Source organism: Mus caroli, unplaced genomic scaffold, assembly GCF_978045245.1.
Source record: "Mus caroli unplaced genomic scaffold, Mus_caroli_1 scaffold_15, whole genome shotgun sequence".
Taxonomy (NCBI): Eukaryota; Metazoa; Chordata; class Mammalia; order Rodentia; family Muridae; genus Mus; species Mus caroli.
The window spans coordinates 116,426,058-116,570,236 of record NW_028227270.1 but is presented as its reverse complement, the minus strand read 5'-3'; the positions used below and the strand labels follow the sequence as shown (position 1 = coordinate 116,570,236).

Genomic DNA, 144,179 nt, shown 5'->3' with positions numbered 1-144,179 from the left:
AAGATCTCAGAAGATGGAAAGATCTCCCATGGTCATGGATTGGCAGGATCAACATTGTAAAAATGGCTATCTTGCGAAAAGCAATCTACAGATTCAATGCAATCCCCATCAAAATTCCAACTCAATTCTTCAATGAATTAGAAAGTTCAATCTGCAAATTCATCTGGAATAACAAAAAACCTAGGATAGCAAAAACTCTTCTCAAGGATAAAAGAACCTCTGGTGGAATCACCATGCATGACCGAAAGCTTTACTACAGAGCAATTGTGATAAAAACTGCGTGGTACTGGTATAGTGACAGACAAATAGACCAATGGAATAGAATTGAAGACCCAGAAATGAACCCACACACCTATGGTCACTTGATCTTTGACAAGGGAGCTAAAAACATCCAGTGGAAGAAAGACAGCATTTTCAACAAATGGTGCTGGCACAACTGGTTGTTAACATGTAGAAGAATGCGAATCGATCCATTCCTATCTCCTTGTACTAAGGTCAAGTCTAAGTGGATCAAGGAACTTCACACAAAACCAGAGACACTGAAAGTTATAGAGGAGAAAGTGGGGAAAAGCCTTGAAGATATGGGCACAGGGGAAAAATTCTTGAATAGAACAGCAATGGCTTGTGCTGTAAGATCGAGAATTGACAAGTGGGACCTCATGAAACTGCAAAGCTTCTGCAAGGCAAAAGACACCATCAATAAGACAAAAAAACCTCCAACAGATTGGGAAAGGATCTTTACCTATCCTAAATCAGATAAGGGACTAATATCTAATATATATAAAGAACTCAAGAAGGTGGACTCCAGGAAGTCAAATAACCCCATTAAAAAATGGGGCTCAGAACTGAACAAAGAATTCTCACCTGAGTCATACCGAATGGCAGAGAAGCACCTGAAAAAATGTTCAACATCCTTAATCATCAGGGAAATGCAAATCAAAACAACCCTGAGATTCCACCTCACACCAGTCAGAATGGCTAAGATCAAAAATTCAGGTGACAGCAGATGCTGGTGAGGATGTGGAGAAAGAGGAACACTCCTCCATTGCTGGTGGGATTGCAAGCTTGTACAACCACTCTGGAAATCAGTCTGGCGGTTCCTCAGAAAATTGGACATAGTACTACCAGAGGATCCAGCAATACCTCTCCTGGGCATATATCCAGAAGATGTCCCAACCGGTAAAAAGGACACATGCTCCACTATGTTCATAGCAGCCCTATTTATAATAGCCAGAAGCTGGAAAGAACCCAGATGCCCCTCAACAGAGGAATGGATACAAAAAATGTGGTACATTTACACAATGGAGTACTACTCAGCTATTAGAAAGAATGAATTTATGAAATTCCTAGCCAAATGGATGGACCTGGAGGGCATCATCTTGAGTAAGGTTACACAATCACAAAGGAACTCACACAATATGTATTAACTGATAAGCGCATATTAGCCCCAAATTTAGGATACCCAAGATATAAGATACAATTTGCTGAACGCATGAAACTCAAGAAGAATGAAGACCAAAATGTGGACAATATGCCCCTTCTTAGAATTAGGAACAAAACACCCATGGAAGGAGTTACAGAGACAAAGTTTCGAGCTGTGATGAAAGGATGGACCATCTAGAGACTGCCGTATCCAGGGATCCATCCCATAATCAGCTTCTAAACGCTGACACCATTGCATACACTAGCAAGATTTTGCTGAAAGGACCCAAATATAGCTGTTTCTTGTGAGACGATGCCGGGGCCTAGCAAACACAGGAGTGGATGTTCACAGTCAGCTATTGGATGTATCACAGGGCTCCCAATGGAGAAGCTAGAGAAAGTACCCAAGGAGCTAAAGGGATCTGCAACCCTATAGTTGGAACAACATGATGAACTAACCAGTACTCCGGAGCTCTTGTCTCTAGCTGCATATGTATCGAAAGATGGCCTAGTCGGCCATCACTGGAAAGAGAGGCCCATTGGACTTGCAAACTTTATATGCCCCAATATAGGGGAATGCCAGGGCCAAAAGAATGGGAATGGGTGGGTAGGGAAGTGGGGGGCCGTATGGGGGACTTTTGGGATAGCATTGGAAATGTAATTGAGGAAAATATGTAATAAAAAATATTAAAAATTAAAAAAAAAAAGAAACATCAACGCTACATCTACGAAGTCTCATCAGCATGAGTGCTAAACATGACCTGATCAAGGATACCAGTAGAAATGCTAACACAGACAGGAAAAATTAATGCGTTCACAATCCGAGGTAGAGAACTACAAGCAAATAGTCTTTCCCTGGGAAAAGCAGGAGATCCAAGACCAAATGATCAGCCCTCACAAACACGAGAACCCGAGTTCAGATCCCTGGGACACATGTTAAAAATCTAGTCATGGTGACAGATGCTTATAATCCCAACAATGTCAAGATAGGCGGCAGAGACACAGAGCCGCAGGAGCCACCGGGCTTGCTAACCTGGAAGACAGATCAGGCCATACTGAAGAACAGCATCTTCATTAGCAATGAGCTTTCGGCTGGAGGCATATCAGCCCCAGTTCTGTTGCCCGAGTCTGTGCCGTTGATCCTGCACTACCTTACCGCCAAACCCTAAGGACAAGTAGGGTCAGACATCCGTCAGTCCAGGGCACAGGCAGCTGTTTCGGTAAATCTTCAACCCAAATATGCCGGTTTCTCCAGGCTATGTGCTTCTGCTCCACTTTTCTTCTTCCTCCTCTTCTGCGTTCTCTCCCTCTTCCATTCTCTCCTTCTCTCTCCTCCTCATGAGTCTTAAGCCAGATCACACACTGGTCGGTCACTCTCACAAGATTTGAGTCATCATTGCACTAGAGTATTTTGTAGGCAGGTCAGATTTTAGATTAAATGATTTGTGCCTGGGTTGGTGTTTACTTTTCTCTTTTGGAGCCTACAAAGTACCTTTCCATGTGATAGACAATGAAACATGTGGGTGAAGTTTCTATGTAAACAGCAGTTCAACCTCTCCATGTTCAGTGAGTTGTGTGGCTGTTGTCTTCAATAATAGGGCCTATTGTTTTATAAAAGAGTCTGGATTTTGGGGGATTTCCATGGGACTCTTTCAGCAAGCAATTCAATTGGATAAAAACTTGTGTCAGTACTAGGGCTTCTTTAGGTGACAAGAGAGGACCAGTTGAGGTTCCAGCTCATTAGGATTGCCTTCATATGTTATAGAAACCACTAGGTTTTCATACCTCTCTTCAAATGTCATTCAGTTCTAGCTGTCTCTCCTCTCATTCCCTCCACCAATCCCACCTCTTCTCCCTCCTCCCACTTGCTCCTCCTGTTCTTATCTCCACCACCACCCCAGCTTCAGTCTGCCAACAAAATCCATTCTATATCCACTTCCAGGGAGATCCATGTGTCCTCCACAGTCCCTTCCTATGCATAACCTCTCTGAGTGTACTGACTGTAGCTTTGTTTTCATTTATTTAACTGTTAATTTACAGATATAAGTGAATATGTGCCATATTTATCTTTCTGGGTCTGGGTTACCTCCCTCAGGATTATTTCTTTTTTCTAGTTCCGTCCATTTGCTTGCAATTTTCATGATGCCATTAAAAAAAAAAAACAGCTGACTGATACTCCATTGTATAATGTACCACATCTTCTTCATCCATTCTTTGGTTGAAGGCATCTAGGTTTTTTTCCAGGTTCTTGCTACTATGAATAAAGAAGCAATGAACATGGTTGAGCAAGTGTCTCTGTAGTAGGATGGAATATCCTTTGGGTGTACACCCAAGAGTAGTATAACTGGATATTGAAGTAAATTGATTCTCATCTTTCTGAGGAACAACCACACTAATTTCCATAGTGGTTGTGTAAACCACTACCAATGGAGAAGTGTTCTCCACATCCTTGTCAGTATGAGCTGTCACTTGTGCTATTTATCTTAGCCATTCCAACAGATGTAAGATGGAATCTCAAAGTAGTTTTGATTTGCATTTTCTATGAATGTTGAACATTTCCTTAAGTGTATCTCTTTAACTACACTTGAGTTTTGTCTAATGAGAATTCTCTGTTTAGATCTGTACCTGATTTTTATTGTGTTATTTGGTTGCCTGATATCAAGGTTTTGAGTTCTTTATATATTTTGGATATTAGTCCTCTATTGGACGTGGGGTTCAAAAAACTCTTTTCTCATTTTTGTAGGCTGCCTCTTTGTCCACTTGACAGTGTCTTTGCCTTACAGAAGCTTTTCAGTTTCATTTACTAATTTTTGATCTTAGTGATTGTGCTATTGTTCTGTTCAGAAAGTCTTCTCCTGTGCCAATGTGTTTAAGGCTATTCTCTACTTTCTTTTCTATCAGGTTCAGTGTACCTGGTTTTATGATAAGGTATTTGATCTATTTGGAGATGAGTTGTGTGCACTGTGCTAGGTATGAATCTATTTGATTTTTGTCTACATGCAGATATTTGGTTAGACAAGCATCATTTGTTGAAGATGCTGTCCTTGTTCCAGTGTGCATTTCTGGCTTCTTTGTCAAGAAAAGGTGTCCGATTTGAGGATTTATGTCTTCAATTTGACTACTTTGATCAACATGTCTGTTTTAATGTAAATAGTATGTTTTAGAAAATTACTATAGCTCTGTAGTATAACTTGATATCAAGAATCGTGAGATCTCCCTCAGTTCTTTATTGTTCAGGACTGTTTTAGTTATGCTATTTTGTTTTTGTTTTTGTTTTGTTTTGTTTTATTGTTTATCCATGTGTAGTTGAGAATTGTACTTTCAAGATCTGTGTAGAATTGTGTTGGAATTTAGATGGGGATTGTATTGAATCTGTAGATTGCTTTTGGTAGGAAGCCATTTTTACTATGTTAACCATATGATCTTTAAGCATGGAAGATCTTTCCATCATCTGATATCCTCTTCAATTTCTTTCTTCAAAGATTTGAAATTGTTATCATACAAGTCTTTAATTTGATTGGTTAGAGATACCCTAAGATATTTTATATTATTTAAGGCTGTTGTGAAAGGTGGTGATTCCCTGATTTCTTTCTCAGTTTGCTTGCCATTTGTATATGAGAGGGCTACTGATTTTTGTGGGTTAATTTGTATCCAGCTACTTTGCTGAAAATATTTATCAACTAGGAGCTCTCTGGTTGAATTTTTAGGGTTACCTATGTATACTATCATATCATCTGCAAATAAAGATACTTCAACTTCTTCTTTCCACTTTGTTTCTCCTTGATCTCTTTCAGTTGTCTTATTGTTCTGGCAATAATGGTTTCACACATTATATTGAATATGGTAGAGAATGTATGACCTTGTCTTGTTCCTGATTTTAGTAGAAGTGCCTTCTCTCCATTGAAGTTGATGTTGGCCATTGGCTTGCTATAAACAGTATTTATTATATTGAAGTATGTCCTTTGTATTCTTAATCTCTCTGGGACTTCTATCATAAAGGGGTGTTGGATTATGTCAAAGGCCTTTCGTGAATCTAATGAAGTGATCATGTGGTTTTTATTTCTCTTAGTTTGTTTATATAGTGAATTACATTTATTGATTTTTATATATTAAACCATTCTTGCACTCTGGGATGAAGCTTACTTGATTATGTTGAACGATCTTTTTGATGTGTTATTGGATTCAGTTTGTAAATATTTATTGAGTATTATTGCATCTATGTTCATAAGGAAAATGGTCTGCAACTTTTCTTCTTTGTTGGATCTTTGTGTGACTTGGGTATCAAGATAAATGTGGCCTCATAAAATTAACTGGGCAAGGTTCCCTCTGTTTCTATTTTGTGAAATAATTTGAGGAGTATTAGCATTAACCCTTCTTTGAAAATCTGGTAGAATTCTGAAGTAAAATTGTCTGTCCCTGGGCTTTATTATTTTTTTTTTTCAGTTGAGAGACTTTCATTGACTGCTCCTATTTCACTAGGGGTGTATGGATCTTTTTAAACTGCTTCTCTGATCTTGGTTTAACTTTCGTGTTATCTATTGAGAAAGTAATATAGAGAAAGTAATCTATTTATTTTAGATTTTCTATTTGATGGAGTGCAGGTTTTAGAAACATGTCCTTGTGATTTGCTGGATTTCTTCAGGGTCTGTTATATTCCTCTTTTTATTTTTTATTTTATTATTTTGAATATTCTCTCTGTAAGTTTGTCAATTGTTTTGATTTTCTCAAGAACCAGATCTTTGTTTCATTAATTATTTGTATTGTTCTCTTTTCTATTTTATTGATTCCAGCCCTGAGCTTGATTATTTCTACTCCTTTTGGGTGTGATTTGTTCTATTATTTTTGAAGATACTATGAACTTTCCTCTTAGAACTGCTTTCATTGTCTCCCACAAGTTTGAGTATGTGTATTCATTTCCATTAAATTCTAGGAGGTCTTTAAGTTCTTTCTTTATTTCTTCATTGACCCATTTCTTTTTCATAGAGAGTTGTTCAGTTTCCATGAGTTTGTAAGCTTTCCGTTTTTGATATCCAGCTTTAACCCATAGTGATCTGATAGGATGCTGGGAATTATTTCAATATCCTTGTATCTGTTGAGACTTGTTTTGTATCAGAGTATGTGGTCAGTTTTGGAGAAAGTTTCATGAGGTACAAAGAAAAATGTTTATCCATTGGTGTTTGAGTGAAATATCTGTAAACATCTGTTAGATTTCATTTGATATATAATGTCTGTTAGCTCCAGTATTTCTCTGGTTTTTGTCTAGATGACTTGTTCATTGGTGAGAGTGGGGTGTTGAAATCTTGTCCTATCTGTGTGTGAGGGTCAATATGTGATTTAAGCTATAGTAGTGTTTCTTTTACAGAGGTGGGTGCCCTTGTGTTTAGGGAATAGATGTTAAAAATTGAAATTGTCATCTTGGTGAATTTTGTTTTCTTTGATGAGTATGTAGTGTCTTTTCCTATCCCTTTTGATTAGTTTTGGTTTGAAGTGAGATATGAAAATGGCTATACCAACTTGTTTCATAGGTCCATTTGTTTTGAATATCATTTTTTGAATCCTTTACCTTGAGATAATGTTTATCTTTGAGATTGAAGTGTGTTTCTTGAATGCAGCAAAATCATGAGTCCTGTTTCTGCATCCATTATGTTTGTCTGTGTCTTTTTATTGGGGGAATTGAGACCATTAATATTAAGATATTTCAATGACCAATGATTGTTGATTACTCTTATTTTTAGGTGTGTGTATGCAGTATATCACTTTCTGTAGGACTGGATTTGTAGATACATAGTGTTTAAATTTTGTTTTATCATGGAATATCTTATTTTCTCCATGTATGGTGACTGAGAGTTTGGCTGAGTATAATAGTATTCTGGTCTGGGACCTTTGGTCTCTTAGAGTCTATAGCACATTTGTGTAGGCCTTTCTAGTTTTAAAATCTCCACTGAGAGGTCAGATGTAATTCTAATAAGTATGCCTTTGGTGTTACTTGGTCTTTTCCCTTGCAACTTTTAATATTCTTTCTTTCTTTCTTGTATGTTAAGTGTTTTGATTATTATGTGATGAAGGTACTTTCTTTCCTGGTCCAACCCATATGCATCTTATACTTTTATAGGCATCTCCTTCTTTAGGTTAGGAATATTTTCTTCTATAACTTTGAAAATATTTTCTGGGCCTTTGAGCTGGGTTTCTTATTTTTGCTCTATTCTTACTATTCTTAGATTTGGTCTTTTCATACTGTGCCAGGTTTCCTGGATGTTTTGTCTCAGGAAATTTTCAGATTTAACATTTTCTTTGACCAATGTATCCATTTTTTCTATTGTATATTCAACACCTGAGATTGTTCCATTTCTTGTATTCTGTTGGTGATACTTGCCTCTGTAGTCCCTGTTCAAATTCCCAATTTTTAAATTTCCAGCATTCTCTCCGTTTGGATTTTCATCATTGATTCTATATCCACATTCAGGTCTTGCACAATTTTTATTCTGTTCCTTGCATTGTTTGTCTTTTCCTGGGTTTCTTCCAGGGTCTATATTATCTTTATACAAGTTATTATTAGGTCTTTTCCTTGGGTTTCAGCTATCTTTGAATAAGTGCCTGCTGTGGTAGGAAAGCTGGACTCCAGTAGAGACGTACTGTCTTGGTTGTTATTGTGTTTTTATGCTGACATTTAGGTATCTGGGATTGGGAGTCCGGGCAATAATAATCTAGTTTTTTTCTCTGTTGGGTAAGTGTTTTGATCTTTGCTTTCTGCTTACTACCTGGACTTTGGGAAAGTGTGTTGACTATGTGTGGCTTGCTAAACATTTTCTGTGAATCTGTTTTCCTGGCCTGTTTTGCTGGTGTGTTCCCAGGGTATGCCCGCTTGTGTTGTGAGGTTGGCATAATGGGGTGACTTTGGGGAGAAGATATTTGTTATTTATTGAGGGTGATGTCAGAGAGGAAATGGAGACTGCAGTAGGTTTTCTGCTACAGTTGGAGATGAGACTGGGGGGATCTGGAGGAGCAGCGGGAGAGGTGTGGTTCTGCCTATTTGTTGCCCTGCTCTATTACTCTTTTTAATAATTGCATATTCTTTGGTAATTTCACACTTGTGTGCAACGTATTTAGATAGTATTCATCTCATACTTCCTCTGCAATGCTTCCCATGCTTCCCATGACCCACGCCCTACTTTTTTGTTTTTTTGAACTTCATGACTTCTTCCTTCTACTGTATGGGTTTCCTGGACTGAACTCAGATTGCCACTCTGGGTGGCAAGCTCATTTACTTGCTAAGCCATCTCCCTGGGCCAGTTCCGTGGTTCTATGTTAGGACCACTTTATTAGTGATGAGGATGAACCAGAATTCAGTATTCTGGTTACAACTGCTACATGATAAGCAAATGCCTTCTTATGTGTTGTTGAGTCTGACACTGTTCAAAGCAGCAGTTTGAGCTTGGGCTATAACTTCGTTGGTAGAATGTTTACCCAGCATGTATGAAACATGGGGCTCAGTCTCCAGAACTATATAAACCTGTCATGGTGGTGGTATAAGCCTGTAATCCTAGCACTTGGGAGGTAAAGGGAGAAGGATCAGGTATTCAAGAGTGATTTTGAGGCCAGCCTGGTCTGTATGAGATTCTGTCTCAAAGCTAACCAATCAAGCCATCTTCATCAAATCTCACAAAAGAAAACATCAAGTAATGTTATCCATCTGTGCAAGGACTCTGACGGATATGAGAGAGGACTGTTGTTGAGCTTGTTGCACAGCAGAGTCCTCTTTTTTGTTTTGGATGACAAAGCAACCGGAAGACAAGCACCACACAGTGCTTTGCATTTTTAGAAAGCCTCAGAGTAAGAAGTTCAGTAGAGCTGTTTTGCTCACAGCCTGCTCTGCTGATCTAGTGACTGACAAGGTGCTTAGAGATGGAGGACATTCTAAATCTGTAGTCATTGTCTGTGCCACCTGGGACAAAAACCCCTGATTTGTCAGTTGTGGCCTCCCTTCTCCCAGCCTGGAACCTGCCTGCTCAAGGGTGGAGCTACCGGCTCATTCGTCCTGCCACGCCTACCTACTGCTGGAACCTGCCTTTGCTGCCTGGAGGCACACACGTGTTCGTCCTGCTACTGGACCCTGAGTTACTTGGCGGGAAATTGGGTTCCCTCCCCCTTCCTTTATTAACTGAGTGTCTGGAATTAATAAAATTGAGTCTTGATCAGGATTTGTCTTGGCTCCATTGTTTCTTCCGCCCCGTCTAGATTCCTCTCTTTTCAGCCTGAACTGCCATTTTCAGTTGAACCGTTCGTGTTGTGGACTGCGAGCAGGCCGCAACAGTTGGCGCCAGAACTGGGACCTGAAGAATGGCAGAGGGATGCTAAGAGAAACGACTGCTGTGTGGAGCTCCACAAGAAAGGAAAGGATCTTCGTATCGGAGGAGCATTGGAGCAACGGACAGGTACACATGCTAGCGCTAGCCTAAAAAATTTCAGTTTTGTAAGGTGTTGCTAAGGATGCGGTAGGATACGAATCAAGTTTGAACCAGTGCTGACCCAACACTGTTTCTGCTTGGGGTCAGCAGTTCGTTAATCGGAACTAGATACGGAGACAGGTGGTGTGCCGCAGTTTTTTAGAAAACTGCTTAGGTGGAAGAAGGAAGGGTTCAAAGTAAGAAATTTTTTAGATAAGATAGATAGCTGTTGTCCATGGTTCAAAGAAGAAGAAACGATAGATTGTGGAACCTGGGAGAAAGTTGGTGAGGCCCTGAATATCGCTCAGACAGATAATTTTACCCTAGGTCTCTGGGCGCTTTAAATGATGCTATAAAAGATCCAACTTCTCCAGGGCTAAATTGCCCTCAGGCGGAGTTTGTGGTATTTCAGGAGGAGTGCCTATCAGAGAAGGCCTCCTCAGAAAAAGATCTTCTTAACTCAAAAATTGATAAATGTGGAAACTCTGATGATGGACTGAATTTTAACAAAAATCACTCAGATAGAGGAATTGCCCATTACCCTAATGAGAATTGGTCCTCTTGCGAATCTCCCGCTTCACCTATAGTCACCACTTCGAGAGGTGCTACGCATAGGGACACACGGCTAAGTGAGTTAGAATTTGAGATTAAGCTTCAGAGGCTGACTAATGAGCTTCGGGAACTAAAAAAGATCTCAGAAGCGGAGAAGAGTAACTCTTCTGTAGTTCACCAGGTGCCGCTAGAAAGAGTTGTGAGTCAGGCTCATGGGAAAAGACAGAATTCGTCTAATACGCTGGCCTTTCCTGTGGTCGAGGTAGTTGATCAGCAAGATGCTAGGACCAGACATTACCAGACCTTGGATTTCAAGTTGTTAAAAGAGTTAAAGGCAGCTGTTGTGCAATATGGTCCTTCAGCCCCATTTACTCAAGCATTACTGGACACAGTTGCGGAGTCAAACTTAACCCCCTCAGATTGGAAGACTCTGTCCAAGGCTACCCTGTCAGGAGGAGATTTTTTGCTTTGGGATTCTGAATGGCGAGACGCCAGTAAGAAAACTGCTGCTTCTAATGCTCAGGCTGGTAACCCAGACTGGGATAGCAACATGCTTTTAGGAGAGGGTCCATATGAGGGACAGACAAATCAGATTGATTTTCCCGTTGCAGTGTACGTGCAAGTTGCGACAGCCGCACGCCGTGCTTGGGGAAGGTTGCCAGTTAAAAGAGATACTAGTGGAAGTTTAGCTAGCATTCGGCAGGGTTCTGATGAACCATATCAGGACTTTGTGGACAGGCTGTTGATTTCCGCTAGTAGAATCCTTGGAAGTCCAGACACAGGTAGTCCCTTTGTTATGCAGCTGGCTTATGAGAATGCTAACGCAACTTGCCGAGCTGCAATTCAACCGCATAAGGGACAGACAGATTTGGCGGGATATGTCCGTCTTTGCACAGACATCGGGCCTTCCTGCAAGTTCTCGCAGGGAACCCACGCACAAGCAATGTTCTCGAGGAAACGAGGAAATAATGCATGCTTTAATTGTGAAAGTTTAGATCATTTTAGAAGTAATTGTCCTAAAAACAAGGGCGCCAAGGGTAGACAAACAGGCCGTACCCCAGGAATATGTCCCCAGTGTGGGAAGGGCCGCCACTGGGCAAAAGATTGTAAGCATAAACCAAGGGTTTTGAGCTGCCCGGTGCCGGGAAACGAAGAAAGGGGTCAGCCCCAGGCCCCGAGTTACTCAAAGAGGACAGCTTATGGGGCCATAAATCTGCTGCCCAGCCAACAAGATCAGTTCTTGAACTTGTCAGGTCAAACCCAAGAAATGCAAGACTGGACCTCTGTTCCACTGTCCACGCAGTATTAACCCCAGAAATGGGAGTCCAAACTCTGCCTACCGGAGTCTTCGGACCACTGCCCACAGAAACCTGTGGCTTTCTCTTGGGACGTAGCAGTTCTATTGTAGAAGGCCTGCAGATTTTTCCAGGTGTTATAAATAATGATTATGAGGGAGAACTTAAAATCATAGCCGCTTGCCCTCGTGGTGTTATAACTATACCTGCTAATCAAAAAATTGCTCAACTTACTTTGATCCCTTTACGGCAGTCACTGTATAGATTCTTTGAAAGTGAGAAAGGACAAAATAATTTTGACTCCTTGGGTGTAAATTGGGTAAAATCTATCACAAATCAGAGACCTAACCTTAAATTGACTCTTGATGGAAAAGGCTTTGAAGGATTAATAGATACCGGGGCCGACGTAACAATTATAAGAGGGCAGGACTGGCCCTCAAACTGGCCCTTGACTGCTTCCTTGACTCACCTTCAAGGAATTGGGTACGCCAGTAACCCAAAACGTAGTTCCAAATTGCTAACCTGGAGAGATGAGGAAGGGAAATCAGGAAAGATTCAGCCGTATGTTATGTCAAATTTGCCTGTGACCCTGTGGGGAAGAGATCTGTTGTCACAGATGGGTGTTATTCTGTGCAGTTCTAAGGAGATGGTGACTGAGCAGACATTCAGGCAGGGACCCCTGCCTGGTCGTGAACTAGTAAAAAAAGGACAGGGAATTAAGACCTTTGAGGATCTTAAACCCCACTCTAACATGAGAGGTTTAAAGTATTTTCAATAGCGACCACTATCTTGCCTGCATCCCGCGCGGAAAAAATTCAATGGCGTAATGATATTCCGGTGTGGGTAGATCAGTGGTCTTTACCTAAAGAGAAAATAGAGGCCGCTTCTTTGCTAGTGCAGGAGCAGTTAGAAGCAGGACATTTGGTGGAGTCTCACTCTCCCTGGAATACACCCATTTTCATTATCAGGAAGAAATCTGGAAAATGGAGACTGTTACAAGATTTAAGAAAAGTTAATGAGACCATGGTACTTATGGGAACCTTACAACCGGGGCTCCCCTCCCCAGTGGCCATTCCTAAGGGATATTATAAGATTGTTATAGATTTGAAAGATTGTTTCTTTACCATCCCTTTGCATCCAAAGGATTGTAAGAGATTTGCTTTTAGTGTTCCTTCTGTAAATTTCAAGGAACCCATGAAAAGATATCAATGGACAGTCCTCCCGCAGGGGATGGCTAATAGTCCCACATTATGTCAAAGGTTTGTGGCGAAAGCAATTCAGCCTGTTAGACAACAATGGCCAAATATTTACATCGTTCATTTCACAGATGATGTCTTGATGGCGGGAAAGGACCCCCAAGAATTGCTTTTGTGTTATAAAGGTTTACAAAAAGCCCTAGCTGATAAGGGATTGCAAATTGCTTCTGAAAAGGTACAAACTCAGGATCCTTATAATTATTTGGGTTTTAGACTCACTGATCAAGCTGTTTTTCCCCAAAAGATCGTTATTCGTAGAGATAACTTAAAGACCTTAAATGATTTTCAAAAATTGTTGGGTGATATTAACTGGCTTCGCCCCTATTTAAAGCTTACTACAGGGGAGTTAAAACCTTTATTTGATATTCTTAAAGGGAGTTCTGATCCCACTTCCCCTAGATCCCTAACCTCAGAAGGATTGCTGGCCTTACAACTAGTGGAAAAGTCTATTGAAGAGCAATTCGTTACCTATATAGATTACTCCCTGCCGCTGCACCTGTTAATTTTTAATACGACTCATGTGCCTACGAGACTGCTATGGCAAAAATTTCCTATAATGTGGATACATTCAAAGATTTCTCCCAAACGTAATATCTTGCCATATCACGAAGCAGTGGCTCAAATGATTATCACTGGAAGAAGGCAGGCATTGACTTATTTCAGAAAAGAGCCAGATATCATTGTTCAGCCTTACAGCGTAAGTCAAGACACTTGGCTGAAACAGCATAGTACAGATTGGTTGCTTGCACAAATAGGGTTTAGTGGAATTATAGACAACCACTACCCTCAAGATAGGTTAATAAAATTTTTAAATGTACATGATATGATATTTCCTAAGATGACTTCTTTACAGCCTTTAAATAATGCTCTATTGATTTTTACTGATGGCTCCTCTAAAGGGCGAGCTGGATATCTTATTAATGATCAACAGGTTATCGTAGAGACTCCTGGTCTCTCGGCTCAGCTAGCCGAATTAACAACAGTGCTAAAGGTCTTTCAGTCTGTACATGAGGCTTTTAATATTTTTACTGACAGTTTATATGTTGCTCAATCAGTACCCTTATTGGAAACCTGTGGCACGTTTAACTTCAATACGCCATCAGGATCCTTATTTTCAGAATTGCAAAACATCATTCTTGCCCAGAAAAATCCGTTTTATATTGGCCACATACGGTCCCACTCTGGTCTTCCTGGGCCTCTGGCCAAGGGTAATGATCGCATTGACAGGGCTCTAATAGGAGAAGCTTTAGTTTCAAATCCTGTTGCTCTGGCCCAACGTGATCATGAAAGGTTTCACCTCTCTAGCCACACCCTAAGGCTCCGCCATAAGATCACTAAGGAGCAAGCAAGAATGATTGTAAAACAATGTCCTAAATGTATTACATTATCTCCAGTGCCACATCTAGGAGTCAATCCTAGAGGCCTTGTGCCTAATCATATTTGGCAAATGGATATAACCCATTATGCAGAATTTGGAAAACTAAAATATATACATGTTTGCATTGATACCTGTTCAGGATTTCTCTTTGCTTCCCTGCATACAGGGGAGGCTTCAAAAAACGTAATTGATCATTGCCTACAAGCCTTTAATACCATGGGGTTGCCTAAGCTTATTAAGACAGATAACGGGCCATCTTATTCTAGTAAAAACTTTATTACATTCTGTAAAGAATTCGGTATCAAACATAAAACTGGAATTCCTTACAACCCCATGGGACAAGGAATAGTTGAACGTGCTCATAGCACCTTAAAAAATTGGCTTTTTAAAACAAAAGAGGGGCATCTATATCACCCAAGGTCACCAAAGGCTCATCTTGCCTTTACCTTATTTGTCCTAAACTTTTTGCAAACTGACATTAAAGGTCAGTCTGCAGCGGAACGCCACTGGCACCCAGTTACTTCTAATTCTTATACATTGGTAAAATGGAAGGACGCCCTGACTAATAAATGGAAGGGTCCAGATCCAGTTCTAATCTGGGGAAGAGGCTCGGTTTGTGTTTTTTCACGAGATGAAGATGAAGCACGGTGGCTACCAGAGAGATTAATTCGTCAGGTAAACACAGATTCTGTCTCTCCTCGTAAGTATCATTCTAAAGACTAAAATTCCTCTTGTGCTGGGGGTGGAAGCTCTCAAAAAAACTGTTTTCCTCTGAGCCAATTCCCCTACAAGAGGCCGGAGATTAACTTTAGCTTTACAATTTGCATCTAAATAAAGTACCTTGACTTCTCCGAACAGAAAATTTACATTGCTACACTCTCATTGTTTAAAATTCTTCCTTCTCTCAAGCAGGTCAATCTACATTCTCCGGTTCTCCACCCCTACGAACAAACAGGTGGTACTGCTAATCTCCCTTCAAAGGACATCCCAGCATGTGGCTTTTCAGTCTAAGAGAAGATTTAGATTTAACAGGAGAGCTAGGGAAGTAGAAATTTCATATATATTTACAAAGATTAGTTCTTATTTTGATAGAAATGGGCTTAGTCCCTTAGCTGGCCTCTGGCTTTTCACCCTTGCTGTTACTGCAAGGTGTCCTTAGTTCCTCAGGCTACTGGGAATAACAGGGATGAAGAGGAAAGACTTTCAGCTCCTATTTTAACCAAAATTAATGGTGTTAATACTGACATAATTCTTATCTTGGCCTTGCTAAATCTGAGGTTGACAAGTCTCATATAGAGACCTCGCAATAACTCAGAATTGCGCTACTGATTCATAATCATATAAATACAGTATGGGTACCGCTTGGCGCAGGAGATTACTGCAGAGGGAAGGTCCAGTTTGACCGTTTCCGAGTTCCCTGTGCGACACACCTGATTTGAAAAAGGTTGGTATCTGACTCCAGCTAAAAACCAAAAATACTTAAGGCTCTGCCTCCCCTCCCCAAAAGATACCAAGAGCCACAGATGTGGGTTGTTTTAACGCCCACGGGAGGAATCAGGTCAATGTCCACCCAAGTCAAGGTTAAAGGCCCACTCATCTATGGATGAAAAGAATCATTTGATCACCTCTGTTAAGCATTGCCTATTTAAACTTAATTAATAGGGGGGAGAGAGGTTGGAGACCTTGCTGTCGTAAGGGCAAGCCCTTCACTGCCTCCCACCCAAAAAATAAAAAAGCCAACTGGCCTTGTACTAAGAGCCAGCCAGTCTTCACCCCTTCTCCCTGTTCCCCTGCCTGTCACCCAAAATTGCAGAGGATTATCAGCTCAGTGTTATTCTAAAATCGTTTAGTTAAACTCAGCCAGGGTTCCAACGCCCTACTTAAAATACAAACAGGTAGCTACCTATTCAGCACTAATTAGCATTATAAAGTCAGAGCCTACAGCCCAGCGCTGCTATTCAGTCAGTGCTTTAAAGACAGTCTTAGCCAGATACAGTTTACCATTAGAAAAGTTAGGGAATCCCACGAAAATAGGTTTTTTCTTTAGCCCTAAGAACTCAGGCAGAATTATTGAACATAGATAATTTTTCTGCCTCAGGTCACCCCCTTTTTTATTTTTGTTTTGTTATCTAATGGTGGGAAATGTGGCCTCCCTTCCCCCAGCCTGGAACCTGCCTGCTCAAGGGTGGAGCTACCGGCTCATTCGTCCTGCCACGCCTACCTACTGCTGGAACCTGCCTTTGCTGCCTGGAGGCACACACGTGTTCATCCTGCTACTGGACCCTGAGTTACTTGGAGGGAAATTGGGTTCCCTCCCCCTTCCTTTATTAACTGAGTGTCTGGAATTAATAAAATTGAGTCTTGATCAGGATTTGTCTTGGCTCCATTGTTTCTTCCGCCCCGTCTAGATTCCTCTCTTTTCAGCCTGAACTGCCATTTTCAGTTGAACCGTTCGTGTTGTGGACTGCGAGCAGGCCGCAGCAGTCAGTGACATAGGCTTCAGTTTTCCTTTCTGTGACATAGGCTGGTGAGAGTAACAGTTCTTCAATGGTCAACGTTTTTTTTTTTTTTTTTTTTTTTTTTTTTTTTTTTTTTTACAATTTTTTTTATTAGATATTTTCTTCAATTACCTTTCAAATGCTATCCTGAAAGTCCACTATACCCTCCCCCTAACCAGCTCCCCAACCCACTCACTCCCTCTTCCTGGTCCTGGCGTTCCCCTGAACTGGGGCATATAATCTTTTCAAGACCAAGGGCCTTTCCTCCCAATGATGGCTGACTAGGCCATCTTTTGCTATATATGCAGCTAGAGACATGAGCTCAGGGGGTACTGGTTAGTTCATATTGTAGTTCCTCCTATAGGGTTACATACCCCTTCAGCTCCTTGGGTACTTTCTCTAGCTCTTCCATTGGAGGCCCTGTGTTCCATCCAATAGATGACTGTGAGCATTCACTTCTGTATTTGCCAGGCACTGGCATAGCCTCACAAGAGACAACTATCTCAGGGACATGTCAGCAAAATCTTGCTGGCATATGTAATAGTGTCTGAATTTGGTGGCTGATTATGGGATGGATTCCTGGGTGGGGCAGTCTCTGGATGGTCCTTCCTTCTCTCTCCACTCCAAACTTTGTCTCTGTAACTCCTTCCATGGGTATTTTGTTCCCAGTTCTAAGGAGGGACGAAGTATCCACACTTTGGTCTTTCTTCTTCTTGAGTTTTGCAAATTGTATCTTGGGTATTCTAAGTTTCTGGGCTACTATCCACTTATCAGTGAGTACATATCATGCGAGTTCTTTTGTGATTGAGTTATCTCACTCAGGATGATATCCTCCAGATCCATCCATTTGCCTAAGAATTTCATAAATTCATTGTTTTTAATAGCAGAGTAGTAATCCATTGTGTAAGTGAATCACATCTAGTGGAAAAAAGACAGCATTTTCAACAAATGGTGCTGGCACAACTGGCAGTTATCATATAGAAGAATGAGAATTGATCCATTCTTATCTCCTTGTACAAAGCTCAAGTCTAAGTGGATCAAGGAACTCCACATAAAACCAGAGACACTAAAACTTATAGAGGAGAAAGTGGGGAAAAGACTTGAAGATATGGGCACAGGGGAAAAATTCCTGAACAGAACAGCAATGGCTTGTGCTGTAAGATTGAGAATTGACAAATGGGACCTCATAAAATTGCAAAGCTTCTGTAAGGCAAAAGACACCGTCAATAAGACAAAAAGGCCACAGATAGATTGGGAAAGGATTTTTACCAATCCTAAATCCGATATAGGGCTAATATCCAATATATACAAAGAACTCAAGAAGATGGACTCCAGAAAATCAAATAACACCATTTAAAAATGAGGCACAGAGCTAAACAAATAATTCTCAACTGAGGAATACCGAATGGCTGAGAAGCACCTAAAAAAAATGTTCAACATCCTTAATCATCAAAACAACCCTGAGATTCCACCTCACTCAAGTCAGAATGACTCAGATCAAAAATTCAGGTGACAGCAGATGCTGGCAAGGATGTGGAGAAAGAGGAACACTCCTCCATTGTTGGTGGTACTGCAAGCTAGTACAACCACTCTGGAAATCAGTCTGGCAGTTCCTCAGAAAATTGGACGTAGTACTACCAGAGCATCTAGCAATACGTCTCCTGGGCATATACCCAGAAGATGTTCCAACTGGTTATAAGAACACAAGCTCCACTATGTTCATGGCAGCCTTATTTATAATAACCAGAAGCTGGAAAGAACCCAGATGTCCCTCAACAGAGGAATAGATACAGAAAATGTGGTCAATTCTTTTTAAACCTTGTGGTGATGTAATATTGAATTTGACCACAAGATGGGACTATTATCTAAGATTTGCTGAAAGCTAATAGAAAAAAAATGCACCCGCTTCAAACTCCTTGGTTGAAGTTGAAATATGTAGTTCAATCCCTAGAACCAATATAAGGTGGTAAAAAAGGAGATGACATAGAATTGTTCTTTTACTTCCACAACACACACACACACACACACACAGCCATACACACACAGCCATACACACACACACACACACACACACACACACACACACACACTAACTTCTGGGATTAAGAGAGAGAAAAACTCTACAAGTTTTTCACTCACACCAGCATTTATATTCGTGGAAGTGTTTCCTTTAAGTGACAAGCACACAGGAAAAAAGGATAAGAAAATGTTATTCTGTTGCCAACATTTACCAGTGCTACTTTGCCAGTGGCAGAGGAAGTAAAAATATTTGAATTTTCTTTACATTGTCTAGACATTATATAGAAGACAATTATTGCCATGTTATAAAACCAATTGCTCCTCAGAAAAATCAAAGGAGGAAAATGTGGAATCCAGTAGACAAAGCTTGTGAAATGTAAGTTGTGAGTGTATTTGGGGCTGTAGATTTCTGTTGTGGAGATGGAGACCAACCATCATACACATACAGGACATTCTCTTTGTGGGAGCTGATGAGATGTTAGATGAACACATTAGTTCAGCATGTGGTTCAAACCAGGCACAACAGAATCTCTCAGTCTAAAGGAAACATTTAATTTGCCATCACTGTGTGTGTGTGTGTGTGTGCACACGTGTGTATTTCTATCACTACATGTATCTATATACAAATGTGTGCATGTGATTTCTTCTTTAAAAGATTTTTGATTAAAAAAAAAAAAAAGAGCCTTCCAGTTGGCGCCAGCTCCATTGGGTCACCTTGAGTGTGAACTCAGTGGACAGTTCCACAGTCCCCAGAGGACTTTCCATGAGATTGTAGGATCATTGGTGAGTGGAACACAACATCTGTTTCAAACCAATTGTGATGGGCCTGTGACAGCAGGAACAAGGACACAGGAGCCCTGCCTGACTAGTGGCTCAGGTTCCTTCTGATTGGTGCTGGTATACCTTGGTTTCGAACACACCAGACAACCTCATGGTCCCCAGAGAAGACACCACTTCCAGGCACTGTAACACACCTAGGATCTTAGCATCCCAGGAGCTTGGTCACACCAGGATCTCAGGGTCTCAGAGGAAGCTTGACTGCCAAGAACTCTGACACACCCAGAAACTCAGGTTCACAGGTGCCCAGAATCACAGGATCACAGGGAAAGCTGGACTCTGAAGAGTCCTGAATCAACCGGGATTATAGGAAGGACAGGCTACAATCAGATATATTGAGGGCAGCAAGGACTTGAGATAATCAGATGGCAGGAGGCAAACATAAGAACAGAAGTGACAGAAGCCAAGGTTACTTGGCATCATCAGAACCAAACTCTCCCACCATAATAAGTCCTGGATACACCATCACACCAGAAAAGCAAGATATGGATCTAAAGTCATTTCTCATAATGATGATGGAGGACTGCAAGAAGGAAATAAATAACTCCCTTAATTGGGAAAGGATCTTTACCTATCCTAAATCAGATAGGGGACTAATATCCAATATTTATAAAGAACTCAAGAAGGTGGACTCCAGAAAATCAAATAACCCCATTAAAAAATGGGGCTCAGAGCTAAACAAAGAATTCTCACCTGAGGAATACCGAATGGCTGAGAAGCACCTGAATACATGTTCAACTTCCTTAATCATCAGGGAAATGCAAATCAAAACAACCCTGAGATTCCACCTCACACCAATCAGAATGGCTAAGATCAAAATTTCCGGTGACAGCAGATGCTGGCGAAGATGTGGAGAAAGAGGAACACTCCTCCATTGCTTGTGGGATTGCAAGCTTGTACAACCACTCTGGAAATCAGTTTGGCTGTTCCTCAGAAAATTGGACATAGTTATTGTCTTAGTCAAGGTTTCTATTTCTGGACAAAACATCATAACCAAGTAGCAAGTTGGGGAGGAAAGGGTTTATTCAGCTTACATTTCCATACTGCTGTTCATCACCAAGGAAGTCAGGACTGGAACTCAAGCAGGTCAGAAAGCAGGAGGTGATGCAGAGGTCATGGAGGGATGTTCTTTACTGGCTTGCTTCCCCTGGCTTGCTCAGCCTTCTTTTTTATATAACCCAAGACTACTAGCCCAGGGATGGTCCCACCCACAAGGGGCCCTTCCCTCTTGATCACTAATTGAGAAAATGCCTTACAGTCTGATCTCATGGAGGTATTTCCTCAACTAAAGCTCCTTTCTCTTTGATAATGTCAGCTTGTGTCAAGTTGAAACAAAACTAGCCAGTAAAATTGACCCCTTGCCTACTTGACACACAAACACATCACTAGTAAGCTTCAACCACTACTTTCTTATCCATCCCCAAGATCTAAATAACTTTAAAAGTCCCACAGTCTTTGCAAATTCTTAAAATTTCAATCTCTCTTAAAATCCAAGTTCTTTACAATTAAAAGTCTCTTAACTGTGGGTTCCACTAAAATACTTCCTTCAAGAGGGAAAAGCATCAGGGCACAGACACAATGAAAAGCAAAATCAAACTCCAACTGTCCAATGTCTGGGAATCACTCATGATCTTCTGGATTCCTCCAACAGCTTGGGTCACTTCTTCAGGTCTGCCCTTTGTAGCACACACCTTGTTCTCTAGGCTCCAGATGCCTGTACTCCAATGCTGCTGCTGTTCTTGGTGCTGGCATCTCCAAAACGCTGCTGTCTTCAGCTGTAATTAGGCTTCACCAATAGCCTCTCACAGGCTCTCTTCATGGTGCTAAGCCTCAACTCCTTTGCATGACCCCTTCAGTCCTGGGACATCAATTGCTACTGAGGCTGCACCTTCTCCAATGGCCTTCCATGGTCTCTTACAGTGCTGAGTCTCAGCTGCTCTTCATGACCCCTTCATGCCTTCAAAACCAGTACCACCTGGGTGACTTTTATACATTACCAAGTCCAGCCACAGCACAACCTTGGCTATCTCTGGAATACAGCCTCTGTGCTCTCAGAAAATACTTCCCAGAAGATTTCACCTCAGTGATGCTGGTCTCTTATTAATTACTGCTAATTTCTTAGCTCTAGCTAACCAGTATCAATAGTCCCAGTAATGCAAGTTTTTGCTTTAGTGATTCTGGTATCTTGTTAATCACAGCTGATTCTTCAGCCCCAGCTAACCAGAACCACAGAATCTTCACAATCAAAATAGCATTGGCCTTGAAAAGAGTCTTTAATCTTCCCTCTGAAATTTTACATGCCAGGCCTCCATCTTCTGCACTGCTCTCAACATTATCTTCCAAGCTCCTACACAACATCCCACAGAGCTCTTAACACCGAATGGATCTTCAAGCCCAAAGTTCCAAAGTCCTTCTACTGTCCTCCCCAAAACATGGTCAGGTTGTTACAGGAATACACCACTATGCTGGTACCAATTTGTCTTAGTCAAAGTTTCTATTCCTGGACAAAACATCATAACCAAGAAGCAAGTTGGGAGGAAAGGGTTTATTCAGTTTACACTTCCATACTGCTGTTCATCACCAAGGGAAGTCAGGACTGGAACTCAAGCAGGTCAGAAAGCAGGAGCCAATGCAGAGGCCATTAAGTAATTAAGGTTACCTCATGATTGTCCTTGAATGGCTACTTAAGCAGGTTACAGAAGTCCTATCATAGCAAAGCAGACGGTCACTTCTGGGTAGGATCACTGAGTTTAGTTACTGGGAACTTATTAGGGAACTTCTGGGACTCGAGTCAGAGACAAGCTGCTAGTGACTACTAAGGTGGATGCCTAGCATAATATGGAGGGTGGTGTTTGTTTGTTTGTTGTTGTTTGCCACCTCAGGACTTGCAACCTAAGACTTTTTTTCTGGGGCTAGAAACTAGCTTGTTTGGGAACACTTCCTGCTCTTCCAGACGATCCAGGTTCAATATCTAACACTCATGTGGTTGCTCACAACCATCTGAACCTCCAGTTCCAGGTGTTCCAAGGAGCTCTTCTGGCCTTTGAGTCACCAGGCACAAAGGTGGTGCATAGACATATGCAGGCCTTTTAATGTGCATCTATACACATTTAAAAGGAGAGTATTTTCTGCATCTGTGTGATAAGTAGTGTGCCCCTCCCTGACCCAGTGATAACAACGCAGCTCAGGAAGATTACTCCTGCTTACTTTCCTGTGATTACATCCACAACTCCCAGCATTTGTAATCCTAGTGGTTTCAGTAGTTCATTCTGAGTTTTCTTTTTACCCCAGTTACCCTGTAAATCCTCCCTCAATTCTTCCTGCTAGATTAGAATATTTCTTTCTTTGTTCTCTTGCAGTCAGGATTAGACAAAAACCTTAGCTGTGCATCTACTGATTTGTGTGTCTATACATACATATTTGCATGTGCGTGCACATTTACGGGTATACACATGAAGATGTGCATCTAGCCCTCAGAGCAGTTGCTAGAGTGTGATTAATGTTGTTGGTTGTTGGTGATTAATATTATTTGGGGTTTCTGGAAAGTAAGTGATCTAGAATGGAGGTGATTACACTTTCAGATAGAGAGGTAGGTAGAACAGTGGGGTGTCACTCACTAGTGATCTTTCACCCTAGTGACAGAAAGAGAGGACAGAGCCATAACAGAATAAGGTGCTATGTTCTGCTTTTCTGGTTTTAGGGGCACTTTATTCTGTGGGAAAATGCCCTGCATTTGAGAATTCAGAAGTTCAGAGCATTAGTTCTAGCTGTTTTACTATTTACTGTGCTGAGAAACTCATTTCAACATCCTGGCCTGGTAACAATTGTGATAATCAATATTAACAATGCAGCATTTATAGAGCTCAAGATGACTGACATGCATAAAGGATGCTGGGCATAATTCTAATTTTTCCATTCTCATAATGACTATAATGAGGTCGATTTTGTTTCTACAGCATTATAATCCTAATGGAGACTTATACTGTGGAGTTTAACAGCATTTCATTTAGACTTTTCATCTGTAAACTGTGAATTTTAGAAGGGATGACCTTCTCTGACTTCTTTTCAACACTTGAGGTTTATAACAAGGTCCATCTTGACTTTCTATAATCTGTTTGTCTTGCCCTGAAGGACAATAGAGGGAAATTATCTATGAGGTTTATCTTGGGCATCCTGTTACTTGATTGTTTGCCGTTGGCTAAGTCAGGATCTTCAACGCTATTTGCAGACCTAATTGCTAGAACCTGTGATAGTAGCTTATGGAGTTTAAAGATGTGTTGTAACTCAAGGGTCTTGAGATGGGGAAAAAACACTCTGGCTTATCCAGATGGTCCCGAGTGTAAACCACAGTGCCCATCTAAGCAGCCTGAGGATTTCTGACCACAACATTTCTATAAGCCACCAATCTTGTTATGAACTGTGACAACACCAAAGGCAATCTAACAAAGAGCCCCAGGAACCTCCTGGCAGTTCTTCAGAAGTCCTTAATGAATTATGTAATCAAAGCCAAGGAGAAGAAAGCTGAAGAGCACAGATGTAGACAGAAGCTGACCATGTTGTAAGACATTCTTCCTCTGATCATGCAAGTCTGAAGGGGACAGGGACCACAGACTGAAGGGCTAAAGCTGTTGTCAAGTGTCAGTTGAAGAATGTTAGATTGAGACGTGAGGCCAGGACCTAAATGTACCTCTACTACTTTCTGGCTACCAGTCCTTAGGAAGGTCTGGACTGAGTTCTGAGCCTAATTACTCTGCCTTACCCCTCCTGAAAACTAGGGCTGAAGATGAATGCCTTCCATAGGGATCTCTGACATAATGGGGGTGAAATGTTTTGCAGGCTAAGAGACACATGAACATACTTTAGGGTGTGTGCATGTTCATGTGCATCCTTGTGTGTGCTTGTAACCTCTGCCCTGACTTATTAAACAATAACAACAAATACACCAGACAAAATGTTTCTACTATCACCACATTCTCTGCTTACTTCCCAGGGATAAAAGCCTTTTCCATCTGGTGGAGTGTTTCAGTTGATCACGTGCTTCTGTAAAAGAACACTACAGTTCAGTCATTTATAACCAGCAGAAATTGGTGTTTCATAGTTCAGAGGCTAACGAGTCCAAGATCAAGGTACTGGCAAGGTTAGTGTTTAGTGAGGGCCTGGTCTCTACTTCCAAGATTGTGTTTGAACATTGCTTCCCTGTGAGGCTAGTAACACTGTTTACACCTGGGGGAAGAACAGACTGGAGACGTCACTGCTGCTGGCTAATCATATAGCAACACAGATCTGTATACATGAGCAGAAGTCTCCTGTTCCAAACTCCTCCTAAGAAGTTCTCCTCCCCAACACAATTGTGCTGGAGATTGAGGGTCTAATATGCCACATATGGGGAACATTTTTAAACTAGAGCAGGGAATATTTTTACTAGATCTCCTATTTTATAGTTATATAATACAAGATACAGTGAGTATATATAGTGATACATGATATATGAATGTATGATAATGAATCCTAATATCCAAAATTTATTCAATACACACACACACACCCTTCTATCTCTACCTCTCAAGAGCTGAGATTAAAGATCTATACTACTATACCCTGTTTGTGGCACAAGAGACGAAAAGTCAGGATATGTATGAGGCAAGCTGCATCCAAGCCCCGAAATGTGTTTAATTGGGTACTTTCCCATTGTTCTCGATTCAGAGTATTTTTCATATTGCTTCATTCCTTCTGTTTTCCCTGCGTTCCCTCCCACTGGCTTGCAGAAGACAGTGGAGCTGCTAACACACTTCACCATCATTTGTGTGTGGCTAAAGACAGTGGTAATTTCACAGCTTCCTGGGCATGTCCCATCCTTGGATTGGAAGTAAGGCTCTGCATCTGGAACTACTTATTTTACCTCCATTTTTTTATTTGAGGGAGGGGGAAGCATATACTTACTGAGAGGTTGTTATAAAGTTTTGTTGTCAACTTGATTGGATTGAGAATCACCTTGGAGTTTATGATGGGGTTTTCTAGGGAAAGCTAAATCTTAATATCTTTGACCTAATAAATGGATGATAATTTTTGATAACTTTCATCATATGGTGCTACTAGTGGGAGGAGATGGATGGTTGGAGGTGGGGCCTCCATGAAGAGGTGGTTCACTGGGTACATGTCTTTTTGTGCATTTTGAAAACACTGAAAGATTATCATTTCATCTGCCCTGTTCATGTAGGGTGATGAAGGAAGAGTGGGATGGGTTATTCAAGCAAGGGAGTCTCTCCCTTACTTCTGCTTCACAGTAAATTCCTCTTTACTTAGGGTGGGTTAGGTAGGTGCTTCGTATTATACCCCTGTGAAATACTGGTATTTCTCCCACAACCTGAAGCTATTGTTTCTTTGAGAATTACAGAACTTTGTGAGCTCAGTCCCTTCTTTGGTGAAACCTCTTTGAAAGTTTCTTGGGCTTTATCCAATGCATTTAGGATTTCCAGAAAATAATTACTGTTCTTCAGCTCTTAACTGGTTTGCTGCCTGAACAATGGGAGGATCACAGCCATACCAAGAGAACTCCAGGAGAATTAGAGCTCACAGCCCACCAGGTATTTCCAATATTCCTTTAGAATGCTTAGAGTAGCTACAGAAGAAGACTCCTATCAAGGGTGAAGCTGTGTTTCTCTTGAAGTATACCTACCATGGCAAGATAGAAACAAAAATATGGGCCAGAGAAGCAAAAGAATATATTTATAGCATTTGCTCAATGCTATAAACCCACAATTTTCTAGGCTTCTAATCTAAAGCATCCCTCATAGTAAAAAGGCATGTTCTGTCTCCATTGTACATTCCTAGTGGCTCTTACCTTTAGACTATATTACCTTTCAAGGTACCTCCCAACTTACTCTATAATCCACTTATCAAAATGAAAACAAAAGAAAACAAGAATAAAAGTCTCCTAGCCAAATGGATGTATCTGGAGGATATCATCCTTAGTGAGGTAACCCAATCACAAAAGAAGTCATTAGATATGCACTCACTGATAAGTGGATATTAGCCCAGAAATATAGAACATCCAAGATACAATTTGCAAAACCCAAGAAAATCAAGAAGAAGGGAAGACCAATGGGTGGATACTCCATTCCTCCTTAGAATAGGGAACAAAACACCCATGAAAGGAGCTACAGAGACAAAGTTTGGAGCTAAGACGAAAGAATGGACTATCCAGAGTCTACCCCACCTGGGGATCCATCCCATAATTACAGACACTATTGTATATGCCAGAAAGCTTTTGCTGAAAGGACCCTGTTATAGCTGTCTCGTATGAGGCTATACCAGTGCCTGGTAAATACAGAAGTGGATGCTCACAGTCATTCATAAGATGGAACACGGGGCCCCCAATGGAGGAGCTAGAGAAAGCACCCAAGGAGCTGAAGGGGTCTGCAACCCTATAGGTGGAACAACAATATGAACTAACCAGTACCCCCAGAGCTCGTGTCTCTAGCTGCATATGTAGCAGAAGATGGTCTAGTCGGCCATCACTGGGAAGAGAGGCCCCTTGGTCTTGCAAACTTTATATGCCCCAGTACAGGAGAATACCAGGGCCAAGAAGCAGGAGTAGGTGGGTAGGGGAGGAGGGCAGTGGGAGGGTATAGGGAACTTTCGGGATAGCATTAGAAATGTATATAAAGAAAATATCTAATAAAAAAAGTCTCCTAGCAATCTTTTGAAATGCAAATTAACTGTCACCAACATGGTCTATGTAGCTGATGCTAAAGCATTAAAGCAAAGGTCTTTAAAAGTTCATACCTATACTCTCCATGTTCTATGTTCTTTCCCTGTGCATCTAATTTCTATGTTTAATTATCTTCAACTTGGTTTAATACTGTCTCACTCTGAAATTCTTTTTGGTAGAATGGTCATGGATTCAGTTTTACTAAAATCAACATTTGTAAAAGATAAAACAAATTCCTCAGAAGACTGTTGTGGGGTAGAGCTGTATTTTGATATCTGCCATTGCTGACCGAACAATAATCGTTCTCACAAAGGTAGCCAGAGTGGGCAAAGACCTTCAAGGCCATCAGAAAGTGCCTGCTTGAGAAAACTTAGGGTTATCTAAGGAATGTAATGTTTGCTCAGCCCAGCCCATATCTAGAAATAGGACTCTTGTTTTTTAGCCTCCTTGTGAGGTTCAGAGCTTAACTTCGATTAGTGCTAGTTATTAAATTACCTGAATTGATTGTCTGAGTAACCACCCCATAGGCTTGCCCTTCTCACTTTGTGAACTCCACAGGCTCCCCACCCACTGCTGCCAAGTCACTTCAGTGCTCATGGATGTTGGCTGCTATTGAGCTCAGTTTGATAGAAAGGAAATCATTGGCCCCTGCAAGTGACCTTTGAGTTGGTAAATTAACCTGTGGTTTGTATTGCAGTTGAGTAAATTCTCTAACATTGAGTTCCTCCACAGACCCAGTTAAGACCAAACGGAGTTCAAACGTACACATTCAATGTGTTGGAAGGAGCAGGGTTGGCTTTGTATGTTGACATCTTTGTTGAAATTGTCAAGGACAAGATTCAGGTAAGGAGGGCACCCCTACAACACATACACACTCTTCATTTTTCAGCCAGCAGAGGCTCCACTTTGCAGGTAAGTAGTTGGAATATGGATGCACTATTCCTTATGACAACATACAAAGCCCAACCTGCTCCTGGTCTTCCACTTTAAGAGTGCTTATTAATTTCTCAGGCTGCATTCTTAGAGGTCATTACTAGCATTAGTCTTCTGTATGGCCATCTGGCCCAGCTTAAGTTAGAAATTGCATGTTATTAATAACTGAATCTCTGTTCAAAATGTTATTAAAGGGTTTGCTGCATGATAGTATTAAAAAAAAAAAGCCAAACAAAGCAAAATAAAAAAAAAATCTACCAGCCAGCCGTGGTAGTTTGAACAAGAACATCTCCCCTAGGCTCTGGCATTAAACATTTCCCAGTTGGTGGTGATGTTTGGAGAGGTCTAGTAGAAGGTACCCTTTGAGATTTCAAAGCCATTCCTAGTTTACTGTCTTACATCTGCAGTTCAAAATGTGAGGCTTCAGTTTCCTGCTTCTGCCAGACAGTAGTTGTGCAGATGATAACTCCTCAGGGGAGGCACACAGTTGCAGAGCTGTTTGGCAAAAAGATTTCATATATGTATGTGCGCACGCGCACACACACACACACACACACACACACACACACATGTTTTCTTTATTTACATTTCAAATGATATCCCCTTTCCTGGTTTCCTCTCCAAAACCCCCCTATTCTCTCCCCATCCCCCTATTCACCAACCCACTTACTCCTGCTTCCTGACCCTGGCATTCCCCTATACTGGGGTATAGAGCCTTCCCAGGACCAAGGGCCTCTCCTCCCATTGATGACTGATTAGGCCATCCTCTGCTCCATATGCAGAGTAGAGCCATGAATTCCATCATGTGTTTTCTTTGGTTGGTGGTTTAGTCCCTGGAAGCTCTGGGGGTACTGGTTAGTTCGTATTGTTGTTCCTCCTATGGGGTTGCAAACCCCTTCAGCTCCTTGGGTCCTTTCTCTTGCTCCTCCATTGGGGACCCTGTGTTCAGACCCATGGTTGGCTGTTAGCATCCAACTCTGTATTTTTCAGGCACTGGCAGAACCTCTCAGGAGACAGCTATATCAGGCTTCTGTCAGAAAGCACTTGTTGGCATCCACAATAATGTCTGGGTTTGGTGACTGTATTTGGGATGGATCCCCAGGTGGGGCAGTCTCTGGATGGTCATACCCTCAGTCTTTGCTCCACACTTTGTCTCTGCAACTCCTTCCATGGGTAATTTATTCCCCCTTCTAAGAAAGACCAAAGTATCCAAACAAGATTTCTTTATCAATGATATAAAAGACCTAGCCTGACAAGTCATTTAGTTTTATTTTTATACAATTATGATTTCTTTATGAGACTCCTGCCCTGGAGTGCCACTCTTCAGGCAGTGACTGTCCTAGGATACTTCAGGTAAGTTAAACTTACCAGAAATTTAAAGATTTCTACAAACCTACAGCCACTTTCGTGGTTCAGTAGGGTGAGCAAGCACGCATGCACGCACGCGCGCGCGCGCACACACACACACACACACACACACACACACACAGATTTGCCTGATTTTCCTCAAGGTTTTTTCCAGGAAATAGTTTTATTTTTTTCTTGAAGGATTGACTCTGAAGGAAAAAGTTGTTAATCACTTGTCAAGCAAACAATTCTCTTTTGAGCTCTGACTCTGTCTCTCTGTTTCTCTGTCTGTCTCTGTCTGTCTGTCTGTCTGTCTGTCTGTCTGTCTGTCTCTCAATTTCTAGTACCTGCATGGTGCCTCACAACTGTCTATAACTGCAGCCCAATGTGTCTGATACCCACTTCTGACCCCTTCATGTATCAGGCATGCATGTGGTGCACAGGTCTCCAGCATCCATGCTCAGCAGGATTTCCTGTCGAACCTCAATGTGTAAGCAGAGGAAGAGCTGGGGCAGCTGCTGAGTGGTAATCATCTAAAGTAGTCTTGGTCAAAGTGTGTTTGGTTGATGATTAGGTTAGTTTTAGCTCAGTAAGGCTTTTGAAGGAATCAACAATGTCATCACTTATTGATGGCACACAGTGAGCTATATTAACAGATGATCACCCTTATTTGACAGAAGATAATCCAGAGAGGGTTGGCATTACTTGGTGGGGAGTTTAATTCTTTGTCATAAAGGTATTTGTAGGTCAGATCTGTGATTCCTGCAATACAAGATGACTAGAGATTTTAGGTCAATGACCAGAGAGAACTTCAGGTGGTTTGGGGAGTCTGAACAGGACATTATAAAAGCAGGCAATAATATGCCTCTGTTGCTCTTATTGCTGTGGAAACAGAACACAGTTTTGTAGTTTGTTGATCTCAACGAATGAATTTATAAGGCCACAAAAGGGAGAATTTGAAGTTGGCACTATTGGAATTAGAATAAACAATAGGGTAGGCAGATTAGAGGATTTAGCACTTTTTTGAGAGGAGGGAGAAGAAAAAGAGAGGAGAAGGAGGACATCAAGTTACAGCTTTAATGGAGTAGAGAGGTAAAAGACACGCCTTATAGGATGAGGTAGACATATTGATGAGAGAAAAAACTGGATATCCATAATTTTGCTTACCCAAGGAAAGCCATTTCTCTTAGCCTAGTGTTTTAAAAAACTATTTTAATTTTTCTACATGTGTATATGTTTTTTACATGTGTATATTTTATACTTAGAATATTTCCTCAAATTTCCTCTCCCCTGTTTTGGAACCCTCCTCCTCCCATACGTTTCCTCTGTCTCCCTGAACATTTTACTTTTACTTTCATGCCACAGATAGGCAAAGAGATACCTTATTTTATACATATATGTAAAATATAGGAGCCACAAATAAAAGAAAACTTACAATGTTTATCTTTATGAAGTTATTAACTGTAGTAACACAGTGTTATGAAACTATCTCTTATATTCTAACAGACTTGGACTTTTGCTGGACTTTACAACCACAGCTAATAACAAATCTTGAGGTCACTTACTTACCCCATGTGATTGTTACCCCATATATCCTCTCTGTTTATTTAACCTGCCTTTAAGAAAACAATGTAAGAGGACCCTGATATAGCTATCTCTTGTGAGGCTATGCCAGTGGCTGGCAAATACAGAAGTGGATAGAACACAGGGCCCCTAATGAAGAAGCTAGAGAAAGTGCCCAAGGAGCTAGAGGGGTCAAAACCCTATAGGAGGATCAACAATATGAACTAACCAGTACCCTCCCCCCACCTTAACTATGTATCTAGTTGCATATGTAGTAGAGGATGGCCAAGTCAGCCATCAATGGGAGGAGAGGCCCTTGGTCCTGCGAAGATCATATGCTCTAGTACAGGGGAATGCCAGGGCCAGTAAGCAGGAGTGGGTGGGTTGAGGAGCTGGGCAGGGGAGGGTGTAGGGGACTTTTGGGATAGGATTTGAAATGTAAATGAAGAAAATATCTAATAAAAATAAAATAAAATAAAGAAAACCATGTAAGAACCAACCTTGCTTGCCTTTGATTTCACAGCTCCTCTTCCAAGTTTCTGCTCCAGTTATGAGCATGTATTCTCATAATCATTTGCTGAAAACAACAACAGAAACACTTGAAATCAATCTTATAAAATGAATATCTACCACAGATGTTGAACACAGCATATAGATATTGCTTGATAAACAATGATGTTTGTAATACTGTTTGTCATCTGGATCAGTTGGAGTCAGTGACTGAATCCTTTGTAAAACTTCACTAGAGTTTTCTGTCAAGTATTCTTTAATCCTTCTCCAAGTGATGAACTAGACACAGGTAGACACATGGGTGCAGACAAAGGCAAAGAGTCAGTAATAGATTCCCAAGACAACCTTCAGGCAAGCACAGATTTAAACTCACACACAGATAAGAGGATGAGAGACACAGGAACGCAAAGAAAGCTTGGTTAAATGGCACCATGGAGGAGGTTTTGATCTCTTTCCTTAATGAGATACCAACACATTATTGGTGATTCCAAGTCTATTATTGTGTTCCAATCAACCACACTTAACCAAAATTTTAATCTTGTTAGCATCCAACAATTTCCCAGCATCTGTAAAATTCCCAGCTTCTGAACATTGCTGACTAACTCTGATTGTGCAAAGGGTGTTTGGCATGCCTCCCCACAGCTTGCGAGCTGGTTAGCTGTGCCAACATTATTGCTTAATAGACTGATGGGCTGCTATACTTGTTGCTTGATTTGGCTAAAATGCTTGCCTGGACTGCAAGCTTTCCTTCATGAGACTCTCTTGGTGGCTTGTGGAATGGGAGAAATTCCCTTTTCCCTAAAGAAAAATTCAGACCTACTTGATTAATCAAGGAAAAGCTGTATTTCTTAGTCTGATATTCAAAAATCTGTGTTTTGGCTATTTTAAGTTTTTGTAAATTTACTTATTGTATGTTTAGAATAATCACATATACATAGACTTTATATATCTCTATAAAATAAATCTAAGAACAGCAAGAATCTTAGATGAGAAAACTCATATTTGTCTTTCTGAGACTCTTACCCAACCTTTTTTTCTCTGTACATTTTTTTTTTTTTTTCGAGACAGGGTTTCTCTGTGTAGCCCTGACTGTCCTGGAACTCACTCTGTAGCCCAGGCTGGCCTCAAACTCAGAAATCCGTCTGCCTCTGCCTCCCGAGTGCTGGGATTAAAGGCGTGCGACACCACGCCCAGGGTAAGGGCTTTAAATTCTTATAATGAATTAAAATTAGCTAAAACCAAGAACATTTCATATCATAATAAGCATCACAGAGAAAACGGTGATAAGAAAGCAACACCTAGAATGAAGGTAAAAATGGTTAGGGATTTATGACAATTCAATGATTTCTCAGCTCCTATAAAGATTGATGACTAAGTACAATTCTGAATACTGCTAACTCACTCTCACTCAGCATCTTCTAGCACTGAGACAGGCAGAAGCCTCTCTTCTCCTCATCCTTCCCTCTGAGGCTTTGAAACAGTGTACCATTTCAGCATGGAAGGTTTTTCCTGGCTCTTGGCTCTGATTTCTCTGGGACTCACTGCTTTCTACCCTTTAGTCATTTATCAGGAATTTGTCACGGGAAAACACAGAGTGCTTTTGGTTTCTTGCTCTTTCTGGTCAGTTTTTTCTTCTAAACTCCAAGTTGAAAGCAAAAAGAATGAAAACTATGTAGGCATCACCTTAGGTGAAGCTTCTTGCTCACCTAGAAAAAAATGTTATAATTCACTGTGAAGAAGGAAGCAAATTCTCATTCTGCCGATTTTTACAATAGGCCTGTGTTGACTACTGGGTTTTTCTTGTATCTCGAACGAGTCTTTTCTTCCTTGGCCACTCCTATTCTGTGGTCAGGGCCATACTAGTGCCTAACATCTCATGCAGTGGAGCCTCATTTCTGTTTAGTTTCACAACTGAACCAAAGAAAAGTCAGAGTATATACTCATTAAATTTATATCTGATACAATTCTGGCATATAATACACAATAAAAGGATTAATAAAACCAGGCAAAAATCTGACTCTGCCAAGAGATGGGAATGGACTGTAATAACAAGATAAATTATAGTGCTATTGGAAAAGCACTTGCAGAATTTTAAGGTGAGGAAGTGCAACATAACTGTGACCCTGAAGAAAGGACTGCTTCGAGTTTTCTGATCCTAGCTGAGTTTTTGAATCAATTTGGAGTATAATTCATCAGCATGTATTTTTGAGCTACATTAGTTAGTGATAGTACAATGTGAGGCAATGCAGGAGGGCATAATGAATTGTATCTAATGAGGCTGTAGGAGTCATGAAGAACCTGAGGCTCATGCACATATGTTGAGCACAACAAGCAAAGGTACATACTAGGTTAGTAGTGACTGTGATATAGGAGAGAGGGCTCTTCTGGAAAGAGGCAACTATTTCAACAAAGGCCACAATCAAAACTTTATCTATTAAAGAAGCAAAATAAGAGAGTCTGAATTTTGAATAAAGATATACCACAGAGAAGAAGATAATTAAAGGAATTTTGATGTTTTATGAGCTCAGGCTCAGACATCAAACTTTGAGAAATTCTATATTGTATTTTTTTTTGGTGTGATTCTTAAAACAAATAGAAGGTGAGGAAGGGAACAGGTTCTGTAGCAGAATTTCATGTTTAAAGACAAACACCATGGTGATAATTTTGTATCTTATAATAAAGTCTGGTATAAATTAATTATCAGGGTAGACTGTCACAGTTAGCTTTTCAGTTTAGGAGCTGAAAAATCCAATGTCTTCTAATATGTAAACTTTCTGTGTGTGTTTCCTGTAAGATATTTCTGAGTCACAAAGGGATTACAAGAAAGTCAATGGACTCACTCCAACTTTATTTTAGAGCCTTTGTAATCTTGTCCCTGCCTTTCTTGACAGAAATAAAGAGTGCTGGAGCCTTGCCTTCTATTCAGCTCAGGTGAGTCAGGGAAGAAAGGACAGAGTCCAATTGGCTGGGCTCTGGGTACCATGGATCTCAAACACAGTTGTTCAGTGAAGCTGAATGATGGACACTTGATACTAATGCTTGGATTTGGAACGTTTGCTTCTAAAGAGGTAAGTGGATCTTTTGGAACTAAAGGGTTGGATATTACCTACCCTGGAAGTAATTTCAGAAAGCAGGAGAACTGTATCTGGTGGATGATTCTTCTGCATTTTTCTCTCACTACCTACAGCTTGCTTATGTTTATGTGTTGAGACCACCTTTGGTATTTGGTATCTCTGGAGATTTGGAGGTAGATGATTTTGTAGGTGGAGTATCTTGCATTATTGTTAGTATCATTGTTTCCCAACAAATCTCGATGCTTACCATATATTTTAAGTACTTACATACTTGGGTGCATTGAATCCCTGATATAAGTATTCTTATTAATTTTTATGTTCTTAACATCTAAAGCTTCTCCTGCATTCTACTCTTGGTTAGAAATTCCCATGGTAAACAGATATGGGAGAAAATGGCTAACAATAGAGGCATTGGCTAACAGCTTTACTATGAGGTTTTTTGTTTGTTCATTTGGGTTTTGTTGTTTTGTTGTTTGTTTTGGATGAAGATATATTTGTTAGAGTTTCAACTATTTGAACAGGTTTTTAAAGTTTTATACATGTACACAACATATTTTGGCCATAGCCATCACTCACCCCACACCTCTAACTCCTCTCACTCTCACATCTTCCTCTGAACTTCACGGCCTTTTGTTTTAATAACCCACTAAGTCCATTAATGCTGATTAAATGCACATAAATATAAGGCCATCCACTAGTTCATTGTCAACCTACTTGAGGTCATATGCCTGAGGGAAACAGATTCTTTTCCAAGAAGCCACCAACTGTCAGTAGCAGTTTAGGTGGCGGTGAGGTCTTGTCATCCCATCCTCTGTGCATCTGCAGTGTTGAACTGGATTGATCTTGTTCAGGTTTTGCACAGACAACCACAGCTTCTGTCAGCTCCTGAATACAAGGAGTTCTAACACATCCTAAAGATACTGTTTTGCTGTAGTTTTTCTGTTGCCTTGACCTGTGGTTCTTACTATTTTTCTCCCTCCTTTCCTATGATGTTCTCTGAGCTGCTTTAAGAAATGGTGAGATATAGATATTTCATTTATGAATAAGCATTTCCTAGAAACCTAGTCTCACTACTTTGACTAGTTGTGGATCTTGGTATTAGTCATTGTTAATGGCAAAACAAAGCTTCTTTGATGAAGACTGAGAATTGCAGGCATAAAGATAAGTATTTAGAGTGCAGGTGCAGTCAAAATTTTAAATAATGTCTATGAGAAGTCAGAATCATTCTATTCATAGATTAGTATTGAAGACTTACAAGACATAAAGTAACAATGGAGATTTGATCACATTTCTTACCAAACACATTATGTATCCATTCAATAGCTCATTTCAATGAACAGAAAGTGTCAAAGTCTAGTCACAGGAAATAGAAGCTTTGGGGTTGCTTAGGACGGATTGTCTCCAAATGACAAACGTATTAATATACTCAATGTTGGTGGAAGGATGATGAAATATCAGCATCTGCTAGAACCAGTTTATTTCCAAAGGCACAATGATCCTTTGTGATAGGTTTATATCCTGTAGCTTTTAGTCAACATCTGTTACTACTGTTAAAAACAAACTTATGTCTTAGGGACCAGAACAAAAGCATTTCATAATGCCCTCACTTGCAAAGGTAACACATGCCTTTGAGAAATAGAAAAGAACAAACAGAAACTTCCTTCATAATCTAGTAGAAGTTTTTATTCTGACTGTGACTTTAACTCTACCAATGACCTTCTTTGGGTCAGCTCAAACCACTTCCTCATCTCCTCACAGTAGTGGTTTTCATATCATGGGATAAACAACAGCCACTTCTGACTGGAATGTTTTGTGTGCTAGCTGTTTTTAAGGCACATGTTTTCAATACTGTTAGCTGCTTGAGTTTTTTCCTATTCACGGTACAAAGCCAGTGGGTCAACCTGACCTGGAGCAGAGAGTTTGGGAAAACAATTGGCGCAAACATACTTGGGTCTGAAGTTGGGGGAGAGGAAAGTCTGTTTCCAGAGTCAGCTTCTCGATGAGCTTTAAAAGCCTATGAAAATTTACCGACATGATGTACAACATACATCTAGGGCTATTCTATTAAAGCAATACTGGTAAATTATATAATTATAAATTCATATCTAACAAATCCAATATTCATGATTAAGCTTCTAATTGACATTAAAATGCATCTTGGCAATAGTAGGAGTCTTCAACAGCTAAAAATCCACTTCTGTGTGGCTTTTACAATAAGATAGATATTTAAAGCATGCATGGAGAGCCATGCTATAATGGTGAAGAAGAAGAAAGAAGAAGAAGAAGAAGAAGAAGAAGAAGAAGAAGAAGAAGAAGAAGAGAGAAGAGAGAAGAGAGAAGAGAGAAGAGAGAAGAGAGAAGAGAGAAGAGAGAAGAGAGAAGAGAGAAGAGAGAAGAGAGAAGAGAGAAGAAAGAAGAAAGAAGAAAGAAGAGGAGGAGGAGGAGGAGGAGAAGGATAAGGAGGAGGAGAAGAAGAAAAAGAAGAAGAAGAGGAAGAGGAAGAGGAAGAGGAAGAGGAAGAAGAAGAAGAAGAAGAAGAAGAAGAAGAAGAAGAAGAAGAAGAAGAAGAAGAAGAAGAAGAAGAAGAAGAAGAAGAAGAAGAAGAAGAAGAAGAAGACAAACTCCTCTGCATGCCAGGCTGGCAATGGACTTACTATATAGATAAGAGTGATTTTGACAATCTAATCTCCCTGCCTCTCCACCTCCCAAGTGCTAGGATTGTAGGTGTGGGCTACAACACCACTTTTCATACTTCCTTATGTATTAACCACCTCCTCCATCTTCTTCTCAAATACCTCTTAAAAGAAGGTGGGGGGGTCCTTTTGTTCATATCCAGAACTTTAGAATCTAACACAGTGTTGGGCAAAAAGAGGGCACTCAGTAAATGCTTACTGTAGAAATGCTGACTGAAAGTACTGGAGAAATGAAGGCTATAAAAGAATCTTGCATGAACTAAGAAGCCTATTTGGGTGGAATTTGGGAATGATGGGTAATAAAAGCTAATTTTCAGTTCTCACCCCAAACATACCTGTGAGTATGTACACCTGTCCTGTTCCGGGTGCCTTAGACTTTCTCTCCCATTATGCTCACTTTTCTGCTAGCTAGTTCCTTACAACTGATCTTTATTGAGTGAAATTTGCATTCCCATGCTTCACGTGAATCCCACATCACTAATTCATTCACTCAAGGTCTAGAACTTAGTCTTGTTGTAGTTTGTGTCTTCAGATAGGTTGTAAGTCTATTATCAGGGTTTTCATCATCAAACAAGATCAACCATATAGGGCTGGCAGCAACTCAGAGAATGTACTATGAAGAAATAAATGGCGTTTTTTTTTCTTCTGAGTTGGTCACATTTCCAACGTTCCCTACTCTTGTTTCATAGATTCCAAAGAGCCAGGCTACCGAGGCCACCAAAGTAGCCATTGATGTGGGTTTCCATCACATAGATGCAGCATACTTCTATCAAAATGAGGAAGAAGTTGGGCAGGCCCTCTGAGACAAGATAGCTGATGGAACTGTGAAGAGAGAGGATTTATTCTACATCACCAAGATGAGCACTTGTGACCGGAATGCTGGGAAGCCAATGCCAATTCTGATATATTACCAGAGAGGGAGAAACCACCCCTTCAGTATCAGTTTGCATAATGACTTTATTGCGAAGATCCATTATATAAGCATAGATTACAGGGCCATCAAAATGGCTCAGTGAAAAAAGGTGCAGGTTGCTATGCTTGGCAAACTTTGATCCCCGGGATGTGCATGGTAGAATGCCAGAAAAGAAATGATTCCTGATATCTGATCTCTACATATGTGATACCCAGGCATGTGCACATACACCAGAGTGCGTATGCACACACACACACACACACACACACAGAAAGGAACAATCTTGTTTTGCTCTAACGAGTATTAAATGTGGAATATAGGTACTCAGTGTTTTTTTGAGTTTATCAGATGTTTAGATGTAAAATAAGAAAACAGTTCTGTTGGATTATCTGGCCTCTCTGGACCTCGAGTAACTAATTCTTAAATAGATAACCAAGTGAGGTTGAGATATTGTGATATTGTTCACAAATGGAAAAGTCATTTTTCAAATCAGCACCTATTAGACTGAAATTTGTCACATCCTCTCAGGGAGAAAGCTGACATGCGTGATGTAATCTGAGCTGAGGTTTCTAACAATTTTTCCTCCTTATCATACACATGATGACAACTTGTTTTTAGACTGGTTCTCTTGGAATTTGTTCTGGGTTTACTAAGGACAGTGACTCTTTCCTCACTACCCCATCATCTCTTTGTTCCTCTGAGACCCAAAACTTCTAAATCTCAAAATACTTACGTTGGTTGTTTACTAGGTCCTGTTAATACCCTTCACTTTGTCATCACTGAAATAAATGTCAGTATTCTATTGATGATGTGCTCTATACAGGGCAGCATAAACCTGGGCAGGATATGGGAGAGGATCTGGGGAAAGTTGGGTGAGAGTAAAATCATGATCAAAATACATTGTCTAAATTGTTTTTAATAAAAGATATCTAAACATTTAGCCCCAGCTGTGCTTAGCTTAGCTGAGACCACCATAGAGGGTCTCTTCACTTTCACCACAGTGTGTAGTTTTGTTTGGGAATTGCAGATTTGGACTACTTTCTTTGGACCAGAGTTGGTTCGTCAGTGCCTGGAGAGATCGCTGAAGAAACTTGGGCTGGATTATGTAGATCTCTGCATTATTCATATGCCAATTGCCATGAATGTCAGTTTTAGATTTCTATGCCCTTGACTGTTGTATGTCAGGCCAGTGAGTTTTTTTGGGCTCTCGATAAGAGAGATGCATCTATCTGAGGTGACTAGAATGACTGAATGTTTATGACTCTCCATGACAGCTGAGCGACCCACAGTCAAGACTTCTTAAAATGCCCATCCTCCAGTATTCTGAAGGACTGAAGTTCAAGGACTTCACTGCCTTTTAGCTACCAGAGGTCTCCAAATGTGGAGAGAACTTAGACTCCAGGGGGCTTCTCTACCTCCTTAGGGGATGTTCTAGTCTATGTGTATCTTTCACACTAACACAGAGGGATCTGAATTTGGGTTCGAGTTTGGGCTTGGGCTCCTTTGGGCCTTGTGGTTTCATTTTCTTATCATGGTACATGTTTGTTGATCATATCTAATGGACTCATTAACTGAGAATTGAGTCATCACATAGTGGAGAAAAAACTCATAATTAACATCATAAGTTCTATCCTTCACATCATTGTGTCTTTGGGATATGAAATAAATTCCAATTGAAGGAGCCCTCATAATTGGTGACTTTTAGGGCTTCATTTTGGGGAGAGGGGGAGAAAAGTGGAGGCAATCAAGGGGAAAATGTTCTCCTATTCTTAGGTAATTTCAGTTTTCCATCTCCCAAGTCTCCCTTTACAGAGACACATGTGCACAATACACACAAAGTGATTATTAATATAATCTCCTGATTGTTGGATGAGTAAGCTCATTCATTAAGAACTAGAAATTGACTATTAGGGAAAGTGTATGCTAACTTCTCTTTTCTCTTCATTCTAGCCTGGAGAGGAACTTATTCCGAAGGATGCCAATGGAAAAGCCATTTTAGAAACAGTGGACATTAGTGATACATGGGAGGTATGTACTGCTGTGGGTACCCCAAGGCATTATGGGTAATGTAGAAACAAATTAATAATGAATCAAATAAGATTTTTTTCATCAGTTGATAGATCTAAGATGTATCATAATGCCCAGTCTTATTGTAACTTGATATGCAATGTTTGGGTGATATACCTGGGAGGCCTGCTTTCTTCTGTAGGGAAATAAAGGAAGAGCAGATCTGGGGAGAGGGGAGGTGGAGGAGAAGAACTGATGGGAGTAAGGGATGAGAAACTGTGGTCAGGATGTAATATATGAAAGAAGAATATAAAAAGAAACAGAAAATCTTCTCAGTTTCTGTAATCTCATCTGTAAAGTAAGTGTTGTGTGGCATGACTGTAATTTTTTTAAAAAAAGTAATTTTTAATCTCAACTATAGTTTGTTGTTGTCATTGCTTTGCCTTATAGAGCCCACAGAGATATAAGCTGGATAAAGAGGGTCAGCAGAAAGAAACCCAAGGGTCACAACACTATTCCAGGACAGATAAACCCAAGTTTAGAGAAGCATACTCTGTCTTAGCACAGAGAAAGCTATAATTGAGAAGGAAACATGCTATTATACACCCTATCTCATATATAGCTTTCAACATCATAGGAAAAATGTAACAATATGGTTTCTACTAGCACAAGATCTGTGAATTCTTCATCTTTGACTATGACGGTAGTTATTGAAGAACCTGTCATCAAAACAAATGCCACTAAAGAGTGTGGGGGAAGGTAAGGGGAGACTTGTGTGTTTTTGCTGTTCTCAATGTGCATGTAACTGAACAAGCAGAAAAATATGTATCCATAGCAGGTAAGTGCATTAGTCAAGGCTGTGTTCAAATGATAGCATTGCTTTGAGAAACTGAAATTATTATGTAAGTGTTCAAAAATGTTCTAGGAGAAACTCCAAAGGACAGAGTACAATAGATGTTTACCAGATTTTTCTTTCTCCCCAGGCCCTGGAAAAGTGTAAGGATGCAGGGTTAGCAAAATCTACAGGGGTGTCTAATTTCAACCACAAACAGTTGGAATTGATTCTGAACAAACCAGGGTTGAAGTACAAACCCACTTGCAATCAGGTAAGCTCTTAGTCCACCTTGGCCATTCCTTACCTTTTCTTCTTCACAAACTTCTTACTTAATCGATGCTTCTTTTTTTTTCCTAATATAATTTTTATTAGATATTTTCTTCATGTACATTTCTTTTTCCCACATTTTTATTAGATATTTTCTTCATTTACATTTCAAATGCTATCCCCAAAGTCCCCTATACCCTCCCCCTGCCCTGTTCCCATACCCACTCACTCCCACTTCTTGGCCCTGGTGTTCCCCTGTACTGGGGCATTAAAATATGCTTCTTAAATTTCTTTTTTGAATTAGATTACAGCTATTTTTCCTGAGGTAGGAAATATCAGTGGTGGTTCAGGTTGTCTAGAGTGGCAAAAACAACACCTTCTAAATCAGACATGGACCTGAAGGTTCTATGAGACACCTAGGTGAAGATATGTTGAAAGTAGCACCATTAGTTTGAAGCTCAAGGTGGTTAGGGATAGATGTACCAATGTTTTGTGTCACTGCCTCATGGATGGTCATTAAGGCCTCTCCTTTGGGTTCCTTGAGCAGTGTCAGGAATGGGTTCTATCTCTTGGCATGAGTCTTAAGTCAGATCACACACTGGTTACTCCCACAAGATTTGCACCACTACTGCACTAGTATATCTTGCAGGTGGGATACCATTGTGGAACAAAGGGATTTTTCCTTTGGTAGTATGCAGAGTAACTTCCTGTAACAAAAATGCTGGAACATAGGGGTGAAGGCTCTATGTAGGCACCAGCTTGACAACTCTATATTCAGTGAGTTATGTATGTATTGTTTTCAGCCTTGCTGTCAGTTTGAGAATAGCAAGATTTTATATATATATATATATATATATATATATATGCATATATACATATATAAATTTAATATACTATATATACTTTATATGTAATTATATATGCTATATATTATATAACTAATATAATTAATATAATTATATTGTATAATACATATAATTTTATATAATATATTATGTATTATATTACATATTATATAGTTTATAATTTATATAATTATACAGTTATAATAATACACATAACATATGCATTATATTATATAATATAATTATACATGCTATATATACTATATAACATTATATACTATGCATAGTATATAATAATAATGTATAATATATATCTCAGAGTTTTTTTGATTTTCATTTCCCTGATAACTAACAGGGTTGATGTTGAACATCTTTGCATTGTGCTTCTCAGCCATTAGAGATTTCTCTGTTGAGAATTCTTTATTTAGCTTTATATCCCATTTTTAAAAAAAGATATATGTATGTATGTATGTATTATGAGTACACTGTAACTGCTTCAGACACCCCAGAAGAGAACATCGGATCCCACTACAGATGGTTGTGAGGCACCATGTGGTTGCTGGGAATTGAACTCAGACCTTTGGAAGATGAGTACAGTGCTCTTAACTGTTGAGCCATCTCTCCAGCCGAGCTATCACATTTTTTTTTAATTGGGTTATTTCAGTTTGCTGGTATCTAATTTCTTGAGTTTTTTATATATTTTGGATATCAGTCATCTGTCAGATGTAGGGTTGGTGAAGATCTTTTTCCATTCTGTAGGCTGTCATTTTGTATTGATAGTGGTCCTTTAGCCATGCAAAAGCTATATAGTAATATGTAATATAATATATTACAATATTATTAATATTGACATAATATAATACATTATTAATATTCTAAATATATATTATGCCTATATTGACATGTTTACTGTACATACTATCTATTATATTATATATTAAATATTAAGTCTATTTTATATTTATTATATTATACTTAATATATTACTTATAATTTTAATATATAATGTATAATAATATAATTTTAATTATAATAATATACTTAATATATTATTTATAATATATGAGTACTTATATATTATTATATAAGTAATTATAGTATACAATTACTTAATAATATACCAAATTATAATTTATTATATTATACTTATAATATATAATGTTATATATTAATGAATAGTTGTATATAATGGCCATAGATTATACAATTATATATACTTTATATATATGATAACTATATATCTATATGAAGGTTCTACTGTATTAGGTTTCCATACTACCCCTTGTGTCCCTTAATTTCAGCTGTCCCTTCCAGAGGAGGTAGAAGACAGTAAGAAAACAAGGCCCTCTAAATCAGCATGAACAAAATTCATATGAACTCACAGAGACTGAGGTAGCTTGCACAGGGCCTGCCCAGGTCTGCACCATGTCCTCTGTGCTTATGTTATGGTTTTCAGTCTAGTGTTTTTATGGGATACCCGAGTGAGCAAGCAAATGGGTCTCTGATTCTTGTGCCCTCCCTTGGGCTCCTTCTGTTTGTCAATCTAGTTTGAACTTGATGGGACAGTTTTTGTTTTATATTTTATTTTGTTATATTAAAAAAAATGAATGAATTGAATGTAAATCTAGCCACTAGGATAAAGGTTAACTATGGAGTTGCCATTTGTCTCTGTTGCGGTGAGGGGAGGGGGTTGTTTTTCTCCAATGGGAATGACCCAGGGCAGACATGATGTTCAGGAGCAGTTGAGAAATATACAGTGGTCTCCACAGTTAAAGAATAATAATAAAAAAAAAAGAAAAGGAAAGGCAGAGGATGGGACAGTAAACATGGCAAGAGGTTCTGGCCAGGAGATGGAACAAGAACTGTCTGTTAGGCTGAGGGAAAAGAATAACTGTATGTGTCCGGAACGCCACTGGAAGCAAGAGTGTCGGAAGAGGCTAAGTCTGAATGAATGGGATCTTGCAGGAGCCCTCCATTACAAGAGGGATGGAAAACAGTCGATGGGTTTGGTGACTGAGTTCACCTCAAACCTATGGCCACAAAGCAGTGTGAATCACATGGCAAATCAGAAAGAGAGAGGGAAGAGTGAGCAAGCACATAAATCATAACCCACATAAGCATACGAGGTGCTGGAAAAGTATCTCTGTGGTAGACAGTCTGCTTAGCATGTGTACGACCTTACAGCGTCAACACTGCAAAAACAATTAAACAAACAAATAAATAAAACATACACACTTCACAACTGGTACAAAAAACCCCTTCCTTGTAATTATGAACGGCTATTTAGGCAATCCTGAAGCCTGCAGCTATCAGGGACTACCAGGTTAGTCAATTCCCTGGATGCCAGCTCTTCTGGATAAACCCAGCAGAGGTGAGTTCCTCCCTGTCCCCTCTGCACTCTATACCCCAGGCTACAGCTCCCCTGCATGCCTGCCACCACCAATGATAACAAGATCCATACTCCTACCTGCAATCTCGGAGGTCTGCAGTCATCAGGGACCACCATCTCTACCTGCATCCTTGGAAGTCTGCTGTCACCAGTGACAACTAGAGGCCTGAAGCCATCAGGGACTACCAGCTCTGCTTGTGTCCCTGGAAGCCCATAACCATCTGGGACAACCAAATCTATCTGCAATCCCAGAGGCCTCCTACCATTAGGAACTACCAGGTCTGCCAACACCAGGGACAACCAGATGGATAAAGATAAACATAAGAACATAATCAATAAAAGCCAGGGCAATATGACAGCAATTTTACTAGGATATTGAAACATACCTGAAGCACAAGAAAATGATCTTAAATCTAATCGTATGAAGATGGTAGAGGCCTTTAAAGAAGAAATGAATAAATCCCTTAAAGAAATATTGGAAAATATACAATCGAACAGTTAGAGGTCTTAAAGAGGAAATGGGTAAGTATAAAGAAATACAGAAAAATAAAATCAAACAGGAAGGAAATGAATAAAACTGTTCAGGACCTGAAAATGGTAATAGAAGCAATAAAGAAAACACAAATCGGGGGAATCCTGGAGATGGAAAACCCAAGGAAGAGAACAGGAGCAACAGAAGCAAGCACTGCCAACAGAATACATGAGATGGAAGAGAGATTCTCAGGCATAGAAGAAATTACAGAAGAAATTGATACATTGGTCAAGAAAATGCTAACTGTAAAAAGTTCCTAGCACAAAACATCCAGAAAAATTTAGAGACAATGAAAAAATCTAACCTAAGTATAATAGGAATAGAAGAAGACTCCCAGTTCAAAGGTTTAGAAAATATCTTCAACAAAATCATAGAATAGAATTTCCCAAACCTAAAGAGATGCCTATAATTGTATAAGAAGTTTACAGAATACCAAATACATTGGACCAGAAAAAAAATTATTCCACCACATAATGATCAAAACAGTAAATTAATGGTTATTTACAGTATTACAAAATTTTTAGTCTTAAAGAATATTCTGCTAATTATACAAAAGGTGATTCAGGTTTTAATATCTTTCATTTTACCCACCTTTAGGAATCTATTTGTGGAATAGTTGAATAGAAAAAATACAGGAAAGAAAAAAAAGCACATATCCATGCATGTGCTTTTGATTTTCACTTCGTTTGTTTTTGTTTTTAGTTTTCTGAGTTGTGGTTTGAGTACACAGTCCAGGCTAGACAAAACAGGGCTTGAAATTTCCTGGTTTAGGGATCCTAGCATAGCAACTGGTTACACAACAAAGCCCTTGGCTTCTGTTCTCATTCACTTCAAGTTTGCTTATTTCTATTTTTTGCTTATGTCTTAGAAGATTCATTTTTAAGTGAATGTGTGGTCATTCACTTTTGATTCATTTTTGAGAGAGAGGTGGTTGGGGGGTGGGGGGAAAGGGAGAAAGAAAAGTTGTGCATGAGCTCAAAAAAGCCAGGAGGGTCGGGATCCGTGGCGCTAGAGTTGTGACATGGAGTTGGTTGTGACCTTCCTGGTGTAGATGCTGGGTACTGAACTTAGGTCCCCTGTTAGATTGATGTGCACTCTCAACTGCTGAGCCATCTCTCCAGTCCGATGTTTTCTTTTTTTCTTTTAATATTTATTTATTTATTTATTATATGTAAAAAGTACACTGTAGCTGCCTTCCGACGCACCAGAAAAGGGCATCAGATCTCATTACGGGTGGTTATGAGCCACCATGTGGTTGCTGGGATTTGAACTTCAGACCTTCGGAAGAGCAGTCGGGTGCTCTTACCCACTGAGCCATCTCACCAGCCCCAATGTTTTCATTTTTAATGAATATTCTGCTATCAAATTATTTTAGATATCTTACAATAGAGAAATGTTTAAATGTATAATGGCTTCATGGGACTTTTTTTTTTTTTTAAATACTGAGACTCAAAGGAAAAAACTTTGGCTACAATAATAGATGAAAACCATATCAAACAACGTGCTTACTGGTCAGATACAATATTTCTGTTACAAGAAATAGAAAACTCAGCCTGAATTGGCTTAATGAAGATGCTGAAGGTGGGTGTAGTGGCACATGCCTGCAATTCCAGCAGAGTGAGTCTAAGGCCAGCCTGGGTTACAAAATAAAGAATGTCTTTAAAAAACAAATGGCCAAAGGAAAACTGATGGTTTCCTTAAAGACTGTTTATTTCCTTTATCTGTAGCCTGGAAACAAGCATACATTATTGTAGAAGAGCTTCACAAAAAGGGACTCCTGGGGCTGTCTCTAAGGGCAAGAGGGAATGTTTTTACATAAATTTAGTAGCATATTTTATTCTTAGGAGTCATTGTAGCACAATGGACCCCTTCTTAGAGCAGGTCAGCTTGATCTGGAGCGCCAAGGCTGGAAACCTGTGAAAGCAAGTTTGATAGACTAAAATCACTGCTCTTCTCAGAAAAGCTGCTGCTCAGTAACACATTACGTGTGCTGTACTTAAAATCATAAAAGGTCTCAAAAAACAAAAAATGGGTTGAAGTGAATCCCAGCAAAATTGTACTGCAGCTACATCGTTCTGGTGGAAGTCTATTTGTGGTAGTTTCCTTCCTAGACTTAGATTGAAAATATTTTTAATAACTTTCAAAACTCTTTAACTTTTGCAAAATTTAAAGCTACAAAAGGTACCAAGCATTCACAGTGACATCTTTCACATACACCCATCACCACACATAAGCAGGCACAACGTCATTTTAGCCCATATTTTAAAAACACAATTTTTAAAAAAGGTAATGTTGCTAGAATACTATTAAAACACCTACACTTAGCAATGCTTGGTATCACTAAATATCTTGTGGGTTAAAACATGATCATGTCTTTTTATTTCCTTGGTATGTGGGCTTGAAATAGAGACCTCACACACAGTAGGCAAATACTCTAACCTTGAGTTATATTCCTGGGTCCTTTAATAAATTATTTTGAAGTAGGATTTCTCTGAATGCTCCAGTTGACCTTGAAGTTGTAACCTTCCTGCCTTAGTGTTCCAAGTAGCTAAGTGTTTGCCACTATGATGAGCTGTGACATGGATTTTTTTGTTTTGTTTTGTTTTGTTTTGTTTTGTTTTGTTTTGTTTTGTTTGTTTGTTTGTTTGTTTGTTTTTACAACCAATTAGTTCAAAGTAGGGAGGGAGGAAGGTCTATTTATTGCAGCTGCATGGTATGGCTATCAAATATTTCCTTACATCTGCAGGTTCTCTCTCTTGTATTCATGTCTTCTTCCCCTTTCTTACTCTCTCTTCTGCCCCCACCCTAACCCCTGGTCTTAGTTTCCACTCTCACTCTCTTTCTCCTTTGATTTAATTAAGAAAGAAATTAAGCATTTGAGCTTGTTTAAAATTTCCCACAATTGGGGAAATTAATCACTGATCACTGTGATAGTTTGGTATGTTGCTTTTGAATTTCTTATATGCTAAGGATCAGATCAAAGACTTGATAACAGAAGATTGAAGTCCTTTGAGTCCATGGGCATTTAAGGACGGGAGATTTTCTCATCCAGTGTAGTCTACACACTCACCCCGTTTATTCCCGAGCCCTCTGCTCCTTCTACAAGTCTTCTATTCTGCCTAGAGGGAAAACAATTTCAGGTTCAGCTTGCAGTTGTCTCCCCTAGGGCTACCCTCAGCCATTGCTCTAATAGGGCATTAGGCTTCGTTCTAGAGAAAGTGACAGAGACCACAAGTCAGAAACAGGAGATTTTAGTCTTAAAATGCTTACAAAAGGACAAGAATAAAAAAGTTGTCAGGAAAAAAATGGCCAATTTGAAACCTATTGTACTTAAGCAAATATAGAAGTAGATCAGCCCTTAAGGCAAAACTTTTAAAACCTGCATGACATTGTTGACACATATATTCTAATAACATTTCCTTTGGAAATTTACAGGTAGGATGTCACCCGTATCTCAACCAGAGCAAACTCCTGGAGTTCTGCACGTCCAAGGACATTGTTCTAGTTGCATACAGTGCCCTGGGATCCCACAGAGACCCAAACTGGTAATGAGACTCTTGGACTTTACTTCCTCATGTCAATAATTTTATGTTTATAAAGCATTTAAAAAGATTAACTTTCAACCCCATGGCAAAGTTCAACCCAAGAGTGCAGCCAGTTCTCATGTGCCTTGGGTAAACTCCAGGCTCATTAGTGTTCTTTTACTCTAGCTTTATCTGTGTCTACCTGTCTCCTGCATGAATAACTTTAAAAGGGATTTATAGATAATTTACAGAGTTCAGACTGCATCTATCATAGCCATGCCATTTTGACAAGTTAGTAGAACGTAAAACCCACATTCATATCTTTTCCAGAAACTTTTGTTTTTGTTTCTACAACATCTAGTTTTTAATTTAGGAGGGGCTTAGAATGACTTTCTCTCATAATATCAGAGATAATGTTTTATGGAAGCCAAAAAGAGAGAATTCCCAGGAGAAAATATGACCATCTTTTGAAGTGGTGATATTGACATGCCAGGTAGGCAACATGGTATTAAAGCTTTTCAAAGGATAAATGCAGCTGAAGTCATGAGAATATATATGTACATTAATACATTAAACATTAACTTATTAATAATAGTTAATAAGTTAAAAATCCATAGGCTTAGGAAAACAGTGATGCTTGCTCATCAGTGAATTCTGAAACTTATTTGTAGATACAGAGATAGAGGATTTGTATATGCGTTCACTGATGGGTTTTCTATCAACACAAGCCTAGACTTATATGGTAAGAAGGATAAGGAATCACAATTAATAAAAATAAAGTCTCCATAAAACTTGCCTATTGGCAAGACTGTGTGGTATTTTTATTAATAATCAATGTGGAAGGGCCCAGACTTCTGTGGGTTGTGCCAGCATTGTGGTTCTGAGTTGTTTAAGAAAGAGGAACACTCCTCCATTGTTGGTGGGATTGCAAGCTTGTACAACCACTCTGGAAATCAGTCTGGCAGTTCCTCAGAAAATTGGACATAGTACTACCAGAGGATCCCTCAATACCTCTCCTGGGCATATATCCAGAAGATGTTCCAACCGGTAAGAAGGAAACATGCTCCACTATGTTCATAGCAGCCTTATTTATAATAGCCAGAAGCTGGAAAGAACCCAGATGTCCTTCAACAGAGGAATGGATACAGAAAATGTGGTACATTTACACAATGGAGTACTACTCAGCTATTAAAAAGAATGAATTTATGAAATTCCTAGGCAAATGGTTGGACATGGAGGGCATCATCCTGAGTGAGGTAACCCAATCACAAAAGAACTCACACAATATGTACTCAATGATAAGTGGATATTAGCCCAGAAACTTAGGATACCCAAGATATAAGATACAATTTGCTAAACGCATGAAACTCAAGGAGAACGAAGACCAAAGTGTGGACACTTTGTCCCTTCTTAGAATTGGAAAGGAAACACCCATGGAAGGAGTTACAGAGACAAAGTTTGGAGCTGAAACGAAAGGATGGACCATCTAGAGACTGCCATATCTGGGGATCCATCCCATAATCAGCTTCCAAACGCTGACACCATTGCATACACTAGCAAGATTTTGCTGAAAGGACCCAGATATAGCTGTCTCTTGTGAGGCTATGCCGGGGCCTAGCAAACACATAAGTGGATGCTCACAGTCAGCTATTGGATGGATCACAGGGCTCCCAATGGAGGAGCCAGAGAAAGTATCCAAGGAGCTGAAGGGGTCTGCAACCCTATAGGTGGAACAACATTATGAACTAAGCAGTACCCCAGAGCTCTTGACTCTAGCTGCATATGTATCAAAAGATGGCCTAGTCTGCCATCATTGGAAAGAGAGGCCCATTGGTCATGCAAACTTTATATGCCCCAGTACAGGGGAACGCCAGGGCCAAAAATTGGGAGTGGGTGCGTAGGGGAGTTGGGGGGGAGGGTATGGGGGACTTTTGGGATAGCATTGGAAATGTAAATGAGGAAAATACCTAATAAAAAATATTAAAAAAAAGAAAGCAGACTGAGGAAGCCATTAGGCATCATTCCTCCACAGCCTCTGTTCAATTCCTGCTGTGCCTTCCATTGATGGACTGTGGTGTGGAAGCATAAGATAAGCAATCTCTTTCCCAAGGTGCTTTTGGTCTTGGTGCTTTATCACAGCTACAGAAACCATAACCTAGATAAGAAAGAAGGTGTTTTGATGGCCATCCAAGACATGGTCTTTTATTCTCTGATTTTGATAGAGTGTAATGATTAATGTGGAAACTTGATTTTCTAAAGTCAAACAAAATGAAACAAAAGTTAATTAATAATAATAGTAGTAGTAGTAATAGTAAACTTGTATATGCCTTTTGAAGTTCTTAATTTGGGGGGGGCAGTTTTTTTTTTTAAATCACTATTAGACAATTAGTTTCTTTACTATTTCTTTTGCTACAGAGAAGTTTTGCCTATTCTACAGAAATCCTGTGCTTTTGCCTGAGAGGCATGGTTTGAAATAGGCTCATGCAATGTCGAGTAGTCTGGCTTCAAGCTCATGGATGGAAACTTTAGCCTTAACCTCCTAAGTGCTGGAATTGCAGCCATGTGCCACCATCCCTATCTGAAATTCACATATCTGTGCTTCTGTGGCCATCCATAATGCATTAAATTTTATAGCAATTTTCATGACTTACTGCCTGTTAATTTTGTTTCCCATCCTTTCAGTTATTAATTAGTGGTGGCTTGAAGTTATCAAAGGAAACACTCTAGAGATTAGCACTTTGAAACTTTAAGTTGCCTATTATTCTGAATGTCCATACCAGAGATACTCCATGCTTACAAGTCACTTGTTTCTTGTCTGCTTTATTGGGACAGTAGTCCTAGCATGGTAGGGCTTGCACCCAGTTGACCATCATTTTACTTATAAAGGCTCAAAAGCACAGGGATAGTGGTGTTTGCAGTCTGGAGAGGGCAAAGAGAAGCACTTGCTTCACTTGAGAATGGGAAAGTTCTCAACTCAATGAAAGAGAAAAATATATGCATGGAAGTTACAAAAATCCATCCTAAGAATGAATCTTCCATTCCGGCAATTGCTGAGAAGGAAAAGAAAATTCACGCTAGCTTTGTTATACTAGCAAGTGTAACTTGCACTTGTAGAAGTTGGAAAAGGTAGCACTTCATATATGGACGATTAGTGCACATAAGGATCAATGTTATTCCAGATCCCCTGAAGATAACAGGGATTGTCTGTATTTCTGAGATATTCCGTTGCATAGACACATGTCCTACACAGTGTTTCTCTTCTTATCTATCATCGGGCAACTTAGTTGTTTACAGTTACTACAATAAAAAACAGATCCCTATGAATATTTACAAGGTATCCCTATTAATATTCTCAAGGTTCTGCTCTAACTATACTGGATTATATTTATAGCAGTCAGTGGTCTGGGAATATGGGTAAGGGGATGGGGCAACCTATTTCAGATTTTTCATCTTTCAGTGAGTATGTATGTGTGTGGTTTTTTCTTTTCTTTCTCCAGGATCAGCAGTGATAGCCCATACCTCCTGGAAGATCCTGTCTTAATGACCATTGCCAAAACCACAATAGAACTCCGGGCCAGGTTGCCCTGCGCTACAGGCTACAGAGGGGTGTGGTGGTTCTGGCCAAGAGCTTTAATGAGAAGAGAATCAAAGAGAACTTCCAGGTAAAAGCCAAAGATCATCTCTCCAGAATGAGACATGGAGGTATTTCCCCTCAAATGGGAGTTCCTGCCATTCATTCGGTCGGTGCATGGCTTCTTTGTGCCACAGACATCAGCTTGAAAAGGCAATAGAAAAAGTACCGGGTGAAAGGTTGGGTGTTGTTGCCTCTCCAATAGGCTTTGCCTTTTACAAGTTCTTTAACATGGTACATTTCAACTCCATTACCTCATTTGGTTATGGGAGTCTTTTCAGATGTTAGAGAGCTAACCTGAAATACTTTCATTTCCTTTCTTCACATTTGTTGCATTACAAATCCCTGTTTGTATTAAAGATAACAAGTTGGATTAAGATTAAATCCAAGGAGGATTGCTGGTTGGTTAAACCACTGGACTATTCCAATGCATTTTTATTTCTTTGTTTTGTTTTTGTTTTTAACTCCATAGTACTGGGCATGGCTCTGTGTGAGTCTTTCTTTAACTTACAATTATATAGTTATAAGTCACTGTGCTTTCTGTAGTATGGAGTGTTACATGTGGACACTTCCACTGTTATCATTGGTATTCCTCTTGGGAGGAAAGTCTAGATAAATCTAAAGGCTGACCACATAAAGAAATCAATGATTTAAGTTATTGCTTAAATGCTTTCTCATTTGTTCACTAGCTATAACTCTCATACCACTCAATGGCTTTTAATTTATTTTGTGTTTAATCTTGTAAAATTAAAAAAAATACCATTTGATTTAGTTTCTGTATATGTGCTGTTTGAAAGCTCACTCATCAGCACGCAGTGGATGTTCAGAGTATTGTTCCTCTCCTTTTACCATGAGGGTCTCAGGGGTGCAGAAAGGTGGCAGCAAACATCATTACCTGCAGCTGGCATCAATGAGAAATAGTCACTGTAGATTCAAGTATTTGAACTGTTTTAAAATGACAGCTAGAAATTTTATCATGGGTAAAATATTTATAAAAGGTAAGTCTCTTAGGGTTTTACTGCTGTGAACAGATACTATGGCCAATACAAGTCTTATAAAGGATAACATTTAATTGGGGCCAGCCTACAGGTTCAGAGGTTCAGTCTGTTATCATCAAGGCAGGAGTTTGGCAGCATCCAGGCAGGCATGGTGCAGACAGAGCTGAGAGTTCCATATCTTCATCTGAAGGCTACTAGCAGAATATTGACTTCTAAGCAGCTAGCATGAGGGTCTTAAAATTCATACCCACAGTGACACATCTACTCCAACAAGGCCACACCCTTTAATAGTGCCACTCCCTGGGCTGAGCATATACAAACCATCACAGTAATCATTTGGAATATTGTATTAAATATATTGTGGCTGCTGGTTAAATTTATTCTTATGAATGAATTTGATACACAAGTATACTTTTTATTGTTAAATCATTCAGAAAAAAATTTATTTTAAAATTCAACAATGTGTTAATAGATGATTTTATTGCAGCCTTATTACTTACAGAACACATTTTAAGGGAGACTCCTGGTAAACAGATGGATGGACAGTGTCTTGATTTCGTTTTCTGTTGCTGTGATAAAATGCACTGACAAAAGCAGTTCCAGGAAGAAAGGGGTTCCTCTGAATCACCTGTTCAAGGGTACAGTCTACCATGGTAGGGGAATCTTAGTGGAAGGTCGAGGGAACTGGTCATGTTATATTTATGTTAAAAAGTAGACAAGGTTGAATACATGCTCAGCTCTTCTGCTGCTGCTTTATGCAGTCCCAGATGCCCTGCCCAGGGAATACTCCTAACCACAATTAAGATTAGTCTTCTCATATCAATTAATATAATCCTACAGGGGCATGCCCCAATATCAGTCTCATAGATGTTTCCAGATTTTGTCAAGTTAACAATTATCATTAACCATCACTGATACTTTTAATAGACAAATTAATAAATAGCTATATATTTAATTTTCACACACACACACACACACACACACACACACACACACACACCCCTTAATGCCAGTTTGGGCTACATGAAATTCTCTACCAAATTAACAAAATCACCTATTATACATAGTATGTAGGTAGACAGATGGGTGTGACCCTTTAGGATTTTTGTTTGCTTTTGATGTGAATGTACATGGTGTATGTGTTGCTGTATATATTCTGTAGTGGCTATTCTCTTTACTCTGCTTTATTGCCTCGAGAGAGGCTCTCTCATTGAAGCTGGTTGTAGGCTGACAGCAAGACAGTCTTGCTCAAATGGAAGAAAATGATTAATAGAGGATTCATTAACTCAGTGATAAGTGATAATCAGGAAGGTTCTTTTGATAAGAAAGAACAGATACAGATAATGTTTGAGAACTATGAGGTAATCAAGGAATATGATTGAACAATTTATCAGGGGATGATTTTTCTTCAGTCAGTCAAGTCCTGGAGAGGAGTTATACTATGCCCTATGAGTGGGTTCTATTCAAAGCTGGATCAAACTCCAGGGTGGTGAAGGAAAAAAGTTCAGCAAATTTTGGTGAAGCTAAATCTAGTATTTAATCTAGATATGAAAATATATTCAGGAGTCCTTTTTTCCCTTCCTTACTTAGGAAGATTTGCAATTGACGAGGTGTTCTTTTGTGAAGTGGATCAGGGTAGGGAAGGAAAGGAGGGGTTGAAATACTCAGCCAAATGTTCTCAGACCTAGACCATTTGGAAGCCAATGGTGATAGAAATGCTTCTCTTAAAGCCACCTTTGTTGCATCCTTTTATATTCCCAATCAGAATGCAGATTTGGCTGTTTGCTTACTTATTTCTTTATTTGTTTGTTGAGGTTTGGTCTTTTGCTTAATATTGTAATAGTAAGTGCTGGCCTCTAAGGCCTTGCCCAGAGTCTGCAGTAGACCCAAGTGAGTTCTGTGACTTTGCCCCAAAGTTATCTCTGATTGGTGAATAAAGGTGCCAATAGGCAATAGCTGGGCAAAAAAGACATAGGTGGGGTTTAGGATTCCCCAGGCTTGGGGGATTGGAGGAGATCCACAAAGGGGAGGAGAATGGAGGAGAAAGCACCATGAGTTAGTTGAGTTCATGAAAACGTGGCCCTGAGGTCTGGCCAATTGACGTTAAGAGAGCCCAGATGAAACATAGTAAGTAATGACTTGGGATTATTGATAAGATAATAGATTTTAATACCATAGAGGATAGATGTCTGTCAAGCCCTAGTGCTAATAAAGACTAATTGTAAATAATAAAAGTTGTGCGTCTTTTATCAGGGATCTGAATGATCAAAGGCAGGGTAGAAACCCTGTATTGGGATTAAAAATTTCTACAACATATTTATTTATTTATTTATGACTTGTTCTTTCTTTCTAGGTATTTGATTTTGAATTGACACCAGAGGTCATGAAAGCAATTGACAGCCTCAACAGAATTTATTTATTTATTTATTTATTTATGACTTGTTCTTTCTTTCTAGGTATTTTATTTTGAATTGACACCAGAGGTCATGAAAGCAATTGACAGCCTCAACAGAATTTATTTATTTATTTATTTATTTATGACTTGTTCTTTCTTTCTAGGTATTTGATTTTGAATTGACACCAGAGGTCATGAAAGCAATTGACAGCCTCAACAGAATTTATTTATTTATTTATTTATTTATGACTTGTTCTTTCTTTCTAGGTATTTGATTTTGAATTGACACCAGAGGTCATGAAAGCAATTGACAGCCTCAACAGAAAATTTCGATAATCTAAAATGTTATTTTAAGGGACTCCTCTAGACCATTTTATAGGTTGTTTGCAGTTTGTAAGATGCAGGTGAGCTTTGAAGATGCTCTGTATGATCCATGGAGTGGTCAATGTAGCTAAAGGTTTGGTTTTGAATGGGTGAGTTTATTATATATACAGCAAGTCAAAGTAAAAGAATAAATAGTGATAGATGGCAAACATGATTGAATTGTGCACTCTAAATATACAGAAGTCATCTCAGAGAATGCTTATAAAGCAACCAGCCTGAGTTCTCAATAGAGGGTCCTGAACAAAGCAAAGTGTCCACCCAGGTGAGGCTTCTAGGCAGCAGGGTAAATTAGCAGCAACAAGGTAATGTCATTAAACTGGAGGCTTATAAACATCTGGTAAAAACCACCCGAGAATTCAAGGCAGTCAATTAGAGTTCCTAATAGAGAGTCCTGAGCAGAGGAGAGTGGCCAACTCCCTTTTGTGAGGATTCCTACTAAAACAAATGGTCAAAGACAGAGAATGTGTTATCAAGATGGGTGCTGACAACATCCAGCAGAAACCAACTGGGGAATATTAGCATCCACCAGAGATTGGTGGTGAGGAATTAAAGTCAAATTCAAGACTCAAGAGAAGCAGGAGACTCCACGCTCTGCCGCTCAACAGAGAAGTGCATCTTCACTAGCATTCTCTGAAACTTTCTTCTGGATAGCTCAAAGTTCAAAGCTTGGAGAGAGAAACAATGAAAACCATCCAGAATATTTCTCATGACTACATGAGTTCAGGAGACAGAAGGTCTGTTGGCTGGATGGGGGCTGTTTGCATAACGTCCTTGAGTATGCTAAGCAGCACAGTTGAGGATGGGAGGGGACATATCTTGCCCTTGGCATTCCTTGGCAAGCCCAGGCATTCTTCCCATGGGAGTAAACAAAGTTCTATGGGAACTGGAGTTTGCATAGCAGGGCGGTATGTCAAAGGCTGTTTTATGCAGGTCACAGGGGAAGCTGACATAGTTCCTATGGCTGAGCTGGCTTCTCTTTCCTACTGCAGGCACTTTTGTATTATGGAAACCTCTAGCTGTCCTCAAAGGCATGATTTTTTTTCACTCGGGTTCTTTCATTGCTTTCTTCTTTCCCTGTAAGAGTTTGGCAGAAGGTGGTAGTGGTGGTGATGGTGGTGTAATGCCTGTAGACAAGGGGCCTTAGAAGATATGTTGAGACAAAATACTTTGGGTCTTAAATGAGGGAATGGACAACTCTGCTTCCAGAGCCAGCTTTTCAGTGAGCTCAAAAAACATATGGTAATTTTTCAATATAATGCCATTACAGAAGACATGCCTGATTTTCAGAATAGGTGTGGAACACATGCCTCACTATAACTATTTCTCTGATGTTCATAACATGTAGTCAGACTCAGGACCAACCCCATTTCAAAACTGGCCATGCTGGGGCTGTAGCTCAGTTGGTACAATGCTTCCCCAGCATGTATAAAGCTCTCACTCTGACCCCCAGCGCTACATAAAAGCAGACACAGTAAGTAGCCTATGCCATTATTTCCAGCACCTGTGAGGTGGAAACAGGGGAAACAGAAGTTTAAAGGCATCCTCTATTATTCAATGAGTTCAAGGTAAACATAGAAAACATGTGACTGTCCAAAAATCAAAGTTGCATCATTGTGGACTCACTTTAAAATATCTCCTCATGACCTGTGGCCTAAGTAAATGTCTTTAGGGCTAACCTGCCCATCAGACACAGAGACCAGAATAACTATGGCTCATAATACATTAAGAGGCCCAGGAAAATGTTTTCTCATTAATGTATATCAAAATAAAAAGAAATACAAGAGAATTCAACAATAATGACACACAGTAATATTTCAAGCCTATTCTAACTTTTCTATATCAAAGCAGTATAACATGCACTTCAAATAATCTTTGTGGAAGATGGGCTGTCAAAGTTGACATGTATAAGCTTCCACCTCTCTCTGTCCAATGGCATTTGTCCTGCGACAGTCCTTTTCCAAGACACACCCTTTGTTCTCAAACATTCCTTAGCCCCCACCCCCCATCACATGCCCATTTCCTTATCTACATATTCAGTTACTAACTTGAAATATAGAAAATCATGAAGTGAGGCTAATAGGAGGACTCAGTGGGTAGAGGAGCTTGTCATGCAAACTCAAGAACTTGAGTTCAATTTCCAGAAAGTGGAAGGAAAGAACTGACTCTACAGAGCTGTCCTTTGATTTCCATATGCCTGTCTTGGCACAGATATGTTAACAACAACAACAACAACAACAACAAGGACAACAACGACACGTTTTTTAAAAAGATTTATTTATTTTATTTATATGAGTACATTGTAGGTGTCTTCGGGCATACACCAGAAGAGGGCATCAGATCCCATTACAGATGGTTGCAAGCTACCATGTGGTTGCTAGGAATTGAACTCAAATATTTCAAATGGTTTTCATTGACCTCTGGAAGAGCAGTCAGTGCTCTTAACCAACTGAGCCATTTCTCCAGCCCACAACAACACAAAATGCTAATCAAAGCTAGAGATTCTGTCCTACCAATCAGATGGCTGACATCAAGAAAAACAAGAATCAACAATGTTGTTGAGGAAAGGAGATGGTGGGGCCCTTCAACATGGCTAGTAAGAATGTAAATTACTTCAGCCATTACGGAAATCAGCATGAACTTAGGTTCAGAAAACTAAAAAATAGAATTTTCTTTTTGTCCAGCTATTCTGCTCCTCTATAAGATGCAAGAGAATCAAAGTCAGTATAGTAATAGCATCTATATGTCTTAGTTAGGGGTTTATTGCTGTGAACAGATACCATGACCATGCCACCTCTTATAAAGGACAACATTTAATTGGGGTTGACTTACAGGTTCAGAGGTTCAGTCCATTATAATCAAGGTGGGAACATGGCAGCATCCAGGCAGGCATGGTTCAGGAGTTGCTGAGAGTTCTATATCTTCATCTGAAGGCCACTAGCAGAAAACTGACTTCTAGGCAGCTAGGATGAGGGTCTTAAAGCTCATGTCCATAGTGACACACGTACTCCAACAGGGCCTTCTCCAACACCTTCTAATAGTGCCACTCCCTGGGGCACTATTATACTATACTTCCGTTATAGTATACATCCGTGCATCTTAAAAGTGCTGTTCACCATGTCCCAGATATGGAGTCAGTCTAGGTGCCAATCAATGGATACATGGGTAAAGCCACGTGTGGTATCTATTTAAGATAGTGTTTTGCTGTGGATGGCTCTGTGCTGCATGTATTTTATGTTAATTCTGCTCTCCTGGGAGAGGCTGCCTGGAATGAGGAATGAGTCACAAGCTCAGGTGGCTTTTGTGAACCAGTCTCCTAATGAATAAAGGAGCCAATCACTGGGCAAGTAGGAGGGACTTCTGGGTTGGATGGCAGGAGAGAGTTAGGCCCTCTTTGGAATGGGACAGCAGACAGGTAAGATGTAGTTGCTAGAGTTTCCCGGTATCATGGCAAGGACTTGGATTTTTTTTTAAAAAGATGTATTTACTTTCTCTACACAAAGAATAAACAGGCTGAGAAAGAAATTAGGGAAACAACACCCTTCTCAATAGTAACAAATAATATAAAATATCTTGGCGTGACTCTAACTAAGGAAGTGAAAGATCTGTATAATAAAAACTTCAAGTCTCTGAAGAAAGAAATTATAGAAGATCTCAGAAGATGGAAAGACCTCCCATGCTCATGGATTGGCAGGATCAACATTGTAAAAATGGCTATCTTGCCAAAAGCAATCTACAGATTCAATGCAATCCCCATCAAAATTCCAACTCAATTCTTCAACGAATTAGAAAGTGCAATCTGCAAATTCATCTGGAATAACAAAAAACCTAGGATAGCAAAAAGTCTTCTCAAGGATAAAAGAACCTCTGGTGGAATCACCATGCCGGACCTAAAGCTTTACTACAGAGCAATTGTGATAAAAACTGCATGGTACTGGTATAGTGACAGACAAATAGACCAATGGAATAGAATTGAAGACCCAGAAATGAACCCACACACCTACGGTCACTTGATCTTCGACAAGGGAGCTATAAACATCCAGTGGAAGAAAGACAGCATTTTCAACAAATGGTGCTGGCACAACTGGTTGTTAACATGTAGAAGAATGTGAATTTATCCATTCCTATCTCCTTGTACTAAGGTCAAGTCTAAGTGGATCAAGGAACTTCACATAAAACCAGAGACACTGAAACTTATAGAGGAGAAAGTGGGGAAAAGCCTTGAATATATGGGCACAGGGGAAAAATTCTTGAATAGAACAGCAATGGCTTGTGCTGCAAGATCGAGAATTGACAAGTGGGACCTCATGAAACTGCAAAGCTTCTTCAAGGCAAAAGACACCATCAATAAGACAAAAAAACCACCAACAGATTGGGAAAGGATCTCTACCTATCCTAAATCAGATAAGGGACTAATATCCAATATATATAAAGAACTCAAGAAGGTGGACTCCAGAAAGTCAAATAACCCCATTAAAAAATGGGGCTCAGAACTGAACAAAGAATTCTCACCTGAGGAATACCGAATGGCAGAGAAGCACCTGAAAAAATGTTCAACATCCTTAATCATCAGGGAAATGCAAATCAAAACAACCCTGAGATTCCACCTCACACCAGTCAGAATGGCTAAGATCAAAAATTCAGGTGACAGCAGATGCTGGCGAGGATGTGGAGAAAGAGGAACACTCCTCCATTGTTGGTGGGATTGCAAGCTTGTACAACCACTCTGGAAATCAGTCTGGCGGTTCCTCAGAAAATTGGACATAGTACTACCGGAGGATCCAGCAATACCTCTCCTGGGCATATATCCAGAAGATGTCCCAACCGGTAAGAAGGACACATGCTCCACTATGTTCATAGCAGCCCTATTTATAATAGCCAGAAGCTGGAAAGAACCCAGATGTCCCTCAACAGAAGAATGGATACAGAAATTATGGTACATTTACACAATGGAGTACTACTCAGCTATTAAAAAGAATGAATTTATGAAATTCCTAGCCAAATGGATGGACCTGGAGGGCATCATCTTGAGTGAGGTAACACAATCACAAAGGAACTCACACAATATGTATTCACTGATAAGTGGATATTAGACCAAAACTTAGGATACCCAAGATATAAGATACAATTTGCTAAACGCATGAAACTCAAGAAGAATGAAGACCAAAGTGTGGACACTGTGCCCCTTCTTAGAATTAGGAACAAAACACCCATGGAAGGAGTTACAGAGACAAAGTTTGGAGCTGTGATGAAAGGATGGACCATCTAGAGACTGCCGTATCCAGGGATCCATCCCATAATCAGCTTCTAAACGCTGACACCATTGCATACACTAGCAAGATTTTGCTGAAAGGACCCAAATATAGCTGTCTCTTGTGAGACGATGCCGGGGCCTAGCAAACACAGGAGTGGATGCTCACAGTCAGCTATTGGATGTATCACAGGGCTCCCAATGGAGAAGCTAGAGAAAGTACCCAAGGAGCTAAAGGGATCTGCAACCCTATAGTTGGAACAACATGATGAACTAACCAGTATCCCGGAGCTCTTGTCTCTAGCTGCATATGTATCGAAAGATGGCCTAGTCAGCCATCACTGGAAAGAGAGGCCCATTGGACTTGCAAACTTTATATGCCCCAATATAGGGGAATGCCAGGGCCAAAAGAATAAATGGGAATGGGTGGGTAGGGAAGTGGGGGGTGCTATGTGGGACTTTTGGGATAGCATTGGAAATGTAATTGAGGAAAATATGTAATAAAAAATATTAAAAATTAAAAAAAGAAAAAAGAAAAAAAAAGATGTATTTATTTTTATAAATAAGTACAGTGTAGCTGTCTTCAGATGCACCAAAAGAGGGCGTCAGATCTCCTTACAGGCGGTTGTGAGCCACCATGTGGTTGCTGGGATTTTAACACCGAACCTTCTGAAGAACAGTCAGTGCTCTTACATGCTCTTACCTGCTGAGCCATATCTCCAGCCCGTAATTGGATTTTACTTTTTTTTTTTTTTTTTTTTTTTTTTTAGTTTTTCCAGACAGGGTTTCTCTGTGTAGCCCTGGCTATCCTGGAACTCACTCTGTAGACCAGTCTGGCTAGTTTACAAGATTAGGTTTTAGTTGTTGCACCCAGAGATTGAGTTACCATTGTTTCTGAACTGAGTTTGTATTGCCTTTTCCTTCACTCGGTGGCTCATCTGGGTTCAAGAGAGAAAGGTATGGTGACAAAGCATGGGATTGCCAGATGTGCACCACAAAGGCGTGGGGGATTTGAATCACGGGATTCGTAGCAACTGCCAGTGGGAACCCCGAGAGCTGTGTGGAGAGATTGTGGAGTTTTGAGTCAGTCTCCACAAGATAGAAACAGGCTGGCTATTGCCTGCCAGTGCATAGTCAGCCAGGCCGCCGGGTCAGAGGCACAAGAGTAGGAATGCGCCAGTTCATTTTAAAAATATTTTCTGCAACAGAGTTTTATTTAGGACAGACAAAATCATATCATTTGCACCAAAACGAATGGACTAGGTGAAAATCATCTTGTTAAACATAAAATCCTCACCTCAGAAAGGCAAATAGCTTGTGTGTTCCCCACAGATGGTGTTTGGGTTTTGAAAAAAGACATAAAAGGAGAAGGGAGACTATTTAGGTGGCCAGAGAGGGAACAGGAGGGGCAGTGGGTAAGCTTGATCAAGAAACATTGTGTCTGGGTGGGAATGTCACAATGAGACTTTTACTGTTTAGAAAGTAAAGAAGAAGAGATACTCTTTTCAAATGAAAACCAGGGCCCAGAGCTGAAGTTACTTTCTAGGTAACCCGTGATTGATTACTGTCCATCAGTTTCCCCTTAACAATTTACACAAGTAAGCATGGACTGTGAACACAACCTTTTCTTCTACAAGAAATTCATGGTTTCATTTTCATGCTTTCTTGATTTATTGGAGTTCACTCTCATACACATGCAGACAGCCTCCAGTTTTTGTCTGGACTATTGCTTTAAGCTGGCTCCTCCCACATACCATTGTTTAACTTTCCAGGAGATATTTAAGGAGCTGTAGCAATTTTCCTGGCCTTTATCCTGTGAAAACAGAAGTCTAAAGACCTGCTTGGTTGCATGCGTAACAAGCTATGAATTCTGTATCTCCGAGTGTGGTACTAAACGATGGTCACATCATCCCTGTACTGGGCTTTGGAACCACTGTGCCCGATAAGGTAAGACTTGTGTCTTGGGCTTAAGAGTTTATAGGAGAAGAGATCAAGGATGTGCTTTTAGATTTGCTCCTGTTTGCTTCAGGCTCACATTAGACATCAGGTCTGCAGATTAGAGCTATTCATGTGTAATAGAGGAGTCAGACTTGTTACTGTTCCTTGGAGACTTATCATGTGGACAATATTGTTTACTCTGGGCTCTGCTCTGTTTCTCCTTTAGTTTCAGTCTATTTTACAGTGAATGAAAACCAATCAGTACTACTGCTGTGCTTTGAATTGATTACAGAAAGATTAGTGGCATGGATTTTTTTTTCTGTGCTTTAAATAACTACTCCTCTCACAAGCCAGAAAGCAAATTTGTGGTAGAACTTACTGGAGTTTATGACAAATGATCAGATGAAGAGCAGGGGCTGAGTCCACAGCACAAATTTCAGACCTGCACTGAAGTAGAATTTCTTTCCTACTTTCACTTTAGAAGCATTTACCTAAAAAGAAAATAGAACACTATTTTGGGGGTTAATTATAATTTAACAAAGCAACTCTAAATCCTTGCTCCATGTTCCTATTCATGACATTTGAATCAAAATACAACAGGAGGTTTTCCTGGGAAAATGTTTTCATTCTGATCTAGTCCTCTGGGTACTTACTCAGTGAGTGGCAAAGACTGGCACTTTAAGCTTAAGTCGCAATTTTCTCATGCAGAAGACATGATCTTAGAGTTACTTTGTCCTCTTCTGATAAGAATTTTTACTTAGCATGCATGCTTGAAAGAGAGGTAAGGAGCAAAGATATCACAGCAGCTCTAGTTTCAGTAAATCTGCAGGTGTCAGTATAGTTTAGAGAAGGGCAGGGCTGCATTGTGTAAAACTGGAACTCAGTGTTTGAGCTCAGTGGTTAAGAGCACTGGCTCCTGTTGCAGAGGAACTAGGTTCAAGTCCTGGCACCCTCATGGTGGCTTACAACTGTCTGTAATTCCAGGTCCAGGAGATTCAAAATCCTCTTCTTGTCTCTGCTGACAGCAGGCAACATAGACATGCAGGCTGGCAAAACACATAAGATAAAATAGTGTTTTTAAATGGAAAACACTATGAAGTTAAACACTATGAAAAATGAAGTTAAAACTGCCTCACCAAACCCAAGAGTATTAGAGACAATTTTATCCAGTAAGATAGTGTGTGCTTTATTCCTTAAGAATGTAGAGCCAGAACAAATGTTTATGTCAATAGGAATTTCCTTATGACATTTGCCAGGTCATGGAAACCTACTAGTTATTCACAGCATTATTATTTCCTTTTATTTCTATTAAATACATTTTGAATTCCATATAGTTTTAAGATAGCATAATAATTGCCCATATTTTGAAAGATTTATTTTAATTTCAATGTGTGAATGTATGTATGCCTGGGTGTGGGTATGGGCATATGACCCCAAGGCCAGATGGCATGGTATTCTGTAGAACTGGAGTTACAGACAGTTGTGAGTCATCTGACATTGGTGCAGGGAAACCAGGCTAAGGAGTTAATGAGATGCAGCCTCATATTTTCTGAATTGTACAAAAGCACGCACAGATCAAATTACCATGTGACATAGCATCTGTCAGTATCCAGCTATTCCTGTATTGCTAAGCTGCTCAGAGTCAATAAATAAAACAATAGCGGTCAAGTTTGAACATAATTCATTTTTCGGCTCCACTAACAATGATCTAATACAAAAGATACATTGGAAATGACTTCTAACCACACTTCCTCATGAAACCAATGATAAAAATGCATGTTGGTGTATCACTCAGCAAAACAAGATGCTTTTTAAAATTAGTTCCTGTTTGTGTTAGTTATGCATGAGATAGGTTTTCAACAAACTGTGAATGCAAAACACTGAAGAATGTTGTTAGCTTTCCCAACCCTTTTCTCTGACCCTGAATCAATAGACAGAGGACTTTGACCGTGACTGAAAGGCTTGAGGTTTCTGAGTAAACGGGCATTTCGTTAAGCATTGTTATCAAATTGACTTCAATGCACAATGATTTTTATGAGCAGCTATGGTTATTTTATTATCCTTTACAACTTATTCTACATGGAAGTGTCTAGGGTTAGAATGCAGTACACTGGCATCAAATGTCAGTGGTTACTTATACTTGTTGATATAGATGTAATTGGAGAATGAACTTTGTATGCTTTATGGAATTGAAAATAATTACCACTGGAAAAAGAGATGGGGGCAGGCTATAAGATATGATATAACCTTTGTAATTTTATTGAAAACCATCTGAAATTCTTATATAGAATAGTTTCCTGTTTTTTCTTTATAATACCTCTGTGTGTGTATGTGCACGTACGTACATACATGCACACACATATGAGGAGGCCAGAGATCAACCTTGAATGTTGTTCTCTTGATGTTGTACACATTGTTTACTTGGGGCAGAATCTTTCACTTGCCTGGAACTCATGAGGCAGGCTAAATTGCCTGATAGATCTGTCTGCCTCTGCTTCTTTAGTGCCTGGATTACAAGCATGCACAGCTATACCCAATGTTTTTACATGAATTTTGGGGGTCCATCCCAGGTTCTCATCTTGCACAGCAAGCATTTTACCAACTGAACCATTTGCCCAGTCCTTAAGCACATTTTAAAACATGTATTTAAACATGTGATATTAAAAGCAATAATAAGACACATGCAAATATAGGTATGGGCTTTTCAAGGAAAAAATCACCCATTACCATCTTCATAATAGCCATATATATTGTTTAAGTGAAGTTATTAACTTCAGAGGGTTAATAAGAAATGAGTTCGGGGCTGGTGAGATGGCTCAGTGGGTAAGAGCACCCGACTGCTCTTCCAAAGGTCCGAAGTTCAAATCCCAGCAACCACATGGTGGCTCACAACCACCTGTAATGAGATCTGATGCCCTCTTCTGGTGCGTCTGAAGACAGCTACAGTGTACTTACATATAATAAATAAATAAATAAATCTTTAAAAAAAAAAAAAGAAATGAGTTCATGGAGTGAGTTCTGAAATGCACATGGCAGGGTCATAGTTGATAAAGGTGAATTTTTCACAGGAATCCATAAAACAGGACATATTACAATATACAAAGTTACAGTCTTGTTTGAGATGCCTAGAAAATATGTGGGAAAAGAAACAATGTCCTATTCAAGGTCATATACATGTCTGGACTTAATCTAATTTTATTGCTATTTTAACACAATAGAGCTGAATATGAATATGCCACCATAGCACATGTTGCTAACTGTTATGTCATTCTTTATTTTCAGCTGACTCCAGGGTGAAAGCCTTTTTTCTTCCTGTATCCCATCCCCATAAGTTGTCCTATATTTCTATAGTGCCCCAATTCAACTTATGAGTCCTTTGATCAAATGACTGCATTGGGAGATACTGCTCAGGACTGACAATGTCAGTAACACAGTGAGTGCCCTGGACTGAGCATGTTTGTGGGGATGCTCACCTCTAGGGCTGGTTGGAAAATACCCAGGGGAATTGTAATGAGCTTGTACCTACACATACATAGCAAGCCCAAGACATGAGAAGTTGATTTATTGGAGAACCATTAACTATGTCTGAGATATCTTTTATTACATGGATACTATTTTTGGTTGCTCCTTTAGGTTCCTAAGGATGAACTTATCAAGGCTACTAAAATAGCTATAGATACTGGATTCCGCCATTTTGACTCTGCTTATTTATACCAAATAGAAGAAGAAGTAGGCCAGGCCATTAGAAGCAAGATTGAAGATGGCACTGTGAAGAGAGAAGATATATTCTATACTTCAAAGGTATTTTGTCCATGGGATGCTTGTAGGCATATTTAATGTGATAGAACTGAAGAGACAATATGTATTTGGATCAATACTTGTTTCATACATCATTATTAAATGCTACAAGGTTTATTCACACACATTCATGTATTCAAGCTAGGATCAAAAATAGGTAACTATGTCTTTGTTACCACTGTGCAGTCAGAACGTATGACTTCCAGGTAAATATACTGTTCTGAGTCTCAGGTGAACGCAGAGTGAACCCATCATGAAATGTATAGTCAGACGGAACTCAACCATGACCTCAGGGTGGTCACTGTTGAGAAACTGAAGGACAATTTGAGAAGCAACCGTAGCAGGGGACTGTAGGCAATAACGCTCCAGGGTGCCTTTCCTGGGCATTCTATGGAGTTTCTTTCAAGTTAATTCAGGGAGAGAAACAGCGAAAACCAGTCTTTCTCATCACTCTCACCAGACTTGGTCAGAAGACAGATAGTCTTGAGGACAAATGCCGGTGTTTGCAAATGCCTTTTAGTATGCTGAGCTTCATTGCTGAGGAGGGGGAAAAAGGAGGAAACATCTTGACTGAGGCCACTCTTAGACAGGTGGAGGCATTCCCCCCAGGAAAGTAAGCCAAGTTCTGTGCTGACACAGTTCACACAGCAGGCTCATATCTCAAAGGCTATTAGATGCAGGCTATGGGAGACATAGCTGGAATCTTAAAGGGAATAAGAGACAGTTTATTCTGGAGCCGTTCGGAGTAACCATGGCTTAAGAACATAGATTTACGTTACCCTAAACTCTATGTCCCAACATAGAAGCAGTTTCGTGAAGGTTCTTAATACTTTCACAGAACAAAGAAAGTCATAAAATCAACGCACATTTAAAACACAGTGATGTGTACCGCAGAGAGACAGGTACAGTGAGATGGGGTGTTTTCTGTAGGCCCAAGATACTATTGATGATTGTCTTAGATTTTGGATTGGTGGAAGCTAGTAGACCCCTAAATTAATATATTCTCAAAGGATTTTTTTTTAAAATCTATTAGTCACAGAATGTTAGTTCTCACACAGAGATGGCAAAGAAAGGCTGTTTCAGAGGGTTACACTAGATAATTAACATTTGGACATGTAACATTCCAACGTCTCCACAGTGCTGAAGTTTTAAATAGTCAAGCAGTCTGCAGGAGTGTTTGGTCACAAAAGGGATAGCTGAACTGTAGTCAGTTAAGTTCAGCATACACTAACATGGCTCCAAAATGGTTTTCCTACAACCTTCAGTTATGAATACTGAATGAATACTAGCTCTTCCCTGTGTATTTGAATGGGTGAGTGACTTAGACCAAGCTTGTATGTTACTTTGAAAACTGAGCATTATTATTAGAAAAAACAACTCTTTCTTTTAAATATTTGATTTCATGTTCAATAGATAACTGACAAGAGCCTAATATATAATGATGTTCCAGTGATATAGCTCAGTGGTAGGGCATTGAACTACACACACAGGGAAGTTTACATGTGAAAAACCAAGGAAAAGGAAGGAAAGCAGGAAGTGTGTTTCAAAGTGTAGAAAAATGTCTCCACGTTAGATAAAGTAACCCAACTAAAGTGGATGAACTCTGAGGTTAAAGTCTCATTCTTTAATGTTGGCAGCTTTGGAGCACTTTCCATCGACCAGAATTGGTCCGATCTTGCTTGGAAAAGACACTGAAGAATGCACAACTGGACTATGTTGATCTTTACATTATTCATTTCCCAATGGCTTTGCAGGTGAGCAATTGCTATGTTTAAAATGATCTCATTAGTTATGCTGCTACAACCAATTGCAGTTTAAGAATTTTATTCTTGAGTGAGTATATACATTATCATTTAAATGAAAATCCTGAACAGTAATCCCTAAGTTCCATTTCCTAATGTTATATTTGAAGCCTTGAAACCATGCTTCCTGCTTGTGAAAGAAAATGATTTCGCTGTTGTCTGCATTAGAAGCTTGGAAAAAGCCCAATAACTACATTCAAGGCATGGTTTTGGTTTTGGTCCCTATTTGTGTGTATGTGTGTGTGCATGTGTGTTCATGCATATGCAGGGACACATGTATGGGGTTGCACAATGCATGTGTGTGCTTATGCATATGAAAGACCGAACATAGCCACTAATGTAATTCAGATGCCATCCACAATTTACTTGAGACAAGGCCTTTCATTGGCTTAGAATTCTGAATTAATAATCAGAAGACTGATTAGCCAAATTACCCAGGAATCCACCTTTCTCCACCTTCCCAGATATGGGATTGCAAACGTGCACCACCACACCTGGGTTTAATTTTTTCTCTCTGTTGTTTTACATACGTTTTTGAGTTTAAACTCAGGTCATTTTAGGATTCCATGTTAATGCTTTAGCCTCTGGGCCATCCCCTCAGGCTGCCTTAGTCTTTGGAAGCTGTTTCCATGCAGTTGTGGATTAATCAAACTGCCATACATACTTTTCACATTGAGATTACGTCATTCTCATAACTATTCTCTGAGAGGAGAGCTGGTGGTACACACCCTGGGTGGCTGTCTTCCTTGATTTTAGCCATCAGTTTGAAAGTGTCCAAAGTCATCTGAGGGAGTCTCAGTTGGGGAATTGCTCAGATTGTATTTGCCAGAGGCCCAAAGTGCCATCCCTCTGTGGGCGATCCTGGCCTGTATAAGGAAGTTAGCTGATGACTAAGGAAGGGAACAAAAGTGTAAATAGCATTCCTACATCTTTTATGTTGATGCTGCAGTTTTGTTGTTGTTGGGTTTTTTGTCTTTGAATCCCTGTTGGTTGGTCCTGCTTTCCCACACTTCCCTCTCCAGTTGTTTTCAGTCATGGTGTTTATCTCAGAAACATAATGCAAACTAGGACATCTGGTTTTCATACTACCAGCCCTTGGAGATTTGGCGAATATTATTTCTTTTCATAGCTTCATGATGGAGTTTTGTACATGGCACTCAGCCCATAGTAACTGTGTTACTCTTGCTATAAAATTATCAAAACCTTAAGCTAGATTGTTTAATGAAAGGGATTATGTTACATAACTGGGAAGTCCAAGCCACAGCGAATACATTTAGAGGCATGAAGTAGCCTCGGCTTCAGAAATATTTTCTCTATCTCGTAGCTCTCCATCATGGTTGTTTAGTTTGGGGATATCATTTATTATTGGTAGGAAATATGGACTTGTGGCAATTCAAGAGTCATAGTTAATAAAACTTGAGAGCTGTTCTGGCTTTCTAATACCCATGTTAATCCTGAAAAGAAAGTCTGACTCATGTCGCAGTTTAATTGTGCATGTCTTTACACAAACATATGTATGTACTGGGATAAGGAACTGTTTTTCTCAAGTCATGAACATAATTCATGATTACAAGATATAAGGTCTATATAATTACCTGATTTACCAAAAGACAGAGACATTTTCTGATAGGGAAATATAGAGGCTGAAATAATAACAAAAAAAAATCATACAAGACACCATTAAGACATGAGAGAAATGCATTTCTAATCATATTGAAAATATAAAATATTAGAGTATGCCAATCTTTAAAGAGTAGTCCCTTGTCACTCCAAATGCAAAATATCTAAAATATCTAAAATAATGTCCTACTTACTCAGTAAAGGCTTTCTAGGCAAGACTTTGAAGAACTTGACAGTGTGGTAACTTGACTTCAGAGATGTCTCTAAAATGAATGATTCTGTTACAGCCTGGAGATGAAATATTTCCACGAGATGAACATGGAAAACTGTTGGCTGAAGCAGTGGATCTCTGTGACACATGGGAGGTGAGTCCTTGGAGGAAAGAGCACAGAAAGGGGAACTGGGAGGGAGAGAGTGAGTGAGTCAGGGATGACAGCCACCTGTGAGAATGGAATGTACCTTGCTCGATCTAGAATTGCAAAATTTCAAAAGTGGTGCTATGTTGAGATTTCTTGTTAGAATACTAGGGGAGAAGAACTGAGCTTAGCAGTCTCTTTCCAAGCACATGTTGAAATGTGAGCTATTTCTTTTTTATTTGATATATTTTTAAAATTTTATTATTATTATTTATTTATTTTCTTTTTTTTAACACTAAATTTTATTCCCCTACCAGTCCACCCTCCGACTGTTCTGCACCTCATACCTCCTCCCTGACCCTGAGGATGTCCCCACCCCCTAACCCCACCTAACCAGACCTCTAAACTCCCTGGGACCACTAGTCTTTTGAGGGTTAGGTGCATCTTCTCTGACTGAACCTGGACCCGGCAGTCTTCCTCTGTATATATGTTGGGGGCCTCATATCAGCTGGTGTATGCTGCCTGGTAGGTGATCCAGTGTCTGAGAGATCTCAGGGGTCCAGGTTAATTGAGACTGTTGGTCCTCCTACAGGGTCACACTCCTCCTCAGCTTATTCCAGCTTTTTCCTAATTCAACCACAGGGGTCAACAGCTTCTGTCCATTGGTGAATGCAAATATCTGCATCTGACTCTTTCAACTGCTTGTTGGGTCTTTTGGAGGGCAGTCATGATAGGTCCCTTTTTGTGAGCACTCCACAGCCTCAATAATAGTGTCAGGCCTTCTCAAGGACACAGGAATTCTTTTTTGCTTTCTTTTCCTCTGTCCTTTATTTTCTCCTCCAGTCTCTTGAGGGTTAGGTGCATCTTCTCAGTCTGAACACTCCCTCAGTGTTTCTTGAAAGCATCCACTTTAACAGTTGCCCAATTTACCCTCCACCCTCTTTTTCTCTACAGGCCATGGAAAAGTGTAAAGATGCCGGACTGGCCAAGTCCATCGGAGTGTCGAACTTTAACTGCAGGCAGCTGGAGATGATTCTGAACAAGCCGGGGCTCAAGTACAAGCCTGTGTGCAACCAGGTGAGTCCTTTCCACCTCTTCCTTTTATGCCTAAATTTGTTCTTCCTGCACCACTGATTTGTTGTCTAGTTCTGTTCATTTAACTTTCATGGGATAGAAATTCTAAGAATGGAGTCTCTCTTACAGAACATAGAAGTCCCTTCATTACAACTCTGCTTGAGAAAGACAGTGGAACACTTGGGGCTACCACCTGGCTAATTGGATATAAGAAGTAGAAGAGGGAAATGCTGTCAAAGTTAGCAGCAGTTATAGTGTGACTTCTGAGAACAGGGTGCTTTTCTTCTCCATGTATGAGTTAGATTGGAGGAAAAATGATGCTGTGGAAGGAACTGTGCACAGGAGGAAAGGTTCTGGAGACACAGCTTGGGCAGGAAACAGTGATAAAGTCCAAGTAAAGATCAATGCCTGTGCCCTTGGTCCTGATGCATCCAACTTCAGTTGTATTAACCGAAGTCATAGCTACAGGGAAATTAATGGGCAGCTATCGAATTCATGCAAATCTGTGAGATATCTTATCTGGTTAGCATGAAGCCATATTGGGGAATTTTGGGCAGAGCACTTTGAGCTGATCTTACCACTGACCATATATATCATAATTGATTCCTTCCTGCATTCTAACAGGAAATCAACTGTTCAAACACACACAAGCACACACAGACAGACAGATACAGATACACACACACACACACACTCCAGCACATATATGGAGGTCAAGGGATTGTAGGAATTGGTTTTCTCTTTTCACCATGTGGGTCACAGCAGTTGAAATCACTTGATGTCAAGTGCTTTAATCTGCTAAGCTGTTGCACCATATTCTATGTAAAATAATATAAATAGTAATAGTTTGCCTTTGAATAAAGATCAACTTGAGTAAATGGATTTGTGTATTCTCTTTTCTTCTCTGTATTGTGATGGACTTATGGACTTCTTACATTAATATGGATGCTATCAAATTGGCACTTTGTCTTCACACATGCCATTATGAGCCTTTGGCCAAATTGCCTCTGCTGTGATTTACTATACAAGTTTGCAAGAATCCTTTCCTTGCTCCTGATCTGGAATCTACCAAGCCTAAACAATTACATTTAGTTCAGTAACAATTTTCTAGACTTAACTCTCAACTGACTTAGAGGGAATAGGTATTTAAATTTCTGAGAAGATCTGAGATGATATCGACTACTAAAAAAATTATTTAGCATCTAAGAAATGGCCCATAGAATTGTTTCTTCTCGAGTATATATTTTTAAAAACCCTTTCTACAAGAAAGACATATTAAATTCATTTTGTTAAAGTGATTGATACTAATGTCTTTATTTTTCACTTCAAATTTCATATTTTACTTTTTAAGAATTTCTCTTATTTTGGTGTTTCCATTTTGTATTAATACAAAGCTTCATATAATCTGTCTTTTATCAGGTAGAATGCCATCTTTATTTAAACCAGAGCAAAATGCTGGACTATTGTAAGTCAAAAGACATCATTCTGGTTTCCTACTGCACATTGGGAAGTTCACGAGATAAAATCTGGTCAGTACCAAAGACGACAGCATATTTCAAGCATCATTGTTGAAATATGTTTAGATCTAGAACAGTTTCTAGATCTAACTCTCAATGGACTTCAGAGGGATTGGTATTTAAATTTCTGAGATCTGAGATGTTATTACCTCTATTGACCTAGCAGAGAACAGTTGTATATCTATGGTTGGCACACCTGTTTTGTAAGCCTCCTAACACAAAGGTAATTTGAGTTTCAGGAGTTCAGTATTTTTTAAATTTCCCTTCCAGGGTGGACCAGAAAAGTCCAGTTCTCTTAGATGATCCAGTTCTTTGTGCCATGGCAAATAAGTACAAGCAAACACCAGCACTGATTGCCATTCGTTACCAGTTACAGCGTGGGATTGTGGTCCTGATCAGGAGTTTCAATGAGAAGCGGATCAAAGAGTTCATGCAGGTGATGACAGAGCTGTAGGCCTTGAAGCATTTATGGAATATCCTATCTTAGGGTTACTATTTGCCTCTGCCTCCCGAGTGCTGAGATTAAAGGCGTGCGCCACCATGCCCAGCAAGGGTTTGTCTTTTACTTGCACATCACAGTTCCTCATCAAAGAAAGTTAGGATAGAAACTCAAAGAGGGTAGGAACATGGAGGCAACAATTGATGCAGGGGCCATCAGGGAGCACTGCTTACTCGATAGTTTCTCATGGTTTCCTCAGCCTGCTTTCTTATAGAACTCAGGACAAACAGCCCAGGGATGGCATCACCCACAATGGGCTAGGCCCAATCACTAATTAAGATACATTACATCTGAATATTATGGAGTCATTTTCTCAGGTGAGTCCCCTCCTTTCAGATAACTCTAGCTTGTGTCATATATGACATAAGACTAGCCAGTACACATCCTTAACAGGGTCCTCCATTGTTGTGGTAAATCTTCAACCCAAATATGCCCTGGCAGTGAAAACACAACTCAGATAATATGAATACATGTTGTAAGTCTAGACTGGGCAGATCTACTGCTACATTACCATCTTCCACATTTGAGACCCCTTAGAACTTGCGGTTTCTCTAGACCATGTGTTTCTGCTCTGCTTTTCTTCTTTCTCCTCCTCCTCTGTGTCCTCTCCCTCTTCCATTTTCTCCTCCTCCTTCCTCTCCTTCCACTCCACGTTCCCTTTTATCTGCCCAATCATCAGCTCTCCTTTATTTTACAAATTAAGGTGGGAAGCAGGTTTATAGGAAATCACCTAGTGCTGACTCATCCTTGATCACAGCCACTCACAGGAGAACGGAATTAACATCAAATATAATTAGCTCCAGGGCTATCCACAACATTTCCCCCTTTCCAATTAAAAGACTATTTTATCTCAGATATAATTGAACATAACTATTATTTTGTAATTTATAAAGTACAAGAGACATAACACCCAGTCCATCATCTTTGTTAATTAAATAGAACCTCTGACATCGATCCTTACTTAAAAGACTATAGTTTTGCACCTGGCTATGTCTTGGCTTTAGATTGAAAGCCATCTGAAAACCATCTCTCAAATCTGTTCCTCTCAAAGTAAAAAGCCTGGGTTGGTTAGCAGACTATGTAGTTTTTCAACACCATCAGAAATCCAAGAACGACTGTTATTAACTGAAAATATATAGGAAGCCTAACACAGCTTCCAAAACTTAGCCAATTTATAGAGACTGCTGATCACTTAGACAGTCCTTTACCTCAACACATTGGAGCATCGGTCTTCAGCCTACTGGACAATGTCATCTGACAGACTTAGAGAAACAGGAATATTAAGGACTAGCCTACTCTGTTTCAGCAGAGTTGAGCTATCCTGACCTGTAATAGTGCCCCTTCTTTGGACTGTACATGAAATAAGGCAATTCTTGTCCACTGGCTATTTCGCCACAACTGGGATAACTCAAAGATGCTCAGTTCCTTCTTTGAATCCAAGACAGGTAAAGCTGTCAGGAGCAGACTAGTCTCAACAACGAGTAAATTAATAATCATTAAACATCACATTCTGTGGACTTCTGATGTTTTTGAAAACCAACTATCTATGTGAAGTAATCTAGACTGTTCTCTATTTACTACTCTCAGCCATTTCTAATTAAAATAATTGAAAACAGCCAAAAAATAAACTCAGAGCCATGAATTTCCTATTTGGCCCTTAACTCACAGGCTTAAACTTCTCAGATCTATTTATAATAACAATAGAATGACTGGGTCTAAGCCCAGTACTTCAAAATTTTTAGCATCAAAGACAACCTATAATAATCACTCCCAGCCCCAAAGCTTAGGGAACTGGGATGAAGACTCTTCAGAACTTCTCCAAGCTAAATATGGGCATTGACATATTTCTGAAAGGAGGGGAAAGGGTACAGAAATGGGGGAGTTAGTTGGCCTTAAGAAGGCCACACCAATGATTGTATTAGTCTCTGTGTCTGTGTACTGACTGGATCTGACTGGAAAACCAAAACATCAGGAGTTCAGGCAGGTCAGTTCAGCATGTCTGATGATGAAATTCACCAAGGCTATATATTCTGTAACATATAAATATCAAAATGAAATTTTAGTATCATCAAGATAACCTTTTTGTTTGATTCTCTGGAACCTAGTTCTCAGGGGTGCCTCCCTCTATCAAATCTGATCCAAATAACTCTGGAAGGTGTAAACACCTTAATCACCTTTTCCAAAAACACAAAGACAAAACCTTTCCCCAAATCAGCATCTCCTTCAGCCATAACCAGGAAAACCTGTAGCTTGCCCTCTGTCCCAGAGGAACAATAAAACAACCACAGTACTCAAAATCACACAGACCTTTTAGCCTATTTAGGCCTTTCTAATTTATCATGTCAGGATTTAAACCCAAAATTCCCGTGAAGCCCAAGTTAGACATAATATTAGTCTCCTGCAGACTTTATTATACCATCTTTAAAACGATTGATTCACTCTATTTTCCTTTCCTTTCCTTTTCCTTTTCCTTCTTCTTTCCTTTCCTTTCTTTTCCCTTTTCCTTTCTATACCTGACTATATGAGGCAGCTTGTCAAACCAGGATTTAACCCCAAAATTCCCATGGAGCCCACGTTAGACAGAATATGAGTATCCTGTAAGACTTATTAGATCGATATATCTTTTTTCCTTTTAAAAATTTTTATTAGATATTTTCTTCATTTACATTTCAAATGCTTTCCTAGTTTCCTCTCTGAAAGTCCCCTATACCCTCCTCCTGCCCTGCTCCCCAATCCACCCCACCCACTCCTGCTTTCTGGACCTGGTATTCCCCTGTATTGGGGCATATAATCTTCACAAGACCAAGGGCCTCTCCTCCCATTGATGACTGACTAGACCATCCTCTGCTACATATGCAACTAGAGACAAAAGCTCTGGGGGTACTGGTTAGTTCATATTGTTGTTCCTCCTAGAGGGTTAAAGACCCCTTCAGTTCCTTGGGTACTTTCTCTAGCTCCTACATTGGGGACAATGTGTTCCATACAATAGATGACTGTGAGCATCCACTTCTGTATTTGCCAGGCACTGGCATAGCCTCACAAGAGCAATATCAGGGGAGCAATATATTTTTATACCATCTGTAAAGCAATTAATTCAATCTTCCACTAATACCTATTATACCATCTATCTGTTGTACTCTCTACCAGGAGCCATAGCCATTTATTTAATTAATACCTATTATAATATCTATCTGTTATGCTCTCTACCTGGAGCCACAGACTTCTATTAATTAATACCTGTTCATAGCAGGCGATTACCACTGCTCTCTCTACTTGGAGTCAGTGACTAATATTACCTATCTAGTTCTGAACTGAAGTTGAAATTTCCTAGAATTAATACCTCTCTGCCTAGAGCAGCCATCCTGTTTGCTGTGCTCCCTACCAGGAGCCACAGACATTTATTTAATTAATACCTATTATAGTATCTATCTGTTATGTTCTCTACCTGGAGCCACAGACTTCTATTAATTAATATCTGTTTATAGCAGATGATTATCACTGCTCTCTCTACTTGGAGTCAGTTGCTAATATTCCCTATCTAGTTCTGAACTGCATGTGAAAGTTCCCATCTTTAAGTACTATACCTGCTATAAGAGGCAGCTTGTCAAACCAGGATTTAAACCCAACCCATGAAGCCCATGTTAGACAGAATATGAGTACCCTATAAGACTTATTAGGGCACTCTCTACCTAGAGCCACAGAGTTATATTAATTAATACTTGTTCACAGTAGGCAATTATCACTGCTCTCTCTACTTGGAGTCAGTGACTAATATGTCCTATCTAGTTACAAACTGCAGGTGAAATTTCCCATAATTAAGTATCAAAAGGTTATAGTTCTCTCTTTATATCAATGAATTACCTGATCCAGAGCTCTTTGTACCTTTGTCTTTATTCACAAGGAGGAGCTGAGTGTAGAAAGATACGAGTTGTCTGTGTCCCTGTTTGGGAGTGGGGAGCGAAGGATAGAGGGAAGCAAACACAAAAAGGCTCTCTTGGGCATAGATACCCCTCTGACGTTCTCTGTAGGCCTTTCAAACCCAGTCAGCTTCAAATCCATACTGCTGCAGCTTAGGTCATGGCCCAAGCCTCATTCAGGGGCCAATCAATACATTGGGAGCCATTTTGTTGTAGTAAATCTCCAACCCAAATATGGCCCAACAATGAAAACACAACTCAATTAATAATGAATACATGCTGTAAGCCTAGACTGGGCAGATCTACTGCTACACTATCATCTCGCACATCTATGAGATCCCTTAAAACTTGCGTTTTCTCCAGGCCATGTACTTCTTTTCCGCTTTTCTTCTTCCTCCTCCTCCTCTGTGTCCTCTCCCTCTTCCATTTTCTCCTTCTTCTTCCTCTCCTTCCACTCTACCTTCCTTTTTATCTGCCCAATCATCAGCTCTCCTTTATTTTACAAATTAAGGTGGGAAGCAGGTTTATAGGACATCACCTAGTGCTGACTCATTCCTTGATCGCAGCCACTCACAGGAGAACAGAATTAACATCAGATATAATTAGCCCTTAGGCTACTCACAACACTCCATAATCTCTCAGAATACTTCTGTGCTTTTTCAGGAGTCAGTTTTTCTTTCCACTGTGGATCCCAGGCATTGCATTCAGGGCTTATGGCTTTCACTTGATGAACCATTTTGCTGGCCTGGACTCAATTTTGCCATGTCTGTTCTGTCCACTCTTACATTTTCAAGAGAGTGAGGCTTCTCTACTGATTGGGCTGCTGTCAGTACTACCTAAACTTTCCTTCAGATAGTTTTCATTTTACTCTTTAGCTAACTAGCTTAGGCTGCGTCTTGTTACAGAGCACAATTGTTGTAGAGTGGAGTATTCTAAAGATGGTTGCTATTTGCTTTCATCTGAAGGGTTATTGAAATCTCTCCCTCCCTCTCTCTCTCTTCCCCTCCCCCTCCTGCTCTCTCTCCCTCTCTCCCTCCCTCCCTCCATCTGCCTCTCTGTCTCTGTCTCTGTCTCTCTCTCTGGACATGGTATGTTATGTGTCCTGGATGTCAGACAACCTTGGGTGTCAGTTTTCACTTTTCACCTTGTTTGATACAGAGTTCCTCTTGTGCATGGCTAATATTGGGTTAATTGGATGTCATAATTTGGTTTCTGTTGCTGGCATAATAGCATGACCAAAAGCAACTTGGGAGCAGAAAGGGTTTTTTTTTGGCTTACACTTCAAAGGCACAGTGCATCATTAATAGTTTTATCAGCTGTTCAGATACTGATTTCCAACATAGTTTATAGTAGTTTTATAGATTCATAAGATCATTAGTCTGAATATGTTGGGAGCTAGTGATGAAAAATTTCATGTTTAATCTCCCTAATTTAGACAAGATGTTTTGAAGCCAATTCCTATGCTCTTTGCTGATGATTTCATTAGCATTTGACAATTTATAAATTAAACTATATAAAACAAATTCTCTCATTGTATTACTAATGGGATATAGGAGTCTCTGTCCATACATCTTACTAAACTGTAGTGTTAAAACACATTTTTTAATAATTATTTTCAGTGTTCTAAGTTCATTGTTTCTGGTCTCTAGTTTTTCATTGGTTTGTAGTTGTGTGGTTTCAATCTTTTATATAAGAACATGAGTTCATTTCTTTTCCACTTGTTATTCTTTAATGTTTTGAATGTTTTGTTTGATATCTTCAAAATATTTAGGATATGTCTCCTGTGTTTTCAATATTGCCACTGCCAACACTGTTGAATTTACTTGGATTTTCCAAATTAGCAATATGTAATATAAAAGTAATAAAATTTCTACTTCTGTGATAGGTTTTTGAATTCCAGTTGGCTTCAGAGGACATGAAAGTCCTGGATGGCTTGCACAGAAATTTAAGATACAATACTGCAAGTTAGTAAGTACCTTTGGTCATTGCACTGCTTCAATTTGCTTTTTGAGTAGTACTGTAATGTGCTAAGTTACCTCAATATTCATAATAAAAATACTAGTGTGAGTGGGGAATGAGCCTCTCTGGGAGTTCTTACAGATTATCTCTAGAGCTCTGTTCAATGGTGGAACTAGGGTCAGCTTTTCTCATCTGTGCCCCTCTGCAGTGTCTCAAGTCACTGAACTTCTGGATAATACAATTCCTTCATTGAAACCAAACCTCTGTGTAGGTTTCTGTCTTCTACAGCTATGTCATGGGACAAATACTTTGCCATATAGAAACATTAAATGTTTCTAAATGTAAGCTGATGACACCTGTACCCTGTCTATCTCAGAATTTTTCTGTTAACCATATCAAAGGTATTGTTTTCAACGTCACTGAACTCTCTTATCTCTTTCATATGGAATTGTTTTTTTTTTTTCTGAGTTATTTATTTATTTCATGTATGTGGGTATACTGTCTCTGTCTTCTGGCACACTAGAAATGTCCATTAGAGATGGTTCTAAGCCATTACATGTTTGCTGGGAATTGAACTCAGGACCTCTGGAAGAGCAATCAGTGCTCTTAACCACTGAGCTGTCTCTCCAGCCTGACCTCATATGGAATTGTTAATTACACCTTGAAAATTTATGCTTTTAATAGATTCAGACCTCTCTCAGTTCCTTTTGTTTCACATTTGCTCAGCACTCAAAGCTACAATTGTATGAAAACCAGCTGATCTTTGAGAGGTGAATAGAAACTACTGTTTTACATTTCAGACACACAGAGGTCTCAATGCAGAGAACAGAGATATCTTAGATTAGTGAGATAAGAAACCAAAGAAAAACCTTGGGGAGATTCCCACTGTTGGAAAAAAATTGAAGTCAACAGATGGTTTCTAGTTCTCCTTTCTGCTGTAAGGTTGTAGGAACTAACCAAAGACATAACCCATAAATGAGTTTAGGCAGGGGTATTTATTCTGCTCATGGGAATTTAGATCACAGTAAAATGTGTATGAAGTAAAAATAGCATGATGAAAATTATATCTGCTTAAAAATAGCAGACACAGCATTAATAATCTTTTGATTTGTACAGAGGACAGATAAGAATGAAGTAGAGACTATAATGCAAAAATAGAATGGCAAGCAGAGAGGAATTATTCCTATCTTTTAAGAATGATCGTTGTCAGTTATATTTTGTGTCTGTAGTAAAGTATGAACATCACAAAATTCCACAGTATGCTTCTGGAGTAAGGAACTCAAAATTCTTAAACTGGGCAAGGTGGTATACAACTGTAACCCTAAGACTAGGTGGTGGAGACAAGACGGTCATAAGCTCTAGATCGTTGTCAGCTATGTATGAGTTTGAGGCCAGTCTGGGTTGTGTGAAACCCTGTCTATAAAATTGAAATAAAAATTCCATTTGTAAACTTAACATACTAAGTCTCTGTGTTAGTTAGGGTTGCTACTGCTGTGAAGATGCAGTATGACCTAAGACACTTGGAAAGGAAAGGGTTTATTGTCCTAGCCTTTATACTAACCAACATTTGGATTTATCTTCCTTTAAAACAAGGAATGAATTTCTTATATTATGCATCTTGTTTTCTAATTTTAGTTTTGATGATCATCCCAATCATCCGTTTACTGATGAATATTAACATGGTGGCCTTTGCCAGAATTTCTATCAGAAGATCTGCTTATGCATCATGATATGAGAGCTATCTTGGATACTGGTGACTGAACACATCCCTTCTCATCAGATCACTGTATCTATTAATTCACAGTCAGCTGGAGCAAAGTCCAAAGAGCTATGAGGGAAGCCATATTCTTGTCATACTCTGAAATGGAACATCAAGTTGCTTTTCCTATTCTTGTGTTTTTAAAGATTCATTTATTTTATTTTACATATATAAATGTACATGTATGTATATCTCATGAATGTCTGTGTCTATGAAGGGAAGAAGAGTGTTATAGGTCACTTGGAACTGGAACTACAGATGATTGTGAATCATCATGTGGGTGCTGGGAGCCAAACCTAAGTCTTCTGTTAGAGCAGCAAGTGCCTTTAAATGCTGAGCCATCTCATTAGGTCCCAATCTAAAGATTCTTGCCTGCTACTATTTCTAGAACCTCAATGTTTTGTTTTCTTCTGATTTCTGATACCAACCTGATTTGCTAGAAGTTTTGGGCATGAAGTCAGTGTTGAAGGCAATCATGGCAAAGGCATCGCTGGGTGGGAATTAAGGATTTTTTTCAACATTCAGGGAATTAATTGTTAGTAGTTATTGATAAGTAAATATTCCTTATGTCCTTTGAGGAAGAAGAAAATACTCCATAACTCTTTGCTTTTTCTTATTTTGGAGGTAAGGCACATGTGGGGAGTGACCAAGAGACCCAGGGTTCTCTCCAGCAACCCAAGAACCAGAGCTCCAAGAGCCTGGGGAGTATGTTCTCCTTGTGGGAAATTTGGGAGGTTGGTAAGAAGAGAACTAATCTAAAAGCATCATCATGGCTCAGATGTAGGCAAGTTGAGAAGAAGGCTGAATATGTCTCTGCTTGGGAAGTATATTATCTTTTTTGGTAATTACACATGACAAGTAAAAGGAAAATCTACATATTTTATCCAAGACAGACAGACTGCTAGTCTGGATATTTATATTTTCAAGGGATTCAGAAGTTGCATTCTTCAGCTATGTTAGGAAAAACCAATTCACATGAGCATAAACTCCATATTCATCAAGTTTTCTCCGATTTAAAAATCGGTTTTCTGAAACACGATCTTCTAGGTTTATAGATCTTTTATGTTTATAGGTAAATGAGTCAGACTTACAAAAGATCTCAAAGTTACAAAATTGTATAGTCGAATTAAGATTAAAAGAATATATTTGATGAGACAAGTTATTTAAATTTTCAAAAATTATATGAAATACTGTATTTGAATCAACAGTGTTTTAAAAGTTGTTAACATTTAATGATCTTTTTTTGCACAAAGAATATCCTCAGAGAAATCAGAGAGAAAAGATAGTATGTTTATAGAAGATTCAGAATAATGTGGAGGTAAATATTATTTAGAATACAGTTGGATTTATATATTTCATTAATAAATGTCTCAAATTAGAACTTTTCAAGACTGTTTCCCTTTATATACCCCTAACTGGTGTGGCACTTGCTATGTAGACCAGAATGTTATAGTACTCACAGAGACCCACCTAGAAATCCCTGCCTCTAGAATGCTCAGATTAAAGGCATACACTACTATATATATATATATATGCATATATATAACATTTTATATATTTGATGAGTCTTATAGAAAAGGGGAAATTATCAATAATCAATAAAAATTACTAGTTACTTATTGACAATTCTTATAAAATATGAATGAATAACAATAAAATTCTATGAAATCTGTTGAAATGTGCTGATACAATGAAACTGTCATTTTTATTAAATGAAATAACATATATAAATGTTATAACAGGGAATATGGAATGTCTTGAAATGTATTAAACAACAGATTAAAAACTAGACACTTATATTGTGATCACAGACTCAAAGTCAATGGAGTCAATAAGTCAGTTCTAAACCAACCAAAGTTTCCAAAGTAATATCAAACACATGCTTAGACATATGCTTTTGTGGAGGTTTATAAGATGGTTGGATAAAAATTTTACATAACATTGATAAAATGAAATTACTCATAAATAGAATTATGGAGAAGTTTGTCTTCTACATATCAAGGCTGACTTTGAACATTATAAAGTGTGTACAGAAATTAAATACATTAGTGCTAGAGTGATGGCTCATTCAGAAAAATGCTTGCCTTGAAACCATGAAGACTGGAACTTGATCCCCAAACCCACATTTCTTTTTTCTTTTCTTTTTTTATTGGGTATTTATTTCATTTACATTTCCAATGCTATCCCAAAAGTCCCCCACACGCTCCCCGACCCACTTCCACTTCTTGGACCTGGCGTTCCCCTGTACTGAGGCATATAAAGTTTGCATGACCAATGGGCCTCTCTTTCCAGTGATGGCCTACTAGGCCATCTTCTGATTCATATGCAGCTAGAGACACAAACTCCGGGGGAGGGGGGTACTGGTTAGTTCATATTGTTGTTCCACCTATAGGATTGCAGATCCCTTTAGCTCCTTGGGTACTTTCTCTAGCTCCTCCATTGGGGGCCCTGTGATCCATCCAATAGCTGACTGTGAGCATCCACTTATGTGTTTTCTAGGCCCCTGCATAGTCTCAAAAGAGACAGCCATATCTGGGTCCTTTCAGCAAAATCTTGCTAGTGTATGCAATGGTGTCAGTGTTTGGAAGCTGATTATGGGATGGATCCCCAGATATGGCAGTCTCTAGATGGTCCATCCTTTTGTCTCAGCTCCAAACTTTGTCTCTGTAACTCCTTCCATGGGTGTTTTGTTCCCAATTCTAAGAAGGGGCAAAGTGTCCACACTTTGGTATTCATTCTTCTTGAGTTTCATGCGTTTAGCAAATTGTATCTTATATCTTGGGTATCCTAAGTTTCTGGGCTAATATCCACTTATCAGTGAGTACATATTGTGTGAGTTCTTTTGTGATTGGGTTACCTCACTCAGGATGATGCCCTCCAGGTCTAACCATTTGCCTAGGAATTTCATAAATTCATTCTTTTTAATAGCTGAGTAGTACTCCATTGTGTAAATGTACCACATTTTCTGTATCCATTCCTCTGTTGAAGGACATCTGGGTTCTTTCCAGATTCTGGCTATTATAAATAAGGCTGCTATGAACATAGTGGAGCATGTGTCCTTCTTACCAGTTGGAATATCTTCTGGATATATGCCCAGGAGAGGTATTGAGGGATCCTCAGGTAGTACTATGTCCAATTTTCTGAGGAACAGCCAGACTGATTTCCAGAGTGGTTGTAAGAGCTTGCAATTCCACCAACAATTGAGGAGTATTCCTCTTTTTCCACATCCTCGCCAGCATCTGCTGTCACCTGAATTTTTGATCTTAGCCATTCTGATTGGTGTGAGGTGGAATCTCAGGGTTGTTTTGATTTGTATTTCCCTGATGATTAAGGAAGTTGAACATTTTTTCAGGTGCTTCTCAGCCATTCAGTATTCCTCAGGTAAGAATTCTTTGTTTAGCTCTGAGCCCCATTTTTAATGGGGTTATTTGATTTTCTGGAGTCCACCTTCTTGAGTTCTTTATATATATTGGATATAAGTCCCCTATCTGATTTAGGATAGGTAAAGATCCTTTCCCAATCTGTTGGTGGCCTTTTTGTCTTATTGTCGGTGTCTTTTGCCTTGCAGAAGCTTTGCAATTTTATGAGGTCCCATTTGTGGATTCTCGATCTTACAGCACAAGCCAATGCTGTTCTATTCAGGAATTTTCCCCCTTTACCCATATCTTCGAGGCTTTTCCCTACTTTCTCATCTATATGTTTCAGTGTCTCTGGTATTAAGTGGAGTTCCTTAATCCACTTAGATTTGACCTTAGTACAAGAAGATAGGAATGGATCAATTCGCATTCTTCTACATGATAACCACCAGTTAAGCCAGCACCATTTGTTGAAAATGCTGTCTCTGTTCCACTGGATGATATTTGCTCCCTTGTCAAAGATCAAGTGACCATAGGTGTGTGGGTTCATTTCTGGGTCTTCAATTCTATTCCATTGGTCTACTTGTCTGTCACTATACCAGTACCATGCAATTTTTATCACAATTGCTCTGTAATAAAGCTTTACATCAGGCATGGTGATTCCACCAGAGGTTCTTTTATCCTTGAGAAGAGTTTTTGCTATCCTAGGTTTTTTGTTATTCCAGATGAATTTGCAGATTGCTCTTTCTAATTGAAGAATTGAATTGGAATTTTGATGGGGATTGCATTGAATCTGTAGATTGCTTTTGGCAAGATAGCCATTTTTACTCTATTGATCCTGCCAATCCATGAGCATGGGAGATCTTTCCATCTTCTGAGATCTTTAATTTCTTTCTTCAGAGACTTGAAGTTCTTATCATACAGATCTTTCACAAGCCAGATATGTTAACACACTACTTGTAAATTTAGTGTCAGGGAGGCAGAGACCGGTATATCCATGGCTTCCTAGCCTACTTGGCAGATTACAGAGCAGTGAGAGATCATGTCAAAAAAAAAAAAAAATGAAAGCAGAACCCCAACCAGAAAAATGAATAGCACCTTAAAAATACCAACTAAGGCTTCCAGTTGGCATCAGCCCTGTGCCACCTTAGGCGCAAACTCTGCAGACATCCCAAGGTTCCCAGAGAACTCTCCACGACTCTCCAAGCCACAGGCGCCCTAGCACACCCAGGATCTTAGGATCACTGGTGAGTGAAACACAACATCTGTTCCAAAACAATCCAGAGGGGCTTGTGCTTGTAGGAACAGGGACAAAGGAAACCCACCTGCCCAGCGACTGGGGTTTCTTTCGGTTGGTGCCAGCCCCGTTCCACCTTGGGCAAGAACTTGGCCAATGGTCCCATGGTCCCCAGAGGACTCTCTACATCACAGGCGCCCTAGCACACCCAGGATCTTAGGATCACTGAGGAGAGTCGGCCTCCAGAGAGGGCTCTGATCCAGGGACTCAGGTGAGAACACAATCTTGTATCCCAGGTCTCTCAGAGACCAGTCTGCACAGGAGAACATGTGGGCCCCAGAAGCAACAGAGCTTCTTGGAGAGGGTCCTTTCAGGCCTTCATCCTCAGCCAAGAGGCAGAGCTGAGACCTAGACCTCTGGGCACCTTCCCTACAAGAAGAGAGCTTGCCTGCAAAGAGTGCTCTGACCACTGGACTCAGGAGAGAGTTGGACACCCAGGAGTGCTGACAGAGACTAACAGAATCACAGAAGGAATAAGCTCCAGCCAGAGACAGCTAGAACATCTAACACCAGAGATTACCAGATGGCGAAAGGCAAACATAAGAATCTTACTAACAGAAACCAAGACCACTGGGCAATATCAGAACCCAGTACGCCTACCACAGCAAGTCCTGGATACCCCAACACACACGAAAAGCAAGATTCAAATTTAAAAGTATAACTCATGATGCTGGTAGAGGATTTTAAGAAGGGCATTAATAACTCACTTAAAGAAATACAGGAGAACACTGCTAAACAGGTAGAAGTCCTTAAAGAGGAAGCACAAAAATCCCTCAAAAATTATCAGAAAATACTACCAAACAGGTAGAATACCTTAAGAGGAAACACAAAAATCCCTTAAAGAATTATGGGAAAACACAACCAAGAAGGTGATGGAATTGAACAAGTTAAAAAAAAATGGAAGTAGAAACAATAAAGAAAACCCAAAATGAGACAACACTAGAGAAAGAAACCCTAGGAAAGAAATCAGGAACCATAGATGTGAGCATCAGAAACAGAATACAAGAGATGGAAGAGAGAATCTCAGGTGCAGAAGATGCCATAGAAAACATGGACACAACAATCAAAGAAAATGAAAAATCCAAAAAGATCCTAACTCAAAACATCCAGGAAATCCAGGACACAATGAGAAGACCAAACCTAAGGATTATAGGTATGGATGAGAATGAAGATTGTCAACTTAAAGGGCCAGTAAATATCTTCAACTAAATTATAGAAAAAAAAATTTCCTAACCTAAAGAAAGAGATATACATGAACATACAAGAAGCCTGCAGAACTCCAAATAGACTGGACCAGAAAAGAAATTCCTCCTGACACATAATAATCACAACAACAAATGTACTAAATAAAGATAGAATATTAAAAGCAGTAAGGGAAAAAGTCACATAACATATAAAGGCAGACCTATTAGAATTACACCAGACTTCACACCATAGACTATGAAAGCCAGAAGATCCTGGACAGATGTTATACAGACACTAAGAGAACACAAATGCCAAACCAGGCTGCTATACCCAACAAAACTCTCAATTACCATAGATGGAGAAACCAAAGTATTCCACGACAAAACCAAATTCACACAATATCTTTCCATGAATCCAGCCCTTCAAAGGATAATAAAGGGAAAACTCCAACACAAGGAAGGAAATGACACTGTAGAAAAAGCAAGAAAGTAATTCTTCAACAAACGTAAAAGAAAACAGTTGTAAGAGCAGAATCCCAACTCTAATAACAAAAATAGTAGGAAGCAACACTTACTTTTCCTTAATATTTCTTAATATCAATGGACTCAACTCCCCAATAAAAAGACATAGACTAAAAGACTGGCTACACAAACAGGACCCAACATTTTGCTGCATACAGGAAACCGACCTCAGGGACAAAGACAGACACTACCTCAGAGTAAAAGGCTGAAAACAATTTTCCAAGCAAATGGTCTGAAGAAACAAGTTGGAGTAGCCATTCTAATATTGTGTAAAATTGACTTCCAACCCAAAGTTATCAAAAAAGACAAAGAGGGGCATTTCATACTCATCAAAGGTAAAATCATTCTAGATGAACTCTCAATTCTGAACATCTATGCTCTAAATGCAAGGGCATCCACATTCATTAAAGAAACTTTAGTAAAGTTCCAAGCACACATTATACCTCACACAATAATAGTGGGAGACTTCACCACCCCACTCTCATCAATGGACAGATCCTGAAAACAAAAATTAAACAGAGACACATTGAAACTAACAGAAGTTATGAAACAAATGAATTTAACAGATATCTATAGAACATTTTATCCTAAAACAAAAGGATATACCTTCTTCTCACCACCTCATGGTACCTCCTCCAAAATCAACCCTATAATTGGTCAAAAAATAAGCCTCAACAGATACCAAAATATTGAAATTATCCCATGCATCCTGTCAGATCACCACAGACTAAGGCTGATCTTCAATAACAACATAAATAATAGAAAGCCGAAACTCTTTTGGAAGCTGAACAACACTCTACTCAATGATAACTTGGTCAAGGAAGAAATAAAGAAAGAGATTAAAGACTTTTTAGAGTTTAATGAAAATGAAGCCACAACATACCCAAACTTATGGGACACAATGAAAGCATTCCTAAGAGGAAAAGTCATAGCACCAAGTGTCGCCAAAAAGAAACTAGAGCTAGTATACACTAGCAGCTTGACAGAACACCTAAAAGCTTTAGAACAAAAGGAAGCAAATCCACCCAAGAGGAGTAGACAACTGGAAATAAACTCAGGGCTGAAATCAACCAAGTGGCAACAAAAAGAACTATACAAAGAATCAACCATACCAGGAGCTAATTCTTTGAGAAAATCAACAAGATAGATAAACCCCTAGCCAGACTACCTAGAGGGCACAGGGACAGTATCCTAATTAACAAAATCAGAAATGAAAAGGGAGATGTAACAACAGAATCTGAGGAAATCAAAAAATCATCAGATCCTACTACAAAAGCCTATACTCAACAAAACAGGAAAACCTGGATGAATTGGACAATTTTCTAGACAGATACCAGGTACAAAAGTTAAATCAGGAGCACATTTGTTGCAGGCCGTCCAGCAGCTCTTGAGGAATGGTACAACTGAGATGGCAGCTCAAGCTGAAAGAGAGGATCTAGACGGACGTAAGAAAGAACAGAGCCAAGTCAAGCAGACTCTGATCAAAGCTCATTTTTTTTATGAAGGAGGGGGAGGGGGCGATTCCCGCAAAATAATCCTGGGGTCCAGTAGCAGGGTGACCACGTGTATGGCTCTGGAACAGCAAAGTGGCAGGTTCCAGCAGTGGGTGTGGCAGAACGATTGAGTGGCAAGCTCCATCCCGATGTAAACAGTGGAACCTTTAAGGTTGGGGGAGGGGAGGCAACACACATTAATGATATAAACGGTCCCATATCCCCTAAAGAAATAGTCATCAATAGTCATCAATAGTCTCCCAACCAAAAAAGCCCAGGACTAGATGAGTTTAGTGCAGAGTTCTATCAGACCTTCAAAGAGGACCTAATTCCAATGCTCCTCAAACTATCCCAGGAAACAGAAACAGAAAGTACTCTGCCCAATTCATTCTATGAAGCCACAATTACTCTGATACCTAAACCACACAAAACCCAACAAATAAAGAGACCTTCAGACCAATTTCCCTTATGAATATCAATGCAAAAATACTCAATAAAATTCTCACAAGCCGAATTCAAGAACACAACAAAACGATCATCCATCATGATCAAGTAGGCTTCATCCCAGGGATTCAGGGATGACTCAGTATATGGAAATCCATCAACTTAATCCACTATATGAACAAACTCAAAGACAAAACACACGATCATCTCATTAGACGCTGAGAAAGCATTTAACAAAATCCAACACACATCCACGATAAAAGTCTTAAAAACATCAGGAATTCAAGGCCCATACCTATACATAATAAAAGCAATATACAGTAAACCAGTAGCCAACATCAAATTAAGTGGAGAGAAACTTGAAGCAATTCCACTAAAATCAAGAACTAGAAATGCTGCCCACTCTCTACCTACCTACTCAATATAGTACTCGAAATCCTAACCAGAGCAATTAGACAACAAAAGATCAAAAGGATACAAATTGGAAAGGAAGAAGTCAAAATATCATTATTTGCAGATGATATCATAGTATATAGAAGTGTCCCCAAGCAGTCCATCAGAGAACTACTAAAACTGATAAACAGCTTCAGTGCAGTAGCTGGATATAAAATTAACTCAAACAAATTAGTGGATTTTCTCTATACAAAGGATAAACAGGCTGAGGAAGAAATTAGGGAAACAACACCTTCACAATAGTCACAAATAATATAAAGTAACCTTGGTGTGACTCTAACTAAGTAAGTGAAAGATCTGTATGATAAGAACTTCAAGTCTCTGAAGAAAGAAATTAAAGAAGATCTCAGAAGATGGAAAGATTTCCCATGCTCATGGATTGGCAGTATTAACATATAAAAATGGCTAACTTGCCGAAAACAATCGACAGATTCAATGCAATCCCCATCAAAATTCCAACTCAATTCTTCATAGATTTAAAAAGTGCAATTTGTAAATTCATCTGGAATAACAAAACCTCAGGATAGTGAAAACTCTTCTCAACAATAAAAGAACATTTGATGGAATCACCATGCCTGACCTCAAGCTGTACTACAGAGCAACTGTGATAAAAACTGCATGGTACTGGTACAGCGACAGACAGGTAGATCAATGGAATAGAATTGAAGACCCAGAAATGAACCCACACACCTATGGTCACTTGATCTTCGACAAGGGATCTAAAACCATCCAGTGGAAAAAAGACAGCATTTTCAACAAATGATGCTGGGTCAACTGGCAGTTACCATGTAGAAGAATGCGAATTGATCCATTCCTATCTCCTTGTACAAAGCTCAAGTCTAAGTGGATTAAGGAACTCCACATCAAACCAGAGACACTGAAACGTATAGAGGAGAAAGTGGGGAAATACCTTGAAGATATGGGCTCAGGGGAATAATTCCTGAACAGAACAGCATTGGCTTGTGCTGTAAGATCTAGAATCGACAAATGGGACCTCATAAATGTGCAAATCTTCTGTAAGGCAAAAGATACTCTCAGTAAGACAAAAAGGTCATCAACAGAATGGGAAAGGATCTTTACCTATCCTAAATCTGATAAGGGACTAATATCCAGTATATACAAAGAACCCAAGAAGCTGGACTCCAGAAAATCAAATATCCCCATTAAAAAATGGGGTACAGTCCTAAACAAAGAATTCTCAACTGCGGAATACTGAAGGGCTGAGAAGCACTTGAAAAAATTTTCAACATCCTTAACTATCAGGGAAATGCAAATCAAAATAACCCTGAGAATCCACCTCACATCCATTAGAAAAAATTAGTCAAAAATTAGTGCAGAGTCAAAAATTCAGGTCACAGCAGATGCTGGGGAGAATATCATGAAAGAGGAACACTCCTCTATTGTTGGTGGGATTCTAAGCTGGTACAACCATTTTGAAAAGTCTGGCAGTTCCTCAGAAAATTGGACATTGTACTACTAGAAGATGCAGCAATACCTCTCCTGGTCATATACCCAGAAGATGTTCCAACTTGTAATGCTCCACTATGTTCATAGCAGCCTTATTTATAATAGCCAGAAGCTTGAAAGAACACAGATGTCCCTCAACAGAGGAATGGATATAGAAAATGTGATACATTTACACAATGGAATACTACTCAGCTATTAAAAAACAATAAATTTATGAAATTCTTAGGCAAATGGATGGACCTAGAGGGCATCATTCTGAGTGAGGTAACCCAATCACAAAAGAACACACATGATATGCACTCTCTGATAAGTGGATATTAGCCTAGAAACTTAGAATACCCAAGATACAATTTGCAAAACACATGAAACTCAAGAAGAAGGAAAACCAGACTTCATTCCTTCTTAGAATGGGGAACAAAATACGCACAGAAGGAGTTACAGAGACAAAGTTTGGAGCTGAGATGGAAGGAAGGACCATCCAGAGACTGCCCACCCTGGGATCTATCTCATAAACAGCCACCATACTCAGACATTATTGTATATGCCAGCAAGACTTCCCTGACAGGACTCTGATATAGCTGTCTCTTGTGAGGCTATGCCAGTGCCTGGAAAATACAGAAGTGGATGCTCACATTCATCTATTGGATGAAACACAGGGCCCCAATGGAGGAGCTAGAGAAAGTACCCAAGGAGATGAAGGGGTCTTTAACCTTCTAGGAGGAACAACAATATGAGCTAACCTGTACCCCCAGAGCTTGTGTCTCTAGCTGCAGATGTAGCAGAAGATGGCCTAGTTGGCCATTATTGGGAGCAGTGACCCTTGTTCTTGCAAAGATTATATGCCCCAGTACAGGGGAATACCAGGGCATGGGAGTGGGTAGGTGGGGGAGCAGGGTGGGAGGAGAGTATAGGGGACTTTCGGGATAGTATTTGAAAGGTAAATGAAGAAAATATCTAATAAAAAAAATACCAACTAAGGTTATCCTCTGTCTTCCACACATCCACACATGCATACACCTGTATACAACAAAATTAAATATGCCAATTAGAATAAGAGTGGCCAGTGTATCATGGATACAGGCCAGAAGTTTATCTATCTTGTATTCTTGCTGAGGTCATGTAGGTTTAACTAGAAGTTGACCTCCTTGATGGGAAGCCCTGTGAAAATTGATTCAACTTTCTATTCTAGGAACCTAAGGTCAGGATGCCCCATCCAGCGTATCTCAGCTTCTGTTAAACTGCTTGAAATTTCCAAGAAACTGCTAAAGAAAAGAACAAAATATAGTTTTGTTTTGTTTTTTATCTTTAAAGAACCTTGTTCTAAATATTCAGCACTACACTTGGGTCCTGAATACCTGAGTGTATTAGTCATAGTCAGCTGGAATAAAGACTTTCATTTGGCTATAGAGAATATCTGAGTGGTCTTCTCTGATGGGTACCACATAACAGCTGAAACATACTACTCTGGCTATGCATACTTGGAAATAGTAGGTGTATATCTAGATAATTGTTTCACATATTAATGAACTGGTTACAGTATAGTTAAACATTTACTCAGCAGAAAATATCATAATATTTTCAAAAGTAATAATGACTATTTTTATGTTTCCCATTCATAAAGTATGGAGAACAGGCATGAAGATTTTCATTACAAAAAGAGTAGATCCAGGCATGTTGGCACACATCTGTATTTTTAGCACTTGGAAGGTAAAGAAAGCAATATCAGGATTTAAAAGTCATCCTCAGCTACATTGTAGTTTCAAGACCAGCCTGTGAATGATAGGAGAGCCTGTCTTAATATAGGCAAAAGACAAAAACAAAACAAGAAGTAGGCAGGGTGTGGTAGCACACAGAGAATCACAGCATAGCTTCACAGTCAGCAGTCTGATGCAGGATGGACTGCAAGTTTGATGTTAGTCTAGACTTCACAACTAGCCAGATGAGCTACATATGAATATGTTTCAAATACCAAACCAGAGTCACACACACACACACACACACACACACACACACACACATACATACAAGTGGTGGAAGTATAAAACTATGCCATGTAAAAATTGAACAAGTAGAAAATTATTTGTGAAAATATTTCAGGATTGCTGATGTTTTAAAAGGAATAATATTTAGAATATATAAATTTTGTAGCTCGATCATACATATTTCAGTTTTTTTTACATATTTTCTTTTGTGAACTTATCTTTAATTTTAAAAGGGAGTGGTACCTACTCCCCTACTTTTAATCTGGTTTAATTGGGTAGTAAAATGTGTAGGATTTCCTCAAGAGCCTTGGGAGAAAATCATATATTGTCTTGATTGCCATAGAAAATAGGTAAATCAGTTGGAATGGGTCAGTATGTCAAGTGTGTTCAGGGACTAACCATGTACAATTCCCATTGCACAGATGGTTAACAGAATTTAAAAAAAATCCAAGACTAGTACAGTATCTGCTTCACATGTTGGGTTCTTCTGGAATGTAAATAGTTTTTGCTACTTTGTTACACAGATGTGTGTAATTCACATATCCAACCATGTAAAAACACATCTATGATAGAGTTTAAACTAAAAAATATTAACTTTCTATTGTCCTTCCTGAACCATGTGTCCTGCCTACATTCTGTCCTCTCTCATCACATAACATTACCTTATCCTGGTCTCCTTTCTATATTTTGAGAGTTTACCCATACTTACATCGGTGTGTGTGTGTGTGTGTGTGTGTGTGTGTGTGTGTGTGTGTGTGTTATAGGCTGGGATCCACTAGACTCCACATATGAGGGAGAATAAATAGCCCTTTCCTTTCCATATCCCCAAGTCATTCGTCGTCATGTTATACTTTAGAGGTCTATCTGTTTTCTCATCTTTTGTTTTCAGCTGAATAACATTCTATTGTTTGTATGTACACAATATCATTGTCTGTTCATCTATTGGTGTACTTCTGGTTCTAATTCCTTGCTATTATGAATAGAGCAACAATAAGTGCGAATGTGCTAACACTCTTTATTTGTTTCAACTTCTTTCCATATCATCCATTCGATTCAAATATTCTTTTCAATTCACTTTATATAAACTTTACATTGCTAAGATACATATATTTTAGTTGTATTTTCCCAATCATAACAACTATTTATTGTATACCAACAATGTTTGTGGTACACTCATGTATTCAGTACAAACCTTGGATTACTTTTTGTTTGTTTTGTTTGTTTTTGATTTTGATTTTTGAAGTACAGTTGAAGGGAACACATTAGGAATCATTTTTTTTTTAATTATTCACTCCTTGGAGGAAGTTTCTTCTACCCAGCTTGAGGAGTCAGACCTGTTCATTATATGTCACCTGGGTGAAGCCTTTCAGATTTGCTCCAGTTTACACACCTTCTCCAATGCCAGTATCATTTACTCTGTAATTACTGGCCATTTCCTTTAAGGGACAATAGGCTACTCTAGGATTATCTAGTTCATTTCAGTAATCTGAGAAGCTGACCCATGCACTGACAAAATACTTTTTGAATGATATATCAGACTTGAGAGAAGAATTGAAGTCTACTGAGACACACTCCTAACTAGGTACTTTATAAAGGTAGATATATCCACAGAATATTCACAGTATGTTGAGGAAGACTGCACATTTCACAGATGAAGAAACTGAGACCCAGAAGAACATAATGGATCACAATGGTAGGAGGAGACAAACCTGAACACTGTTAGAAACTAAGGTGGGGTAACTATATATATATATATATATATATATATATATATATATATATATATATATTAGCCTTTCACTCTATACAGTTATAGCTCTAGATGGAGAAAGCTACATCAATGACAGCAAAACTGGAGAGTAGGGACCAGGAGTTTGGAGTGAAGGATGAAAGGACTGTCACAAAGGAGTTAGTAGTTTTTAGAAACAGAAAACTCTATCCTCAACCATAAAAGTGTTAGTCCATTCCTCTCAGGAAAACAGCCAGTCCCTCATTGCTCAGACTGTATTCTGATAAGATTCTGTGATGCTCTGGGAAATCACCCGACTCCCATATACACCAATTTTATCAGGAGGCATACATTTGTGTGGGAAACCTGTCTTTATGTCAGACAAGAAGGCCACAATGAATCTCCAAAGCCTGGAAGTCTTCACTATTCTTCCATTGATAGGAATGAGGAAGGGAAAGGGATGGGAAATTAGGGGGAATTTTGAGGTAAGAGATTGAGAAGTAGGAAAGGGCCAGATGACAAAGCTTGGGCATTTGTTCATGCCCAGAAATACCATAAAGCATCCTCAATTCAAAGTATGTTTCTTTTTTGACCTCAGGCCCATTCTCATGTGAGAGTTCTTTCAATAGTATCCTGAGCCCAGAGTTTATGTAACAATCCTAAGTTCAAACTGTGATTCTTTTACTAGAACACAGCCTCCTTTATGATACCCTTTGGTCAACCTTCAACCTTTTGCTACTGTAGTCCTCACAGGGACTTTTCTTCTGGGAAAAAAGTAATTGTGGCTTTCATTATGGTTAACCTATCTTGAAGCAGCCAGGCTAGGGATATATGGCTTTGGACATCTAAAAACTTGTCTCTTGCTAATGGACATTCTGAATGTAATCTTACAGAAAAGGACTTTGGTGGTTTGAATGGGTATAGCCTCCTCCACAGAATCATCTATTTGATGCTTTACCCATAGGAAGTGGCATTATTAGGATGTGTGGCCTTGTTAGAGTAAGTGCAGTCTTGTTGGAAGAAGTATGTCACTGTAGGGGTGGGCTTAAATATCTCAGATATTTAAGCTAGCTCTAGTGCATTAGTCACTTCCTGCTGCCTGTCAATCTAGATTCTGCTCCTTTTTCAGCACCATGTCTGCCTGCATATCACCATGTTTCTCACCATGATGATAAATAGACTAACGGACTAAGCCTCTGAAACTCTAAGCCAGCCTTAATCTAATGTTTTCCTTTATATAAGTTAGCATGGAATCAAATGAACAAACAAACAAACAACAACAAAAAGAGTTAGGATGGTCATGCTGTCTCATCACAGCAATTGAAGACCTAACTAAGACAAGGACTTTTAAAATAATCTTGTCTCTTTGAAGGTAGTAGCCACAATCCAGTGCAATGGACATTTGTTGTTCTAGACTGGAGTTTCTGCCTCAACTCAGATAACATTTGTGAATCCTATTATTAGCTGTTAATTAAACCTCTGTAGGGATGTCTAAAAGAGGTCTGCCAAGAACGCTTTATCTGTTCTGGCTTCTTGAGGACCAAACCTAGAGACAAAGTTTGGATTAAAATTGCAACCAGGAATATCTGCAGAAACCTCTGCCTTGATACATCCATTGGTGCTGCAGAATGTTGAGAATTAGGGGCAAAGGCTTTGCCACCTTACAGTCACACTGAGGGCATCTTGCTTTAGTGAGAGTACCAAGTTCACTGAACACAAGAGCATCCACTTGAGCAAATGACTTGTCTAGAGTTTGGTAAAATTTTACACCACAGCTCTATCAATGTTCACACATGGGCAAGAAGCCCTTGGAGTTTCCTGACTGCAGCTAGTATTTTGTGGAGGACACCAGCATGTGCCCACAGACACATATTTTTATGTTTTACATTTGCAATAAGTGTGACAAGAACTTCAGCCAGACATTCCACATGGGCTTCTCCTTTCAGGTGCCCCACAGTAGTATCAAGCTGACCCTTAAGTTTTGGGAGATCTGCTAGTAAATTTAATCCTTGTCAATTTTGTAACACCATGGCCGGCAGTGTTACACTATTTGGCCCTGGAGGGTGAGTATGGTCTGAGCCATCCATTGGAGATTCTGGAAATTGAGAGGAAAACTACTGTAGAGAGGTAGGAAAGTAGTCCTTTTTTTTTTTTTTTGTAGTAGCAATGCCAACAGTTATTCCCAGTGCAGAAGGAAAGGGCACGGCATGAACCACTTGTTTGCCATGCTGTGTGTCTATGAGCCCTGTGATAGGAACTGGCAAGAGTTCCTCACTGGGTATCACTCTTAATTTTGGGCAAAGAAACACAAGGTCACAAGACTCAAACTACCCAGAAGGTAGGCAGGGGTAAACTTGAGTGTGGCAGAAGATCAAGGCATTGTGAATGTTAGGACATAAGGGTCAGTTCTCAGTGTTTAGGGTCTAGGTATCATTACAGTCTGAGGGATATAATGTGCCCATATAGTATGTCCTTGAGGAATTAAAGCAGTTTCCAATACTGAAGAGAGAAAGAGAGATCTGGGAGAGATAAGGGGTAATAGTGGTATTTGGTTCAGAGCAGTTAATAAGCAGAAAGTTGAGAGTCTAACAGACCAATGGGTGAGGCTATGAGTGGTGGTTGTGAGTTTGACCCTGGAGGGACATACAACCAGCATTCTCCAAAGCAGCCAGTCAGAGTATTGGTTAGTAGTTAATATGCAGAGGTTCAGGTCTGAAGCAACAGATGTGATGACCATAATGACAGAGAAGTGGGATCGATATTATCTTAGAGGAGTGATATTAAAGATGTAAGGACCTTTGAAGAATGTTGGGCAACCTCTATTACCATGTCTATCCCTAGAGATTGAGAGAGTGGTATATGTACTTTTTGTATTTTGATTGTTCCTGATGGACAGCTGTGATAAAGGCTGTAGCAAAGCTTACTCATGATTCCCATTAGAAGGGTTGTTGTATGGGCACAGTTCCTTGAGTAGAGAACAGCACCATTGTATGAAGTATGGGCAAGCCACTAGGTGCCATGGATCCTTAATTAGGATATAAAAAAAAAATCCTCCATTGTACATAAAAGGTGGAACACCTTGCTGAATATACACCATATCTCCTATAGGATCAATGAGGGCAACCTCTATAAGTCTCTGGACTATATCTACAGTAATCTCTAGTTTGACCATAAAGAAAGCAAGCATAGGGGATAGATGTTTCAGAAATTGATTCAGGTATTATAGGGAAGGCAGGCGAAGAGGAGGAATGGGCACAATATACTAGTTGGGTCTAAGGAAACTGCAGGATTGTAGCTCCATGGGTTGGGAAAGATGGGGCAGAAGAGGACCATCCATAGCCCCAAAAAACCACACATAGGAATGCCTCTGCCTCTAAGAGTACCAGAGGTGTGCTGGATAGTCAACTCTAGATGGTTTTTTGCTACTTTGTGGGTTCTTCTTCTTTTTCACTCTTTAGGGTTAGGCATATCTTCTCTCACTGAGACTAGACCAGTCAGTACTCTGCTGTAAATGTGTCGCGGCCTTGGACCAGCTAGTGTATGTTGCCTGGTTGGTGGCTCAGTGTCTGAGAGATCTCAGGGGTTCAAGTTAGTTGAGACTGCTGGTCCTTCTCCTCAGCTTCTTCCAGTTTTTTTCCTAATTCAAGCAGAGGTGTCCCTGACTTCAGTCCACTGGTTGGGTGTAAATATCTGCTTCTGTCTCAGTCAGCTGCTTGTTGGGCCTCTTGGAGAACAGCCATGCTAGGCTCCTGTCTATAAGCATACCACAGCATAGTGTCAGACCTTGGAGTCTCCCCTTGAAATGCATCCCAATTTGGGTCAGTCACTGGACCTCTTTTCCCTCAGTCTTTTCTCCATTTTTGTCCCTGTAGTTCTTTCCCCCCTCCACCTCCCACCCAGGACCCTCCCTCCCTTTGCCTCCAATGATTACTTTCCTCTGCCTCCCAAGTGGGATTGAAGCATCCTCACTTTGGCCCTTTGGCTTGTTAACCTTCTTGAGTGCTGCAGGTTGCATCATATATATTCTGTACTTTTTGAGTAATATCTACTTATTAGTGAGTACATATCATGCATATCCTTTTGGGTTTGAGTTACCTCACTCAGGATGATATTTTCTAGTTCCATCCATTTGCCTGCAAAACGCAGGATGCCCTCTTTCTTAATAGATGAAGAGTAGTTAATTGTGTAAATTAACCACATTTTCTGTATCCATTATTTTGTTGTGGGATATCTGGGTTGTTTTCGGCTTCTGGATATCACAGATAAAGCCACTATGGACAAAATGAATCATGTGCCCCTGTGGTATGGTGGGGCAATTTTTGGGTATATGCCCAAAGGACTTCTACCTGTTTGGTTGTGTTTTCCTGTTTTTCTTTAAGGACTTGTAACTCTTTAGCAGTGTTCTCCTGTATTTCTTTAAGTGAGTTATTAAAGTCCTTCTTGATGTCCTCTACCATCATCATGAGATATGCTTTTAAATCCGGTTCTAGCTTTTCGGGTGTGTTGTGGTGCCCAGGACTGGGTGAGGTGGAAGTGCTGCGTTCTGATGATGGTGAGTGGTCTTGGTTTCTGTTAGTAAGATTCTTAAGTTTGCCTTTCGTCACTGGTAATCTCTGGAGTTAGTTGTTATAGTTGTCTCTGGTTAGAGCTTGTTCCTCTTGTGATTCTGTTAGCCTCTCTCAGCAGACCTGGGAGACTAGCTCTCTCCTGAGTTTCAGTGGTCAGAGCACTCTCTGCAGGCAAGCTCTCCTCCTGCAGGGAAGGTGCCCAGATATCTGGCATTTGGACCTGCTTCTTGGATGAAGATGAAGGCCTGAAACAGGACCTGTCCCAGAAGCTGTTAGCTTCTGTAGTCCACACTCTCACCTGTGCAGACTAGTCTCAGAGGGATCCGGGAACCAAGATGACTTCCACAGTTGCTCCAGCAAAGCCCTCCTGGGTGGGGAGGACACCTGTCCTCTGGCAGGGAAGGTGCCCGGATGTCTGGAGCCCAAAACAGGGTCTGCCTCAGGGGCTGTCCTCTAGGGACCTTGGGGGTGTCCTCCGACTCCTCACCCAGGTGACCTGGTGCTGGTGCCGACTGAAAGGGACTTGTGACCCTGGGCAGGCCCGGTTTTCTGCTTCTCTAATGCTGGTCCACACGGTTGGAATCTAACAGAAGATGTTTTTCACTCACCGGTGGTCCTAAGATTGCATGGAGAGTCCTCTAGGGACCTTGGGGGTGTCCACCGACTCAGTGCCTAAGGTTTTTCCCTAATGCTGTCTCTCCCAAGCGATTGGAATGGAACAGAAGTTGTGTTCCTGTCACTTTTGTTCCTAAGATCGAGTGGAGAGTCCTCTGGGACCTTGGGGTAGGGGGTGTCCGCCGACTCTGCGCCCAATGTGACCCGGTGCTGGCGCAGACCGGAAGGTCAGTTCATTTTTATAATGGATTATATTCACTGATTTTCATTTATTGAACTGTCCATGCATCTCTGCTTACTTGATAATAGTTGATAAACTTTTAAGTGAGTGTGTGTGTGGATTTTTTTTGTTTGTTTGTTTGTTTTTTGTTTTTTGTTTTTCAAGACAGGGTTTCTCTGTATAGCCCTGGCTGTCCTGGAACTCACTTTGTGTTCTTAGTATTTTTATATCTATGTTCATAAGGGAATTTAGTCTGTAATTGTCTTTCATTGGTGAGTTTTTATGTGGTTTGGTTATCAGGATAACTGTGACCACATAAAATGAATTGGGCAAATATTCCTGTTTCTATTTTGTGGAATAACTCAAAGAGTATTGACATTAGTTCTTTTAAAATCTGGTAGAATTCTGTGGTAAAACTCTCTGGACCTGGGCTTTTTTTTTTTTTTTTTTTTTTAATTAGATATTTTCTTTGTTTACATTTCAAATGTTGTCCCCTTTCCTAGTTTCCCCTCTGAAAATCTCCTATCCCCTTCCCCCTCCCCCTGCTCCTCAACACACCCACTCCTGATTCCTGGCCCTGGCATTCCCCTATACTGGGACATAGAACTCTCACAAGAGTAAGGGCCTCTCTTCCCATTGATTACAAACTAGTCCATCCTCTGCTACATATATAGTGAGAGCCACAAGTTCCACCATATGTTTTCTTTGATTGGTGGTTTAGTCCCAGGGGGCTGCGGGGTTACTGGTTAGTTCATATTGTTTCCCCCCCTATAAGGCTGCAAACCCCTTCAGCTCCTTGGGTACTTTCTCTACATCCTTCATTGGGGGACCCTGTGCTCCATCCAATGGATGACTGTTGAGCATCCACTTCTGTATTTGTCAGGCACTAGCAGAGCCTCTCAGCAGACAGCTATATCAGGCTCCTGCCAGCAAAATTTTGTTGGCATCTGCAATAGTGTCTGAGTTTAGTGGTTGTTTATGGGATGGATCCCCAGGTGGGACAGTCTCTGGATGGTCATTCCTCAGTCTCTGCTCTGAACTTTGTCTCTGTAACTCCTTCCATGGGTATTTTGTTCCCCCTTCTAAGAAGGATCGAAGTATACACACTTTGGTCTTCCTTTTTCTTGAGTTTCATGTGTTTTGCAAATTGTATCTTGGGTATTCTGAGCTTCTGGGCTAATATCAGTGAGTGCATATCATGTGTGTTCTTTTGATTGGGTTACCTCACTTAGGATGAACTCCTAAACCTGATAAACAACTTCAGTGAAGTAGCTAGATATAAAATTAACTCAAACAAATCAGTGGCCTTCCTATACACAAAAGATAAACAGGCTGAGAAAGAAATTAGGGAAATAACACCCTTCACAATAGTCACAAATAATATAAAATACCTTGGTGTGACTCTAATTAAGGAAGTGAAAGATCTGTAAGATAAGAGCTACAAATATCTGAAGAGAGAAATCAAAGAAGAGCTCAGAAGATGAAAAGATCTCCTATGCTCATAAATTAGCAGAATTAATATAATCAAAATGGCTATCTTGCTGAAAGCAATCTACAGATTCAATGCAATCCCCATCAAAATTCCAACTCAATTCTTCACAGAGTTAGAAAGTGCAATTTGCAAAATCATCTGGAATAACAAAAAACCTAGGATAGCAAAAACTATTCTCAACAATAAAAAACCACTATCCCTGTACTACATAGCAAACTGCATGGTACTGGTACAGTGACAGACAGGTAGATCAATGGAATAGAATTGAAGACCCAATAGAATTGAGGAACCCATGACACACCCATGACACACCTATGGTCACTTGATCTTTGACAAAAGATCTAAAACCATCCAATGCAAAAAAGACAGCATTTTCAAGAAATGGTGCTGGCTCAACTGATGGTTAACAAGTAGAAGAATGCAAACTGTTCCATCCTTATCTCCTTGCACAAAGCTCAAGTCTAAGTTGATCAAGGAACTCCACATAAAACCAGAGACACTGAAACTTATAGAGGAGAAAGTGGGGAAGAACCTCAAACATATGGTCACAGGGGAAAATTTCCTGAACAGAACAGTAATGGCTTGTGCTGTAAGATCTAGAATCGACAAATGGGACCTTATAAAATTACAAAGCTTCTGTGAGGCAAAAGATACTGTCAATACGACAAAACGGCAACCAACAGATTGGGAAAAGATCTTTTCCAATCCTACAGTCTATAGAAGGCTAATATCAAATATATACAAAGAACTCAAGAAGTTGGACTCTAGAAAACCAAATAACCCTATTGTAAAAATGGAGTACAGAGCTAATAATTCTCAACTGAGGAATACCAAATGGCTTGGAAGCACCTAAAAAAATGCTCAACATCCTTAATCATCAAAACAACCCTGAGATTCCACCTCACACCAGTCAGAATGGCTAAGATAAAAAATGCAGGTGACAGCAGATGCTGGTGAGGATGTGGAGAAAGAGAAACACACCTCCATTGCTGGTGGGATTGACAGCTGGTATAACCACTCTGGAAATCAGTTTGGCAGTTCCTCAGAAAATTGGACGTAGTACTACTGGAAGATCCAGCAATACCACTCCTGGGCATATATCCAGAAGTTGCTCCAAGTTGTAATCCAGAAGATATTCGAACTGGTAAGAATGACACATGCTTCACTATGTTCATTAGCAGCTTTATTTATAATAGCCAGAAGTTGGAAAGCACCCAGATGTCCCTCAATAGAGGAATGGATACAGAAACTGTTGTACATTTACATGATGGAGTACTATGCAGCTATTAAAAACAATGAATTTATGAAATTCTTAGACAAATGGATGGATCTGGCCCTGGGATTTTTTGTTCATGTGTGTGTGTGTGTTTGTGTGTGTGTGTGTGTGTCTGTACCTTCTTTAGGTTTTGCTGGTGCGAGATTATTATTTCATGTGTTTTCATGGGTGTAGATTTGAGTTTTCCTTCTAATACCTTCTGTAGGGCTGAATTTGTAGATAGATATAGTTTAAGTTGAACTTTATTATGGAATATCTTACTTTATCTATGGTGATTGAGAGTTTTACTTGGTATTGTAGTCTGAGCTGGCATCTCCGGTTTCTTAGAATCTGCAGCACTTTTGTCTAGGCCCTTCTGGTTTTTAGAGTCTCCATGGAGAACTCAGGTATATTTTTAATAGATCTGCTTTTATGTGACTTGGTCTTTTTCCTTTGTAATTTTTAATATTTTTCTTTTTTCTATATGCTTTGTGTTTTGATTCTTATGTGCTGAGGGAGATTTCTCTTCAGGTTTGATCAATCTCACGTTCTGTATGTTTTTTACACCTTCATAGGATTCTCCTTATTTTTACTAGGAAACTTTTCTTGTATGATTTTGTGGAAAATATTTTCTAGGCCTTTGATCCAGGATTCTTCTCTTAGGTCTTGTCCTTCATAGTGTTTCACATTTCCTGAATGTTTTGTGTCACAAAATTTTTAGATTTAAATTTTTCCTAGCTTGATGTATGCATTTCTTTTATCATGTCTTCAATATTTGAGATTCTCTCTTCCATCTTTTATATTCTGTTGGTAAAGAAGCTTGCCTCTGTAGTTTCTGTTCAAATTCTTAAATTTTTTTTCATTTTCAGAATACCCTAAATTTGTGCTTTCTTTATTATTTCTATTTTTTTTAAGACTTTGAACTTTGCTTCCTTCAACTGTTTGTGGACTTTAGTTTGTTTGATTTCTTTCTTTCTTTCTTTCTTTCTTTCTTTCTTTCTTTCTTTCTTTTTCTTTTTGGTTTTCTTTAAAGATTTTATTTATTTCCTCCAATTGTTTATTTGTATTTTTTAAATTTCTTTAAGAGATTTATTCATTTCCTCCTTAATGACTTTTATCATTTTCACATAGTTGGTTAAGGTCTTTTTCTTATGTTTCTGTTATGTTGGAGTATTCAGTGCCTGTTGTGGTAGGATATCTGGAATCTAGTAGAAACATAGTATCCTGGCTGTTACTATGTTCTTATACTGGTGTCTGTGTATCTGGATTTGGTGTGATTACAGGACTAGGTGTTGGTTTCTGTGTTTGTCTTTGTTGTATATGTGTCTGTGTGCTTTATTCCTTGGTTTCTGTTTCCTTGCTGGATTTTAAGAGAGTATTATGGCTGTGTGTTTCCTGTTTTGTCTCCCTGTTTGGTTGGTATGTTCACAGGTGATTTCTGCTGGTGTTGGAGGCTGGGATGTAGGGAAGAGTCAGGAGAGGGAGGTCAGAGGGGATGGTTTGTAGATGGTCAGAGAGATCTGTGGGCAGGCTACTGGTCTTCTGACAGTGGTTGCCTGTGGCTGGGAAGGAAAATATCCATATACTCTAGGGACTGGAACACATCAAGAATTGAGGAATTTTGATATCTATATGCATTATTGAAAGAGTTAATCAAGCTAGTAACATGCCCAGACCAGCACCAATTTATGTGGTCATCATAAGAACAACGGAATCTGATTTCCGGAACATTTGTAGAATCTGAAGACAAGAAAAAAGAAGCAATTGACTACTATAAGCTATTTTCCAGGTTTGTCTCTAGTTCAGGCTTAGGCTAGTATAGGTATGAGTTCATGAATTATGCAGAGGGTGTGGTGTTCATCACCTATCTGAAGACTCCTCAAGGACAGGGTACATTCTGTACTTTACGCCAATTTGAGAATCTTGTTTATGAAGTTAGTTTATGGTTGTGGCTTTCAGCACTGTCTCCTCCAATGCAACATTATTTCCTGCTGAGTACACAGATTAAAGATTGAACTCACACCAAAGGACTTTGTGAAGGACTTTGGGTTGTGATAACTTCTTGTGTTAAAGGAGAGGGAGACATCACAAAAAAACTTGGCCACTTCTGCCTTTATTATTTTATCTAATTTTTTTTTGATGTAGGGTTTCATGTACCCAGACTGTCTTCTACCTTTGATAATTTAGCCAAGGGTGACCTTGAACTTCTGTCTCCTCAGTGCTGGGACAATAGGCATGAGCTAATATTCCTGCTTATCTAGTGCTAGAGATCAAACACAGGGCTTTGCACACCTGAGGACAGCACCTTACCAGATGAGATACATCCCAAACTCCACTTGTGCCTTTATGGGATTCAGATACTTTGAAGGAAGGGCTAAACACCAGATGGCTGACCACTCAGTATCTCTGGAGTAAACTCTGACTTTGTAGATAGAGCATATGCTAAACAGTGCTCAGACTCAAAACTTTCCTAAAGAGTCATTTTTCTCTTTGTAGCATTTTCTGCAATAACTCATCATGGAATGGTTGCCAAGTGTCATACCACATAGGGTGCCTTCTTCCTCTTAGAGACACAGAATCAGTAAAAGTGAGCTTTAGCTGTGAGGAAAATTATTTGTGGCCAAAGAATATGAGAAGCAGACACAAAAGGCTCACAATATGCTTTTTGACCATGGGGACAAAAGTCACATAAGATAGAAGATATGAACAAGCTGGAAGAAACGTAGAGGAGAAAGGAAGACTATTTACGCTTAATGCCACTGGTATATGTAAATGTGGATTTGATGATAAAGAAGTTGCAAGCCGTCTAAATTCAAACAAATATCAGCTAAACTACTTTAAAATTTTTTGTGATTTTAATATCTTTTCTTCAGAAGTAAACAAGATCTGGGTGTAGAAGAATGCAGCCATATCACACAGCATGTAATCAGGGCAGGGCAGAGATTATGTTAGGTCATGCATACAGTACAGATTAGAACATGCTAACAAACCTGCAGCTGCCTGAGTATCAGGAGATGGACTGCTTCCCTGCTTGGTCTGGGAGGCTTGATGGAATTATCAAGGATTCAGTTCTGTTTTTGTATAACTCATTGAACAGAAAAGGCTCATCTTAAGAGATTTAAGGAATTCTGAGTCTTATAGGAGACAGAAACAAAACAAGACAAGACAAAACAAGACAAGACAAGACAAAATGACACAAAACAAAACACCCAGGGAAGAGAGAAGGAGGGAAATTGGAAAGCAGGGGCAGAGAAGAGGGAGGTCAAATGAGAATCTGATATTTAGTCTGAAGTAATACAATCCCCGAACTTCAAATAATGAATAACTCATTCTTAATCTGATCTCACTCCCAAAGGAGAGTTGTTAGATCACTCGGCAAGGTCTGAAGACCTGAAATTATCTAGATTTACTGTAGAGCAGAAGAGGCTTCAGCTTTTATATATAACAATCCCTGTATGCAGAAGCAAAACAATTTCCTCTTGTGCACACTGGTCCTACATAGATGGTATGAAGAGAGTACAATGGGGGAGAATGATCATAAATCTACTTAAAAGGGGATCGTAGAGAGATTGAGTGGGATATGGTGTCATTTCATTTGACTGATGTTTTAAATCTAAAGAGAACGAAAGGCTGGAGCATGAAGGAATGAGAAGAGGAAGTAGTACCCAATTCTTGCAGCTCTTGATAAATTCAGAACTTGATGAATGGGGGTTTTGGAGAGACCACAGAGCAAGAGGATTTCTGTGTGCTGTGTGTTGCAAGATTTTCCCTGTGAAAAATTTCCAAGCAGTAAATACAGAAGTAGTTACTTGAAAGTATATTTAAATTATGAATGAGCCTCTTAGGGAAGCTTGAGTTTTCTGCATTAACAATAAAGGGTTATGTCAACTTCTTCCAAGTGGAAATTTAAACAGAGAGAAGTAAATATATAGCTAAAAATTGGGATGGCAAGATGGCTGAGTGTGTAACAGTGCTTGTCACAGAATCCTGGATACCCAAGCTCAATCTTTAGAATCTGTCTGTATTGTACTTTTAGTTTGTTTCTGTTTGTGTCACATTAGTCTGTTAGTGTAAGAGAGTATGTGTGAGAAGATGAGTGAGTTTGTAGGAACGTATTCCCATATGTGGGTATGTGTGCATTATGTGTTCAGGTGTGTGAAATGTGTGTAGTGTATTTGTAAAGTGTTTTAGTATTTTAGTGAGTGGGACTATTATTCATAAGTGGGCACTGTGCTAGTGTATGTTTAGATGAATGTGTGTCTGTGATTATAAGTGAGTATGAGCACATCAGTGGGCTAGCAGATGTGTGTTTGAGCATGTTCATGTAAGTCCATGTGTGATAATGTGTGTGAGAGAGATGAGTGTCTGTTCAGTGTGTGTTTGAATCGCTGAGAGTGATTGTGTGCTACTGTATACATTTGTGTAAAAAGTTGATGTGTATATGTGTGTATGTGTGTGTGTCAGCATGTGCTAATGTGTTTGTGAGAGAGAAGAATGGTAAGTATGTGTCTGAATTGCTGAAAGTGATTGTGTATGATTGTATACATTTGTCTATAAATCTGATATATGTATATGTATATGTATATATATGTATGTGTGTAGGTATGTGTTTTGTCTATGTGTGCATGTTTGTGCATTTGAGTATCTGTACATGTGTGATGGTGTGTGTGCATATATGTAGATATGTTGTATACATACATGCATTTGCATGTGCATGTATAAATATGCATGTGTGTTATGTGTATATTTTTGGTGTGTTTGTGTGGGTTTATGCATGTGCAATGTATACATGGGTGGTGTAAGAACATGTGTGGACTAAAGGAGAATTGTGTAAGTATTGCTTTGTTACTCTCTGCCTTACTTGCTGAGATGGAGTTTCTTACTGTAGTGGAAGCCACATTGGCTGGCCAGCATCCCAGTGGTCCTTCTATGTCCCTACCTGGCAGCTCTGGGATTGTAGGTATGCATACTCACACTCAGACTTTTATGTAGGTGCTGAGGATCTGAACTGCAATTCTCTTCTGTGTAAAGCAAATGATCTTAGTCACTCAGTTATCTCTCCAGTTCCCATTTGTTTAATTCTTAAGACTGTGACTATGTGTGGGAAGTGCCTTTGCCTCAGAAAAGGTTTTAGAGCTTGGAAGAAAACAGATAGGATCAGTGGAAGTTGAGAGTTTGACCATGGAGTTAATGACAGTAATTCTTGGAATTGCCTTCACTTCAGTTTCAAGTCTGAAACAAGCCCATTTGCAGCTAGATGCATAGACACACTGGGTGTCATATGACTCACTATCCGTGGGATATTTTCAATTTTTGAGAGATATCTATTTAGATCACTTCCCCTCTTATTTTTTTATAAAGTTTTCTGAGTTCCTCATGTGCTCCAAATAGAAATCATATCCCAGTTAACACATTAACTAAGTTTGCATCACTGTGATCAAAATACCACATAGAAACCAAGGAAGGGAATGGAGTTTTGATAATTTTTAATTTTGCCTCATAGTTCCCCAACTCCAGTCCATGGTTGGCCAGCTTTGCCTGAGTAGAACATGTAGGTGGGGTATGTGGAGGCACCTGCTCTTCTCTTGGTGGAAGAGAGGCAGAGAGAAGAGAAGCAAAGGAAGGAAGGAGCTAGGGAAAAATACAGTTCAAGGACACTAGGATACACTCTCAGAATTCCTCTTTCTCCAAATAGATCATAACCCTACTTCCCACCACTCCCCAGTAGAAAGATGAAATCAATGGATTAATCCAATGACCTGGTCAGAGTCCTGCTGATCTAATAATTACCTCTGTAAATGCCAGCATGACTCACAAATCCAGTGGTGTGTTTCAGGAACACCTTGGAGCCTTGTTCCTTATCAAATCAATATTCAAATCAAGCCAACAAAGTGAACCAGGATAGATAGATGGTTGTCAAGGATTTTCTTCTCATCTGTTCTTATTCTGTTAGTTCCTTTACTACAAACTCTACACAGAGATCTACATGCAAGTAAAGAGTACTCAGAGTGTGAGAAATAGTCTTGTTTGGGCAAGAACACACTAACTGGTTATCCACTATCAAATGGTCAGCCCTGAAAAGTTACATAGGATTAACATTATACAAACAGAGCAGATTATATTTAAGAATATATGTATATGTGGATACCTGTGATATAATGTACATGTGCTATGCACATGTATTCATTTAATGACAATTAATGAAGAAAGGAGCATCAAGTTGAAAGGGAAAGGTGGGTTGGAGGGAGGCTTGGAGGGAGAAAAGGAAGGGAGAAATGTTGACACTATATTATAATCTCAAAATTAAAATAATAATAAAATTATACATTTTAACCTTACCATAAAAAGTAAAAAAACACTCCGGCACATGCGCACAATGGAGCTTAGCGCCATCTAGTGACGGCACGTATTATCATGGCTTCCTACACATTTAATGACAATTAATGAAGAAAGGAGCATCAAGTTGAAAGGGAAAGGTGGGTTATATGGGAGGCTTGGAGGGAGAAAAGGAAGGGAGAAATGTTGACACTATATTATAATCTCAAAATTAAAATAATAATAAAATTATACATTTTAACCTTACCATAAAAAGTAAAAAAACCACATTTCTTAAACATACATAATTCAGTTTATTACTCATTTTCTTTGGGTGTCTGAATTGTAGCATGGTTGTCCTGTACTTTATGGCTAATGTCCACTTATAAGTGAGTACATTCCATATAGGCCTTTCTGGCTCTGGATTACCTCACTCAGGATTATATTCTTACGTTCCATCTATCTGCCTGCAAAATTCATAATGCATGATCCTAAATGGAATTTGAACATCCATTTTTCTCTTTTGTCAGGTTTTAGAAGAACAAAAATTTGCTTCCTGTGTATCTCATAAAGCATTGCTAGATTCTTGCATCTTGTCTAATATATATTAAAAATGTCAGAACTATTTCCTTTAATTCTTGTAAATGAAAGAACTATTAACTCTTTCTCATTGAGTGAATGGATAAAAGAATAAGATAAAAATCTTCTTTGTAAACTCTTGTGAAATATCCAAATTTTACACAAGTATTAATAATTTCATTCTGTTATTCTATAGATTTGCTAATAAAATCCAAGTATGTATTAGACTTAACATTAATAGATTATACAAAGAAAATTCACGAGTGGACAAAATACTTTTGCTCTGTGGTTATCAGTTTCTGATTAGCTGAAAAAGTCTCAATTTTGGGTTTAAGAAACCCACAAATTTGCACAATATACTAATGTAGCACGACTTTGACTCTAACATTTGCAGCATTACTCCATGGGTTTTAGGCCAGAGGTGATCTGATCTTGCTTGGAAAAATCACCAAAAACTCTTCAGTTGGATTATCTTGACCTCTTATTCATTTTCCAGTGCCAACAAAGATAAGCAATTGGCATCTTTATCCTTATATTACCTCAATGGTCAGCATGGCCATTAATCTTATTGATGATTTATTTCAACCTAGATAAATTGATAAAAAATTAATGCATGTGTCATAGGAATCATTCCAGATAATTTATGTGCAAAACAGGGAACCCTGATCTCACTAGGTTGATGTATTTGGAAAAGTCTTTAGAAATGTGTCTGTTTAACATTTTTAAAAATTATTAGTTTAGGGTTTTCTTCTGATCCATCCTTTTCCATTGGTAACAAATACAGCTTGTTCATGGTTCATGGTTGTTTACATTTGGTGACTTGTCTACATGTTCCAGGGTAAAAATTCATCCTGAAGATAACCTCTTCTTACTTTTAATTTTTTTATTTTAAAGTTAATTTTTATTTTGATATGGGGCTGGCTTTGAGCTTGCTGGTTAGCCAAGGTAACGATGTATATACACCATCTTGCCTCCATATGCTAGGGTTATAGATATGTATCATCATGCTCATTGATATGTTTTTGTTTGACAAATTTTGCCCTCTAACATCTGAAAACTACACAAATTTAGGTGACTCACAGGCAGCAAAAGAGGATTTTAATAAATAAAACGATGTTTCTCTGATATGAGCACTGTACTAGCAGACTGTAAAATCTTATTTTTGAATGGGTCCTAGGGTCCTAGTTATGTTTTGATAATCCTTCCTCAATCATTTGGCTCCTGAGATGAGAGTTGTGCTTCAACAGGCCAGGCTTATACTGAATGGTTTTGGACTTTTTGTTTTAGTTGGCTGGATTACATTGAGTAATTCCTTAAAACCCATGACTTAATTTTCTTATCTGTAAATGTCAATAAGAATAATACCACATAACTCACAGAGAAAAAAGTAGATAAAATGAGTTAATATAGTGCCTGGGACATGGCCAGTACTTGGTAAATGTATGTGATTTAATATTGTAAAATAATATGTAACAAAACAAATGATAAATTTTCGTCCATGTCTAGCACTAGTGGAAATTTTAACCACCTTGATATTGTGTAGGCAAAAAAACTTGACATTTACTATAGATGTTTCCCCATGATTCATTCCCCTGTGTATGGCCTTTGACATGCTAGACTAAGACTTAAAACAAAAACAAACAAAACCTTACAACCAGATACTGGATGATAGACATAAATCATAAAATGTTGCCTTTTGAGGGACATTGATTGTGGTTAGGAAAATGTAAATCCCAAAATGTTGCCTTTTGAGGAACATTGATTGAGGTTAGGAAGATATTTGCTTATTGGAATGTTTGACCTTATGACCCAGAAAACAGATTGCTCAGTGAACACATTTATTTAGTGTTCTGAAAAGAATGCAGACCCCCAAGAATTAATGGGTCATACTTCCTAGTGGACCCAGGATTTATCTATACCACTGAAAGAATTATAGTTGGAACTCATTACCCCAAGGAGTTTCTGTAAGTTCTAGAATCTACAGCTGAGAATTTTTGCTATTCAGTTATTTCTCTTGACTCAATTATCTTTGATTTTAGAGAAAATTATTCTAGAGTGACTCTAATCCAAGTGTCCTATATGCTTTTCTATTTCCATAGTTTCTTTTTCCTTAGTTTATACTTCTTATAACTGAAACAAGTTCACAGACTCAGTATTTATTTGTTTATTCACTTACTTTTGAGACAAGGTCTCATGCAGCTCACCAAGTAGTGGAGGATGGTCTTGAATTTCTTATCTCTCTATCTCCATCTCTTAAGGTCTGGAATAACAGTCATATGCTATCAGATTTAATATAAGCAGTGTTGGGTATTAAATCTAAGTTCTTGTGCATAATATACCAAACACTCTACCTACCAGCTAAGCTGTATCCTCAGTTCCTTGATAGATAATATTTAGATTCCATTTCTAACCTTTGAACTTTGATATGCTCGGAGAATTAACACTGTTGAGAACAGTTATTCTGTAACTAGTGACTGCAATTGCTAAGTTGCTGGGGAACATGACCATCTAACTACAGATTTTTCTCAGTGGCAGACAGATGTTTCTCCAGAGGAAATCACACTGGCATCAAACAGTAATTCAAGTGAAGTAGGATACCTATTAAGACCTAGGGAAATTCTGTGAATTAACAAATATAAATGTGGGAATAAAAAAGGAAACCTGTCACCTTAAATCAGTAGTTCTCAAATGTCCAAGCTACAACCCTTTAATACAGTTCCTTATGTTATGGTGACCCCAACTGTAAACTTCCTTTATGGTACAATTCAAAATCCAAGGCTCATTGAGCTTCTTCCCCGTGCCCCATTTTTGATCATTTTTCCTTGTTGTATGTGCATCCAGTGGTCCAGAGTTAATTTCAGAGACAATTTTTTTACTGTTTAAAAGAAAACTACTCACTACTTGAAGTTTAGATTTTCTATTTCAATTTCACACAGTATAGACTCTCCAGTGCAGTTTCTTTTCCTTATGAACTCTTCTTTTTTTCAAAGCTACATAAGGTTTTTTATAATCTGACATCTTTCTATCTTGTCCACATACAGGATGCCATCATTAATCTGAACCAGAGCAAGCTTCTGGTTTACTGCAAGTCAAAAGATATTGTTCTGCTTAGCTGGTGCTCTAAGCACACAATGGTATAAGTACCATTACCTTACTGGTAATAAGGATTGTACCTTAACCATACCTAAGATGTAAGACAACATAAAATAATGTTACTTTTGCAACTCCAAGTTTTCTGGAATTAACATCAATAGGCTCAAAAGGAAGGGAAATCATGTGTTTTGAAATTGTTCCATATAATCAGAAATCCTGTACAGTGTTTCTCTCTTGAAGGCCTCTTTGCAAACTCCCAGTATCCTTGTGTTGAGTTACTGCACTTTGCATTCCCTAGGCATGTGAACTTCATGTGCATGTGTGAGTACTTTCTTCCCTACTGTAGCACTCTGGGATCATAGATGTAGAGGATTAGGATTGACTGGGCTTCATCTTTAAGTTAGCAATGTACTCTGTAGTCTTGTTCAAGCAAATACCTTTAATTCATTCCCTGCACTTAGAGAAGTGGATTATGTGAATTTTAGCCTATATTAAAACTTTATTTGTGTATGTCATTGATGCGCATAAAGAATAGTGTTCATGTGTTGACCCAGTGTGTGGATTATCTTTATTTTCACGTAGGAAAATACTGTTACTTTTAATAGTTATCCATTCAGCCAATTTTGATATATAAGCTTAAAACAAATTAATTAATTTTTACCATCTTTCTACCTCTTTTACTTTGCCAGGCAGAGTCTCTGTAGGCAAACCAGGCTATCCTCAGAATCACTTTCCTCTACCCTGAGCCTCTCAAGAACTGGGATTACACGTATACTACACACCCAGTTTAGAACTGAATACTTGGAAACTCATTTCATGTGTAGTCTTAAAACTGCCACGTAATCATTTTTATGCTTTATGCGTCATTGCACAGGCAAGGCAAGACTCAAGAGATGGGGAGAGAGATGTCATCTTATACTGGGAAAACTTGCAAGTTCATATTACAAAAGTGTGCATCCTCAGATATAAGAATTTGCATGCATGGGGGTATGAGCTTTGCACTTTGTCTGTCACCTTTATATATTCTGAATACCTGCTTTTCAGATTAAAAATTATTTCCCCACATGTTACCCATTTTCTTTAGTTTCATGATATATTTTTGTGTATTAATATTTCTCCCTTATTGTAGTCACACTTTTCATTTTGCTTTGTGATCAATGAGTATTTTATGTCTTTCTTAAATGGAGAGCAAAGTGAGTTTTGTTACATTATATACAAGTGATAATTTTTCCCAACTTGACTTTATTTCAATAGAAGTTTTTGTGTCTTAATGATGAATATAATGAAATATAACTTTTAAATGACATTTAAAGGTTTCTAGCAATAAAATTGGCCACCTTCCCTTTAACTAATATAGTTACCTTTCTCTATTGTAGTGGAAAAGCAGTGTTTGATTTGTTACTTTCAATTTAGTACTTGGGATTCAACCTAAAGTCTCACACATGCCAGCAAGTTCTCTACCACTGAGCCATGTCACCAAGCTTGTATTATTACTACATTTTCCCCTTACTTTTTACTTAAATATGTTGGCCATTCTTGACTTCCTCTTGTTAGATAAACTGTAGAATCACCTTCTCCTAATACAGTCTCACTGTATTGAAACACGATCTAAGTTTATTTTTTTAACAATGTTAATCTTTCTAGTATGATTTTGGTATACATTTCTAAATTTCATATCAAATCTTAATATTATTCAATACGTTTTTTACTTTGTCCATTAAAATACTTGTATTTATTCTGTCAGATTGTACTTGATCAATTTTGATAAATTCATTTTGTGTTGAGGCCAGCCAGCAGCTCACATGTCCAGGTTTGAGCCTGGAAGGCATCTTGGAATCTGGAAGAGAGGGAAACTAGGTGGCAAGAGAAAGAACAGAGCTAAATCAAGACTTCCTGATCAAAGCTCAATTTTAATATCAGGGAACACTCCTTATAAAGAAGGGGGGTTCCCATTCCGGCCGAATCATCTTTGGAGTCCAGCTGCAGGTGACCATGTGTAGGCTCCAGAACAGCTAGGCAGCAGGTAGCAGCAGCGGCAGTAGCAGAACAATAGGGTGATCAAGGGAGGCAGGCTCCACCCCAGGTATCTCCTAGTGACAAGTCAAGCCTGGCTTAGCCTGCTTCAGGCTGGGGCGAAGGGGGGGGGGAGGTTACATTTCCTCCCTGTTATTAATATAAAAAAGAAAGGCTGGACTGAGGCATAAAATTTATTTATGCTCTATAGTTCTGCCTGAATTCTTAGGGCCTAGTGAAGAAACCTGTCTCAGTGGGATTCCCTAACTTTTCTCATGGTAAACCCTTATTTGATTAAGACTGTCCTTTCTGTCCTAGTAAACATTTTACAGACTAGCCCTGAGCTGTTGGTTCCATTTTTTGTAATGCTTAATTAGTTACTGAATAGGTAACTTCCTTGCTGAATTCCTACTGAATTCCAAGTTGTCAGCTACAAGGTCTTTCTAGGACGTTGGAACACTGTCGAAGACTTAACTATATCAGAATTCAATCTTAAAAGGCACTATAATAAGATAACACTAAAGGAGAGCACGTGGCAGGGAGGAGGGGGTGATGACCAGCTCCTTAGCACAAGGCCATTTGGCTTGTTAGGGTGGGAGACTGTGAAAGGCTTGTTTTCTCACAGTATAGTCTCCAACATCTCCCCCTATTGAATTAAATTTAATAAGGCCACATTTAACTGAGGTGATCAAATGATCTTCTCATTCTTGAATGAGTGGGCATTAACCATGGTTGGGGGAGCATTGACCCGATTCCTCCCTGTGGGTGCTGTCACGACCCACAATCATGGCTATTGGTATCTTTTGGGGAGGGAAGGCAGAGCCTCAGAAAGATTCTTTTGGTTGTAACTGGAACTAGATACCAACCTCCATCCAAACCGGGTGTGTCTCTCAGGGAACTCAGAAACGGTCTAGTTAGACCTTCCCCTGCAGTGCTTAGCCTCACACCCATGCTGGTGGATTATCACGAACCAACATGCATAGTTCTGAGTCCTGTGCAGCTCCTAAAGGAGAATTGTCAACCTCAGATTCAGCAAGGCCTCTACAAGAATTATGCCAATTGTAACACCACAGTTTGTGGCTCTTAAGCTATATTAGGAGCTGGAGGTCACCCTCCTCTTCCCTATTGCCTCCACAGCCTGAGGAACCACAGGAACCTTGCATTTGCAACAAGGGTGGAAAACTGGAGACCAGCAGTTGCTCTTTCTGCATAGGTGGGAGGGACATCTTAGTCTGAGTCTCAGATATCCAGTTGATGGTAGTGAACTGCAACCGGCTTGCTTAAAGCAGCTTCAATCTGTGACTTAACAAAACTAGTTAATCTATTAAAGGCCCAAGGGCCAAAAGACAAAAGCAGTAAAATATCCATGAAAGGTCCCAAAAGGCTGGGAAGTAAGGTAGTGAGCCAAGGAGAAGTAGAAAACCAATTTTTATACTAATATTCTTCTTTCTCTCTCTTGCATTTGCTCACTTCTAAACTAGTTATAACTTTGTCTGTGCTATATTGAACTAAGCCCGTCTTATCAGAATAAAAACATCATTCTTCTAATATCTGAAATTTCTGCCTTTCTAGCCCTCATAGCAAACCTTAATCCCAAATCGGACCAAAACCTACAATATGTACTGGAATGCTTTTAGAATGAAAATTAGTAGCTGCCACCTGCATGCTCTTTGGGGCAGGTTGCATGCCTGCTGCAGTCAGGTTGATTGACCTGCTTGAAAAACAAAATCCAGACAGTGAAAGGCAACAGTACAAAAGCTTATTTTGGGGGAAGTCCAGGTACTCCATTCAATTGCAAATTAGCAATGATCAAACTCAGGCTTTGAGCTCCGGGTGTGGGGGAGCTGGCTTTGAGAATTAGCAGAAAGGCCAGAGATTCTCTGGAAGTGGAGGCTGAGCTCTAAATTAACTTTGCCAGGTAATTAAGAATTTTAGCTATTGTCTTAGTCAGGGTTTCTATTCCTGCACAAACATCATGACCAAGAAGCAAGTTGGGGAGGAAAGGGTTTATTCGGCTTACACTTCCATGCTGCTGTTCATCACCAAAGGAAGTCAAGACTGGAACTCAGACAGGTCAGGGAGCAGGAGCTGATGCAGAGGCCATGGAGGGATGTTCTTTACTGGCTTGCCTCCCTTGGCTTGCTCAGCTTATTCCCTTATAGAACCCAAGACTACCAGCTCAGGGATGGTCCCACCCACAAGGGGCCTTTCCCCCTTGATCACTAATTGAGAAAATGCCTTACAGTTGGATCTCATGGAGGCATTTCCTCAACTGAAGCTCCTTTCTCTGTGATAACTCCAGCTGTGTCAAGTTGACACAAAAATAGCCAGTACAATTGACCCCTTGTCAACTTGACACACAAACACATCACTAGTAAGCCTCAACCCTTACATTCTTATTCATCCCCAAGATCTAAATAACTTTAAAAGTCCCACAGTCTTTACATATTCTTAAAATTTCAATCTCTTTAAAATATCCATCTCTTTTAAAATCCAAAGTCTTTTTACAATTAAAAGTCTCTTAACTGTGGGCTCCACTAAAACTGTTTCTTCCTTCAAGAGGGAAAATATCAGGGCACAGTCACAATGAAAGCAAAAATCAATCTCTAACCGTCCAACGTCTGGGATCCAACTCACGATCTTCTGGGCTCCTCCAAGGGCTTGGGTCACTTCTCCAGCCATGCCCTTTGTAGCACACATGTCGTCCTCTGGGCTCCAGATGCCTGTACTCCACTGCTGCTGCTGCTCTTGGTGGTCATCTCGTGGTACTGGAATCTCCAAAACACTGCGTGACCCCTTCAATCCTGGGCCTTCAATTACAACTGGGGCCGCACCTTCACCAATGGCCTTCCATGGCCTCTCACAGTGCCGAGCCTGAGCTGCTGTGTGACCCCTTCATGCCTTCAAAACCAGTACCATCTGGGTGACCCTTACACATTACCAAGTCCCACTGCAGAAGGAGTACAACCTTGCCTATCTCTGGAACACAGCCTCTTTGTGCTTTCAGAAAACACTTCCCAGAAGATGTCACCTCAACGATGCTGGTCTCTTCTTAATCACCGCTAATTTCTTAGCTCCAGCTAACCAGCATCAATAGTCCCAGTAATGCAAAGTTTTTGCTTTAGTAGTTCTGGTATCTTGTTAATCACAGCTGATTCTTCAGCCCCAGCTAACCAGAACTACAAAATCTTCACAATAAAAACAGCAATGGCCCTGAAGAGAGTCTTTCATTTTCCCTCTGAAATTTCACAAACCAGGCCTCCATCTTCTGCACTGTTCTCAGCATTATCTTCCAAGCTCCTACACAACATCCGACAGAGCTCTTAACAACGGATGGGTCTTCAAACCCAAAGTTCCAAAGTCCTTCCACAGTCCTCCCCAAAACATGGTCAGGTTGTCACAGGAATACCCCACTCTGCTGGTACCAATTTGTCTTAGTCAGGGTTTCTATTCCTGCACAAACATCATGACCAAGAAGCAAGTTGGGGAGGAAAGGGTTTATTCGGCTTACACTTCCATGCTGCTGTTCATCACCAAAGGAAGTCAAGACTGGAACTCAGACAGGTCAGGGAGCAGGAGCTGATGCAGAGGCCATGGAGGGATGTTCTTTACTGGCTTGCCTCCCCTGGCTTGCTCAGCTTACTCCCTTATAGAACCCAAGACTACCAGCTCAGGGATGGTCCCACCCACAAGGGGCCTTTCCCCCTTGATCACTAATTGAGAAAATGCCTTACAGTTGGATCTCATGGAGGCATTTCCTCAACTGAAGCTCCTTTCTCTGTGATAACTCCAGCTGTGTCAAGTTGACACAAAAATAGCCAGTACAGCTATCTACAATAGGAATCTCTAATATTGGAATTATTACTAGACCAGTCTAAGATTGAGTTAGAATAACTGGTCACATTGAATCTTTTCAGGAGCAACAGCTACTCCCCAGAACTTAAAAGCTCCTTGTGTGAGAGCAAGGATTTAAAGTAAACTTCCCTTGAGAGGCATTAGCTAATAAAATATTTCTACTTAGAAAACAATATACATTGGAAGATTCAAACTCTTTGCTTCTTGTATACAAGCAATTTTGCTTTGATAATATTCAAATTTACAAAAAATGTTAGTTTAAATAAAATGATACTGATTACCCAGATTTTCAGGTAATAAATTATGGATACTTTTTTGCTGTTTCCCTTTCTTTCCCTTTAAAGCTTGATGGTTTAGTAATTAGTAAAAATCACTTTGATACTTACAGGTGTTACAAATTTAAACAATAACATCCTTTTTGAGGTAGTCCCTGGAAGACATACAATCATATTTGAACATGTGGAAGAAAATATACTCCACTTTTATTATAGGGAAGATGACAAACTATAAAATATAAATTTACATAAAGTAGTACATACATTCATACAATACATTTTATATTATACTAGTCTTGTCTTCAATTGGACACAATTTTCATCAAATGCGTATAAAGCATTAATGATGAACTGAAGTATATATGTATACATGTATACATGCTTACAAAAATATATAGAACATTTGTTTCCCTGGACTTTGTAACTGATTACAAAACCAATATAACATATTGGTGGTGAACATTCTCAGTTCATGGGGCTTGTCTGAGTTCAGATGAATGTTTGAAACGAGGGGGGTTAAGTTGCATTTTGGATATATCTGTTGTATCTACAGCAAGCATAAATTTATGATAGTAAAGTCCCCCAACCCTCCCCACAACTCAGAATGACCAAGGGACATTAGAAGGATTGTTGTATGGGCACAGTTCCTTGAGAACAGAACAGCACCATTGTAGGAAGTATGGGCAAACCACTAGGTGGTGATAGAAATTTCACATTGTAGGCAAGCAGCAATACTGTTTTACTACTGGAGGAAACAAATGACTCAGGTCCGTGAACTTAATACTGGTTAGCTGCGGGTGAATGCGTCAGCCCTGGAAATTTCATGTTCACCCTTGTTACAGGGTGTGGTCTGGAGATGTCTAAAGTTTCCAGATATTTCTAGGCAAATCAGGGTTTATGTGAGAAATGCATTTGTCTTGTAAATGTCACAGATTTGCTACAAAAAGATGAACACCATGGTTAATACAACCCACCCTGTGGAGGTCGGCACCATTATTGGCAATTAGTATAACTGGGAAATAATTATAGATCAAGGAGAGCTGAGATCTAGGTGGAAAGAACACTTATAATGTATAGAGCAAGATCAAGTTCAATACATATCCATCACATTTAAATGAAGCATACTATAGATGTAGTATAAAAATAGTAACAATGATACCTTGCATCAAAAAGTCCAGCAAGATGCCCCACTTTTATGGGCAGAAACCATGGAACAAATTCTCTATGTATTGAAAAGTGTCCATGTTCTGAATAATGTGACTGTGGAAATGCAGATTTAGGTACAGTATGTAAAGGCTTCTTTTTTTTTTTTCTTTTTTTTATGGATAATTTATTTATTTACATTTCAAATGTTATCCTCTTTCCTGGTTTCCTCTTCACAAACCCCTATTCTATCTCCCTTCTCCCTGCTTCTATGAGGGTGCTCCCCAACCCACCTGCCCACTCCCACCTCACCACCCTAGCAATCCCCTACATTGGGACATCAAGCCTTCACAAGACCAAGGGCCTCTCCTACCATAAATGCCAGATAAGGCATCCTCTGCTACATATGCAGCTGGAGCTATGGATCCCTCCATGTGGACTCTTTAGTTGGTGGTTTAGTCCCTGGGAGTTCTGTTTGGTTGATATTGTTGTTCATGTGAAGGCTTCTTTAATTATCTTTGATTAGGTAGGTGATATTACTCATGTCATTAAGACACAGAGAACAGGAGGGTCTTTCTATTTGAAAACACTTCTGTTTGTTCTGTGGCAAGTTAAAAACTAAGTGTTCTTGGGATGGTTTTATCTTGTGACATCTGGTCTTTGACTATCAGAAGTCAATGGTTTGTTCTTTCTGTATCACTTGAAGAACTTAATACCTTCGTACTTGTTATTGGACTATAGGTTTCCTGTATTGTCTTAATCCCATTTGGGATAAGGAATGCCTTTTATATCAGTGTTTGACATCATATCATATGTTTAAATAATTTGACGAACATAAGAATATATGGCATACTTATTCTTTGTCAAATTTATATGTTTGCTGTTTTAAATTTGAAAACATTTGACACGCTCCCTCTTGTTTTTGTATCTTCTCTTCTATGGAGCTGTACTAACCAAGAGCAAGGTGTAATACCTGATACATAAGCACAGGAGCCCCCATGAATATGGAGTTGTAGTTTGGTGGTGTTCTAGAAAAAGTATAAGAATTTCTTTCCTGATTATTTCCTGATATGATTGACAGTTACCAAATCAAGTTTCTCATCTTTGTTCTGGATTTCTCTTAGATGCAATTTTTAAAATTTTCTTCAATTTCTCAGAAGAGGTGGGTCTTAAAGTTTCTTAACTATGTGGTCACTTCCAAAGATACTGGGCTAGCAAAGTGAAGTTATGTCTTTGCATGGGGTCCCATAAAAGTCCATTGGGATTCCTTTCCAACAGTGTGTTGACATTGGAGCATAGAATGCCATCTGTCCTCAGTTATATAATCTGTTCTGTAAGAAGATAGAATGACTTTTAAAAATGGAAGTGGTAGGAAGTGAGTGTGTTACACATTGATAACATCTTTGTGAACATAGAAACTTTAAAGAATATTTCTTGAAACTTATAAGGGAACATATGATGCTATGTATGTGTCTTTGAAATTTAGAACTTAATAGTGTCAAGGCCAGAGTTAAGAGGAAGACTGTTTTATGGGACTGTTTGCTTGACTGTCATTTATATAATAAGTGCTTACTTATTATATGATGGTGTGTATTCCATTAAACATATATCTGAAATGTAATCAAGCAAGTCAAACATTCCATTGTATACCTTATTCAGAGACACAGACTCATAAAGCTCAGGGGTTGCAATAAAAATTATAATATATGCAGCACACAGAACTGTTATAGACTTAGCAAGCCTTTAATTATTGAGTCCTCCTAGGCAAGTCACATAGAGTAGGCCAGAACAGTCTGGTGATAGTCTGATCACATCATGGGCATCTGATGTGTGATGTAGTGAGAAAAATATAATTGACCCACCATCTAGAATAATGCATCTAGTTGTGGATCTCTTCTTTGAGAAAACAATCAGTGCTAAGTTTCGTTACAAAAGACATCCTTATAAATGGCTATTTTGGCTAGAAAATGTCACCATGGGTCACCTCTGTGTTTGTTCCAGTTATCCAGAGCTTGGGTATCTTTATGGCCGGATTATCTTTAGAAAAGATTAACCAATATAAAAGAGCACATCCTTCACTGGATGTTTTGGCTAGGAGTAAAATCAATTCAGATTACTAGGTAGGCTTATTTATGACTGCAGGACTTTGATCTAGACAGTATAAATTAAGTTTCTGATAAGATGTGTGCTATGTCATTATGTAATCCTCTGGTGTGGTATGAGTAAAGACTATGTAATCCAAACGGAATGAATAAATCCACTAACTCCTGTAGATATATCTTTCATGACAACTTCGCTTATAATGAAACACACACACACACACCTATACATATACCTCTGCCACAAGATCATTAACAAAGCACTTCTAAATCATAGGCCTTTTAAAGTATCTTAGAAGAAACAAGGGATTTCCTTGAGTTGTTTCTACAGAAGGACAACATTTATAATTTTGTATGGGCTGGGCACACCAGAGTTTGGTTCTGTTTACATCCTAAAGACCTCAAGATCTTTGCAGACTGACTCCCCTCTTGGCTTCCTCCAAGCCTCATACAGGAGTTGCAATATCAGTTTCTTGGGCCTCTATGCCTTGAGCTTCTGAGGCTGTGGCTGCTCTTCTCAGGTGTGTCTTGCAATTTAGACCACATGTTGTGGGGAGCAGGTGTGGCGGCAGTCCCAAAGGCGCCAGGGACTGCAGCTAAGTCGTATGACTTGCACCTGACTTCCTCATATAAACCACAAACATCGTGAGAGCTGCGCAGGTGTACCAGGTTACTGGCGAAGCCATTTTGGTGGAGATATGCCCCTGCTGCCCTGATTAGCTGAAGCTGCGTACCTGGTGAGGCGATGTGGCCTGCTGTGAGTGGATGGGAACTGATAGTATATAAGAGTGAGAGGCCCAGGGCTCGGGGTCTTTCGCCTACACAGTCAATGCTCTCCCAATAAACGTGTGCAGAAGGATCCTATTGTGGTGTCTTTCTTGTTGGCGAGTCAGGCGTCCCACAACATGTGGTATATTTTCTTGTTCTTTGAACACCAGGACAAACATGGGCTGATAAAACCCCTTCTAATTGCTGCTTCCATAAAGGGTGAGAACTCTCTCTGTACCTAACCTAGAAATGTTAATAGAATGGCTGCTGTCTCTCAAACACTACACATACATTTCCAGATAAATCAGTTTGACTTCTTAATGAGGCAGGAGGAGGTAAAACATTCAAATCATACACAAGAGTAGATGAGGTTGAAGCAAAATATTTGTATTTATTTACAGAAAAGAAGTAAAATATATTTGATTAACTGGGGATGAGTTGCTAAGCAGTATGGATTGGAGGCGGTGTGTCGAGTTATTGGCATCTGAGAGTCCAGCATCACACAAAAGATCTAATAGAACTTATGGCAAGGGCTCCATCTTAATATTCATCGAAGAATGGAAAGTTAGGGTGAGCCTTAAACCTGCAGTAAGAAAGAACAATGCACAGTGTTTCTGGTGACTGATTATACAGTATATGGTTTCTATAAAGATGCCTCTGAGGTGGAAATTGAAAACTGTTTTCCGATAAAGCCAGATGACCTCTGCTCTTATTTTTTAAAACAGTCCTCTATGATAGATCTGAAGAAGAACAAGTGAGCTTTTCAAATTATATTTTCCTTGGAACTTAATACATAGAGAGTCCAGAGACACTCAATCAAAGATATACGTCTTTTTGCAAAACAAAGAGAATTTTACTGTAAATTCTCAATGAAGCAGAAACTGATTTTTGCCTTGTTTTGAATTGGTTAAGTCTAGTTATGTATTTGACGATAATAAATACCTTTGAGGGGCTGTAAGATGACTCAAAAGGTAACAATGCTTGCTGCCATCCCAGGTGACTTGAACTATATCCCTAGGACCCACGTGGTGGCAGTACAGAATCAACTTCTGCAAGTTGTCCTATGACCTTCACTTGCATATTATGCATATCATATTAAATGCACATCAAATTAAAAATAATAGAAAGTTTAAAATACTTTTTAGGTAATAAAAAACTGATAGCAGCTTAGTGTCTTTTTGTTGTTGTTGTTGTTTTGTTTTGTTTTTTCTTTTTCCAGACAGGGTTTCTCTGTGTAACCCTGGCTGTCCTGGAACTCACTTTGTAGACCAGGCTGGCCTCGAACTCAGACATCCACCTACCTCTGCCTCCCGAGTGATGGGATTAAAGGTGTGTGCCACCACGCCCGGCTTAGTGTCATTTTTTAAAGTCATTAATTAGTCACTAGCTACTTATGACACAGTTAGATTTACACCTAGCAAAGATGTCATTCACGAGACTAAAGTTTCTTGGACATTGGTTACTATATGAAACTAATGATGTAGCATGAAACTGATAAAATGATTTATCATTTTAATAGGAGTAAAAGTCATGGATTGCTTGCCATTATTCCCATCTCTTTGATAAGGTGTGCTTACTTCGTCATTTTCCTCTATATTATTAGAACATTAGCAATATTTTGCTAATAGAGGTAATAACCCACCTGGCGACTTTGGATCACATGCAGTTCTGCATACATTCCATATGATATAATGCTTAATTTGAATTAATTATGATTAATTTTATCACGAGGAGAAGAAATTTCCTGCTTAACTTCTTTTACATTATACATCGTTTTGCAAATCCTTGACTTGAAGATAGTATGGAGGAGAGTTATGATCTTTCATTGGTTATAAATTTTTCCAGTGAAGGTATAGATGTCCATCAACCGACGAATGTGTGATGAAAATGTATGTACATTTGTACAATGTAATTTAATTCAAATGTATAGAATAAAGTTATGAAACATGAATGAAAATGCAAAGTACTACATTAAGTGATGAATCCCAGTTCTAGAATGACAGTTAATGCGTGTTCTCTTTCATATGTGGATTCTAGATACTAACTTACATATATGTGTATTGAAGTGAGAGTGGTTGTGGGCAGGAATCAGAAAACTAGAAAGGCTGATGAGTGTGGAGAAGAAACTTTAAGAAGGGAAGGTGGGGGATGTGAAAACAAATACTTGACAAGAATGAGGAAAAGGAGGTGGAAAGGAACAAGTGGGGAAGGTGGCCAAGGAAATGGAAATTGGAGTGTGGGGGGAGGTTCAGTCAAAATTAAGCTTATGTGAAAATGCCATAAGGAAACTCGTTACTTTGAATGCTAATTAAAAAGTGTGTCTGGCAGGCAGGCATTTGGCTGCACATGATTTGTAAATGTCTTTCCACTCCCACATCTTTAGACTCTGCTTTCATATCTTCAAGCTGCAGAACATCAATACCACATGTTCTGTTTACCACAGCAACCCTGATATTCTTGAAAAAATAGTTGTCTGGGTCTTGAATATACATACAGTGCAAAGAAAATACAAGGGTTGATATTATACAGCTGTTAGATTCATAGGAATCAACAAGATCAACGAAGAGGGATGAGAGCTGATGACCAAACACCTCAGGGATGGTATGAATTTTTAAAACTGATCATTACAATGTTCAAACATGTGACATTGAAATGCACAGATTGTATATCCACAGGATATGCAAGACATGCAGGAAGAATAAAGACTCACCAATGATGCTTATTTACCCAGTGCAATGGATACAGGAGGAGCAAGTACATCAGATCAAGGTGATCCTGTATCTGCCAGCCCATTTGCCGTGCTTAAGAGCAAAACTCTGACAGAATCTAGAAAGAGCATTCTACAAATCTGTGTCTTTCTACTCACTGGTCTTTGATGTCCTCATATTGAGGTCACTTCTGACAGACATGCTATTAAAATACTCTCCTTACAGAATAAGTATAGAACAATCAAAATTATAAAAAGCTATTAAAGTTTCTTACATATCAGCAGGAAAGTACCGAAGATTTCTGTCCAGGCCATCTAAAATTTCCATGTCATCTGAAGCCAATTGGAAATCAAAAACCTGTTACAGAAGAAATGTTATTTTAAATATTTATTTATGAAAATATATGTCAATCTTTTTCAGAGACAATGAGTAAAATATCTGTGAAGTTCTCCCCAATTCTTAAAGTCATCAAGCAAAATATTCAAGTGAGTCTTTAAGACCAGATTGAGAATTAAGTTGAAATATATCAACATACACAATATATAGTACTATAGACAAAAGAAAAAATGAAGTTGATATGATTCAAAAGAGATAATGATATGAAAGTGCAGAGATAGTTTTGAAAATGTACTTCAGGAATTTTCATGGATACAGTTGAATTTGTATATCCCATACATGAAGTTAGGATGAGAAAAAAAAGTAATTTTTCATATTATTTAAAGTAGTAATTGCCCAATAATTAATCATTCCTGGTCAAAGGACTCAGAAACTGCTTGAAGAGGACCCTCATTCCAACTGGTTTTATCATGAAGATGATGATAACTAACTGGTACAGTATTAACACATGGGCCCATAATTCATTGGTGCTGCTTCAAAATAGTGTTGTAGAGAAATAACAAAAATATAAATTGTAAAGCTGACATATTTAGGTAAGAGATGTACCACTTAATTTATAAGATTTTTGTACATTTGAAAATTCTGAAAATAAAAAGGGAGAATGTGGGAAGCAGGAAAGATGCAGCTTAAGAGTCCTGGTACTCCCAGAGCTCGTATCTCTAGTTGCATATGTAGCAGAAGATGGCCTAGTCGGCCATCATTGGGAAGAGAGGCCCCTTGGTCTAGCAAACTTTATATGTCCCAGGACAGGGGAACGTCAGGGCCAAGAAGTGGGAGTGGGTGGGTAGGGGAGCAGGGCTAGGGTGGGGGAGGGTATAGGGAACTTTCCAGATAGCATTTGAAATGTAAATAAAGAAAATATCTAATAAAAAAATTTATGCAAAAAAAAAAAAAAAAAGAAAAAGAAAAAGAAGCCATAAGCTGAGCCTATGACTACGTCTGTTACATTGGATCCTTCCCAATTAAAATTCAACAGTAAAGTAGTAACAACAACAAAAAGTCCTGGGAAAGGATGAGCCTAGACCTGCTGTGACTTGCTGTGCTGCTCCTGGGGTGGTGGCAGACTGGGAGAGAGGCGGGACAGGGAGGATCTGTGTGAGGGGGTACTGGGAGGAGAGGGGGGCTGATATTGGGATGTAAAGTGAATGAATGAATGAATGAATGAACGAACAAACAAATAAATAAAAAGAGTCCTGGTGCCCCATCTCTTCATCACCTGCATGTTTTCTCTGATTCTCTCCTCATTGAAACTCTTGGCTAGGACCACAATCCCACGGTCCAGCTGGTAGCGAAGGGCAATCAGGGCTGGAGTCCGCTTGTACTTCTTTGCCATGGCACAAAGAACTGGATCATCCAAGAGAACTGGGGTATCCTCATTTATACTGGAAGGAAAGACGAATTCCAGAAATTGTACTCTCTCTCTCTCTCTCTCTCTCTCTCTCTCTCTCTCTCTGTGTGTGTGTGTGTGAGTGAGTGTGTGTGTGTGTGTGTGTGTGTGCGTGTGTGTGCCACAATTGAGCACAGATGAAAATGGCCACAAGAGTCCAGGAATTCTCAAATGCAGCCAGTGGACTAGCAGCTGATCATCCTCTGGGACCTCTCAAAAATACCTCCCGCCTCTGACTACGAGTGAATTCTAGAAAACTGACTATTGTAAAACTAAGAATATGTTAACAACGGTGACTAAGAGATGAACTCTGCTGTTGTTATTACCAGTATTTGTATCTTTGAGTTCCCAGGGCACCATAGGCAACCAGAATGATGTCATTCATCTTGCAGTAGGCCAGCAGCTTGCTCTGGTTGAGATAAAGATGGCATTCTATCTGTACATAAAGAGAATAGAAAGGTATCAAAGTATATAAAATCTCACACTGATGACAAAGGAATATTAAACGGAAGGAAGCTTAATAAAAATAACTGATATTAATGTGAAATCTAGAAAGTATCAGTACTATATCATGATTTTTTTTCAAATAAATGAAACATCTCTCTTGGGAAGTAAAAATAAAATAAATAACATTCTCGAGATTTGGTAACCCCATGGACCAGGTCTCGGATGCTTAGTACCAATTTCTACTATGGCAGACACAACAAGTCCTATGTTGTTCTATGTGGAAGGAGAATGAATTCACAGAGGTTTGAATAATGAATAGGAGACTAAATCAAGGATTTGACTGAATATTCCATCGAAATAAAGTCTGAAGGAAATTGTTAAAATTTTTGCCAATGATATGAGTTGATTTCTATATCAAAAGAAGAATAATTAAAATAATTGCAAGTACTGGGAAGGAAAGAGGGAGGGACAGAGAGAGAGACAGAGAGAGAGACAGGAGAGAGAGAGAGAGAGAGAGAGACAGAGAGACAGAGAGAACACAAAAGTATTGCCCTCTAATGACAGTTATTATAGGAACTCCTTTCTTAATAATTAAGGGGAAGAAATCAAAGTGTAGCTTATCTTATAGTTTGTAAGCTTGTTTGATCTTTATAATCAAATTTTCTTTATACTTATATATCATGTAAGAAAATGAATAGCAGTATCAATAGAATTGGTAACATCTAAGAGGGAAATTTTCACAGGCCACAGTCCTATATGAACACAGGCAACTAAAGACACTGGGAGAAGGGTTAGCATCCCTGGGATGAGCCCCCTTACTGGTTGTCTGATGCAGAGTGGTCAGCCAAAACCATATACATACAGTTAACAAAGTAGGACTCAAAACTTAGATATCAAAAAAGACACCCAATTAAAAAATGGGGTTGGCCATCCATGGGAGGAGAGCCTCTTGGTCTTTCAAAGATCATATGCCCCAGTACAGGGGAATGCCAGGGCCAGGAAGTGGGAGTGGGTGGGTTGGGGAGTAGGGCGGGGGGGGGCAAGGGGAGGGTATAGGGGACTTTTGGGATAGCATTTGAAATGTAAATGAAGAAAATATCTAATAAAAAGATATTTATACTACACAAAGAAACAAAAAAATGGGGTACAGATCTGAACAGAATTTTCAAGAGAAGAAATGTAAATGGCCGAGAAACACTTAAAGAAATGTTCAATATCCTTAATAATCAGAGAAATGCAAATGAAAACTGTTTTAAGATTTCATCTTATACCTGTTAGAATTTGTACGCTCAACAAAACCAGTGATAGGTTGTGCTGGCAAGGATGTGGAATAAGAGAAACACTTATCTATTGCTGATGGGATTCAAAATGTATACAGGCACTTTGAAAATCAGACTGGTGGTTCCTCAGGAGGGTCTGTGTCAAGATCCAGCTATACCGCCACTCTTGGGCCAATTCAGAAAGGACACTTTATCCTACCAGAGAGATACTTGCTCATCTATATTCATTGCTGTCCTATTCTATACATAATAGCCAAAATTTGGAAACAACCTAGATGTCCCTGAAGAGTTGAAAATGTGGTACAGTTAAAAAGTTACACATTGTCAAAAAAAAAAAATCATGAAAATTTTAAGCAAATGGATGTAGCCTGTATAGGTATGTAGGTAACCCAGACCCCAAAAGACAAATATGATGTGTATTATTTTTATATATGGATATTAGCTAAGTCAATGATAATCAAACTACAGACTGTAGAACCACAGAGGTTAGATATAGAATAAGGGAATAGAGAGGACAGATAGACCTCTCAAGTAAAGGGAAATTGAATATATAGTTGTGGATGAATGGTGGAGAGGACTGGAATGGGAGGGCAGAGAGGAAAGGGTGATGAGGGAGCAGATACAGGGAGAGACAGCTAAAACTAAGGGCCATTTGAATGGTAGAAAATAAACCTAATACAGTAGAAGCTTTCTAAAATATGTATATACATAAAGGTGATCTAAATGAACTCACTGAACAATGTGGGCAGGGGAGACAGAATCCCAACTGGCTATCTGTCAGCCATGAAGCTCCCACTACTGGGATTGGGATACATCTAACTGAATTGTCAGCCAAAGGGGTTCCATGAGAATCCTCAAATAACCCAGGCTGTAGCCAAGACTATAGGTTGCTCTTCACAAACCAACCATAAGTCCTCACTGCTGAGGAAAGCACCAACCCAACTCGTTGAACATGGAGAAGTTATGTTGGTGCCTAGACAGAGGCGTTAATTCTATGTTCTAGCATCTTTGGTACAGGAAGATACCCTGCATGCTACCACAGGAAAAATACAAACACCAGCCCAGGTGCAATCCCTTTGTTTTACAATGGTAGCCTGCCTGCAAGATATGCTAATGCAATGGAGGCATAAATCTTGTGACAGTATCCAACCAATGCCTGATTTGACTTAAGGTCCACTCAGAGAGATGGAACTCATTATTTGGTCATCAGACATTATTTGAGTGATCCAGAACTTGAGACTAGATGGGTCAGGGACCTAAGTTAAAGCCAAATACTACTGTTCTACTACAAGATCATAGCGATAAAATGACTTGTAATGATATTCTGCTACACTCATTGATCAGTGCCTTGTTCCACCATCAGTAGAGTAGCTTTCTCCTGCAGTAAATGTGACCAAATACAGAGAACCCATTTTACAGAGAGTGAGAGGCCTTGGGACACCCAGCCCTAAAGGGGATGCCTCCATTAAATTCCTTGCCACAGGGCTCAGGGGACCTTGTGGAAGAGGGGGTGGAAAGAGCACAGGAACCAGTTGGGATGGAGTCTGCTGAGAAAACAGGGCTCACTAGATCAACAGGATCAATACACAAATGAAGACTGAGGTAGTATGCAAAGGGCCTGTGCAAGTCTGTAGCAGACAGGGTCCTAGAGCAGAAAAGAGAAGTGGACACATGCTTCCATCCTTAGCACAGAAGCTCTCTTCGATTGATAAACACTTGCAAATGAGAATTTGGTTTCCTCTGAGTCTCATTGGGGAAACAAACTTCTCTTAAGGGAAAGCTACATGTCCAGTAGTAGATGGCCAAAAGAAAGCAAATTCAATTTCATCTTTGTAGAATCCTTGTCTTATAATCTATCTATCATCTGTCTGTCTGTCTGTCTGTCTGTCTGTCTATCTACCTATCTATCATCTATCTATCATTAATCATCTATCTATATTTTATATGTAAATAAAATATATATCCCACAGGTCCTTTGCATGTATAATGGATTGCAATTTAGTGTCTTTTTGAGAGATTTCTGAGTGTGTGAGTGAGTGGTTCTCTGTATTTATATCTGCTTTTCGTGCCTTTTCTTGGAATGTGATCCTTCTGTTAGCTTGTTTTGTTCTATTTGTTTGTTGTTGTTCTATTCTATTTTTATTTTATTATTATCCCTTAGAAGCCTTGTTTGTTTTCTAATGAAAGACAGAGTAATGATGGATCCGGATGGGAGGGGAGGTGGGGAGTAACTTGGAGGAATAGAGGGAGGGGAAAACACAATCAAAAAATATTCTGTGAGAAAATATATATTTTATATAAAGGGGAAAGAAAGAAATCTTACCTTTACGAAGAAGAGATCTGACTAGATTTAATTTTACTAAATTATCAAATCTGATGCCACTAGTTGTTAGATTGTTTGAGTTCTTGCTTATTTGTGATTATCTCCAGCTGCTGTCAGTTAAACTTTGAGACACTTATAATACTGTATATAATACTGTAGTTTCAATTATGGATGAGAACAATTAATTTGTGGTTTTCTGTGGTATGTTGGAGTGAATAGTTATTGTTATAATTTACTTTCAATGGGTTCAGCAAAATATTAAACATGTGTGCATATTGGGACACATGCACTTGCCTACATTATAGAACATGGTAAATTAATCATTTTTAGATCAATGGTTCTCAACCCATTGGTCACAATCCCTCTGTGGGAGTGTCAAATTACCCCTTTACAAGAGCTGTATTTCAGATGTCCTACATATCAGATATTTACATTACAAATGATAATAGTATCAAATTGCAGTTATGAAGTAGCAGCAATAATAATTTTATGGTTGAGGTTCACCACCACATGTAGAACTGTATTAAAGGACCACAACATTAGGAAGGTTGAAAACTACTAATTTAGACTCACTGATATTTTGTATCATTTCTCCAAATGTTCTAAAAGTTTGAATGTGGTTCATTATAAAACCAGTGTAAAACTATTACTTCTTTGTTGTTTCTTTGACATTTATATTTGAAAACAGTACCTAATACATGAACATGTAAGTCGCATTTTTCCAACCAAGAACATGTTTCTTATATGAAAGTTATGAAAAGCATCTCAGATCATACAATTGGCACACAATAGATGTTTCAGGCACTGCATTAACTCTACACATTAGCACAATTTCCAGAGTATGGATTTCATTTGCTACCAGTGTTGCCATCCTCTCCACTGTTCCTGTTTCAGCATCCCCTCATGCTAAGAGCCCAGGACTAAATGTGCCTTCCTTCTGAAGAGTGACTAATAGCTTCCTCCCCAAATGTTAGCCTTGTCTTCTCTAAATTACTTCACACTGTGGTCTCCCTTCATCATTGTTTTGCTTTACCAAGCAAAGACACAATTATGAGCCCTTTCAGAACTCTGGATGAAAGCTCTGCTCTTAGCCACCTTAAAAGAAAGACAGAAAAGAAAGATGAACATGTAGGGAGGACACACAGATACCTGTCAATAGCACAAGAAGATAGGATAGAAAGCCTGAAGGAAAGTAGAGAAAGAACCTCACCTGGTTGCACACAGGCTTGTACTTGAGCCCTGGCTTGTTCAGGATCATCTCCAGTTGTCTACGGTTAAAGTTAGACACCCCGATGGACTTGGCCAGCCCTGCATCCTTACACTTCTCCATGGCCTGGGGAAGGAGACATTAGTGAAGAATGATGTATGAAATTGGAATCCAGTGACAGAAATGCACAGCTATGTGGCTAGACAGAAGAGTGATAAGAAAAGAAAATGCAGTTAACGATTATTTATGTTAAGAAGTGAAGATTAATAAAGGAGATGGCAGAAGAGATAATGATAATGAGGTAGACACTGCCTGTACTCTCCTTAGGCAATCATGATTATCATATAGGGAGGAATGCCTGTTACAGTATTCCCCAGTCCTCTTACACATTGTTCTGCCCTGCATTCCCTTATTTAAGCAGAAGAGTCACAAGTAAGACTTTAATATTTATAGTAAAGGACACTTATCTCTTTCTTACATGTGGAATTGTGTGACCTAGATTTCTCTCTACATTTTTTCAGTAACATTCAGGAGTTGGTTCTTTGACAATGTCATACATGTATTATATAGTGAATTCAGATTACTGTAACCCTCACTGGCTCTAATCTCCCTCCCATATCTATTACCTGTCCCTTTTCTCCCCAAACCTCCTTTCCACATTTATATCCTTCTGTTCTGAGGCCCTCAAAATTTAACCAGGATCATCTAAATGACCTGGATTTGGAAATATCTCTTGGTGCCTGGTGGGTTCCTGAACCGATGGATACCAGCTGAAGACAATAACTGCCCCTTTCCCAGAATTTATCATCAATAGTTAGTAGTTCAGCCCCAAGAGATAGGGCCTCCATGGGTCCCTCCATGATGACAGGTTCAATCTTGTGCAGGCCTACTCAAAGGGGATGGGGCACACCTAGTGAGAGACCATGACTGCATTGCCTATATCATGCCCAGAAAACAGCATTTCACAGGGCTTCTCTCTTGTGGCTTTTACATTCTTCCTGCCCTCCCCTGAGATGCTCTCTGAGTCTCAACTATAACATTCTCTGGTTGTCTTTTTATTTTTTCTATGGCGTTTATTATAGTCACTCACCTCCCATGTGTCACAGAGATCCACTGTGTCAAATTTTAAGTTTCCATGCTCATCTTGAGGTAAAAGCTCATCCCCTGGCTGGAATAGTAGCAGTCATTAGAGATATGTTAATATTTCCTCCTGTAGTTATGTTCCCACACAAGTTTATGGCTGGGAATTAAGTCCCTAATATAGATGAAACATCTTTTCACATATTAAACAGTGCTTTTTGTGCAGAATTCTAAGTGATGGCTTTCAGCAACAGTCCTTTCCATTTTTATATGCTTTATGTGATCATAAAAATATACAATTTCACATCATGTGGAGTGTACCAGTTGACTCGTGTTACTTTTAGTCCACTTCCCTGTTATAATGCCGATCTTTCTCTGAGAAAGTCACTAGTGACATGGTATTGATTTCAGGCAGTTGTGTGTTGTAATCTTGACACAGAATAAACAATCAGGGTTCTGATTGATGGCCTTCAATACCCTGCTCGCATGAGTGACAGGAAGTTCAGAGGAAGTAGAAGTTAATCATTTCTTGCAGGACAAACTTTGATGTTGGAACATTTAGGAAGCCATCAAGGACAAATTTATCATCCACAGAAGTGTCTGAAACAAAAGCTGACCAAACCTCTAATAACATAGAAGAAGCAAGGTATGGATGGATAAGTGGAGATATTCCCAAAGAATACTTCTATTAGTCAATATATTCTTAGCTTTTCTCATTTTCATGATGTGGTAAACTTTTTTACATAAGTTATCCTGAGTAGTGTTTTATAATTTTTTTTGCATTTTATTTATCTTTTGTGTGTGTGTGTGTGTGTGTGTGTGTGTGAGAGAGAGAGAGAGAGAGAGAGAGAGAGAGAGAGAGAGAGAGAGAGAGAGAGAGAGAGAGAGAAAGATCAGAGGACATCTTGTAGGAATCAGTTCTTTTCTTCCATCATTTCTGCAGCCATACATTGTTCTTTTATAACTCATGCAAGCACACTGAGATTCTATACACTTTTAGAAACTAAATCCATCTGCTTACAAAATGAGGGTCATGTTGATAGATGAAGTTAGATAGTTAGACATTACAAATTGCTTACCTTCAGAGACACTGGGAAATGAATGAGATAGAGGTCTACATAGTCCAAATTAAGTTTCCTCAGGGAATTTTCCAAGCTGGGTCTGACCAACTCTGGACGATGGAAAGTTGACCAAAGCTGCAGAGGATGTGTAATGGAAATTGTGCTGGATTAATAAATTACCATATTCAGTGGCTTTCTGTCACCTGGTATTGAGAAGTTTCAAGTACTTAAAAACTGACCACAAGAAATATCCTCATTTTTTTCCCTGAATATCTATCTTATAAGGGTGTCCACTTATATAAACTCTCATATACATGGTTATCATTAGTAAATATGACAAAAATGGAAGGGAATTTAAGACATAAATACATTATCAATTCATACTGGAATTAATTATGTATTAGAAACAGTTTAATATTTTAATTCTCTCATCCACTGAACTCAGTGAGAACAATTAAATAGCCCTTTAATTTATATAACTAAAGAGAAGTTTTTTTTTTTTTAACATTTTAATATGTTGTAGACACAGTATTAGATAGTTTAGCTATTTCTTAATTTCACACCTAAGGGTTCTTTTATAGTATTCTGTCTTATCTATGTGATGATTGATATTCATAATTACAAGTTTTAAAAAATAATTTAGCATACAAGGGAATGTGTCATCACAGCAGAGTCCTCCCTGATAACATCTAAATCATAGTACTCTCACTTGAACCTCAGAAAAACAACTGGACTTTACATTAAGCTTATGAATTTAAATATAGCAATGATGAGACACCATCACCCCCAACCATGTTCAATACTGAATGCAAAGTGTGAATATGCATGAACAAAAGATGGCCAATAAGCACAATTCACCAAGTACAGGTTCAATTACACAGTGTCATCTAAATACATTCCCTTTTCACTAATTTGTAAAAATCACAGAGTGTGTATAGAACATACCTTGGAAGTATAGAATATCTCTTCCCTTTTCACAGTGCCATCTTCAATCTTGCTTAGAATGGCCTGGCCTATCTCTTCCTCATTCTGGTACAAGTGAGAACAATCAATATGGCAGAACCCAACATCTATAGCTATTTTGGTGGACTCCATAGACTTTTTCTTGAGATGCTAAAGAAACAGAAACAAATAGTATTTAGAGCTCTGTATGATTGAGTCTAGAATCAATCTATCCCCATATTTTCAGTTAGTTCTGCTTGGAGTAATGGATCCAGCTAAGTTTTACTGAGTTTTTCATAACTCAATAAATACATTGATGAGAGATATCGATTCCCAGAAAACAGCAGGCTCTAATCTAAAAATAAAGGTGGCTAGTATACTCTGTTAATCTCTTGCTAAGCAGTTAAATTCTCTATATATCAGAAATAAAAATGCACAATGAAAATGGAACACTCAAAAATACAGATTTATGCATAAGAAATTATCTACATCTAAAAAGAAAATTTGAGTAGTTGTCAGATTTTGCATTAAAATTCATGATTTTAGGAAAATTATAACTAAATCAAAATTTAAAATTATTTTCTTGTCCACCAAGTTTGGTTAAAAGATAAAAATTGTGAACCAAACATATTATTCATTTGTTATTCACTAATTAAAATTAGCTTTTACTTCATACATTAATTTTGAAGGTAAAAAGAATAAAATAACTGTAAAGATTTTTTTATGAAATAGTGTTAAAGGTTTTACCAGACTATTAATAATCATAATAGTTCATAAACAAAGACCAGGTAAAGAGATGTTGCCTGCCCTAACAGAAGAGCCTCAGAGGGACATAGCTAGAGCTCTTTTGAATGTGCTTTCTGGCTTCAGGAGCAGCATCTGTGTGATTAGAACAGCCCTGGATAAGAGAGAGAGGGAAGCAATAGAGCCAGTATGAAAATATTTCCATGTTTTATCAAGCACTTTAGAAGCTAAAAAGTGAAAATTCACCAGTTGAATATATAAAACTGCTTGTTCTTACCCTTGAAGTTTCATAGAGTTCTAAAGTTTGTTTGTTTGTTTGTTGTTTGTGTTTTTAATTATTAAATCAAGAAGGGTGGTCAATGGAAAGGACTCAAGGAGCTGAAAGGGTTTGAAGCCCCATAGGAGGAACAACAATACGAACCAATAAGTACCCCCAAAACTCTCAGGAACTAAACCACCAACCAAAGAGTATACATGGAGGGACTCAAGGGCTGCATATGTAGCAGAGGATTTGTGGGACATCAATGAGAGGAGAGACCCTTGGCCTTGTGAAGGCTTGATGCCCCAGTGTAGGGGAATTCCAGGACAGGGAAGCAGGGGTGGGTGAGTTGGGGAGCAGGGGAGGGGGGATGAGATAGGAGGGTTTTCAGAGGGGAAATGAGGAAAGGGGATAAAATTTGAAATGTAAATAAAGAAAATAAATAATAATAACAATAATGATAATAATAATAATAATAATAATTATAAAAGAATTTAAGATCACTACCAGAAAATTAACTACCAATTTTATCTATCTGTGAACCCAGCAAGCTTCAATAGTGACTGGTCTTAGCAATATATGCTCACTGCGACAATGGTGGCATGGAATCATGGGAGTGACTAATAACTTTTTGGATGTAAACCTACTCCCCAAAACAGATTCCATTCCTGGTATTCTTACTGGAGTCATGAGCCTGTGATAAAAAAAAGTCATAGGCCCTAGACTATAGAATGCAAATAGAATGTAAATAGCCATAGAATTAAACTGGCTCTTAATCACTTATCCTTATATTCAGAGGTTAGTGAATCTCTCAACTGTCATTTGAGAAGATAATTGGAATATGAAATCTGAGAAAAAAATGTGTTCTCAAAAATAACACCAAAATCTTTTTTGAAAAGTCATGAACCTGAAAGAGAACAATGAGAGGTATAAGAGAGGGCACGGGGAAGGGGGAGAAAGGAAATGATGTAATCATATTATATTATAATCTCAAAAATAAAAAGAAATAATGAAAAAATGTTATTTCTCAAACTGAAAATTTTGCCCAACCCTTAAATAAATGCAAATTAAATTTAGGTACTATACTATTATCAATAAACGCAATGCATTTCTTTGTGGGGGGGGGGCTGATGTTATAGATAAGGTTAACCTTAGCAGAAGACCCATGTTTTGTTCTCAACACATACATGGCAGCTCACAGCCATCTCTAACTCCAGTCCCATGGTATCTGACTTCTTCTTCTGACCTCAGCAGTTCTCAGTTACTCATGGATTATGGGTTGCCTCCACCAATCCTAAAGAGTCTATAAACCACACTTTATTGATTTATAGTTGTTTGTATTGCCTCATGGTGCTGATGTGTGGTTTATGTTATAAAACCTAGACAGAGTTAATAGCATAGACTTGGGAAAACTGTGTAATGGCCAATGATTGCTAAAAGAGGTTGCAGTAAGAATAAATTTTAAAAATAACACTATTTATTATTTATTTTGTATGTGTATGTATATGTATGATAAAAAGAGAGACAGACAGACAGAGATACAGAAACAGAGAGAGAGAAAGAGAGAGAGAGAGAGAGAGAGAGAGAGAGAGAGAGAGAGAGAGAGAGAGAGAGAGAGAGAATGTGGTATGTGATGGGTTCTCTTTGTCGAGGTGGGATCTGGGAATGCAAGTCAGGTCCTAAACTGCTAGGCCATTTTGCTGACCCAAGAAGGCTTTTAAAGACACACTTAATACTGTGTTGAGAAGGATGGGTTGAGTAAAGTGTTATGAAACATTTTAGTATCTGGTATGTAACACTAACAATTGTCAGCCATGACACCTGGCCAAATTGCTACTTTAAATTCAGAATTCAAAGTCTCTAGGACCATGCTTTCTCCTTCTTCCTAATGTCTGAAGGACAATTTTCTTCAGGGAAAAAAGAAAAGACTCAGCTTCATGCACGCAACTGAGTAGGGCCTCTTCCATTCAGCTTTCCTTGATCTCTTTTCCCTGTAAGCTCTGACTTGCTTTCTCTGGCCTCTCTGTGAGTGGTACAGATTCATTATTTCCACTTTTAAACCTGTGAAGTCAGCATTTGAAATAGAAGAAAACCATATGTCCTTTAAAAATATAAAGTAAGAGAAAATTCTAAGAACTTTCTACAAACACAGTTAATTATCAAAGAGCTTTGCTCACTCCTTTTTCAAAAGCACAGCTATCTATTCTGTTGAACATAAATTTCATGTCCCCATATTCTATGTCTGTTGAAAATTACACACTGCATATGAATTTGATTTAGCAGAATATTGATTAAAATGAGTCAAGGTTGTCTTTATAATATGATATTTCTACGATGATGAGGCTCAACAGAAAAATCATCAAGTTGAAATAGTTTGCTGTTTACAGCTTTGCTAATTGCATGAAAGTCCAGGTAACTGAGCCTGTCGATGAGATCAGACTTGCTATACAAATACCTGTAACAACTAGAAACTGTTATCTGCACCTGAATAGATGAGACTCAGGGATATTGTGTAAGTAAAATGTCCTCTAGTAACTGGAAGACACTGCCTCTGAGTACAGAAGCTTTAAACATGGAGCAGCTAGAGTGACTGTAAAGTGAAACACAGTTCCGCTCGCTTCTCAGTGCATTGCAATTTTAGAATGATGTATATATATATGAAAACATTGTCTTGATTAAAGTACTGATTTTATATCACTGAGTTGATTGTCATATTTCAGCACTATGAATGCAGTATACACGGGTCAAATTATTTAAATTGGCATTTCCCCTGCTTATAATTTCTTTAACAAACTTTTATTTTTCTTGAACATTATATAAAATATGATAGATCATTGTGCACTATACTCATCCTACAGTGTTTGGAAAAACACAATTTATTCCCTTGATCTAATTGTGTGTATTAGTTATGCAACCTTTATCCAAACTTATCTCCTAGCCTCTATCCTGTGTAACCTCTAGTCAATAATACTATATATTTCAGTAGACTTTTTCAGTTTGTACTTATAAAAAAAGGACATGTGACAATTCTTTTTCTGTGTCTGTACAGTTCATGTAGCACAATATCCCAGAGTTCCATCTATTCAGCTGCAAATAACAGATAGTTACTTTTCTGTATGCATAGTGGCCTAATATCTGTGTGTGTGTGTGTGTGTGTGTGTGTGTGTGTGTTTGTGTGTGTGTGTGTCTATTTGTCGGCTTATCCATCTATCTGTCTGTCTCGTGTTTTCTTTTATATTTCATTAGTTGCTGCACACTGAATTGACCCATGTATCAATTATTGTGAATAATGCCATAATGAATGTTAATATCTATTTGCTATACTCAGTATACTTATTATTTACATATATGCAAAAATGGGATGTCCAAGTGATATCAACTTTTAGTAGTTCTGTAGGAAACTAAAGCAAGTTGTGGCATTGGCACACAAATGGACACACAGGAGAATGGGATGGAATCGATTTCATCTACATGAGTCCATGGTCCAGAGTGATCTTCAACAGAGGCATGGAGGCAAGTATAAGAAACAGCACAGGCTTTTCAACCAGTGACACTATGACCTCTGTGTGTCCTCACACAGAGGGCAGAAATGTGGCTGTAGTTCCTTACCTGGTATACATATCAATCAAAAGGAACAAAAGACTAGAGAGCTCGTCTCGTTTGAGAGCTGAGATGGTAAAACCACCAGAAAGAACATGAAGGAATCTCTTTAAAACACCGCATAGGCAATTTTTGGATATGTCCTTCAAAGCACAAGACACAACAGCAAAAGCAGACAAATGATAGTATATCAAGTTAAGAATCTTTCGTTTCATGGTAGAAACAGTCAATAGAGTAATGAAACCATCTACAGAACAGGAAAAAAACTGTCATCCAATTATTTCATAAAGACTACTACACATAGCTTATATCAAACTCAGAATAACAAAAAAAGTAAGCAAAAATGCATGAGTTGGTTGAATAAACATTTCAATGGTTAACAAATAAAATGCTTGTGTAATATATATCCTCAGATAATGATGTTAACTAAGTTTCAGATTTTCTCCTTTTCTCAGAAAAGGAGATATTAGATATACTGAGTATAGCAAATAGATATTAACATTCATTATGGCATTATTCACAATAATTGATACATGGATCAATTCAGTGTGCAGCAACTAATGAAATATAAAAGAACACATGAGACAGACAGATAGATGGATAAGCCGACAAATAGACACACACACATATACACATATACAGATATTAGATATTAGATATTTTCATACAGAAGAGAATTTGCTACAACATCCTACATAGTGACACATACATGATCGGCACTGAAGGAAGACCCCAAAACCAGAATAGTTAGTGATTACATGATCAAACCTTAGTAGAACACACCCAGTCTGCCTCTCTTCTACGTAGCACACCTCTAATCTGGTGGAGCAGAGCAGCAAGGGACCACCAAAATTCCACAGGAATTGATAAATTTCATTCTTTTAGGCCTTTAATCCCCAAGCCATTTTTTATTACCTCTTCAGTTGCATAGGTGCCAAAGCCCAGGACAGGAATGGAGTGACCATCATTTAATTCTATCTTCTGAATTTTGGAATTCATTCTCAGCCACTGCTCTGACATAGCAGATTCTCTCTCTTCCTCTGCTTTCCCAAGCCAGCGAACAAGTGCAAATTATAGCCCCAAGTGAGTGAGTAATCAGCAGCCAATGGGGGCGGAGTAAGCTCTTACAGCATTCTACTTGTGAGGAAAGAATTGGCACTAGACCATTTATTTTCATACAGAAGAGAATTTGCTACAACATCTTACATAGTGACACATACATGATTTTATGTAATCAATGTTGTTATTAGAATACTCCACACATTATTTTAAGCTGCTTTATGAGAGACCGAGGGATTACTGACAATTTCTAGAGTGGAAAGTTTGAGGTGCCTATTGTTTTTGTTCTCCATTGTTATGAAGACATACACTATGTACATACACTATGTGGCATAGCAAAGTATCTCAGAAACCTAAATTGGCGATCTCTGTTTCTTTTCCATTTTAATTTGCCTCATTTTTTTTTCTAGAGATAATGTCTATGAAACCCTTCCTACTACTTTTCTATAACTTTCTACTACCACTTTCCTAGCCAGAATGATCCCCAGTTCTGTGTGAAGGTAATTGGGGTGCCTTGCTCCCTTGTTTACTTTTCTCTTCTGTTATCCCCTTTCCGTATTTTGCAGTTTTAATGCAGTTTTCCTTTTCTGCGGTTTATGCTTCTGCGAGAAATGAAGAGTTGGAGACATAGCATTACACCTTCTCATGTAGAACATTTGGGAGATTGAAGTGAAATTTAAGGTTGGTGGATTTAACAAAAGGTGACATAAAACAGGTTATAGCAGTGATTAAATGCTGTAGAATTAAACAAACACATTTGTTAATCCACACGGAAAACTATAACATTGCCAAAAGCTACATTCAGAAGAGGTTTTATGTATCTAAAATACTGGTGTTGAGGTGGTCTATACATTCACTGAGAGCAGTTTGTCGTATCCATGAACAAATAGCTAGGTTAATGTTTAAGAGACAAATGTGTCATCACTATATTGTGTAAAGGAATTCCACACAAAATCATGTTAAGGAAATATAGAGATAGATCTTTTAGTTTCTTGCATTCAACACTATGGAAAATATCTTCACTCTTCACAAATATTTAGGAGAGGATTCTGCCATTTAGCAGTTTAGGAATAAAGCTTTGAATCATACTCTGTTGCAATTTCTGAGGAGACACTGCACTGTCCTAACTGGTTTGGTCACTTTAGAGGAACCTATCCTATACGCACTAACTCAGATTTGTAGAGAAAATTCCTTATCTTCAAACAAGCTTTCCATTAATATTCAAGTCATAGACATTTTTTACCCGAGACACTGTACTAAAGATATAACATAATCACAAACATAATGCCATCTATACTCCAAAGTGGTATAGGGCAGTTTGTCTAGGGTGCTGACTTCTGAGTGTCATTCCTTCTGTTTGATCACACGCCTGAGCCATCAAAACCTGTGAACAGAAATATAGCAACAAAAGTGAAAAAGTCCAGTCTGGAAAATTTCCCAACTAAGAAAATGTCTAGATCAGAGAGATTTTATTGTGAGCTCTAATGGCCATTCAAGAGGCTAGAGAGATGGCTCCATGGTTAAGAACACAAGCTGCTCTTCAGTAAGATGTGTTCATTTTGCATGCAGTACCCACATGGCAGCTCATGACTGTCTGTATGTCTCATTCCAGGGGATCCAACACCCTCACACAGACATGAATACAGGCAAAACATAAAATTTAAAAAATAAGATGATGATAATATTTATATGGTATTAACAGAATATGTTTAAGTGATTAAAATATATGC

At 39.0% G+C, this 144,179-nt stretch overlaps 3 protein-coding genes across 4 annotated transcripts; 2 read left to right on the top strand and 1 right to left on the bottom strand.

Annotated features, from left to right (window-relative positions):
• The first annotated feature begins 27,995 nt into the window (after window positions 1–27,995).
• On the top strand, window positions 27,996–58,028 carry LOC110308428 (aldo-keto reductase family 1 member C15-like). Its single transcript, XM_085831310.1, is given in 8 exon segments — window positions 27,996–28,255; window positions 34,657–34,696; window positions 40,396–40,473; window positions 41,436–41,558; window positions 48,756–48,865; window positions 52,342–52,397; window positions 52,400–52,506; window positions 56,136–58,028. Coding segments are annotated over 8 exon segments (654 nt in total). The 5' UTR covers window positions 27,996–28,184; the 3' UTR covers window positions 56,205–58,028.
• Window positions 58,029–63,296: 5,268 nt separating this feature from the next.
• Window positions 63,297–83,544, top strand: LOC110308148 (3-alpha-hydroxysteroid dehydrogenase). 2 transcript variants are annotated; one of them, XM_029485025.2, is made up of 9 exons: window positions 63,297–63,447; window positions 67,072–67,239; window positions 68,874–68,990; window positions 70,946–71,023; window positions 71,969–72,091; window positions 73,508–73,617; window positions 73,876–74,041; window positions 79,907–79,985; window positions 81,616–83,544. In XM_029485025.2, the coding sequence occupies exons 1-9, from the start codon at window positions 63,364–63,366 to the stop codon at window positions 81,708–81,710; spliced, it is 1,020 nt and encodes a 339-aa protein (XP_029340885.1). In that variant the 5' UTR covers window positions 63,297–63,363; the 3' UTR covers window positions 81,711–83,544. The 2 variants fall into 2 exon arrangements, with proteins under 2 accessions (XP_029340885.1, XP_021036179.1); XM_021180520.3 differs by having other exon boundaries at window positions 79,907–79,989.
• Window positions 83,545–124,329: 40,785 nt separating this feature from the next.
• On the bottom strand, window positions 124,330–142,434 carry LOC110308012 (aldo-keto reductase family 1 member C18). The gene is made up of 9 exons (XM_021180336.3): window positions 142,306–142,434; window positions 136,791–136,958; window positions 135,864–135,980; window positions 134,795–134,872; window positions 133,708–133,830; window positions 128,774–128,883; window positions 128,277–128,442; window positions 126,939–127,021; window positions 124,330–124,539 (listed from the first exon to the last, which is right to left on the bottom strand). Exons 1-9 carry the CDS (start codon window positions 142,408–142,410, stop codon window positions 124,497–124,499), a joined length of 993 nt encoding a protein of 330 aa, XP_021035995.1. The 5' UTR covers window positions 142,411–142,434; the 3' UTR covers window positions 124,330–124,496.
• Window positions 142,435–144,179: the final 1,745 nt, after the last annotated feature.

Bases quoted from the DNA above. Each gene is read 5' to 3' on its own strand.
- LOC110308148 (XM_029485025.2), top strand. From the start codon at position 63,364: ATGAATTCTGTATCTCCGAGTGTGGTACTAAACGATGGTCACATCATC. The intron at 63,448-67,071 runs GTAAGACTTGTG...TTGCTCCTTTAG, and splicing joins GAACCACTGTGCCCGATAAG to GTTCCTAAGGATGAACTTAT. The intron at 71,024-71,968 runs GTGAGTCCTTGG...TTTTCTCTACAG, and splicing joins ATCTCTGTGACACATGGGAG to GCCATGGAAAAGTGTAAAGA.
- LOC110308012 (XM_021180336.3), bottom strand. From the start codon at position 142,410: ATGTCAGAGCAGTGGCTGAGAATGAATTCCAAAATTCAGAAGATAGAA. The intron at 128,884-133,707 runs GTGAGGTTCTTT...CTTTATGTACAG, and splicing joins ACAAGCCTGTGTGCAACCAG to ATAGAATGCCATCTTTATCT. The intron at 124,540-126,938 runs GTAAGAAACTTT...TTCTTACTGCAG, and splicing joins CGGTACTTTCCTGCTGATAT to GTTTAAGGCTCACCCTAACT.